The sequence below is a fragment of the Hippopotamus amphibius genome, chromosome X, assembly GCF_030028045.1.
Source record: "Hippopotamus amphibius kiboko isolate mHipAmp2 chromosome X, mHipAmp2.hap2, whole genome shotgun sequence".
NCBI classification, from domain to species: Eukaryota; Metazoa; Chordata; class Mammalia; order Artiodactyla; family Hippopotamidae; genus Hippopotamus; species Hippopotamus amphibius.
The window spans coordinates 2,025,961-2,170,139 of record NC_080203.1 but is presented as its reverse complement, the minus strand read 5'-3'; the positions used below and the strand labels follow the sequence as shown (position 1 = coordinate 2,170,139).

General features: G+C 45.0%; 4 protein-coding genes across 5 annotated transcripts; 2 read left to right on the top strand and 2 right to left on the bottom strand.

The window, feature by feature from the left end:
• Positions 1-9,886: 9,886 nt before the first annotated feature.
• Positions 9,887-11,517, top strand: LOC130842225 (olfactory receptor 10Q1-like). The gene is made up of 3 exons (XM_057718873.1): positions 9,887-10,827; positions 10,981-11,095; positions 11,380-11,517. Exons 1-3 carry the CDS (start codon positions 9,887-9,889, stop codon positions 11,515-11,517), a joined length of 1,194 nt encoding a protein of 397 aa, XP_057574856.1.
• A 17,211-nt stretch (positions 11,518-28,728) lies between these two features.
• Positions 28,729-29,055, top strand: LOC130842224 (histone H2A-Bbd type 2/3-like). Its single transcript, XM_057718872.1, has one exon. The coding sequence runs from the start codon at positions 28,729-28,731 to the stop codon at positions 29,053-29,055; it is 327 nt and encodes a 108-aa protein (XP_057574855.1).
• LOC130842223 (skin secretory protein xP2-like) lies at positions 29,052-30,967 on the bottom strand. The gene is made up of 3 exons (XM_057718871.1): positions 30,893-30,967; positions 29,377-30,151; positions 29,052-29,188 (listed from the first exon to the last, which is right to left on the bottom strand). The coding sequence occupies exons 1-3, from the start codon at positions 30,965-30,967 to the stop codon at positions 29,052-29,054; spliced, it is 987 nt and encodes a 328-aa protein (XP_057574854.1).
• A 31,758-nt stretch (positions 30,968-62,725) lies between these two features.
• GAB3 (GRB2 associated binding protein 3) lies at positions 62,726-143,417 on the bottom strand. 2 transcript variants are annotated; one of them, XM_057718398.1, is made up of 10 exons: positions 143,346-143,417; positions 112,632-112,935; positions 110,574-110,787; positions 109,541-110,013; positions 88,450-88,505; positions 87,753-87,972; positions 85,073-85,154; positions 83,982-84,084; positions 66,546-66,662; positions 62,726-65,245 (listed from the first exon to the last, which is right to left on the bottom strand). In XM_057718398.1, exons 1-10 carry the CDS (start codon positions 143,415-143,417, stop codon positions 65,129-65,131), a joined length of 1,758 nt encoding a protein of 585 aa, XP_057574381.1. In that variant the 3' UTR covers positions 62,726-65,128. The 2 variants fall into 2 exon arrangements, with proteins under 2 accessions (XP_057574381.1, XP_057574382.1); XM_057718399.1 differs by lacking the exon at positions 66,546-66,662.
• Between the last annotated feature and the right edge of the window lie 762 nt (positions 143,418-144,179).

Below are 144,179 nucleotides of genomic sequence, written 5' to 3'. Positions count from 1 at the left end.
AAGGAAACACTCGGTCAGTGCCAAGAAGGCTCGGATGGTAAGCTGGGCAAAGCAGGAGGTGTAGGAGATGGTGGGGAAGTTCTGCAGAGGGTTTGCTGTAACCAGTGGTACAGCACTGGTAGAAAACAGGAGATCCAGGAAACATGGGGTGTGAGGTTTGCTCCACACAAACAAGAGAATGGTCGTGCTATTTCCTGCCAAGGTTGCTATATAGAGAAACATCAGTGCCCAGAAGAGAACAGTCTGGGATGTGCGGTGCTTGGACAGTCCCACGAGAATGAATTCGGTCACTTTGGTGTGGTTACCAATTTCCTGTTAATTCATTTCCTCTATCCTCAGCTACGGGTAGGAGAGAAAGCAGACGAATCAGCTTTTTGTCAAAAAGGAACACATTGGTTATAGCCTCAGGTTGGTTAAAGCACAGCAGCCCTTGGTGCAAGCTCACCTCTGAAGTTTCCAGCCTCTCAGCCACCAGCAGCCACAGGTGCCCACTCCCACCCCTGCATCCTCTAACAAAAAGCATCAGCACCCCTGGACCCACGTGAACACAATATTTCAGGAAGAGTATTCACCACATCTTCTGGCCAAGGAGCCTCGAATGAGCTTCCCCTCCAAGCTCCATGGGGTCTGACCAAAGGCGGACACCAGCTGAATGGTAAGCTTGAGTAAGGAAAACAGAATCGTCCTGAGGGCCTTTTCCTGCTTCAAAGGACAAGACAGTTGGTTTCCACCTGTGCTCAGGTCTCATTTTCCTGGCCGAACTGAGCTCTCTTGGCCTGGAGTGGTGAGACCTGAGGTCTGGGCGGGACCAGCAGCGCGCGTCTGCCCCCTGTGTCTGTGCTCCTAAGGCCGGTGCTGGGATTTACAATCAATAAACCTCCAGATGTGCATCTCCATTTGCACGTTTGCTATCACCTTAAATCCCTCTCGAGCGATGTCAAATTCATTCGTCTCCCCTACTCCCCTCTAAGTCAACGCCGTCGTCCACCGTGCTGTCTCACTCTGTGTCCGGCACATCTTAGGGGCTCAGCAAACATTAGATCCCTTCTCCATGTACCCTCCATATCCTTCCAGCCAATAAGCTCTGTTAACGTGGAGCAGGCACTGGGAAGAACATTCGTTTACAATATTTCTCATATCCATCCCTTCCTCTGTATTTAGATCCAAGAATTCATTACCTCATGCCAACACTCACTCCTAGCAACGTCTGGACACATTACCTGTCCTCAAGGGGTTCACAATCTGACGAGAGGTACAGAAAAGAAAAAAGATAATTAGAATATAATGTGGCATGTAGTACATTGTGGGGAGGTCCAGCAGGTCAGCTCAGGGAAGACGTGCCGTCGCAGCTGAGACATGAAGGATGAGTAGGAAGTAGCCAGTCAGCTCCCCCTACAGCCGGCCAGACAGGAGGAGGGAGAGAGAAGAAGCACAGCTCACCATCCACAGGCAGGAAATCCAACCATCGTCATCTTGAGTGACGAGAGGAAGGCAGAGGGGGGCGCCAAAGTGCAAAGCACTGACTTGATTCGGGTGTGTGTGGGGTTCGTGGACCAGCAGCCTCCAGCACTTGGTAGAGATGCAGATTCTCAGGTCCCACCTGGGCCTATGGCATCAGGAACTCTGCAGCTGGAGCCCAGCAATGATTTAACCAGCCCTACCCCTGCCTTCTGGTGCCTCTAAAGTTTGAGGACCACTGGCTTCAAGTACAACCTATTCATTTCCTAGTGGCTTTCAACTCTTGCCCCAAAGCAGGAATGACAGAAGCAGCAGACACAGACACAGACAGCTTTTCAGCTTTTCAGATGTTTAGTAACTGTAGGGTCCCAAGATGAGAATGAGAGAGAAAGTGATTTACCCCAGTCCCGCCTCTCCCCATCCTTGCTGGTCCCCAAGGCTCTTTAGCCACACCTCTGTTGTGTGAATCTCACTTTCACTTCCCACATGAGGGCTTTCAGGCCTTCACACCGCTGGATTCCAAAAACAGTGCGAGGTCCTGGAAGCAGCGCCCACCTCTGCTCCTGGGACCCCACACGCCGCAGGGACTGACCAGTCGCTCACAGTGGAGGTGGGGAGGGGAGGGAGCTCTCCTGTGAGGACAGATGCTCACAGCTGCTCTCTGTGCTCCGGTCACACAGCGGACACACGAGAGGCCCGAGGCCAGTTCCATTTAGGCCGCACCCAAGGTCCTATCGACTTCAATCATTGGACCACAGACAGTTTTGCTCACTTCCCTCCAAAAGATTTTTGTGAAACTATGACAGAGACACACACACACATTTTTAAACTAGCATTGGAAATTTTTCCGAAGTTTAAATAGTTGCAAAGATATAATTTCTGGCTTACTGTCAATATTCGTAATTTAAAACTACCCCTCCCTGCACATTCCTTGGGAAGCCTTTGTTTACCCCTAGTGGGGTGCATACCTGGGTTCAAAGAGCAGCCATAGCTTTTCAGAAGCCACTAATGGGCCTTGCTCCACTGGAAGCTCCCACCAGGAGGCTGGCACTGTGTCCTGGGGCATGGAACGGGCTAGTCCTTCCGGAAGGTGGTGGCTTCTCCTTGCCACCAGGGCTGGCTGTGGCCTCATGCAGGGGTGCTGTGTGAGCAGACTGAGCCGTCCAGAGGGCTAAGGAGAGCAGCCTCTATGCATGCAAAACTATCCTGCACAATTGAGTCAGCGGCAACATCATCCCCAAGGAAAAGTCCCCGACATGCTCTTCACTGAGAACTCCATAGATGGCATCTATCTCCAAAAATGAGACTCCAGCCTCCCCGCCCCGGGCATGAGATGCAGTTGTCACGGAACTGCATTTGTGCGATGAGCCACACAGCTGGCTCCAATCAGCCAGGCTTCTCCCAGCTCAGTAGCCAGGCCTCCTTCACTGAAGGAGCCCAAATGCTCAGGGATGGGGGGAGAGAACATCAGAAACAGAGCCTCTTCCTGCTCTGCCTTTGAGCCAAACTTTATTTTCCTGAGATAAACCTAGTTTGGGATGAATGCAATGAGAATTTCGTCAGCCCTCTCTTGTCAAATTGTAACTCATTTGCCTGATTTCAACAGTGCTTTGAAGAACCACGGTTTCTTCACTTACCTAAAGTTTTGATTTCTAGCTCACCTGCAAGATGGGAAGAACTATAGTCTCTGCTCAGTGAGAACTTTCCTTTAGACGAAAGCTGGTAGGCTCAATCACCAGCGATCGAGGAGCTTGATAGTAAGGTATTAAAATAGGCTTGAGGATCCAAGAGGTGTATACATCAGAAGTCAACAGTAGGTCTTTCAGGGACGGTAATGCCCTCGTACCTCTGCAAAGCAGGCAATGTAGTGGAGAGTGAACACGTGGGCAGAGGCGAGTCCTTCTCTCCCAGGGGGTGTAGTCTAAATTTTCACTCTTTCCATAGATATCAACATTTCCTGACTAGTTGGTCCCCAGATTCTGAGGTCCACCTGGGACAGGTGCAAAGGACATCTCTCTGGGCACAAGCTTGCCAAGGACTGTGGCAGCCAGTAGGCCCATGGGGCACAGTTCCCCTGAGAAAGCCACTCCATGGCAGTACCCAGCTCTTTCGCTGGCATTACCAGACGTGACCAGTATCGGGTGGCTTTCTCCTCAGAAGGCTGTGGATCCTTCCTGCAGCTGCTGCACCTCCAGCCCCGGCCCATCTCAGTCAGTGGGCACAATTCTCCAAGGAGCTCTGCTTCCCTGTGCAGGGAGCTACAGGCTGCTGCCATTTGCCGGGGAACGTGCCCCCCTCTGCCCTCCACCATTTGTATATCATTTGTCATTTCAGGAGAAATCTGGACAGAGAACTTAGATCCATGTCAAGTCACAATTTGCCCAGAACTTCTAATTTTTCTGTGTTTTGTTGTATCAACGTTACAATATCTTTATCAATTATTCTGACACAGAAGTAATACAGTTTCTAGATTCTGGGAAGGTGGCAGCAGAGGTGGTAACATCATTTTTGAATCTTCACAATCCTCACCCACACGCTCAACCCCGAAAAAAAGAAAGAAAGAGACAGGAAAGGATAGCAAAACCAAAAACCCACAACAAAACTAGGTGACAAGGTACTTATTCCCATAAACTCCAAAATCTGGATTGGCAGACACCAACCCATCCTGGCTCCACGGTCTATGTACTCTTATCATCTGAGGGAAGGAAGCAGATGGAAGGAAACCAGGGCTGTGGGGGCCTCGTGGTCCTAGAGCTCCAATACTTACCTACCTACAGGTAATTTCAACTGTGGAATTCTTTGTGGTTGCCCAAATAAAAGGCAAGAAAATAAAGAGAACCCATCAACCTGTCACTAAGAGGATTAAGCGGTACAAACTTCTATGTACAAAATAAATAAGCTCCAATGCTATATCGCAGCACAGGGAACACAGGCAATATTTCATAATAACTACCACCGTCTAAAGCCCGTGACTCCCCGTGTGGTACCTCAGTAAATACAAACAACCAGGAAGAGACTGGTAAGGGAAAAACAATCAACCAGATTGCTTCCTCACGTCCTAAGCGAATACAAGCACACAGTTCCCTGAGGAGGCCTAGGGTCCTGGCCCAGGGGGTGCGGGGCCTGGCTTCCTCGTGGTTCGCAGGCATCAGTGCCGCACTGATGCCTCATGAGGTGAGAAAGCGGGAACGGAGTCCCCTCCGGGGACCAGAAGTGCCTCCCAATCAGGACTGCTGATACTTGGCAGCACAATTTCTAAGAAATTTAAATGCAAATATCAGCACTTCAGTTGAGAATTTAGAGGAGTGAAGAAGGGCCAGTAAATAGCATACCTCTTCCCTGCCAAAGTTCTGAACCAGCTGAGAAATACTAGAGAAGCTCCAGCAGATGGGGAAGCAAAGCCTCTACACTAGTAAAGGCTGGTTGGTGAATACAGCTTATTCCCTACACCCTGCACAGTTAGACTCGGAACAACCCACGGGAGGAAGATTTGGGGTCTGCATAGCAGGCTCGCAGCTCCAGTACCGCTACCTCCCACCCAGCTGCATGGAAAGGGGAGGGGAAAGAGACTGAATACTCCACACTAAGAACCTCTGACAAACTCCCCCTGGACGAGGAAAGGTGCGCCCCCGGATGCTGGTCCCTTACAGTGTACTTCACTGCATGTCCTTCCTCGCGGACACCAGGGGAGACACACACCCAACATTTCCTAGTTTTTGTACCTCTGAACCCATCAGTGTTACCTGTTAAGTCCATGGTGTACCCACGGGGGAAAGGTTACTCCTTATTCTATTTTCACCTCTATTTTCGCCTATTCTATTTCCAGCCACCAATGCCCAACATCCCTCATCAGAGGTTCTTCCAGAAGATCAAATGACAACCAAGATATCCCAGACACAAACCCATGATGAATTTCCTGCGGAAACAATAAAGTTCAAAGGTCTCCTCACAAGTTGAAATTTAAAGACATTAGAGAAAAGTCTAAAATAAAAATCTTTTGATCTTCAAAGAAACTGAAGTCCAAATCACAGGGTCTGGATGCTTCATTCAAGGCCTCGGAAGTTAGAGTATTTCTGTGCTAACTCACCCATGTACAGAGTCCAAAGAGTTAGTAAGATGCACACAAATATCTACCCCAGGCCCTGCAGCCACCAAATTTAGAAGACAATGCCACGATCAGCCTCAGCAAAATGATGTTCCCAGAACTTGGTGTTGTGCTGGCCAAGATCCGCTCAGAATCTGTGATATCTAACCAGAGAGAGATACAGAAAGTCTGCGTAATTTCGAGGGATGCTGTAGCTGTGCTGATACTGCCTTACAACATCTAGGAGTCTGCAAAGGTGGCAGCCCCGGTTACTTAGAGCCCTTTCCAGGTGCCTTTCTTTCAAAGCGTTGAATTTATGTTTAAAGCCTCTTGCTTGCCTTCCCTCTCCTCGGACCTCACGTCCTCGAATCCTGGCACTAAGGCGTGCGTGCAGGGCAAGGTCACGTCGACGGGGTGTTCCCCAAGCCAGTTCCATGGTGTTTGTCTCCATGAGATGCCAGAAGAGCTTTTGTATTAGAAACTGTGGCCAAGAGGAGAAACAGACCAGGGAGGAGGAAGAGGAAGGTGGAAAAGTGCCCTATGCCTACCTCCGACTGTTGGCAGCCCCTCTGGGGTCAGGATTAGAGGCATACACTACTGGAATGAATCAAGGGGAATTGTGTGTGATTCTAAGCACCCACAGGGCTCTTGGGGGTCCTATTTCTGGTCGCAGGGTGTGGCAAAATGCTGGAGGGTGGGCCTTCTCCTGCTCTTGCAGCCCAGCACTGAGCGAGCCCTCCGAGGCTTTGGCTTGGGCATGGGTATTCCCTAAAGGATGGTGGTGGTAAGGAGGCTTCTCCAAGCAACCTTGTGGGCAGTGGAAGTGAACAAAAGGAAGGGCTGTGCTCAGCGGCCCAGAGTTGCTGCAGAGTAAGGACTGCTTTGTGAGTGTAGGTGAAGCATCGTTGGGGTCCTGCTTTTATGAAGGTGCAGGTTGGACATTGGGCTCCACCTAGACCAGGACCGGGGAGATGAAAGTATTAGACAGAAGCTTGGGTCAACTGAGTAGTCACTTTCTCAAGCTTCCATGTCTTATTCCCCACTTCATTCAATGAAGCTACTTTGATGAGTCAGATTTTGCAGATCGAAAATGGAAGCCCCGAAGGCCCGGGTGAGGCCCGCCTTGTAGAATCTCAGCTCTGGGGGCTGGGGGGCTTAACAGCTCACAATCCCGGCTCCACTGGCCAGCCTGCACGCCTCTGTAGCAAGGCTTGATGGCTTGATTCGAACCCAGGCAAACCTGTACATTTTCTGCCTCTAAAATCAGCCCATTCACATAGTGGTGATGGCACAGGGGGCCCTGCCATTTCAGCAGATCTGAATGAAACAACATTGTCAGGATCTAGAGTGTACTTTTTTGCAAAGAAAACATAAGTAATTGGGTTTGGGCTTGGGTTCAGCTGTGTGACCTAGGGAAGGCCCTCCCCTCGGTGGGGCGGACCACAGGGACGGCCTCCTTCCCCACCTCTCCTCCAGGGCTCCGGAGTCCTGCCTCCACAGCCTTTACTGTAAATGACAGCACGTAGCAGCTCCTCCAAGAACACTCCCTTCCTTCCAGCCATCAGGCGGTGCTTCCGGACAGGCAGGAAAGCCACCTGCCGGGCTGTGGGAAGCTGTGCCACCAGGTCCAGGCCAGTCGGCCCTGTGGCTGCTCCCTTGAAGATGGGCTGTTCCTCCTTCTCGATCTTCTCCCCGGTTTCCTGCTTCACGCGCTGATCTGCGCCTCCCAGGTAACATGAGGTCTCTTCTCCAGGGCTGTTCCAGGGCTGCGAGAAAAGAGCTGGAAAGATGCTGTGCTTTGGATCATGACGTGTGGTACTTCAATGCCAAAGTAATGCAAGACTAAAGTCTCATTTATTTTAATTATGTTTTATTTACTTTTGTTTACAGATTTTCGTTGTTAATGTGTTTGTTATTATTATTTAATTATAATTAGTTACATTATAGTGCATGCACACTGTAGAATGCAGCAGGTAGAAGAATGAAGTAAAGTACTGATTGCAAACTTCTCCCGGACACATTATTAGGTGAAAACACTAAGGGCAGTAAGTTTGTATAATATGATTCCATTTCAGCGTGTGAGTGTGGTGCATGTTTATATATATATACACACACGCATCTGAGTGTGGGATTAGATGTATAAATGTGCGTGTGTGTGAATATCTGCACGCATGTGTGTACTGTGTGTCTATACATGTATATGAGTGTGTCTGTGTACACGTGCTCGTGTGTGTGTGTGTAAGGTGTGTCTATGCTTGTTTCTGTGTACTTGTGTGGGAGTGTGTGTGCATGTGTGTGTGTGTGTTTGCGTGCACAGGACAAAGCAGGGAAGGCACTAAGCTTCATGGGTGAGGCGAGGCTTGAAGGAGCAGAGACTTTCACACTGACTTTCATTTCTCACTTTTTAAGCATTTGGATCATGTGTGACTTTTATTTTCATTTTTGTGTTTTCAAGGTTTAGGGCCCAAATAAAACAAAGCAATCCCCACATGTCTGCAGCCCTGTCATGGGAAAAAAGAGTGGAAGTGATCAGGTGCGGCAAAGCCAGAGCCGAGAGGCCAAGTCCAAGGAAGAGAAACAAGAACCCAGAAAGCACGGCCTCACTCAGACCGCTGGCAGAGCAGGGAAGCAGGGCTGGGCTGTGTGCTCTGCCAGGCAGGGGACTTAGTGTGGTTTCTGGGCAGAGCTGGTGGCGGGGCTGGGAGCAGGGAAGGTGTCATCCAAAGGAGACTTCCTGAGCATCTGCTCTGTGGGAACGAGCAGGCAAACAGCCCTCCAGGGACCTGTGCAGCTCAGAGACTCTAGATGCCCATTAGGTCAATAAAAACACAAAGAAGACTCAGTGTAAGATGCAAGTGGCTGGAAAACTGGAATCACAAACAAACTATCAGCAGAATGGGTTTTCAGGTCTCAGTGAACACACTTTGAGTCTCAGTGGCCCCAGTCGAAATGGTACCCAAGTGAGCTCCTCTCCTTGAGGTGACAACTCCATTTCCATGAGGCCCTTAACTCCTGTTGAATCTTGATGTGTTACATCTCTAAAATCTTTAGCAATCTTCTCCTTTCTTCTGTGAGAAAGAGATGCACAGGAAGAAATCAAAGGCTAAGCACAAGGCTTCCTACTTGTAACTTGGGTCCTACCAGGGGAAGAAAGAAGCAAATGTGACCCCCAAAGTCTGGGAAGGTGCCTGGTCCTATTCCCACACTCAGGACACAGACCAGCTAAAGCCATTGTCCTGCCGGGCACTCAACCCCCCATTGTCCTGAGAGTTCTCATTCCCTCCCCGACCACGTGCTAGTTCTGCCCTGTTTGCTCCCTCCCTGTGACCGGGCCCACCTCTTTGCCTTCGGCTCTTCTCACCCTAAACCCTCCTCACATGATCATGACCTCAGCATCCCCAATACGTCAAAGATTCCCTGCTCGCACCTAACCATTTAGTTAAGCACATATGCTGGGTACATAGTCAATGTCTGCCTCTGTCCTAACTGTAGAGGGTGCAGAAGTGAGCAACAGATTTTAGGCAACAAATCTTTATGAATAATACTAATACCCACCAGCCACTGTTTGAGAGGTTAAATAAGAAGTCATTCTTGCCATCATGGAGCTCACAGGCCATTGGGGCAGCCAGAGAAAGAATCCGAGAATTACAAGACTCAGTGGCAAATAATACAGCTGGGGAAGCCAAGGGAGCAACTAACTCAGCCCAGGGCTCAGAAGAGGTGTCTAGAAGGGGGTGACACGGAAGCCGGGGTCTCCCTGCAACTCAGTAGAGCTGAAACAGGAGAGGCAGAAACTCCTGCTGGTGACGCTGCTTCCTCTCTGGACATCCTGTTGACAGCATTGCGGCTGCAGGAATCCTGGGGGTTTGGGGGGTGGGAAGGGAGGGACAACATAGCCAACGTACAAAGTCAAAGTGTCTTTAAGATCAGCTTGCCGGACCTTACATCCCACAGGAATTCCCTACAGCGTCGGTGACGCTGCTGGCCCAGTCTTTGTGTAAACCTAAGTAACATCAAGCTCAGTCCCCAACCCGTACCCTGAGACAACTCTTCAAAATGTAGACAGAAGGAGGATATTTGTTGGGGGTCTATGAAAAACAACTTCATATGTAGACTTCACTCATCTCGGTTTGTTTCTGTAATAATTCAACAGGTGAACTAAAGGGACGCCGCCATCAGAGCGAGCACTACTTCACTCTCAGTGGACAGAAGGCAGAATTCAAGAAGCTCATAGAATGAGGACAACGGCCATCTGCGGAAAGGGCTCCAGGGTCTCCCACGACTTAGAGAATTACTAGAAAGCTGCCTTTTCCAGCCCAGGAGCTCTATAGAGGAGAACGTAGGATGGCCCCGCTGTGCGAAAACAGCACCTTGAGCTCTGAGTTTATTATATTGGGCTTTGGGGACCTGGCTGAATTACAAATCTGCTTCTTCGGACTCTTTCTAGTCCTGCATCTTGTCACCCTAGCCGGGCACACGGCTACTGTGTTCATCACCCTCTTGGACCCCTGCCTCCAGACCCCTATGTATTTCTTCCTTCGCCATCTGTCTGCCATTGAAATCTGCTATGTACTGGTCATTGTCCCCAACATGCTGGCCAGTTTCCTGTCCGGGAGCCAGCGGATGCCCTTCCTGGGCTGCGCCCTGCAAATGCATCTCTTCATCGCCCTGGGTGGCGCAGAGTGTTTCCTCCTGGCCGTGATGGCCTACGACCGCTTTGTGGCCATCTGCAAGCCCCTGCACTACACAGCCATCATCACGAGGACCCTGTGTCTGCAGATGCTGGCTCTCGTGTGCGTCAGCGGCTTTGCGCTCTCCCTCACCCTCACCACACTGATATTCCTCCTACCCTTTTGCCAGTCACATGAGATCAATCATTTCTTTTGTGACATCCCCGCTGTGCTCTTCCTGGCCTGCTCAGACACGCGGGCCAATGAGATCGCAGTCTTCCTCGTGTGCCTGCTCATCCTGTTGATTCCCTTCCTGCTGATCCTGCTCTCCTACGGGTTCATTATCACTGCTATCCTCAGCATCCACTCAGCTGAGGGCAGGAGCAAAGCCTTCTCCACCTGTGCTGGGCACCTGCTGGTCTCCCTTCTGCACTACGGCTGTGCGATATTCATCTACATTCGCCCCAAGTCATGCTATGCCCCGGAGCAGGACAAAATTGTGTCCTTAATCTACACCAATGTCACTCCCATGCTCTACCCTATGATCTATAGTCTGAGAAACAAGGAAGTCAAGGGTGCCCTCAAGAGACTCCTGGAGAGCCACGACCAGATGAGGTGGCGGTCCGATGCAAGGGGAAGGGGAAGGGGGGGTCCACGTGCAAGAGCCCAGGCAGTCATGTCACTGCAGGCTTCACGGCCCCACGCCTCCTCCTGAGGGCTGCGCCATGGTTCCGAGGGCACCTGCACCTTACCTCCCCCTTTCCCCAGATGGGGCAGCTCTGGGGTGTCAGTGATTGTTTCACCGTCCCTTCACAACGACAACACCCAGCGTGTGCAGCGGACGAGAAGAGATGACCTGCACAAAGCATTAAAGCAGCTGCTTGTCTGGCCAAAGAGCAGCAGGGCTAGAAACACAAGGAGCTCAGGAGTCCAAACGACGTAAAGTCAAGGGTTGAAAGGCAGAGCCAGCTCCGAAACTGTAACCCACTCCACTTTCCTCCGGGCACCCTCCTCACTGAGGCATTTCCCGACCTACCCCGCTTCTGGCCTCTGCGCCAGCTGGCTCCTCCTTATCCTTCCATCAGTTAAAGGGCCACTTGTTTCTGGCGGCCTTGGGGAGGTGCCCTTGAAGGCAAGAACAACTGTGATTACCCTCTGTCACCCCAGCACCGGGCACATAGTAGGTGTTCAGTGAGCACTAACTGGACGCTGATCCGCCACGAGCTCTGGCATAGGAATAGCTTCAACATCCCGCTGAGCGTCTGTGATGCAGGGACTCAGTTCAGGCAAGAAAGTGTTTGCTGACCCCACTTCCAGCCCACAGGCTGGGCAAAGTGCATGGAGCCCTGCATTTCCCTGCATCGTAGCACTCAGCAGCAAATAATTCCTGAGCGAATCAATGAGTGTAAGACACAATTAAGCTAGGGAATTCGGCACCTTATTGAAAAGACCAAAAATAAAGCAAATTATTTTAATACAATGGTTACAAGCTATTCTTTCATATGAAGGAGTGATTCACCCACCACCAAGCCTAGGAACACCCACATGTTGTTAAAAAGGTTGGGAAGGAAAGGGTCTTGGTCCTTGATGGCCCTTCATCGGACAGCTCAACCACCACCATGACCACCTCCCTCTAGCCTTGGTTTCCAGTCAACAATATGCTTCTTTATAGCTGAAACCCCACAGTGTTCCTCACTGAACCCCACAAAACCTCCACGAGCACTGGTGGTCATTGTCAACCTCGCCTGCACTCCTCAGTTCATGGCTCCTACCACCTCCCTCATCATTCCTAGCTGATGACCTCGTCTCCTGCCATGAAAGGGCCCTCAGAGAAGAATCCATTAGAGGCTCTGCCCAGTAGCTGCCAGACCAGCAGATTCCTGGTGACAGTCCAGAGCTATTGATGCTCTGTGGAAAGACAGGCCCACATAGTTATCAAACGGGGTGATGCTATTCCACACCTCCCAGGCCTGTGACGAGTATCGCACTGGACAACACATTGAAAAGGATGCCTGACCTGGCTCCCGGCAAGCAGGGCACCAAATCAGTGGCAGCAAGGACTGGCCACAGCCTGGTTCAGTGCTGGCCCTCTCCCCCTTAGCCTGCGCTTCCTTCTCATATGCCCTCAGACCTAGAAAATGTCAAAGCCTGGAGGGGCAGGAAGGGGTACCATTATGAGGTCCTTGCAGGGAACCCAGATGGCAACTCCAGGTTGATCAACGCAAAGGTGAGGTGATCAGTAACTGCAGTCTATATGGAGAGAGAATTGACGTGAAAGCGAAAGCGACAGTGACCAAAAAAACAGCTGCTTGTTGCCAACCTAGATGACAGCCTGTTGCAGCCCTACGCGGGCCCTGTGCTTCTAGGCCATGTGATGCCCTTATGAAAGGGGTGCACGGGCACTCCTTTATTTGGACAAGCTTAGTGGGGTGCCTCTTCTTTCATCTCTTCAACAAATATTATTTCTTACTCCTCTCACCCCTAAATCCTTCCCTATTTTCAAAATAAACTAGTGAAATGTTGACAAGTCTTGAAGCTGGGTGAAAGGCAGGTGGATTTTTAAAAATACTATCCTCTCCCCTTGTGTGTAGATGTGAAACGGCCATAATAAAGACTTAAGAAAAGTCAAGGTACTGACTGGTCTCCTTGCTGAGAAAGCCCTCTCCCACCTTCATCATTTATCTAAGCTTTCCTTTCCTTTAAGGCACAGCTCAGATGCCTCTTAGTCACCAACCTCTTCTTAATGACCGCCTTGGTCCCTTTGCATTTAAGGCAGGGTAACGTGGCTGACCGGAGTACAGCCTCGGGTTCCCATCCACCACGGCTTTGCTGTGTGTGCGGGGAAGACGTGACAGTACCAACCCAGGTGTTCCTGTGCACGCACGCGTGCACACACACACATGCGTGCACACACACGGCCTTGGGTGGGCAGGAGTGCAAAGACGGGGGTTCCACCACTCTCAGGCAATGGGGTGGGAGTCTGGCCGCACAGGGGGCCCCAGGGAGGAGGGAGACACTCTCCTGGGCAGGGTGGGCCAGGGTGTGGGTCTGAGTGGGGTGGGGGCTGATCCTACGTGACGTGGCGATGACCCGCTGAGCTTCCCAGCAGAGGAGGGGTTCCCAGAGGGCAAGGGCACAGGAATCTGTCAGGTAAGAGGTGATGCCCTCCAGGCCCAAGGAGGCCTACGGAGAGTGGCTCGGGACATTTAGGAGGATTGATCAGACAGAGGGCAGAGGAGAGAGGAGGCAGTGGAACGGCCTGTCATGAGGACGGTAAGGGACGAAGAGGGGGAAACAGAGCGAGGTCAGTGGGGGCTGTACTGACGTGATGCTCAGGAATTCAAGAAAGACGTGAGTATCTGGCAAAGAGATTGTTGTTGATTTAACCATCAACTTCCTTGAATTTATATGCCCAGGCCCTGTCACCTCTTAGCCTTAGTCATTACAGATTATGCCTAATGTGTTTTAAATATATTTACTCCATTCCAAACCAGACTTCTCTGATTCAGAAATGCGTAGGCCTTGAGCGGTACGCAGCCAGAAGCGTCTGGGCCAGGACTGGCGCCCTGTGGCACCTGCCGACTACCGCGCCGTGTGCATGGGTGTGGTTTTTGTGTTTATGTGCACATGTGCATGTACACACACGTACTTGGAAGGGGTAGAAGAGCAAACCATTTCCTCACGTAATACTGCTGAAGCAAACTCTCTGGAGCACTAACTTTCCAGGTAGGGTGAGCATTATGTGTGGAACTTAGAAAGGGCTGGTTTGGGGAAGCAGCTCAAAGTCACAAAGGCAGGCAGGGCTGTGCCGCAGCGGCCCTGCAGGGGTTCGCAGGGGTCCCGAGGCGCAGGGACCTCAGGGGCCTCATCACGCACCTCTGCACCAAGAAAAGGCGCCAATTAACAGCGCTTCCAAAGGAAAGATCGGCCTCCAGTGAATTAAACAGGATAATTAAAACTCTGGCAAAGTAGTTCACTGGGGAACTCATTAAAAGTTTTTCTAAACAATATCTGAATAAGTTTCTTAATTTTTTTTGGCGGGGGGGGGGGGGGGGCGGGGGCTTACGCATGTAGCCCATGCTGTCAAAAATAGAGAAAATACAGGCAAGTTTGGAAAAGAAAAGGAAAATCAATCATCTCCCTACTGAAGATAATCACAATGAAAATGTGGGTATGAGCTCACTTATGTTTATTGTTGAGCACAGTGATGGGAGCGTGGTGATGACCCATGCAAAAATCATTTCCTTCTAGTATTTCCATTTTGATTTTATTGTGTGTATTACACATAAATACCTTCTTGTTTCAAACAATTCATATAATATAGAAATATGTAGCATACATGTGGATGTGTTCCTTCACAAAACCCTCCTCACCCCAATGCTTCACTGAGACGTGTAACAACGGCTTAATACATCTGTGCTCATTTACCTGCTCCTAGCTCATCTCAGTCATTCATCGGTCACTTGCACCCCAGAACCGCCCCTCCAAAGGAGAAGAGACAGGCATTTATCTGGTGACTCTTGGCTGCATCGGCACAGAACCACGTCCAGGGCTGCAACCTCCCCTGCACCTCCAGGCCCACCCTGTGCACAGACTGGGTGGAGAAAGAAAAGGAAGGGGAGCGCTGGCACCGGGTGCAGAGGTGTCTACCCAACAGCATGAAGTCAGAGGCCATGAGGGAGCACAGGAGCTCAGAGGCTCAGCAGGACCTTAGGTGTGAAAAAGTGTCTATGGAAACACAAAGGCGCAGGAAGGAGCTCATTAGCAGGTCAAAGCAGGGGTCTTCATTTGCCACCCTGTCGGCCTGGATTTTCCCTTGATGGCCTCATCTCAGTATGACCCAGTTATGCCCAAGCCTGGAGGTCCTCCTTGACAACACTCTTCACCCTCCACATCCAGTCCTTCCTGAAATCGGTGCCTCTGACCTGCTAACAGCTCTTTCCTGTGTTTTCTCTCGAATCCCTTCACCCACCTTCCCCACTCAGTGTGCTCCTCTTGAGCACACCACACCGTTGTCCTTTCTCCCCAAGTATGTCAGCTCCGTGGGGAAAATGCTTTCTGGAGGCTTCCTTCCCTGCTCCGTTCCAAGTTCCCAGAACAGTGCCGGGTGCAGAGACCCTCAGGAAGAGTACTTGCCCAAGGAAGCCGCTGGAGGTGGGGAGGCCTCCAGCCACCCCTCCCCGGACCTCCAGTCTTGACCCCCGTCCCCCAGCACCGGGAGCCAGCTTTGGAAAAATGACATGTTTTTATTGCTGTTTGCAGTGGCTTTTGAGCACAGTAAGGGTGTCCCCGCTGGACCCCCGCCCTCACCCAGCCCCACCCCTCCAGCCCACGTCAGGGTGTGGGGAAGCCTTTCTAGGGCCCCCTTGGCTGTCTCGGGATTGGACGTGACAGACGTGGGTTAAGTGAAGCTGCTACACAGAGGAAGTGCATCAGCCTTAAGCTTGCAGGTGGGAGCCACGCCCAGGATCGGGGTGGGGTGGGGGGGTGCCCTCTTCAGATCCCTGCAGCAGTGGCACCCAGCAGGGTGTGGACCAGCCTGAGCACGCTGGGTGAGCAGCCCCAGGTCCGACAGAACCCTGCGTCGGCTCACCCTGCTGACTTGTGGGCAAAGGGGGAGTGTGGGGACAGAGATGAACACTTACCCTCCAGCCCTGCCGTCACCCCCGGCTGTACCTTTCCTGTTGACTTGACCCCCTTCCAGACACAGAAGTAGACCAGCACCCAGCAGGCCAGCAGACACAGGGTCACCTCCCAGTTGAGGGCCCCCGGCACCTCCAGTCCCCCGGAGAGCCGCAAGACTTTGTTCCTGGGGGAGGGAGAGCCCATGAGGGCTGTGCCAGCAGAGGGCCAGGAGACTGGGGGTGTCCCAGCTGTGGCTCCCCCCACTCCCACAGCCCTTGAGCCCAGCTGGTCCCCCCCCCACCATGCACCTGGCCAGCCCGGGCCAAGCCCGCAGCCTGGTCACTGCAATCTGTGTCCTAAGAGCCTTGGAACCCCTGGCGGCCTGGCCCCACACTGTCCCCAGTGAGCCCGACAGCCATTCCCCGTTCCCTCCCCAGGCGGGCAGGCACAGCCTCCCTGCATCCCTGGCCTCATCCCCCCTGAGCTACGTGTGGGAGACTAAAGGGCAGGCAGGGCCAGGCCCAGAGACGTCTGACTCCCTTCCAGAAGTCAGTGACAGGGACCTGCGATCAGCAGGCTGGTCACATGTGAGGGTGGCCCAGCCGGAACTGGCACAGACTTTGAGGTACAAGGGGCTCACTTGGGGTTTGCAGATTTGCCGGGAAACTGTCACGTGCCCAGAGGCCTCGCAAGAGCGATATCCGGGGAATGCAGGCAGGCCCTGTTTGCGCAGGCGCTGTGGGAGCCCCAGGGGCGTCACTCGCCGAGGGGCGGAGCTTCCTGAGGGCGCCTCATCTCCTCAGAGGCTCCAGCTGGGCGCGGAGGGCAGGAGCAAAGTCTGAGGGGCCATGGAGGCCCCTGACCCAGGCGCCGGCGGCTTGGCGGGAGGTGCTGAAGGCCAGGGCGGCCCAAATGAACCTGGAGGTCCCGAGGGCCCTGGAGGTGGTGCCGGCGAGGCAGGTGTGGTGGGTGGAGACCCACAGGCCCCACGGGCGCCTCACGCTCCTGGGCCGGGCGGAGATGCGTTGCCTGTGTTGGGCGCACACGGCTTGCCGGGGCCTGGAGGCCACGCCGCGCCTTGGCCGGGTGGACAGGCCTTGCCCGGGCCGGGTGGCCACGCTGTTCCTGGGCCCGGTGGCCACGTCGCCCCGGGACCAGGTGGCCATGCTGCCCCGGGGCCGGGAGGACACGCCGGGCCGTGGCCCGGTGCCCACGAGGCCCCGGGCCTGGGCGGGCATGTCGGGCCCGTGGCCGGAGGACCAGGAAACCAACTGCTCCAGTTGTATCCTATTTGAGGAGAGGCCGGGGGGGACGGGCCAGCGGTGGGGGGAGATGGCCTGAGGGACCAGAAGGGAGGGGAGCAGACCTGGGGGAGGCGTCGAGACAAGTGAGAGCGGCCTGAGGGGAAGCAGGCCTCAGAGTGAGGAGGCCTGAGGCACAGGCAAGGCCGATCTGAGATGGTTCCTTAACCGCGCCTCAGCCAGCTCCCTCACGGTGCCCTTCCCGTCGCCCGTGGAGGCAGAGATGGCCCGCCAGGCCCTGGGTTCCATGTCCAGCCCCACCGAGGGGCAGTGCAGAAGGAGCTCACAGTGTCTGGCAGCGTCCTAGCCATGTTAGTTCTCAGAGGGGCCGAGGTCGGGGCGGTGGCAGGTGGCTGGGGTCATTTGAATACTGAATTGGAGACCCCCAAAGGTGAGGTCTAAGGGGGTAGACATGCATGCTGAGCATGTCACCAGCTGAGGGGGCAGAGAGAATTAGGTGCACAGTTATATTTAACTCGATTTTCTTATTCCCTCCCTTGTAGCCGACTGACTGCTGAAGACCCTGGCCAGCACCGAATTTCCATCACCTCCTGTCTCAACCAGCTTTCCCTGTTGGTTGGGACCATGCAGAACTTTGAGCCCCAGTTTTTCACTAAGCCTAAGCCAGGGAGGGGGGCCTATCACTAACCTAGCGGTCTCTGCCTAGGCGGTGAGAGCATTGATTCCTACACTAGTTGCCACTTTATTATGGGGGCCTAATTGTCTGCTTGTATTGGCCTTTGGCAGTCTTGGCCCTATTGTTTCCCTGTTGCTGCAGGAGGAGGGTGCTTAAACACTTGTTACAGCAGAAAATAAAACTGAACTATTATTCTGTGTCTGAGTATATTTTTAGGTACTGCGCCTCCACAGTTTCTTGCCTTTGTCCTTGGTTTCAAGGGAAGGTTCTGGGCTTCACATATTCTAGTAGTACAAGGTAATTGAAGACAATTTAGGAAATGGAAGAAAATTAAAATGAATTATGTCCTTTCATTCAGCATTAACTACTGTCAGTATTTTGGAATATTTTCTGTTTTTAATTGCATTTTTATATAACAATAATATAATGTAATTTTTGCAAGTTCATGATTTTTTTTCCTGAATTATTTTCATTTAACATATGAGCTTTTTCTAAAATTTCTTCAAAAACATGTACTTGGATGCATAAAAGAAGTACTATGATGTAAGTGTTAAATATTTAATACGTTTCCATTTTTCCCTATTATAAGTAATGATTCAATGGAATTTTTCTGTATAAGTCTTTGCCTGATTGGTTATGTCCTCAAGATAGATTCCGAAGGGTAGAATTACGGAGTTAAAAATTTACTTTTCTATTGATTTTTTTTAAGGCTGTTGGTCTACAGTACATGGTTGCTACTCAGAAAGTGTGCCCTCCCACCAGAATTCTAGTTTGCCCACCACCTTGTACCATTAGGTCTGATTCCTGCCAAAATAAAAAGCTTAGTTTGCAGGAGAAGATCAAACAACCCAGAAACACTAGAACTGAAACTTTGTGGCCTTTTGACCTTGTTTCAGATCAGTGAGGAAAAGTTTTGGAACAATTAGTTAAGTCTTTGGGAGAGGAGTTAGCTCCCTCTAATGTATAGTGTTTCCTGCAACCTGCCCGAATTCGCTTATAATTTTAGTAGCTCTTCTGTGAATTACATCCTATTTTCTACATATATGATCAGGTTGTGTGCAGATAAGGTAGTTTTACTTTTTCCTTTCCAATTGGGAAGCCTATTTGTGATTGATTTCTCTCCTAATGGGTTTGGGTTTTCCTGCTTATTTTCATGCCTGGTAATTTTACACTGGATGCCAGACATTGTGAAATTTTACCTTGGATGCTGGATATTTATGTTCCCAAACATAGTCTTGAGCTTTGTTCTGGGGTTCTGTTAAGTTACTTGGAAACAGTTTGATTCTTTGAAGTCTTGCTTTTAAGATTTGTTCAGTGAGAACAGGGCAGGTTTTAGTGTAAGAATAATTTAATTAACAACCTCTAATATTTGTTAGAAACAAAGACTTTAATAGTTTATCACTTGCAGTGTTAGTAAAAGTTGTGGTCCTAGCGTGGGTTGGAAAAGAATTTCCAGACACAAGGCAGAATGTAAGGAAGATAGAATTTATTAAAGAGAGGGGATGCTGCCAGAGCAATGGGCTGACTTCCTAGTAATCTGGGAGACTTGAGCCAGAACATGTGCTATTGATCAGTTTTTTTAAAAATTTTATTTATTTATTTATTATTTTTTGGGGGGTACACCAAGTTCAATCAACTGTTTTTATACACATATCCCTGTATTCCCTCCCTTCCTTGACTCCCCCCCTCGAGTCCCCCCCACCCTCCCCGCCCCAGTCCTCTAAGGCATCTTCCATCTTCGAGTTGGACTCCATTTGTTATACAACTTCCCACTGACTATCTATTTTACAGTTGGTAGTATATATATGTCTGTGCTACTCTCTCGCTTCGTCTCAGCTTCCCCTTCACCCCCCGCCCCCTCCCAAATCTCGAGTTCTCCAGTCCATTCTCTGTATCTGCTTCCTTGTTCTTGTCACTGAGTTCATCAGTACCATTTTTAGATTCCGTATATGTGAGTTAGCATACAATATTTGTCTTTCTCTTTCTGATTTACTTCACTCTGTATGACAGACTGTAGTTCTATCCACCTCATTACATATAGCTCCATCTCATCCCTTTTTATAGCTGAGTAATAGTCCATTGTATATATATGCCACATCTTCTGTATCCATTCATTTGTTGATGGGCATTTAGGTTCCTTCCATGTCCTGGCTATTGTAAATAGTGCTGCAATAAACATTATGGTACAAGTTTCTTTTGGGATTATGGTTTGCTTTGGGTATATGCCCAGGAGTGGGATTACTGGATCATATGGTAGTTCTATTTGTAGTTTTTTAAGGAACCTCCAAATTGTTTTCCATAGTGGCTGTACCAACTTACATTCCCACCAACAGTGCAAGAGAGTTCCCTTTTCTCCACACCCTCTCCAACATTTGTTGTTTCCAGATTTTGTGATGATGGCCCTTCTGATTGGTGTGAGGGGATACCTCATTGTGGCTTTGACTTGCATTTCTCTGATGATGAGTGATGTTGAGCATCTTTTCATGTGTTTGTTGGCCATCTGTATGTCTTCTTTGGAGAAATGTCTATTTAGGTCTTCTGCCCATTTGTGGATTGGGTTATTTGCTTTTTTGGTATTAAGCTTCATGAGCTGCTTCTATATTTTGGAGATTAAGACTTTGTCCGTTGTTTCATAGGCAATTATTTTTTCCCATTCTGAGGGTTGCCTTTTAGTCTTGTTTATGGTTTCTTTCGCTGTGCAAAAGCTTTTGTTTCATGAGGTCCCATTTGTTTATTCTTGATTTTATCTCCATGATTCTAGGAGGTGGGTCAAAAAGGATCTTGCTTTGATGGATGTCAGACAGTGGTCTGCCTGCCTATGTTTTCCTCTAAGAGTTTTATAGTGTCTGGCCTTACATGTAGGTCTTTAATCCATTTGCAGTTTATTTTTGTGTATGGTGTTAGGAAGTGTTCTAATTTCATTCTTTTGCATGTTGCTGTCCAATTTTCCCAGCACCACTTCTTGAAGAGGCTGTCTTTTCTCCATTGTATATTCGTGCCTCCTTTGTCAAAGATAAGGTGCCCATATGTGTTTGGGTTTACCTCTGAGTTCTCTATCCTGTTCCATTGATCTTCCTTTCTATTTTTGTGCCAGTACCATACTGTCTTGATCACTATGGCCTTGTAGTATAGTTTGAAGTCAGGAAGCCTGATTCCACCAACTCCATTTTTCCTTCTCAAGATTGCTTTGGCTATTCGGGGTCTTTTGCGTTTCCATACAAATCGTAAGATTTCTTGCTCTAGTTCTGTGAAAAATGCCATTAGTAATTTGATCGGGATTGCATTGAATCTGTAAATTGCTTTGGGTAGTACAGTCATTTTCACGATGTTGATTCTTCCAATCCAGGAACATGGTATGTCCCTCCATCTGTTTGTGTCATCTTTGATTTCTTTCATCAATGTCTTAAAGTTTTCTGCATACAGATCTTTTGCCTCCTTAGGCAGGTTTATTCCTAGGTATTTTATTCTTTTTGTTGCAGTGGTGAATGGGAGAGTTTCCTTCATTTCTCTTTCTGCTCTTCTGTTGTTAGTGTATAGGAATGCAAGAGATTTCTGTGCATTAATTTTGTATCCTGCTACTTTACTAAACTCATCAATTAGTGCAAGCAGTTTTCTGGTAGAGTCTTTAGGGTTTCCTATATATAATATCATGTCATCTGCAAAGAGTGACAATTTTCCTTCTTCTTTTCCAATTTGTATCCCTTTTATTTCTTTTTCTTCTCTGATTGCTGTGGCTAAAACTTCCAAAACTATGTTGAATTATAATGGCGAGAGTGGACACCCTTGTCTTGTTCCTGTTCTTAGAGGGAATTCTTCCAGTTTTTCCCCATTGAGAACGATGTTGGCTTTTGGTTTTTCATATATGGCTTTTATTATGTTGAGGTAATTTCCTTCTATGCCCATTTTCTGGAGAGCTTTTATCATAAATGGATGTTGAACTTTGTCAAAAGCTTTTTCTGCATCTATTGAGATGATCATATGGTTTTTATCCTTCAATTTGTTGATATGATGTATCACATTGATTGATTTGCGTATATTGAAGAATCCTTGCATCCCAGGGATAAACCCCGCTTGATCATGGTGTATGATTTTTTTAATGTGCTGTTGGAGTCTTTTAGCTAGTATTTTGTTGAGGATTTTTGCATCTATATTCATCAGTGATATTGGTCTGTAGTTTTCTTTTTTTGTGATATCTTTGCCTGGTTTTGGTATCAGGGTGATGGTGGCCTCGTAGAATGAGTTTGGGAGTGTTCCACCTTCTGCAATATTTTGGACGAGTTTGAGAAGGATAGGTGTTAGCTCTTCTCGAAATGTTTGATAGAATTCGACCGTGAATCCATCTGGTCCTGGGCTTTTGTGTGTTGGGAGATTTTTAATCACTGCCTCAATTTCCGTACTTGTGATTGGTCTGTTCATGGTTTCTATTTCTTCCAGGTTCAGTCTTGGAAGATTGTATTTTTCTAAGAATGTATCCATTTCTTTCAGGTTATCCAATTTATTGGCATATAGTTGCTTGTAGTAGTCTCTCATGATCTTTTGTATTTCTGTAGTGTCCATTGTTACTTCTCCTTTTTCATTTCTAATTCTGTTGATTTGCATCTTCTCCCTTTTTTTTCTTGATGAGTCTGGCTAATGGTTTATCAATTTTGTTAATCTTCTCAAAGAACCAGCTTTTAGTTTTATTAATTTTTGCTATGGTTTCCTTCCTTTTTTTTCATTTATTTCTGCCCTGATCTTTATGATTTCTTTCCTTCTGCTCCCTTTGGGGTTTCTTTGTTCTTCTTTCTCTAGTTGTTTTAGGTGTAAGGTTAGGTTGTTTATTCAATCATTTTCTTGTTTCTTAAGGTAGGACTGTATTGCTGTAAACTTCCCTCTTAGAACTGCTTTTGCTGCGTCCCATAGGTTTTGGGTTGTGTTTTCGTTGTCATTTGTTTCTAGATATTTTTTGATTTCCTCTTTGATTTCTTTAGTGATTTCTTGGTTGTTTAAGAGTGAATTGTTTAGCCTCCATGTGTTTGTATTTTTTGCAGTTTTTTTCCTGTAATTGATATCTAGTCTCATGGCGTTGTGGTCTGAGAAGATGCTTGATATGATTTCAATTTTCTTGAATTTGCTGAGGTTTGATTTGTGACCCAAGATGTGATCTATCCTGGAAAATGTTCCGTGTGCACTTGAGAAGAAAGTGTAGTCTCGTTTTTGGATGGAATGTCCTATAAATATCAATTAAGTCGAGACGGTCTAATGTGTCATTTAAAGCTTGTGTGTCTTTATTTATTTTCTGTTTAGATGATCTGTCCATTGATGTAAGTGGGGTGTTCAAGTCTCCCACTCTTATTGTGTTACTGTTGATGTCCCCTTTTATAGCTGTTAGCATTTGCTTTATGTATTGAGGTGCTCCTATATTGGGGGCATAGATATTTACCATTGTGATGTGTTCTTCTTGGATGGATCCCTTGATCATTATGTAGTGTCCTTCCTTGTCTCTTTTAATAGTCTTTACTTTCAAGTCTAATTTGTCTGATATGAGTATTGCTACTCCAGCTTTCTTTTGACTTCCATTTGCATGGAATATCTTTTTCCATCCCTTGACTTTCAGTCTATATGTATCCCTTGGTCTGAAGTGGGTTTCTTGTAGGCAGCATATAGAAGGGTCTTGTTTTTGTATCCATTCAGCCAGTCTGTGTCTTTTGGTTGGAGCATTTAATCCATTTACATTTAAAGTGATTATTGACATGTGTGTTCCAATTACCATTTTCTTAATTGTTTTGGGTTTGTATTTGTAGGTGTTTTCCTTTTCTTGTGTTTCCTACTTAGAGAAGTTCCTTTAGCACTTGTTGTAAGGCTGGTTTGGTGGTGCTGAATTCTCTTAACTTTTGCTTGTCTGGAAAGCTTTTGATTTCTCCCTCAAATCTGAATGAGATTCTTGCTGGGTGGAGTATTCTTGGCTGTAGTTTTCTCTCTTTCAGGACTTTCAGTATATCCTGCCATTCCCTTCTGGCCTGCAGAGTTTCTGTAGAAAGGTCAGCTGTTATCCTTATGGGTTTTCCCTTATATGTTGTTTGTTGCTTTTCTCTTGCTGCTTTTAATATTTTTTCTTTATGTTTAATTGTCGTTAGTTTGATTAATATGTGTCTTGGTGTATTTCTCCTTGGGTTTATTCTGTATGGGACTCTCTGTGCTTCTTGGACTTGGTGAATTATTTCCTTTCCCATGTTGGGGAAGTTTTCCACTAGAACCTCTTCAAATATTTTCTCAGACCCTTTCTTGTTTTCTTCTTCTTCTGGGATGCCTATAATTCGAATGTTGGTACGCTTAATGTTATCACTGAGGTCTCTGAGACTGTCTTCTATTCTTTTTATTCTTTTTTCTTTTTCCTGCTCTGTGGCGTTTATTTCCCCCATTCTATCTTCCAACTCACTTATTTGTTCTTCTGCCTCAGTCATTCTGCTGGTTATAGCATCTAGAGTATTTTAAATTTCAGTTATTTTGTTATCCATTGCTGTTTGTTTTTCTGAGTTCTTAGGAACTGTTTCTTGTACTTTATTTTGGTATTGAGATTTTGTATCATTTTTACTATCATTACTCTACATTCTTTTTCAGGCATTTTTCCTATTTCCTCCTCATTTATTTGGTCTTGTGGGGTTTTTTCCTGCTCCTTTGCCTGCATGGTGTTTCTTTGTTTCCTCATGGTTGTCCAGCCTTTTGGGGTTGCTTGTCCTGGCGATAGAGGTGTTTATAGAAGACTGTCCAAGCCTCAGACTAATGTCCAAGTATTGGATTAAACAAATATTAAGTCTAGGAATCACATACATGTATAAGACACACCATTACTGAATCCATTAGGACATAAGGCTCTAGAAAGACCTGACAGAACCCCAGTGTGCTACCAGATATTCAAAGAGAAACCCAACCGAAACTGACAACTGAAACAGAACAAATCAGAGACAACAGCAAAAGCAAACAAACAAACAAATAACACCTTACACATACAAACATTAATCCAGGGAGATTTTGTAAGCTAGGATCAAATATAGAAAAGAGCCAGAGTACCACCAGAGAGAATGGAGATTCTCAGAATGTAATTAGACAACTGTACTAAGAACTAAGATAAAGACAAAAACCTAATATTAAATACCAAGTCGGTGCGTCATCTGGAGAATAGAGCAAGGAGTCTGAGCAGATCAATAGTGTTGCTTATAAGTAGGTTAAGATAAAATAAACTTAAAATGACTGGAAGAAAGGGGAACAGAAGAGCGTAGTGTGGTTGGAAATATGCAAATAAAAAGAAAGAAATAGAAATGTATAAAAGATAGGGATGAAAGGAAAGTATGAGAGATATATTGTCCATACTACCAAAAACTTAGCTAGATATAGAAGTATATAAAAAGGCAAAAAAAAAAGAATAAAAAAATCATTAAAAAATTATGTTATAAAACTTGTAGATCCCTTAGGGCTAAGATCGTATTTAATAAAGAAAAAAAAAAGAGAGTGAGAGAGAAAGAAAAAAAAAAGGAAAAAGAAAAAAAAATCCAGAACTGATCCCAGAATGGACCAGTTCAATAGGAATTGATACTACTATTTCTGTTTCCTTGGAGTCTCAGCTGTAAGTGTCCTTCTCCTCGCCTTGGGTTTTTTTGCATTATTCTGTGACCAGCAGAGGTTCCTTTATTGTTCATCTGTAAGTGTAGGTGTGTGGGGAGGGAGAGGGTACAATAGTGGCTCCTTCTCCTGGGAGTGAGTGAGCAGTGGCGCACTGTTGTTTCAGTCGGGCTTGGAGGTGCCTGTTGCAGAGGGACGCTGGTGGCTCAGGCATAAACAGAAAGTCTTAGAGTTGGGCCTCTCTCGGGTTTTTTTTGTTTGTTTGTTTATTTGTTTCTCGGCAGCCTCCCTGCTGCCGGCGTTCCAAGGGGTTTTAATCCAGCCCCGCCCGAGTGCCTGAGGGTGCTTGTTATCCCTGAGCGCCTTAGGTGGCCCACGGGCATCTCTCCACTGCCTGTTGCAGAGCCCCGGAAAGAGAGGGAGAGGCTGTGCCCGCGGCTCCTCCCCCCCACCCGTGAGCCTGCAGCCTCCAGCCGCCATCATGGCCGGGCAGCTCTCAGGGACGGGCACTCCTCGCCGCGGACCTCCTCCCTCCTGTCCTCTCGGTCCGTCACCTTACTGGCAACAATGTTTCTCACCCTGAACCGGCTCTCCGGTTCCCACACTCCTGCTCCTGGACCCTCTGTTCAGCTGTGGATCGACGTCCCGGTCCGGGAACGCTGAGCTGCGCTGCGGACCCTCCGTATGTTTCTCACTCCCTCCCGTCTGCCACAGCTCCGCCGCTTCACCCTCTTTGAGCCCTCATAGATGCCTCCCTACCGGTTATGTCGGGCTCCTTGCGGTCCTTTCTGGTGTCCGAGGCCGTCTGCTGGTGTTCAGCTGGTTCTGTGTGGGAATTATTGCGTCCTTCGGTGCATTCCCAATGCATCTGTGGAGAGGGATGCATTCCACGTCCCTCTACTTCGCCGCCATCTTTTTCCTCTATTGATCAGTTTTTATAGCCAGAAAACAAAGGAATGGTCCGAGGTGAAAATTTCGTTTACTGATTGTTTGAGGCACATATACCTTCCTTCTATAGGGTGGGAGTGGGACAGGACAGTTGCCTTTCCTTATTTGGGACAGGAACAGGTCCTGTCGCCCAGGTGGGCTCAGGAATTTCACACCCATGGAAACATGGTGGGGAGGGCAATTAAGAGTCTGGTAGGATGTGTAACACTGAAACTTTTTCTGGCATGGTTGTCCTTTGTCCTTGGAGCACCACAGTAAAGCTATCTGGACATTTATTTGGCATTTTATATTGAAGTTTAAGCTAGTTTTACTGTTTGCCCCATCTTTGGGAATCTATCATAGAGAAACTTGCATATGCAAACAAGGCAGAATTAACCAGAATGTTAATTATAGCATTGGGTAAAAAAAGTTGGAAGTACATCACCTGAGTTAAGATTCAGTAAATTTGGGCTTCCCTGGTGGTGCAATGGTTAAGAATCTGCCTACCAATGCAGGGGACGTGGGTTCGAGCCCTGGTCCGGGAAGATCCCACATGTCGCAGAGCAGCTAAGCCCATGTGTCACAACTACTGAGCCGGCGCTCTAGAGCCTGTGAGCCACAACTATTGAGCCCATGTGCCACAACTACTGAACCCTACATGCCTAGAGCCTGTGCTCCACAATAAGAGAAGCCACTGCAACTAGAGAAAGCCCGCAGGTGAGAAGCCTGCGCTCACCACAACTAGAGAAAGCCTGTGCAGAGCAATGAAGACACAACAGAGCCAATAAATAAATAAATAAGATTCAATAAATCACACTAAGCCCATCCTAGTGGAAAACCATGTGGTGGCAGTTAGAGAAAGAGTAAGGTAGATAGCTGGGTACTAAGAAAGAGATTTAAACAAGTTGAGAATCTCTGCATGGAGGCTATGGTATGTTCTATTCTTCCAGTATGCTCCCACCATGTGAATGTGTGGGGTATGCATAGTAACTACCTAGAGTGAGCCACTTCCACTGTCAAGAATGCTCATCTCTAGACTAGCATTAGGGAAAGAAACTTCCACATTGTAAATTTCACACTTATGTGTTGTTTAAATATTTTAATCATGTATGTATTACTTTTTACATAAACATTTTTATTTTGGGAAAATAATAGTCTGCTCTATTAGTTTAAGGAATAAGCTTTCCTAGTCTTGTTCCTTTAAAACATTGGAAATTATTTTGAATTTGATGAAATGTCTGCACCACTGCAGAGGTCATCTACAGATTTCGTCACCCAGCATCCGTTTCCCTTCTCTTGGTACTGGTGTCCTCATGTCACCCTAGAAAATCTTGTCTTTCCTTTTCTCTCCGCCATTATGGTTCTGATGGAGCTGACTTCACCTCTGATGCCAGGGGTGGGCACATGGCTCAGGCCTGGCCAATCGGAGCACTGCTTTCCTCCGGCTGCAGTGATCCCACCCAACCAGTGACACTTTGGGGGCTGCAGGGGAGGCAGGCTGGCAATGGACAGAGGGGAAGCCGGAGCAAGAAGAAGCCAAATCTCAGAGAACCAAATCCTGGATCCAGCCAGGAACTACCTCTGTACCTTTCAGTTACACAGACCCAGAAATTCTCCCTTTGGCTTAAGCCAATGTGGATATTTTTGATTGTTTTTGTTCCATTTTTTTTCACTTGCAATAGCAAAGTCTTGACTATTAATAAACCCTAATACAAACTTTATGCTAAGTGAAAGTAGCCAGACACAAAAGGCCACGTATTTTTTTGTATGCTTGCATCTGCAGGAAGTCTCCAGAGGAGGCAGACGTCTGTGGACAGGAAGCAGATGAGTGGCTGCCTGGGGGCTGCGTGGGGTGGGGGTGGGGGACCTGCAGGAGGGGGCGGTGGGGAGGGACTGCCTGGTGGGGATGAGGGTTTCTCTTTGGGGTGGTGCCAACGTTGGGGACCTCGATATAATCGTGATGGTGGCCCAGCTCCGCCCGTGTACACTTGGTGCCACTGGATGGTCTGCCAGCTGCTGCCTTCCCTGTACAAAGCTCCCGTCTGGTGGCGAGCAAGAGCTGCATAGAAGAGACGGTCCAGGGAGCAGGGTGAGCAGGGTCCCGCCAGCGCCGTTTCTTGGCGGGCCCAGGCCCGCGGGGGCGGGGGCAGGGGTGGGCGTGGGGGGGCACGAGAACGCAGTGACCTCACGGAGTCTGCGTGTCGCGGAGCGTGCGCCCCGACCAATGAGGGGCCGGCCGGTGGTCGCTAGGATACAGAGTAGGGGCCTGAGCGCACCTGCTGCTTCGAGACGTTGGGAACGGCTGGCACATCCCACCGCACCTCCTGGCAGCAAAGCTCCTGGCAGCGCACCTCCTCGCCGTGTCCCTGCCCGCAGCGCACCGCAGAGCCAGGCCGTCAGAGACAGCGCGCCCAACCCGCCGCCCGCATGCCGCGAAGGCGCCGTCGAGGCTCATCCGGCCGCCGCTCCCGCACCGCCCGAGCCGAGCTGTCCTTCTCCGTGAGCCACATGGAGCGCCTCCTGCGGGAGGGCCACTACGCCCGGCGCCTGAGCCCGTCCGCACCCGTCTACCTGGCGGCCATCCTGCAGTACCTGACGGCCAAGGTCCTGGAGCTGGCGGGCGACGAGGCCCGCAACGCTGGCGGCCGGCGTATCACCCCGGAGCTGGTGGACAGGGCGGTGCACAACCACGTGCTGCTGAGCGCCCTGTTCGGGATGGCCACCATCTCCCAAGTGGCCCCGGCCCGGCGCTAGCCGCCCAGCGACACCTGAGGCCCCGTTCCCCAGGGCAGGGGGGCCCCGGCAGCCCCGGCCTGCCCGCCGCCCCGGGCACGGTCACCTTGAGTCAATAAAGTGTTCAAGAAGACCCCTGTGTGTGCCTCGGTCACTGGGTGTGGGGGGCGGTGGCGGGACAGCCCTCGCTGGAGGGATGGGGGTGGGGGGCTCTGGGTCTGGCCCGAGTGGGGTGGGGTGGGGTGTGGGGTCTGGGTCTGGCCCGAGTGGGGGTGGGGCAAGTTGCGGGGTCTGGGTCTGGCCCGAGTGGGGGTGGGGTGGGGTGCGGGGTCTGGGTCTTGCCTGAGTGGAGTGGGGTGGGGTGGGGGTTCTGGGTCTGGCCCGAGTAGGGGGGAGTGGGGGGTCTGGGCCTGGCCCAAGTTGGGGTGGGGTGCGGGGTCTGGGTCTGGCCCGAGTGGGGGTGGGGCGGGGGAGTGGCCAGGGGCGACAGACAGAGAGGCGCTGTCTCTCGCGGTGACGGCGCACGCGGGGGCCCTGGGTGGGAGCGGGTGGCCGCGGCGCGGGTGGGCCCGGCGTGGGGCCTGGCGGGAGGCCGGGCAGCCGAGGGCGCCCCCGTGGGCTCTGAGCAAGCCGGCGCCGGGCCACGGCCCCAGAGGGACGGGTGCCTCGGGGCGGCGCGCTGCCCGGGTGGCGGGGCCGGGGCGGGACGCAGGCGCGGGCGCCCAGAGCGCTCGGCCTGGACGCCCACGGGCCGGGGGCTTCGACGGGAAGGCGGCGGCGTGCCGGGGGCGGGGGCGGGCGGCGCGCAGGACGGCCGCCACGTCGGAGCGGGGGCCACGCGGGGCGCGGCGCTGCGGTTCGGGGCGCCTTCCCCGAGAGGCGCCAGCAGACGCCCCGCTCGGCCGGCCGCGGGGCCAAGCGGTGCGCTGGCACCGGCGGGCGCCCGGCCCGGCCGCGCCCCAGCATCCCTGGCCTGTGCGCGAAGCGTGCCCCAGGCACGGCGCCTCCCCTCCAGATTCCCGCGCACGAATCTCGCCGCCGGAAAGGCTTTTCTCCCAGACCCGCGATGTGCGTGCGTGACTTTCACGGGACCGGGCTCCGCCTCGGATCCCTCGAGCTGCGCGTCACCGTGGAAACGGCGGTTGAGCGTTCACAGCTAGAGCAGTAACCACGTCCGAGACCCTCGTTTGTAAGTTAATTCCACTGCTTTAGGCCTTAAGGAGTTGTGATTAGTAAGAAACTGTATGCCTCCTGCTTCTCTCATAGGGCACTAGCCTTTTAATGAACTTTAATGTCTTCATTTTCAATCATGAGAGCATCATACCTGCCCACCGTTTCGGAATAGTGATTCGAAGAGTTAGAGAGAAGTTGCATACGTATGCAATATCTATATCCATGTATAATGTATGTATGTTGTATGTATAATATATAACAAAATATATCTTGGAAATATATAAAGATACAGTTGTGCTAAAATGAGAGTTTCCTAGGTGGTAGGGATAGTACTGCATGCAGTCCATGGCAGCGCGTTATACCTTTCTTGTGTCTTCTTTTCTTTTCTTTCTTTTCTTGTATTAGGCAATAAAATGAACCTCCTTCGGAGGCCCGTTGTATGAAGGCAGCACACGTATACACGTGCGTATCCACACATTTGGGACGTGGAACAGCGCCACCAACCCAGAACGGTCCCTGCTCTGGTACTGCTGGCCCTGGTAGAGTGCGTGAGTTTTGCTGAGATACCGTTGTGGTAGAGCCCTGGGTGGGGCCTTGGATGGCGAGCCCGGAGTTTCACAAGGGAAAGTGAAGGAGAGAAGTTGATTCCTGTGCGCGCAGGTCCCGGAGGAGGCGCACAGCACACCTGGAGGGCCAGGCGGGAGGTCAAGGCAGGGTGCAGGCAGAGGGCCAGCAGCAAGACCCGGGCCTGTGCCTTCATTAGGGCCCACAGGTGACGTGTCTCTGAGGTTCCCTGCGTGGGGCCGGATGGGCGGATTCAAAGCCCGAAAAGAGCAGGGTTTTGGTGAGCTCTGTGGGCGTGCTCTCTGAGGGACCCACAAGGGGAAGAAGCTGGGAGGCGGAAGAGACTGTTCCATCAGCCGGGGCTTTGGGGAAGTCCTATCAGTGACACTTTCTTGTGACTCTGCTGGCTGCCATCCAGGACATGCCCTTGAGGGTAGGCTTCTGTCCACCCAAAGCCCCCGCAGGCCCCTCAGCCGCACACAAAGAATGCGCAGGTGGCAGTGTCACAGAGCAGCTCACCTCTCAGCAGTTGTCAGACCCTCTTCACACTTCACCCTTGACGGCCACTGCTCCGCTCGCCATCTCTAAAAAACTGCCTTTCCCGTGTGTCTTGTAGGTGGATTCATAGAGGGTGTCAGCTTTTGAGGCTGGCTCCGGGCACGAAACGTACTGCTCCTGAGGTTCAGCTAGACTGCTGTGTGTGTCCGCAGTTATGTTCTACTGTGGAGTAGTATCCCACTGTGTGGATGTACCCCAGTCTGTTTAACCGTTGGCCTATTGCAGGACATTTTGGTTGTTTCCAGGTTTTGGCAGTTTTGAGTAAAACCGATATGAACATTCATGGATAAGTTTTCCTATGAGCATAAGCGTTCACGTCTCTAGGGTAAATACCCGGGAGCCGGAATGCCGGATCATATGAAAAGGCTCCCCGGGTCTCTTCCCAATTAGCCTCATCCTCATCCCCTAGGGGCACCCTCTGTTCTTGTTTTTCTCACCACACATTGCTTTTTTGCCTGTTTTAGAACTTCAAATAATGGAAACATACACGTAGGTACTTTCAGGGAAGCCTCTTTTGAGATCCACTCATGTTGGGCGTGTGTATCAATGATTCATTCCTTTTTATCACCTCGTGTTATTTAGCTATATTGATAAACCACACTTGATTTATATCTGTTAAAGATATCAAATTTTTGTTACAATTTGAAAATACTTTCCTTCCTCATTACTTCTTTTTAAATTTCATCATAGTTCTTTTCTATATAAAAGTTTAAAAAAAATTTTTAAATGTATTTGAGTGATCAATCTTTTCATTATGATTTCTGTAGTTTATGTCCAATAGAAAGCCTTACCCACTGTAAAACTATAAAATTTGTCACTCTTAACATCTTATAGTACTTTAAATTTTAATCCACTAGGAATTTATTTTGGTGCAAAAAATGACATTGATCTAATTTTGTTTTGCCCCCAAAGGTTAGTCACGAGTAGCAATGTTATTTATTGAATAATCCGTGTTTCTCCACTGAGTTGAAGTGTCATCTTCACCAAATTTTAAACCCACATCTTGGTTTATTCTTGCAATTTGTTTTCCAGCTAATTTGGGTTGAGTGATCTGGGATGGCCTCTCTGAAGAAGTGACTTGAAGGATCAGTACAGAAATTTGGGATTGGGAGTGGGAGAAGAGAGAGACAGAGAAAGACAGACAGACATTTGATTGGTCCGTTTAAATTGCCTTCCCAAGAGTGCAGGGAGAAACATGAGAACAAGAAGGGGATGAGGGAGAGGAGATTAGAGCATCAATGCATTAGAGGACTGTCAAGTTGGGGGTACTTGGACATTTGAATTTTTCTACTTTTTACTATTATAAATAATGCTGTTATGAGTATATTGTTTAAAAGGATTGTGTGCACACGTGTAAATATACCCAGTCCTAGTTTTAGTGATGAGAGAGTTTTCAGGTTGAGTTCTTAATTTTGCAGGAACAATGCATTCCCCCATGACATAGGTATCCAGGTCTCTGTAATTACAGCACATTACCTGGTTAGGGAATGAGGGAACATTACTCTACCACGTAGTAGAGTGAAGAATATGTGAAGAGAGGCCAAGATATGTGTCTGCAAAACTGATGTCCAAAATAAAAAACAAATTCCATATTCTCACGGGAAGGTAGGGTTTATCAGCCAGGACACCAACTGGTGTGTCTAAGGGACCAAGCCAGAGATGTGACTGGAGAGAAAAGCTAAAATTAAGAGTCAGAAGTCAAAGTGAAACCGAAACTGAAAGAGTACATAAAGAACAATGGTGAAATTACTTGGATTACATAAGTCAGAAGAAAGCTGGTCTAGATTTTCCTTTTTACAGAAAAATTCATTTAAAAAAGAATTAAGCTTGAAATGGGAAAAAATGAAAGCATACAATTAAATAGAAAATATGAAACCATCAAAATAAAAGGAGAGAACATTGATGAAGACATTTATACATGATACAAAACCCAGAAGCCATGCATGAATAAAAATGAATCAATGTCTGAATACAAAGAAATAGTAAACATACTTATGGCAGAAAACACCATAAAAGCATCAAATTGGGAATCAATTGGGATAATTCTTTATAAATCAGATAGTAAACAAAGCAGGATGCAAAGTGCAGAAGTGAAAAAAATAAAATGAACTCAAGGTCTCATTACACAAAAATGCTAAACTCTGTTATGGAAGAAAACACCATAAATAAGATGGAAAGACAACAAGTTAGGAAAAAATCAGTAACACAAATAGTAAACTAAAGCAAATAGCTTTAAAATGCAAGAAAAAAACCCAAAACTCTTAGAAATCAGTACATAAAGGACAAACAATCCAATAGGGAATTGCACAAATGACAAGAACATGGCATTCATGGAATAAGAATTATAAACAGCCAATTTGGTACTTGATATGATCTTATTTATGTAAAAAAATATTGTAAATGCAGTTGGGTATCCTAGGAAAAAATCTAGAAGAATACACATAAAACTGCTCATAGTGGTTAGCACAGAGACAGATTATGAGAAATTTTAACTTTCTAATAATGCACCTTTGTGTAAAGCATAAATGATTTTATTTTATTTGAAATTTTTTTTATTGGAGCATTATTGCTTTACACTGTTGTGCCAGTTTCTGCTGTGTAGCAAAGTGAATCAGCTGTATTTATACATATGTCCCCATATCCCCTCCCTCTTGAGCCTCCCTCCCACCCTCCCTATCCCACCCCCAGGTCGTCACAAAGCAACAAACACCGAGCTCATCTCCCTGTGCTCTGCAGCAAGCAGCAGCTTCCCACCAGCTCTCTATTTTACATTTGGTAGCGTATATATGTCAATGCTACTCTCTCACCTTGTCCCAGCTCCCCCCCCGCCCCCGCCATGTGCAGCCTCCCCGTAGAGAAGGAGTGTGGCCTTGACTTGATGCAATTAGTGCTTAGGAGGCACTTTCCTTCCCAAGGACCTTGAACAAAGCCCTCTTCACCTCCTTGTTTCACATGCTATAGATGACGGGTTGAGCATGGGAGTAAGGACCACATACAGCACAAAGAGAACCCGGTCTCTCAAGCCAGAGGATGCAGAGCTGGGAAGGATGTAGAAGAGGACCTGAAGTGATGTAGAAAATACAGACCATGGTGATGTGAGCACCACAGGTAGAAAAGGCTTTGTTTCAGCCCTCAGCAGAGTGAATCCTGAAAACCGCAGCCACAACATGCATATAGGAGATCACAACCAGGGCACAGGGTGCAAGAGCCACCAGAAAACTGAAGAATAAGGCAAGTTCATTGGCCTGCATACTGGATCAAGAGAGTTTGAGCAGTGGAGGTAGGTCACAAAGGAAGTGGGTGATAAGGTGGGGTCTACAGAACTTGAGTAGAGCTGCAAGGATGGTGTGGGTGAGTGGATTGGTCAAAGCAAGCAGGCAGGAGATTGAAGCCAGTCCTGCCTGGGTCCTGTGGCCCATGAGGACTAGGTAGTGCAGTGGTTGGCAGATGGCTGCATAGAGGTCATAGGCCATGGCTGTGAGCGGGAAGCACTCCCAGGGTGCCGGGAAGTGGAGAAAGAACATCTGGGTAAGACAAGCTCGATAGGGCATGACCAGCACTGGTGCCAGCAGATGCACTAGAATCTGAGGCACAGCGTTGGAGATATAAGCAGTATCCAGCAGCAAGAGTTTGGCCAAGAAGAAATACATGGAAGTGTGGAGTCGGAAGTCCATTACACTTAGGCTGACGATGCCCGGGTTCCCAGCAGCAGCCACTATGTAGACCAGCAGAAAGATGGCGAAGAGCAAATGCCTCAACTCCTCAGTGTCCGTTAGGACTTCCAGAGGAAATTGGGACATGAAGGCCCCATTCCCCGGCTGCATGAAACCACGCACAGAAACTTGCACCTGTAGAGTCCAACTCAGAGTCAGAGTCAGTTTAAGTTTGGAGTTTCAAGTTATGAAAGGGAGTGGTGGTGAGGGAAAGGGACAAAGAAGACAGGTTTCGGGCTTAAGGGAATAAAACTCAGAATTGGAAGAATGAAATTAGGCTCAGGAGGCCAGTGGTAAGGTAGAGGCCAGGAGAATGGAAATGGTAACCCCATCAGCCACCTCCTGCCCACACCAACAGGAGGTGCACAGACCTTGAAGTCACAGTGTGTTTACTTCCTATAAGAATATCAAAGACAAGTCCTCAGAAACTTCTACCTAAATAAGTGGCCCTGTGCCGAGACCAGCTCGGCGACTCGAGGTGAGTGACGGGTGCCGCAAGCTTGAAGAAGACACAGACACAGACTGAAGAGAAAGATGGGACCGGGGGACTCAAGACCTCTAGGATCAAGAGCCCTGCTGACTCATCCCAGGTTGCTTTTATTGAGTTCGTGGGCTAACATTCTCAGGTTACACTCCTAAACAATCAAAGGCCTCACATGACTGGGGCAATGATCCTTGTTTGCCTCCTGGGTCCGAGCTGAGCAGGTGTGGATTTGAGCTGGGCCTGGAGAGCAAAACAGCCCTGGGGGCAGGAGACCTCTCTCAGATATTGGGGGTCTGTGCCCCACCCGTGTTGGCCCCTCTGCGACTGTGCCTGTCTTAGGTCGTTCCTCCCTTGAGGAATCTTACCCGTCTCTGGCTAACCAGTCATCCTCCAGGGCCAAACACGGTGATATAAGGAAGGCTCTATGCACCACCCCTGTTGGCCCCTCGGCGGCTGTGCCTGTCTTAGGTTGTTCCTCCTCTGAGGAATCTTACCTGTCTTTGGCTATCCAGCCATCCTTCAGGACCAAACAGGGTGATATTAGTCTCCACGCCCCGCACCCTCAGCTCCTCCAAAGCTCAAGCAGGACATTCTGAATCCCATCGCTCGGCCCACATACTTCAACATTTTCAAGGTTACAAAAAGGTTCCCGAATGTCTTCCCACATCTCCCCCTTTTTGTTTTCGTAGGAGAAGATAAGCCTGTAGGAGAAGATAAGCCTATTCGAGTTATTTCTTTTTCAGTCAATCCTTGGAGCGTTCCTCCTGTGCACCTGAGAACTTAAACATAGGATAATTAAAAGACAACAAAAAGTATCAAAATGCTTAGGAGACTGCTATTCATGCCTTTTATCCAATCCAATGGATGCAATGCTTTTAATCCATCAGCTATACTTTGTAAAGTAGCACTTTGGTGTAGAGACTGCAAAAATCATATTGCATGCCAGTTATTTTAGTTTGTAATTGTTGTATGTCCAGTGTGAGACCATCCACTCCATATCCCAGCAGATGTGTCACTGGCATCATGGCCATTCCAGAGTTGTAATGTTCTTAAGGGAAGTTTCCATGTTTCTGTTTGAGCTCTGCCATTCTCTAATTGAGGCCAAGGAAGTATTAATCCAATCCTAAGCCATAAGATGGGATAGGGCGAGTGCATGGCAATATTGGTATATGCCATCACAACCTTTTATAGGGATTGCAGGAGGAGTTTTTTTGGTGTAAACCATCAGAGACTGCATACCCCTTAGGGGACCAGTTTCATACTGTTCCATAGGAACCATTAAGTAGTATCACACCCTCCGCCCCACGGCAAACATCCCAAAGAATCTGATCTTGTCTGTCAGCCCATATCCGTTTTATTTTACACAAAGGTCTATCAGGGATGGCATAATTAGTAAACTTAGTCTCCAAAGCTCAAACCTGAAAACAAATGTAAATAAGGCTTTATTTAAAATTGTTTGTTGCCCTTGGGTGATTCCCCCTTTTTGTTTTTGGAGCATGTTTTTAAGTCTTGAACCACATAGGCAGAATCAGATAAAATATTAACGGCCTGAGGTATGTCTTGCAAAGCACAGATAACTGCATATAATTCTGCTTGCTGAGCTGAAAAGTGAGGGACAGGGATTTGTCGTGTTTTAAATCCCGTATATCCCGCTTGGCCCTTACTAGAGCCATCAGTAAAAATTATAGAAGCATCTGGTATAGGATCAGATTTTGTTATTCGAGGTAGAATCCATTGAGTTCTCTTAAGAAACTGCAAAATGGGATTTTTCGGATAGTGATTATCAATTTTCCCAATATAATCAGCAAAGGCAATTTGCCAACTTACACAATTTTGGAAACAAGCCTGAATTTCTTTAGTAGTTAAATTAATAATTATATGCGAAGGGTCAGTTCCAATTAAATGCTTACTTCGAGTTCTTCCCTTCAGAACCGAGTTAATAATTCTAAATATGGTGACAAGGATTTTACCATAGTATTTGCTAAAAACAACCATTCCACAATTCCTTCATTTTGCATTAATATCCCTGTAGGTGAATGAGGAGAAGGTAATATAATTAATTGCAATGGCTGATTAACAGTTACTCTCTGTAATTGAGAAGAATGAATTTTATTTTCTACAAGTTTTAGTTCCTCTAAAGCAGCTGATGTTAAAGTTCTTGGACTATTTAATTTTGAATCCCCTTTTAACAAAGCAAATAGGTTAGACAATGCATAGGTGGGGATCCCTATGCATGGACGAAGCCAATTAATATCTCCTAGGAGTTTTTGCAAATCATTAAGAGTTTGGATTTGATCTGTCCTCAGTTCCACCTTTTGTGGTCTAATAGTTGTTCTAGCAACTATTGTGCCCAAATATTGATACGGGCTATGCATCTGTACCTTTTCTGGAGCTATTTTAAGTCCTGCTCTATCAAGGCAAAGCTGCATGCTAATATACGCAGAAGTAACTAAATCTTGATTACGAGCAGCACATAAGATATCATCCATGTAATGGATAAGATAACAATTAGGAAATTCTAGTCGCACTGGTTCAAGGGCTTTAGCAACAAAATTCTGGCAAATAGTAGGGCTATTCAACATGCCTTGAGGTAACACCTTCCACTGAAACCTTTTTCGAGATTCTTTATTATTTAGTGCAGGCACAGAAAAAGCAAATTTTTCTTTATCTTTGGGATGTAATGGAATGGTGAAAAAGCAGTCTTTCAGATCAATAACTATTAAAGGCCAATTAGCAGGGATCATATTAGGTGATGGGAGGCCTGGTTGTAAGGCCCCCATTGGTTGTATAACTGCATTGACTGCTCTGAGATCTGTTAATAAACACCATTTACCAGTTTTTTTCTTTATTGGAAATACTGGAGAGTTCCATGGGCTAAAAGATTCTTCAATATGCCCTTTTTCTAACTGTTCAGTCACTAATTCTGTTAGAGCTTCTAACTTTTCTATGGTTAAAGGCCACTGCTCAACTCATACAGGTGTATCAGTTTTCCAGGTCAATGGGATTGGTGCTGGGGGAAGCAGTAAGCTTTTACGAACAGTGGCCACTAGTGAAAAGCTTGATATCCAAGACCTTCTCTATTTGCATTACCTTCAGCTGGAATGGGAAATAGTTTCCCTTGATGATATTTACCAAAACCTAACCCTGGCTGATATCCTTGATTTACTAGCATTTCTTGACTTTGCATACTATAAGTATCTAACGTTGGGATGTGGATTTCAGCCTTCCATTGTTGCAATAAATCCCTTCCCCATAAATTAATGGGAAGGTCTGCTATATAGGGTTGTAAGTGGGCTGGCTGCCCATCTGGGCCAATACAAGGCAATATTTTAGCACTTTGCTGCAAGCCATGAGCTCTACCTAAACCTACCACTGTAATGTCTGCAGGACAAGTAGGCCAGCGAGAAGGCCAATGATTATTGCTTATAATTGAAACATCAGCACCTGTGTCTATTAATCCTCTAAAAGCTTTTCCATTTATAGTTACTGAGCACGTCGGGCGTGTTTCTAAAATTTTTTCAGAGAGGAAAACTCCGGCCTCTCCTGTGCTTCCAAAGCCTTTCGTTCTCCTTACTTTTGTACTATTGCCAATCTTATAATATGGCAGAATAAGCAACTGTGCTATTCTATCACCTGGATGGGCTTTCCATGGAACCGAAGTTGATATCATCACTTTAATTTCTCCAGTATAATCATTATCAATCACTTCAGTATGAATTCTAATTCCTTTTTGTTTTTCAGTTTCGTTTGGCACCGCACATGCCCATCGGTCCTCTGATGGACCGGCTTCTTCATCAAAGCTATCATTTGAGCCCTCAGGAGCCCATAGAGGCTCTAATAGAGGCTCTAATACTGACTTAATCAGAGACCACATTGACCAAACAGAACCTGATACTGGAGTCCCTTTAGAATGCAATTTTTTAAGTTTGCTCCCAACCTTATCCCTAAGTACATAAACCCAGTGTTAGCCTAAAGAAGGAAACTATATACAATATTCTCAACTATTTACAGAATTTTTAACAATCGACCTTCATTTGCTTTTTACAAGACCTTCACTTGCTTTTTACTCCACCTGCCCTTAGGAGCTGCCGTAACAGGCATACATCTGGTCGATATTAATCTGAACTTTCTTTATTTCCCATATTTTACCCCGAACACAAACTACCCAAGAGATTTACTTACTGGCAGGATTTTTTCAGAGGCCTCTTACTCTCCTCTTGGGGGCTTCACAGCACTTCCCAATTCTTTACTTTCATCAATTTCACTTTCCGTGAGCCTTCGTCACTCAAGCCTTTTGTGCCCCACGTTGGGCACCACTTGCCGAGACCAGCTGGGCGACTCGAGGTGAGTGACGGGTGCCGCAAGCTTGAAGAAGACACAGACACAGACTGAAGAGAAAGATGGGACCGGGGGACTCAAGACCTCTAGGATCAAGAGCCCTGCTGACTCATCCCAGGTTGCTTTTATTGAGTTCATGGGCTAACATTCTCAGGTTACACTCCTAAACAATCAAAGGCCTCACATGACTGGGGCAATGATCCTTGTTTGCCTCCTGGGTCCGAGCTGAGCAGGTGTGGATTTGAGCTGGGTGTGGAGAGCAAAACAGCCCTGGGGGCAGGAGACCTCTCTCAGATATTGGGGGTCTGTGCCCCACCCGTGTTGGCCCCTCTGCGACTGTGCCTGTCTTAGGTCGTTCCTCCCTTGAGGAATCTTACCCGTCTCTGGCTAACCAGTCATCCTCCAGGGCCAAACACGGTGATATAAGGAAGGCTCTATGCACCACCCCTGTTGGCCCCTCGGCGGCTGTGCCTGTCTTAGGTTGTTCCTCCTCTGAGGAATCTTACCCATCTTTGGCTAACCAGCCATCCTTCAGGACCAAACAGGGTGATATTAGTCTCCACGCCCCGCACCCTCAGCTCCTCCAAAGCTCAAGCAGGACATTCTGAATCCCATCGCTCGGCCCACATACTTTAACATTTTCAAGGTTTGAGAAAGGTTCCCGAATGTCTTCCCACAATAATGAACCCCCCCAGCATTCCTCTTAGCTTGGGACAGTTTGCGTGGTCATTGGTCATCTCTGGCTATCCTCACATCAGCTCACATTAATTCTGATCTCTTCCTTCTCACGTGTACCCATGCCACCCCACTTCTTAAATTATTCTATTCCCATGGAATAGGGCCAAAGCTATTTCTTTCAAGTATAAGGAGATATGTTTCAGGACTTCCCTGGTGGCGCAGAGATTACGAATCCATCTGCCAATGCAGGGGACGCAGGTTCAATCCCTGGTCCGTGAAGATCCCACATGCCACAGAGCAACTAAGCCTGTGCACCACAACTACTGAGCCTGCGCTCTAGAGCCCGTGAGCCACAACTACTGAAGCCTGCATGCCTAGAGCCTGTGCTCTGCAACAAGAGAAGCCACCGCACTGAGAAGCCTGCACACCACAAGGAACAGTAGACCCTGCTCTCCACAACTAGAGAAAGCCCACTCACAGCAACAAAGACCCAACTCAGCCAACAAATAAAAATAAATGAATAAACTTTAAAAAGGTGATATGTTTCTTTCTACTTGGTTGTAGTTCACACTGCTTTCTCCATGATCACAGGAACACTATTTGATTCCATCCCAGAAATCTTCCTGGACTCATTTCTTACTTTTCTAGCACTCTACCAAAAAGGAATTGTGTCCAATACAGACCTCTTCACCTGATCTTATTTGTCTTGTCTTCCTCACAGTTTTCAAGCTCCTGAAACCTCTATTATGTCTCAGCTAGCTATGCAAATGTTATAACATGGGTCACAAAGAGTTAATAAATATGAACAAAACAGGAGTAGAAATGGGTAGATTGGATCAGTCTCTGCATAGCTAAATACTAGGGAAGGGAGAAGAGAGATATTGGAATCTAAATCTGTAGGACCCAAATGAGCACCTAAAAAGTATACAGACCATTGGGAATTGGAAGCATTTATCTACCAGCTGAGAGACAAAAGTGTTGTATGAGTTTCATATGAGAAGTTGCTCTGACAGCTGCCCAAGAGGATCTAGTAACTTGGAAACCAGAGGAACTCAAGTCATTCTGATTAGCCTCACCTCTAAATGAAAATAGAAGAGCTTTTGAGTCTTTGTCAATATCATCTGACACACACACACAAAGAAAAGACAGTTCTCCTCATGGAAGGATGATACCAGAAGGAAATTTGGATCTACATGAGGAATGAAGAGTCCCAGAAATGGAAAATATGTAGGTAAATATAATTTTTTCTCTTTTTAATATTTCTTTCAACATAGCAAACTGTTTAAAGCAAAAATATTAAGAACATAGTGTGAGGTTTATAACCAATGTGGAAATAAAATGTATGACAATAGTATAAAGGACAGGGACTTCCTTGGTTGTCCAGTGGTGAAGAATCCACCTTCCAATGCAGGGGATGCGGGTTTGATCCCTGGTCAGGGTACTAAGATGCCACATGCCCTGGTGCAACTAAGTCTGCATGTGCATGTGCGCCACAACTACTGAACTCCTGCACCTCAATGAGAGAGCCTGCGTGCTACAAACTACAGAGCCCACATGATCTGGAGCCCGAGTGCCACAGCTAGAGAGAAGCCCACGTGCAGCAATGAAAGATTCCACGTGCCTCAATGAAGATCCCACATGCCACAACTAAGACCTGACACAGCCTAAATAAATAAATAAATAAAAATTTTTTAAAAAACACAAAGGACATGAGTGGGTAATTGGAAGTATGTTGTTGTAATGTTCTTACATCATATATGGAATGATTTTAAACCATTTGAAGGTAGTTAATAACAAGGTAAAATATATATTAGAAACCCTAGATCTAAAAAACAATATAGTGAGGACAAAACGGAATTCTAAAAATTATTCAGTCTAAAAGAACTCATGAAAAGATGGAAAGAGGAACACAGAACACATGGGACAAATAGAAAATAAAGAGCAGGATGGCAGATTTAAACTCGACCATATCACTAATTACATTAATTGTAAATGGTCTTCAGTTAAAAAATGCTTCAGTTAAAAAAGCAGAGATTGTCAAAGTAGATAAAAAGACAAAACAGGGACTTCCTAGGTGGCGCAGTGGTTAAGAATCTGCCTGCCAATGCAGGGGACAAGGGTTTGATCCCTGCTCCAGGAAGATCCCACATGCCATGGAGCAACTAAGCCCATGTGTCATAACTACTGAGCCTGTGCTCTAGAGCCCAAGAGTCACAACTATTGAGCCCATGTGCCACAACTACTAAAGCCCACTTGCCTAGAGCCCGTGCAATGAGAACAAGAGAAGCCACCGAAACGAGGAGCCCGTGCACCACAATGAAGAGTAGCTCCTGCTCACTACTAGAGAAAGCCTGTGTGCAGCAACGAAGACCCAACACAGCCAATAAATAAATAAACAAATAAATTTATAAAAAAAAAAAAAGACAAAACAAAACATATGCTAAGCATAAGAAATCCACTTTAAATATAAAGATACAGATCTGGTAAAGGTTAAAAGATGGATGAAGATATACTATGCAAACTCGAACAATAAGAAAGTTTGAGTGGCTATATTAATAGCAGGCAGAGTAGACTTTATGACAAGGAATATGATGGAATGGAGGACATTTGCTAATGGTAAAGGGGTCAATGCATGAAGAAGGCATAATAACAAAGCTTCAAAATACATGAAACAAAACTCACAGAAGAGAAAGGAGAAATAGTCACAATCAAGAGGAAAATTATTTTAATTAATAGAACAATATTGCAGAAAATCAGACATAGAAGAGCAAATTTTAATTTTAAATTTAATCTAAATAGGAAAGAAATAATGAAGATAAGAGCTGATATGAATAAAATGTAAAATGAACATAGAGAAAAATCCATATACCTGAAAGCTTTTAAAAATACCAATACTGGAAAGGAACTTTATAAATGACCTCACTTTTCAGAAGGAGAAACTGAGGCACAGGAGGTTTGGGCTCATCTCAGGCCGCATTTCAGCAACGTGGTGGGAAGGGATGGAGTGGAAGCTGGGTCTGTGGCTCCACACACCAGCGACTTGTCCGCTCGCGGCCATCTCATTAGACCCTGTGGGGAGCAGCCTTGTGTTAGGGCACCTCTGTGGGACTCAGGACACCTCCTAGGGGACAGGAGCTCTGACCTCTTCTCACGTAAGTTTGAGTAAGATGAAGGCCAAGTTTCAGCACCAGGGATCTGGTGGGATGACCCTTCAGCCCTAGTTGAAGGAAGATGAACATGGACGCCAGTATTATTCATACATGACCCTCAGACCAGCAGCCTGGACCTCACCTGAGGGCCAGGTAGAAACACAGGATTCAGGGGAACATAGAGAATAGATTGGTGGTTACCAAGGGGGAGGGGTTGGGGGAGGGATGGAGTGGGAGGTTGGGGTTAGCAGGTGTAAGCTTTTATATATAGCATGGATAAACAACAGTGTCCTACTGTATAGCGCAGAGAACTGTATTCAGTATGTTATGATAAACCTTAATGGAAAAGAATATGAAAAAAAAGAATGTACATATATGTGTAACTGAATCACTTTGCTGTACAGCAAAGTAAATTATAAATGAACTATAATTCAATAAAAAAACATTAAAACCGGGGGGAAAAATACCAATAAAACTGATAAAAAGTGTAACTGGGGAATATTAGGAACAATATTTGTGAATAAATTTGCCAATTTAGATGAAATGGACAAATTCCTTGAATGACACAAATTACCAAAACTAACTCAAGAAGAGGTGGAAAACTTGAATATCCCTAAATCTATAGAAGAAATGGAACAGAAAACTCCAGGCCCATATGGCTTTACTAGTGAATACTATAAAATATTTCAAGGAGAAATATTAACAATCCTATACAAATCTTTTCAGAAGGTAGAGGAGAGGAAACACTTCTGAAATCAGTTTATGAGGGCAGCACTACAAAATACTAAAACCAGATGAAGACACTGCAAGAAAAGGAAACCACAGACCAATATTCTTCATTAAGTTACACACAAAGAATTTAATTAAATATTAGCAAATTTAATCCAGCAATATATAAAGAGAATGATACATTATAACCAAGTGAGATTCATCCCAAAAATGAAAGATTGGTTTTGCATTTTAAAAAAGCAGTGTTATTCATCATATTAAGAAAATAAAGGAGAAAATCCATATGATCATTTCGATAGATGCAAAAAAAAGCATTTGACAATATTCAATAACCACTATGATAACAACTCTCAGAAAACTAGGGCTAGAAAGAAACTTTCTTAATTTGATAAAGGTAATCTACAAAAATCCTACAGCTATCATAATAATGGAGGAAAATATAATTCCCCCCCCCCCGAATTTGAGAATAAGGCATGGATGTTCACCACTTTTATTCATTATTGCCCTGGAAATCCTAGGCAGTGCACTAGACAAGAAAGAGAGATAAAAGTTATACAGATTGGAAAAAATAGAATTATCTTTATTCAGATATGACGTTTGCATACATAGAAAATCCTAAGTAATCTACAAAAAAAGAAATGTGCAATTTAAAAATCACTATCATTTATAATAGTATCCTAAAACATGAAATACTTAGTGATGCATTTAATAAAATACGTGCAAAACATTTACAGTGAAAACTAAAACTTATTAATAAGAGAACTTAAAATCTACATTAATGGAGAAATGTATCATGTTCATGGATTGGAAGACCAAGTATTCCTTTTTTTTCTCACAAAAATTTAATGTTTGAGGATTTCCATCAAAAAGCAAGATTATACATAGACAAAAATTAGGAAAGCAAACAAATAGAAAATTTGTTAGCAGAGGAAAGAAAATTAATACACATGGCAAAATATTCAATCCAATAAATTACTTATAAATAAAATAGCAAGTGAATACCATTTTATAACTAGTAAATTAGAAGTATTAAAATTAAAAGCCAGTGCTGACTAGGTTGTAGTCAACAGGTATACTATATTAGTGACTGAATTGATGTAATTCTTTTTGGCAAACAATTTGCAATACATTTGAAAAGAAATATAATTACATCTATTGCATGTGATACTGGACTTCCTGTAACTTAGTATTTACAGGTTTGTCTCCTTCTCCTCCCACAGTGGACAAAAATAATTCCATATTCAATCTTTCCAATGTGCCCCACAGTATCAGTTACCTGGGTGTTATCTGACATCCTCAGATACGTATGAGGATGAAGGATGAGAAATATTAAACCCAGGGCCAGGAAGTGTGACTATATATTTGGAAAAGGATACCACAAAGGAACTAAGACTCGAGTATTAAGAAGAAATGAGGGGGGCTTCCTACGTGGCGCAGTGGTTAAGAATCCACCTGCCAATGCAGGGGACATGGGTTCGAGCCCTGCTCCGGGAAGATCCCACATGCCGTGGAGCAACTAAGCCCATGCACCACAACTATTGAGCCTGTGTTCTGCAACTACTGAAGCCCACACGCCTAGAGCCTGTGCTCTGCAACAAGAGAAGCCACGGCAACGAGGAGCCCGCACACCACAAAAAAGAGTAGTCCCCGCTTGCTGCAACTAGAGAAAGCCCGTGCTTAGAAAGGAAGACCCAACACAGCCAATAAATAAATTTATTAAAAAAAAGAAGAAGAAGAAATGTGGGGCCAAGATAACATACCCAAGGTCAGATTAGATCACGTGGGGAAGACTCAGTATTCTTAAAGTGTACATTCTCAGCACACTATTCCATAAATTCATTGTAAACCCAATAAAAATCCTGATTTTGCAGAAATTGACAAAGATTCCAAATGTATATGGAAATGCAAAGAACCTAGAATAAGCAAATCAAACTTGAGAAAGAAGAGTAAAGTTGAACTATAAGGATGACTAAAAGAGGCTCTAGATAAAAGAAAGCTCATACATTGCTAGTGGGAATGTAAATTGGTACAACCACATTCGAAAATGGTTCTTCAGTTTCTTATAAAGTTAAATGTATACTTACTCTATAACCCAGCAATCTCACTTCTGCTATTTACCCAAGAAAATTAAAATGTATGTCCTCACAAAGACTTGTATATGAGTTTTTATATTAATTTTATTAATAGTAACCCCAATTTGGAAATAACCCAAATATCTATCAACAGTGAATGGTTAAACAAATAATGGGACACAGGATTAAGATGGCAGAGTAGGAGGAGGTGTGCTCACTCCCTCTTGCAAGAGCACCGGAATTACAACTAACTGCTGAACAACCATCAACAGAAAGACACTGCAACTCACCAAAAAAGACACCCCACATCCAGAGACAAAGGAGAAGCTGCAATGAGATGGTAGGAGGGGTGCAATCACGTTAAAATCAAATCCCATAAATGCTGGCTGGGTGACTCACAAACTAGAGAACAGTTATACTGCAGGAGTCCACCACTAAAGTGAGGGTTCTGAGCCCCACGTTAGGCTTCCCAACCTGGGAGTCCACCAACAGGAGGAGGAATCCCCAGAGAATCAGACTTTGAAAGCCAGTGGGATTTGATTGCAGGACCTCCACAGGACTGGGGGAAACAGAGACTCCACTCTTGGAGGGCATGCAAAAAGTGTGCTCACCAGGACCCAGGGGGAAGGAGCAGTGACCCCATAGGAGACTGAACCAGACCTACCTGCTGGTGTTGGAGCGTTGCCTGCAGAGGTGGGGGCAACTGTGGCTCACTGAGGAGACAGGGGCACTGGCAGCAGGGGTTCTGGGAAGTGCTCATTGCTGTGAGCCCTCCCAGAGGCTGCCATTAGCCCCACCAAAGAGCCTGTAAGCTCCAGTGCTAGGTAGCCTCAGGCCAAACAACCAACAAGGTGGGAACACAGCCCCACCCATTGGCAGACAAGCAGATTAAAGTTTTACTGAGCTCTGCCCACCAAATCAGATTAAAGTCTTACTGAGCTCCACCCACCCAGCTCTACCCACCATCAGTCCCTCCCATCTGGAAGCATGCACAAGCCTCCTAGATAGCTTCCTCCACAAGAGGGCAGACAGCAGTATCAACCAGTATCAGCAGTATTTCATCATGTGGAACTGAAAACTACAGCCACAGAAAGATAGAGAAAATGAAAAAGCAGAGGACTTTGTACCAGATGAAGGGACAGGATAAAACCCCAGAAAAACAACTAAATGAAGAGGAGATCAGCACCCTTACAGGAAAAGAATTCAGAATAATGATGGTGAAGATGACCCAGGACTTTACCAAAGACTTGGAAGAATTAAAGAGCAAACAAACAGAGATATGCAACACAATAACTGAAATGAGAAATACACTAGAAGGAACCAATAGCAGATGAACTGAGGCAGAAGGGCGAATAAGTCACCTGGAAGACAGAATGGTGAAAATCACTGATGCAGAAAAGAACAAGGAAAAAAGAATGAAAAGAACTGAAGACAGCCTAAGATACCTCTGGGACAATGTTAAACGCACCAACATTTGCATTATAGGGGTCTCAGAAGGAGAAGAGAGAGAGAAAGGACCTGAGAAAATATTGGAAGAGATTATAGTTGAAAACTTCCCTAACATGGGGAAGGAAATAGCTACCCAAGTCCAGGAAGCGCAGAGAGTCCCAGGCAGGATAAACCCAAGGAGAAATACACCAAGACATATAGTAGTCAAATGGACAAAAATTAAAGACAGAGAAAAGTTATTAAAAGCAACAAGGGAAAAACGACAAATAACGTACAAGGGAACTCCCATGAGGTTAACAGCTGATTTCTCAGCAGAAACTCTGCAAGCCAGAAGGGAGTGGCACGATATATTTCAAGTGATAAAGGGTAGAATCTACAACCATGAATACTCTACCCAGCAAGGATCTCATTCAGATTTGCCAGAGACATCAAAAGCTTTACAGACAAGCAAAAGCTAAGAGAATTCAGCACCACCAAACCAGCCCTACAACAAATGCTAAAGGAACTTCTCTAAGTGAGAAACATAAGAGAAGAAAAGGACCTACAAAAACAAAAAACAAAACAATTAAGAAAGCAGTAATAGGAACATACATATCGATAATTACCTTGAATGTAAATGGACTAAATGCACCAACTGAAAGACACAGACTGGCTGAATGGATCCAAAAACAAGACCCATATATATGCTGTCTACAAGAGACCCACTTCAGATCTAGGGACACATGCAGACGGAAAGTGAGGGGATGGAAAAAGATATTCCATGCAAATGAAAATCAGAAGAAAGCTGGAGTAGCAATAGTCATATCAGATAAAAGATACTTTAAAATAAAAAATGTTACAAGAGACAAGAAAGGACATTACATAAAGATCAAGGGATCCATCCAAGAAGAGGAGATAACAATTATAAATATATATACACCCAATATAGGAGCACCTCAATACATAAGGCAAATGCTAACAACTATGAAAGAGGAAATGCAAGGCAGAAATAGAGACACAGGTGTAGAGAACAAACACATGGACACCAAGTGGGGAAAGCGGGGAGGGTTGGGGGGGGATGAACTGGGAGATCGGGATACCAAATTGTACACTCTAAATATATGCTGTTTATTATATGCTAACTGTATCTCAATAAAAGTTCTAAAAAAAAAAAAAAACCCCAAAACCCAAATAATGGTACATCCATGCAATGGAATACAACTCAGGAATAAAGGGGAGCAAACTACTGATACGTCCACCAGCTTGAATGACTCTCCAGATCATCATGTTAAATAAAAAATGGTGGACTCAAAAGAGTACATCCTGTGTGGTTTCACTCAAATGAACTTCTAGAAAAGTAAATCTAATCTATATTTGTTCTCTGGGACAGAATGTAGAGACGATTGACTGTGAAGAGGCACAATGGGAATTGTGAGAATGATGGAAATGTTCTGTATTTCGACTTTTGTTGTGTATACTTTTATCATAATTCATAAAACTGTATACTTAACATGTGTGCAATTTTCTATATGTATATTTCACCTCAACTAGGTTGAGCAAAAACAAAAAACAGAAGGGACAAACAAAAAATGAATAGCAAATGGTAGACTTAAATCCAACCACATTATTAATTATATTAAATGTGACTTTGCCAAATCATTCAACTTAAAAGCAGATATTGTTAGAAGGATTTTTTTAAAAACACCAAGTTACATACTCAACCATAAAAAAGAATGAAATAATGTCATTTGCAGCAACATGGATGGACCTAGAGATTGTCATACAAAGTGAAGTAAGTCAAATAGAGAAAGACAAATATCAAATGATATCACTTATATGTGGAATCTAAAAATTGGTGCAAATGAACTTATTTGCAAAACAGAAATAGAGTCACAGATGTAGAAAAGAAACTTACGGTTATTAGGGGTGAAGGGGGGAGGGATAAATGGGGAGACTGGGATTGACATATACACACTACCATATATAAAATAGATAACTAATAAGGACCTACTATATAGCACAGGGAACTCTACTCAATACTCTGTAATGGCCTATATGGGAAAAGAATCTTTGCTGTACAGCAGAAACTAACACAACACTGTAAATCAACTATACTCCTTTAAAAAAAAAAAAAACAAGCTAGGGACTTTCTTGGTGGTGCAGTGGTTAAGAATCCGCCCGCCAGTGCAGGGGACACGGGTTCGATCCCTGGTCTGGGAAGATCCCACATGCCTCAGAGCAATTAAGCCTGTGCGCCACAACTACTGAGCCTGCGCTCTAGAGCCCTCAAGCCACAACTACTGAGCCCATGTGCCACAACTACTGAAGCCCGTGCACCTAGAACCTGTGCTGTGCAACAAGAGAAGCCACTGCAATGAGAAGTCCGAGCACGTCAACGAAGAGAAGCCCCTGCTAGTGGCAACTAGAGAAAGCCCGTGTGCAGCAACAAAGACCCGACACACCCAAAAATAAATCAATCGATAAATAAATAGAATAAATTAAAAAAATCAAGCTATATACTGTCCACATGAGCTACATTTAAAATATAAAGACACCAATAGGTTGGAAGAGATTGGAAAAAGACATGCAAGGAAATAGTAAGCCATGAAGGCTGATGCAGTTACACCAATATTAGATAAATCAGACTTCCAGGAAAACTGAATTTCCTCAGATAAAGGGATACATTTAATAGTAAAAGTAGCAATTAATCCATCTGGAAGATAAAACAATCATAAATATGTCTGTGCCTAATAACATGCCTTCAAAATGCATGAAGCAAGAATTGATAGGATTGGCAACCTCCAGCCTCCTGGCCAAATCCAGCCCAGGGCCTTCTTTTTTAATAGCCCATGAGCTAAGCATGCTGTTTTCACTTTTAATGGGTTGCGAGGAAGGAGACGGACGAAGGAGAAGAAAGAGAGGCGGCAGCAGCAGCCACAGTGACCCTGTGTGGCTTAAAAACCTAAAAATTTTAGTATCTGGTCTTTTACATTAAGAGTTTGTTAACGTAAAACCAAATGCCTCTGACTTAGAAGATCTGAACAATCTGTCATTGCTATTTTTAGAACACTAAATCAGAAATTTAAATTTTTGATGTGTATAGTCTACATGTTCTCTTCAAGTACAAATGCTATGTTCACCAAGATAAGGCATTTTATGGGCCTAAACCAATTCCCAGTAAATTTAAAGTTTTAGAGATTGAAAACTTACAGAGTCTGCATTCTGACCACCCCTGTCTTGTTCCTGATCTTAGAGGCAAAGCTTTCAAGCTTTCACTGTCGGGTATGATATTAGCTTCCAGGTTTGCCCTATATAACCTTTATTATATTCAGGTATATTACTCCTATACCAATTTGTTGAGGGTTTTTATCATGAAAGGATGTTGTATTTTGTCAAATGTTTTATCTGCGTCTATTGAGATGATCATATGATTTTTTATCTGTCATTCTATGAATGTGGTGTATCACACTTAGAGATCTGTGCATGTTGGAATATCCTTGCTCTCTGGCTGCAGGTCGCTCCTGCACATGCCTAAGAGATTAAAGCTATCTGCCCAGTAGAAAGTGACAACAGGACTGGCAGAGAGAGACTGAGCCCAGGGTCTCTTTGGTGACTTTGCTCAGCGAGACAGTGAGATTCTTTGTCAAGCCACAAGCCATTCTAGACACTGGTCACCCCCTTGCTTTGACACCTTCCTCACAGACAAGAGAGCTCTGCCTATCACTCCCTGATTTCTCCAGGCAGAGCTCTGTGTAGACACACAGCCAGGGACCAACTCAGAATTGTACAGTCACAGACTTCTACACAGCTCAGTCTCTCTCGCAAACAGTGCTGACTGCCCTCAGGCAATGCTGTGTTCTCCCTCTCTCGCCACCTCAGGGACTCAGCTCTCTAGGGGTCTGCATTGGCGCCTGTCCTCGCCACTCTGGTGACCTGTAAGCAGCCCACCCCCACCCCGTGTTGGTAAATAGGGGCAGCTTCCACAGGAAGGCAAAGAAGGAGAATCTACTTCATCTCTCCCACCACCTCGGGGAAACAATCTCCTTCCTTCTTTTCCTCAAGTACCCTTGTGAATTTAGGAAAGAAAGCGGCAGCATAGTAATTTGGAGAAACACTTTGGGGACGGATGACACAAGAGAGTCAAACAAAGGAGGAAGCTCTGGGACCCTCAGGGAATGAGGTCTCAGATGACAGGTAAGTACCATGGGCAGGGTGGGGCCCACGTCCCAGCTGAACTCAGCATTTCAGACAAGTGGTGATTTAGGTTCCGGGTTAGGAGGTGAACAGGCAGCTCAAGTGAAGGAAGGGTGATGGCATTCTCACCTTCTTCTGGTGTGGGGATAATCTGTTGGATGGACTCTAAGGCAGGAAGCGGCAGCGTGATGATTTTGGAGAAACACCTTTGGGTAGGACGATGCAACATGGACTCCAACTCCACAAGGCTGACGTGGGCACTTCTACTGCTCTGTGCCTGACTTCAAAACAGCAAGTGTTTCTCTGTGGAATAGACACTTTTTCTGTGTATGTGCCTGCCCTCTCTCCCACCATGGTTTGGCCAGCATGCCAGGCTACCACCCACAGACCTACTAAAGACTTCTTCACCACCACGGTCTCCACACAAAGGGTCCACTGAACTGGACATGAGGCTTTCCCCTGGCCATTTGGGGCTCCTCCCGCTACTGGACCAACAAGCTAGAGGGCGTACTGTGCTGGCTGGGGTGACAGATCACATGACCAAGAGGAGAGAGCACTGCTGCTACAGAGTGGGGCTGGGAAAAGTATGTCTGGGACCCACGGAATAGGGAGGAGCACCTCCTAGCGCCACTGTGGAGGAAGGTAGAATTGAGTGGAAGATGGCAGCAAGTCCTTACGGACAGGAACAGCAAGACCTCAGGCCCCCACCCCTGCAAGAATGTAGGCTTGGGTCACCCCAGGCTCATCAGCTGGGATGTTGGCTGAGGGCAAAGGGAACAAAGGAATGGACAGTAGATGAAAGAAATGGAAAATACCAACTCTCACCTTATGTCTAATAGCAGAAATGAGGACTGTAATACCTATGCCTATTTTATTTTTATTTTGTGCATTTTAAAAATGTGCATTAGCTAATTTCCTCCTCTCCCCAGCTTCCCTCTGCTGTCTTATACCAGATAAGGTGATGGAAGTTAACTTTATAATTCGATGCATAGGGCTTCCCTGATGGCTCAGTGGTTAAGAATCCGCCGGCCAATGCAGGGGACGTGGGTTCAAGCCCTGGTCCGGGAAGATCCCACATGCCCGTGTGCCACAACTACTGAGCCTGCGCTCTAGAGCCTGTGAGCTGCAACTACTGAAGCCTGAGTCCCTAGAGCCCGTGCACTGCAACGAAGAGTAGCCCCTGCTTGCTACAACTACAGAAAGCCCACACACAGCAATGAAGATCCGATGCAGCCAATAAACTAAAAAAAAGTAATTCAATCCATAGATTATAGGTCATCCACATGATGTGATGAATGAAGTAGAGATGGAAGGAACGCCCCTAGAGAAGGATAAGACTTTGAGTCCCTGGTGCTGGGGAGCGAGTGGGTGTGTTTCACTTGTGTGGAAGAGAGCTACATCATGGGCTACAGGAGACCGACGTTGGCAGTAATGTCTGAAAACTTACATGATGGAGTAATACACGGAGAGCACTTGAAACAGTGTATGGAGCGTAGGCTGTGCTAGCTATTACTATGGATTAAAAGCATAGGCATAGGGACTTCCCTAGTGGTGCAGTGGTTAAGATTCTGCCTGCGAATGCAGGGGACTCGAGTTCAAGCCCTGGTCTGGGAAGATCCCACATGCCCCAGAGCAACTAAGCCCGTGCGCCACAACTACTGAGCCTGCGCTCTAAAGCTCAAGAGCCACAACTAGTGAGCCCATGTGCCACAACTACTGGAGCCCGTGCTCCACAACAAGAGAAGGCATCTCAATGAGAAGCCCGCCACCATGACCAAGAGTAGTCCCCGCTCACCGCAACTAGAGAAAGCCCTCACACAGCAACGGAGACCCAACACAGCCAATAAATACATAATAAATACATAAATTTATTAAAAAAAATAAAACTAGGCATAGACGTGGAGTAGCCAGAGGGAGAACTCTGCGACTTGGCCCCTAGCCATCTCCTCCGGCCTTTGTCTGGTGAGCCCTCTTCTACCGCACACTCTTTGTGCGTGAGAAATCAAAGCTGCATTTCCCTGGGCCCTTTGGGAACTAGCGATCCAGGTGTGGTCCAGGTGTGGGCAGCTTGCTGCCCTCCAGTGTGATGTGGGGGGCACAGTGAGACGGAAGTCCGCTTCTGGGTGCCCTTCCTGTGAGTCCCAGAGCTGCGGTTTCCGTGGGAGTCCTAGCAGAGTGTGTGTGTGTGCGGGGGGGAGGCAGGGTGCCCTGGGGGTAGCCTGGGCCACCTTGGACCTGCTGGCCACAACCGACCACCCGGGAGCATCTCCCTGCAGCCGAGCGACAGCCGACCGCACGGGAGCATCTCTTTGTGCGACAGCCGACTGCCCAGGAGCATCTCTTTGGGAGACAGCCGATCACCCAGGAGCATCTCCCTGCAGCCGGGCAACAGCCAACCGCCCGAAAGCATCTCTATGCAGTCGGGTGACAGCCGACCACCTGGGAGCATCACTTTCGGCGACAGCCTACCGCCGGGAGTTTCTCTTTGCGTGATAGCCGACGTCTGGGAGTTCTTCCCCGTGGCTGGGCGACAACTGACCTCCTGGGAGAATCTCTTTGGGTGACAACGGACCATGCAGGAGCTTCTCTGTGCAGCTGGATGACAGCTGACGGCCCGGGAGCATCTCTCTGCATCCAGACGACAACCAACCGCCTGGGAGCATCTCTTTGGGTGACAATCGACCATGCGGGAGCATCCCTGTGCTTCTGGCTGACAGCCAACCACCCAGGAGCATCTCTTCGGGGGACAGCTGACCGCCCAGGAGCATCTCTTTGGCTGGCAGCCAACCACCTGGGAGCAGCTCCCTGCAGCCAGGCGGCAGCTGACCACCTTCGAGCATCTCTTTGGGCGACAACCGACTGCCCAGGAGCTTCTCTATGCACCTGGGCGACAGCCCACCGCCGGGGAGCATCTCTTTGGGTGACAGCCAACCACCCAGGAGCAACTCTTTGGGCAACAGCCATCCACCCGGGAGCATCTCTGTGCAGCTGGGGGACAGCAGACCGCCCAGGAGCATCTCTGTGCAGCTGAGAGACAGCTGACCACCTGGGAGCATCTCTTTGGGAGACAGCCAATTGCCCAGGAGCATCTCTCTGCAGCTGGGTGACAGCTGACTGCCCGGAAGCATCTCTTTGGGCATCAGCCCACCACCCAGGTGCACCTCTTTGGGCGACAGCCGACCGCCCGCGAGCATGTCTCTGCAGCCGGGCGCGCGGTGACATGGTGGTGGCGGCCTGCAGGCGGCTGTGGCGGGAGTGGGTACAGCCTGCAGATCCGCAGGCGCAGGGCCCCTGCTGCGTGCGGAGAGCCCCCCGGTCCGAGGGACGCTCCTGAGGGACGCCTCCACCTCGGGGCCGCCTCTGGGGCCGGGGCAGGGCTGGGGAAGGACGGTAGCCAGCCCAGCACGGGGCGCAGCGGCCTGCAGGCAGCCGAGAGGAGCGCGGAGCCCAGGCCTGCCCGGGGCCCCTCCCGGCCCGCAGGTGTGAGGGGCGGGGCGGGGCCGCCCGGGAGCGGGAGCGGGAGCGGGAGGGCCCACACCCCCGGCAAGGGCCGCAGGCGAAGCCTGTGGCCCGGAGGGAGCCCGAGGAGGGGAGGGGACGGCCGGGAGCAGGGGAGAGGGTGGAATCAGCGTCCGTGACCGCAGCTGCTGTCCCCCCCCAGCTCCGTGGATTCCCGGAGCTTCCTTAGGGCGCCGGGCTGTGACCTGCTTTCGCACTGCCGTGTCTCAGCATCGTGGACTCCTGTCTCCATGCCGCCCCTCAGCTGGGGGAGTGGGAGGCCTCGGCCGTCGGATCTCTCGGGACGGCTAAGGTGGCTTCTCGGTGCCCGGGAAAGATGCTGGTGTTCCGTCTGCCCAGGTCGGTCGCTGGCCACCCCCCCACCCCACCCCCCCGCCGCTGAGAATGCTCACGTGACCACGGATGGGGCGAGCTGAGCAGCGCTCGCCTCTGGACGGAGCTTCTGAGTCCCTCCCCCCCCCAGCTCACCCGTGGAAGCGCCCGCCCCCGCGGGATGCAGTGTGGAGACGGCCCTTGGGAGGCCATAGGGTCTGGACGGGGTCCTGAGGGTGGGGGCGGGGCCTCAGGGAAGACCCCAGCAGTCCCCACCGCCCCCCTTGCGGGAGACCCCTCTTCTCGGAGGTCCCGCGCGTCCCCTGCTGCTTGTGTTTTACCTGGGGTTTTACCCGGGGGAGGGTTGCAGGGGCGTGGGGCGGGCGCCTCACTGCCTGGAGCACATGGTTTGGGAGACGCCGTCAAGGCCTTGCGAGTGGGACGCTGTCGTGCCCGTCTCGGCGGTGGCTCTGTCTGGGCCAGGACGGGAGGGGCCCATCTGCGCAGGCGCACGGGGGGCGCCTGAGAGGAGCTGGGCTTCGCGCGGGAGGCGCGGCTGTCCCGCCCTACGGGGTCTCCGGGGGCAGCCCGTGGGTGGCAGGGCGGGCTGGCGGCAGCCAATCGGGTGCCGGGAGGGGCCCTGAAGGGTGTCTGCGCAGGCGCGGTGGGCCTCCCTGGGCAGAAGGGGCGGGGCTTCGTGAGGGGCTCGGCCTCTCCTGAGTTGTCGTTGGCCTCGGAGCTAGATGCGCAGTGGCCATGCAGGCCCCAGAGGATGGCGCGGGTGGTGCAAGCTGCGGAGTTGGCCAGCATCGCTCCGGAACTCCTGATTCCCAGAGCAGTTCAGGCAGCCCTGAAGGTGAGAGTCGTCAGCGGGGCCCGGAACGCCGGGGTGGGCCTGGCTGAGGAGAAGTGACGGAAGCCGCATCTGCCGGTCCCCAGGGTGCGCGGGCACCTCGTGCCCTAGGACCTGGTGGAGATGCAGCACGCAGGGCTGTAGGGCCTATAAGTGGACTGCTCGTGTTGTATCCTTTCCATGGAGCCTCCCTGGGCAGTGGCAGTGGTGCGGTGGCGGGGGTCCTGGCAGCAGCCTGGGGAGGGGACAGAGGCAAGTGCGAGGGGCAGTCGGGGCAGCGGAGTGGGCCGCCTGGGGGGAAAGGGGAGTGTCAGTGTCTGAAGAGCCTGGAGGATGGGGAAGGACTGAAAGGATAGGGAGGCAGCTCAGGGCTGAGAGGGAGGGAGCAATGGGCATCCTGGGGTAAAAACGGGCTTCTGAGGTGTGGGGAAGCCCAAGATATCAGCAAATTCAGTAGCGGATGGTGCCTTAACCATGTCTTCCCCTGCACACTCACAGTGCCATTCCGATCCCCTCTGGAGGCAGAAATGGCCCGCAGATCTCTGGTCCCAGATGCCCAACGCCACCAAGGCATGATTCAGAAGGAATTTACAGTGCATGGCAGTACCCTGGCTGTGTCAGTTGTAGAAGAGTCTGCTGTGGGGGGTGGGGTTGGGGGGGTGGGGCGATGGCGGCAGGTGCTGGGGTCTGATCTCGGTCTTAAGGAGGCACTGACGCGCTTGGGGCAAGGAGGGGGCTGGTGCCCTGGACCTACACAAGTGATCTCCCCTTTAACCTGGTTTTCCTTTTTCCTCACTTTTAGTAGATGGACTGCTGAAGACTTCGCTCTCTTGCAAGTTTCCATCAACGCCTTCCTCGATCGTCTTTCCCTGGTGATTTGGAATATTGGGCACTTTGCGCCGCCGCCTCACCATAGCCTAGGCTGAGGAAAAGGTGCTTAGGCCTAACCTTGTGTCCCGTAGGAGACAAGGCATAGGGAATTCAAACTTAGAGTAATGGCTGCCTTGTTATTTGGATCTGATTTTTTGCCTGTACTGGCCCTTGTTATCTCTTGGTTCACTTGTTTTGTTTCCCTGAAGCTTGAGGAGTGGGCTGGTTCAGTGTTTGTTACTGCAGAAAATAAAGCTGAGCTACTATTTTGTGTCACACATTCTTTTCAGCTAATGCATTTATGGATTTTTTTATCTTTGTCCTTGCATTGGAGGGAAGGTTCTGGAATTCAGATATTCCATTAGTACAAGGTAATTGAAGACAATTTAGGAAAATGAAAATCAAGCTCTATGTTCAGCACTAAATACTGTCAACATTTTAGAATATTTTTTAGTTGTACTTGCACATTAAATGTATAACTGTATGTAATTAGAAGTTATCAAGTTTAGCATTAAATTTTTTCCTGAACTTTTTTCCATTTAACATACTAGCTTTTCCACTTTCTAAAAACTTTCAAAAATGTGTTATTAAATGGGTGTATTTAAAATGCATCATAATGTAATTATTGAACATTTAAGTTGTTTTCAATTTTTTATGATTTCATTTTTTCTTCATTCAGTGGAATTCATGTATATAATTCTTTCCATGAATGCTTATTTCTAAAGTATGTTCCAAAAGTTAGAAATATTGACCTAAATGTTTACTTTTCCATTTCTTGTTAAGACTCTTGATCATAGGAATTCCCTGGTGGTCCAGTGGTTAGGCCTCCACACTTCCACTGCAGGGGGCACGGGTTTGATCCCTGGTTGGGGGAACTAAGATGCTGCAAGCCATGCAGCACGGGGTGGGGGCGGGGTGGGGGGGAGAGAGAGAGAGAGAGAGGAAAGACTGTCAAAAAAAAAGTCTTGATCACAATTTCTCTTCAGAAAATACACGTACTACCAGATTTCTGGTTTCCCAACATCCTTGTCACAATTGGCTTGGTTTCCTACTAAAATAAAAAACTTAGTTTGCACGAAGAGAAAACACCTAGGCACACTGAAATAAGAATTTTGTGGCTGACTGGAATTGTTTCAGATCAGTGCAGAAAAGTGCTACGGGACAGTCAGGTGAGTGGGCACAGGGAGTTAGCTCCCTCTAATGTACCTTTTTCTTACAATCTTGCTAAACTCACTGATTACTTCTAGTCACACTTTTGTAGATCAGATTTTCTACATAGACAATCATGCTGTCTGCAGATAGTTTTACTTCTTCCTTTCCAATTAGGATGCCTTTTATTGATTGATCTATCTCCTCATAATGGGTTGGATTTTTTTGATTCTTGGCATACCCTTTTCCTTGGGCGCTGGGTTTTTTTTTTTTCCCTAAGTATATTCCAGAACTTTCAAAAATATAATGTTGTTAACTTACTTAGAAACAGCTGATCCTTTTGAGTCTTGCCTGAAGATTTGATTGGTGGGAGCAGAGCAGCTTTTAGTATAGGAGTAAGTATTTTCCACACTATTGAGATGAGATCCCTCTGAGTGCTGTATACGATGTCACCTGAATTAGGAGTTTCCACTAATGGACCCTCTGCCCGTGTGCAGGGTTCTCTCCCTCTGCCACTCTCTCCTCTCCAGTCCTCTGCCTGCCAACTCCAGCTGCCTCCACTCTGCAATCCAGCCCCAAGCCCCAGGGAGCCGGCTGGACCCGGTCTGGACAGTCTGTGTAGACAGCAAGCTGGGGCAGCTGCACGGCTCACCTCTTCCGGGTCTCAGCTCCCAGGGATCACTCACGGGCCTCCCTCGTCTGAGGCCCAGTTTCTTCACAGCCAGTGTTTCATATATTTCGGCTAGATTTTGGGGGTTCTTTCAAACCAGTGGCAGGGCAGATCTGGTCCCTGTTCTTCCATATGTGTGAACAGAGTCTGCCGGGACAGAACCCGGAGAGCTCCGTGGGTGTGGGCTGGCGGGAGGGAGATGCCAGCGCTGGGGATGGTGGTGGTGGGCGTGGTGGTGAGGGTAATGTTGGAGCACCTCACCTGCCAGCACACACCAGCTCTAGTGGCTACAGTGATCCTTCCTTTCACAATATGTCAGATCACGTCTCCCTGCTCACTTCCCTTCACTGGCTCCATTCTCACTCAGAATATATGCCAGAGGTCCTTTTAATGGCCAGCGAGGCCCCACATTCTAATCTGTGAATCCCCTGTCACCTCTCACTCCATGCCAGCCACACTGGCCTCTTGGCTGTGCCCTCAACATTCCAGGTTTTCTGCTGAATTAGGGCTTTTGCAGTCTGTTCTCCCTGCCTTGAATGTGCTCTCAAATATAGCTCCTGGCTGACTCCCTCATCAAGTCTGCGCAGATCTCATCTTTTTACCCTAGTTCCTCCTGCCCCCCCACCCCCCTAGCCCAGTGCGCAGCCAATCATCTTCACACTCTTTTCCACACCACTCATCACCTTCTATAATAAAGTATAATTTACAAATTTATTTTTTATTTCCTGCCTCTTACCATTAGAGATAACCACTATTTTGACTTCTATTACCATAGAGTATGAAAATGAATTAAAAGTCTCATATTGAAGAACAAAATAATGGAAATGATTTAAAATTTCAAGACATATAAAACAATCAGGTTGTATTCCTTTATGCAAAGGTAAACAAAGGCTAAAACTCATTGAAAGAGAGGTTTGGACCATGAAACAAAGACCAAAACGCCAGTGCTGGATAGAAGCCAAGTGGCTCTGTTAAGGCAGAGGGCACGTGGCCCGGGGATTGTCCTGCTTCCCCGTGGAGCTCCCCCAGGAGCTGACGCCTGTGCGCAGCGGCGGAGTGGGGTCCGGTTCATTAGCATCCTTGTGGAGCTGCAGGGACCCGGCAGCCTTGATCGGAAAGGCTGTCCTACCCCCGAGGCCCTCCAGCCCCCCTCTGCCCTCAGGGAAGTCCCGTGTGGGCGGAGTCTGCGTCTCAGCTCTGCTCGCTCCCATCGGGCCCCCCGCTCCAGCCCGCACCAATGCCGCTGTCTCTTACTTGCAGAAAATAAAAAACTAAATGTATAAAAACAAATGACACAAAATAAGGAAATGATAACAATAAAGGCAATTTAAGATCAAGTAAAATAAAGAAGTAGAAAGCTGGAAACTTAGGGAGGTCTCTGGTGGAGTCAAGCGGCCAGAGCACGTAGGGCCGGGGGTTCAGAGACCTTTAGGCTGGGTTTCCCGGCCCTTGCTTGTCGGGTTCGCCTAGTGGGCCAGCCTCTTCTTCTTTAGGTCAGGGACTTGGTCTGGAGTGTGTGTCAGGAAAAGTTGTTCATGGTAATCAGCCCTGTACTTGACCAGGGTGAAGAATTTCACATGGCTTCTCCTCCTTTCTCTCAGCATCAAGATTGCCATTGGCTGTAGAGTCTCTGCCTTTGGCCTGTATTCCCCAAATCCGAGCCCCTGCTGCTCTGGTTGCCTTGGCTTTGCATTGTGGCCTCAGCGGGGAGCCTCAGCCATGGGGAAAGGGAAGGTGGTGGCATAAGAGACCCCTGCTGGGGAGAGGCAGGCTGGGCGCTGTTGCTTTTATTCTTCTTTTTTTGTTCTTAGTGAAACTTTTTAATCAGTTTGGGGAAACAGGACCCATATGTGCAAGTATGAAGTGTAGGGAAAGGCTGCGCGTGACTATACGACAGGTGTCCAGAGAGAGGCAGTACCTGTGCGCGAGGGTGCTAGGAGTTTGGCTAGGACTTGGCCAGGGATGTGAACCCAGGATGACATTTCAGGTTGAGGGGTGGTTCGTTAGAGAGGGCACGGGATGTCGAGTTCGCTGCAGGGCAGGGCCAGGTGGTAGAGGTTTGATATTCTGTTGTAAAGAATTTGGACTTTGCTGGGGAGCCAGTGATATCAACTAGATAGTGTGTGGTTTGGCTGGGGAACCAGAGATGCACTGTAAGCCTGTGGTCCAGGCCCGTGAGGAGAGTCCAGCCCAGTGACTGGGGAATGGGAACAGAGGGAATGAAGCTAAGTGCAAGTAAAAGAGTTGGGTCAGGAAACAGAGCCTTTTGGGGCATCCCAGGTGGAGAGGCATCACTGTTGCTTTTTAATGTCAGTAACAATGAAGGTCGTGTTATACGTGGTATCTGGCAGGGCCGTTAATTTTACTACCAATAACTGAAGTTAGTTTCTGACCCAGAAAACAGATGTCAAGATGTGGTTTGGCTGAGCAGAAGCCGTACTCATTACAGCTACCCGCTCAACTGTTTGCAGCAAAGTAACATGGATGTAGGTCATTCCATGTGAGTCAGGTTAAGTCTGTTGTATTTGAAAATGGCAATGAAGTCTGTTTTCACAAACTCAGCTTTCAAAACGTGTTCCGTATTTTTATCAGGTGCCATCACTTAAAACAAATAAGAGGGCGCTTAGGTCGCAATTCCTCCTTATAAGACTTTTATTAATGCCAGAAATGAAAAAGTAAAAACATAGTGAATTTTAAAAAATCAGCGTGATTGTAAATACAAAGCTGGTTTGAATGGGGACCGAGGAGGAGGCCTTGAGAGGAGAAAGCCAGGCCTGAGAGGAGCCGTCAGTCTTGACCCGGACCTGGTGGCTACCATTCACCTGCTGCTTGCTGCATGGTGAAGTGGCCTGGACACTGAGCCCCCGGGGGCATGCCATGCCCTTGCAGCCAGCCTGTGTGCTGGGCCTCAGGGCTCCTCCACCCCCAAGGAAAGCTTAACCCCCCACATTCCTGGGCCTGTGGACTTAGGGACTTGCAGGGTTGAGACCCTTTGGTCCCCCTTTCTGCATGACACAACACCTGATATGGAGGTATTTCCTAACAAACGAGATGGAAGGAAATGAAGCAAAAAGGAACTACAGAAAACCACGTGAGATTAATTGCTGCGCTGTTCTGTTACATTGATTCCCAAATTTTCTAGAAAGGTGTACTCTGCACAGTGTACAGACATGCCATGTGCACTTGACTTGGAGTGGTATCTGGGATCATTTCTGTGAAAAGATAAAAACCCCTCAGACCCCGTCAGGATCAAAGACTTCTATCACACACGGATCCTCTCTGCCGGAAAACAAGATTTGGTCGGCATCGTTGTGATCTACGGTGCCTTTCTCAGGAGCTCCTGTATTTTGTGTCCCTCAATTGTTATGCTTATGTGTAGCCAACCATTAGCAGTTTTATCAAAGGAAGACATAATCCCATACACCCTGGAAATGAGGGTGAAGTCATATTTTTTACATCTGTAATTGCTTCCAAACAAGGCACACCCCTCAAGTGTCTATTGCTTCGTGCAGTAAATATGTCCCTGGAAATGTTTTGTAGATACAGATTTTCTTTTGGTCAATTGGATGACATTTCACTGCTCACATAATTTCAGCTGCATTTACTTTTCCAGTCTATCTTCAATCTGGTGAGGTTCTTGACACTTGGACTTACAATTTTTCTGCACTGGCCTTTGTCGGGCAATCAATGATCTAAACACAGGTGGCCCACGCATGAGGAAGCCACTGTCCATGGGAACTGGCAGTCTGTAGCCCTGGATTCTTGCCTGAGGCTCTGTGACTGTTTGCAAGTCACATAAGGAAGAAGGCAGCTCCTTCCAGGCTCTGGCCGTGGAGTAGGCTTAGGGGTGCAGGGAGCCCCCTGGTGGCTTCATCCACACTCACTAAGGACTCAACTTAGTTAAAGCACTTGGCAATCTTCCCCCATCTTGATGTGGGAAGAAAATGACGTCACCAGATTCTGCTGCTTTGAACATCAAAATTACTTCTTTTATGGTCTGAAAAGCCAAGATTTTGGCACTTACCTTTGGAGCAGTTCGAAACCCTGCAACCCTGCAGCACAGCCTACAGTTGCCCTGACTGACCCCGCTGTCAGAGACCTGCCTGCGTATTTGATCTACCCTCGTATATAAGACACAGTGGCAGAACAGCAGGCCAGGATCTGCTCACTACCCAGTTGTTCAGATTTGTCTTCCTGATGCAGATGCTTGGAAGGATCAGGAAGGGGCACTAAATAAAACTCCATGCCTAATTGAGCCTTTTGTCTGGGTTCCCTGAACCCCAGGGCCCCATAAAGGAAGGGGTGACAAGATGCCTTCATTGCACGGTGGGAATGTTTGCACTCTCAGGACCTCGTCACCACTAAAGCAGAAGGGAAAAGTTAGCCAGGAAACCTGAGGCTGGAACTCACTGTTTTTTTTTTTTTTTTTTTTCTGGATGATAACTACCGTTCACAAGCTTGGATCCAGCACAGGACCGCCAGCATTAGCCAGCTCACGGGACACAGATTGCAAGGGGCCCACACGAACCAAGGATGGATTTCACACTGATTGTCGGTAGTTATCTCTAATGATAACTGCTGATTATGTTACAGTGCCCTGTTTGGACACCACACAAAGAAACCCTGGCTTGACAGGCATACCTTTCAAGTATAAAAGCACCTGTTCAAAATCCTATGAAATGGAGAGGAGATGATGACTCATCTCGTGTCTGCACGTGTTTCCCACCCATCCCCGAAGTTACCCTAACTGATGGAGGCAGTGTGAGACCGCGGAAGGAGCCTGACTCGCTGGCTCGCTCCATGAGTCGTCTTGGGCCAAGGGAACACTCTGAACCTCCCCTGGTTCTTAGTATTGTTTTCCTCAAAGTGGGAGCAACGATCTCTGCCCAGCGTAGCTTCCGAGGTCTTTCAGGGGAAGAGATGGGATGGCATACGTGAAAGCTGGGAAGAGGCTGCCAGCAGTGGGCCAGCGGCCAGCCGTGGCTGCTTGGCACGATGTCCTTGGAGCCACCAGTGTCATGTGATAGGCTCATCACGGAGCCGGGGACTCAACGCCCTGTCACTTGCGTTGTCTTTCTTTGGGGGATAGAAATATTTGTCTGCTGGACTGTCTGCAGTAAGGAGTGCAGATTCTGCCACCATCACTAGGCTTGGTGTCTCACACTGTGTCTTCAGGGGTGGGGACAAGATGGTGTCCAGGTGCGTCTCTCCCAGGGTAATGGAAGCACAGGAAAGAGATGGGAACTTCAGGTGCTGGGGTCAAACAATGTCATCAGCAAGACTCGCAGCAACACTGGCTCCAATCTGGACTTCAAGTGCTCCACTGGAGAAGATGTTTAACCCCACTTCTGTCTGGACTGTTCCTACGCTGCCCGAGCGGAGTTTTCTCCGTCCCAGCCCGTGGCCGTGGACCCCTGCGTCTCTGCCGCTCGCCACGGTGCAGCCTGCTGCACACCGGCGCCGGGCTCGGCAGGGGCACCCGGGCCAGAGAAGGCGACTCTGGGCCGGGTGGGGCTGGGGACCGGGGCCGGCCTCCCTCACAGCCCCCTCCGGGAGGGGACCGCATCCTTCTCCTCCCCGGTCAGCGTGTACAAATGGGTCCTCTCTCCCAGAGCGTCTGGCCAGGCGCGCAGCCCGGCCCTCACACTTTGGATTGCCTCTCGTCCGTCCACTCCTGCCTCGTGCTCTGCAGAGCTTGCGTCTTCTGCTCATCCACCTGGACATAGTCTACTCTTTGCTCCTCTGAAAAGAGAAGTTTCTGAAGGGGGAGAACAAAAAGGTGTTCATTACACCCAATTTAAAAACTCCGCACAATGTCCGTCGGTATCTGCTGCCCCTTCCCTGTGCGTGGTCGCTTGCAGAAGCGTCACGCTGCGTGCGTGCGTGCGTGCGCGTGTGTGTGTAAACCTCTCATCACCTCTGCTCCCTTCAACTTGGCTCGAGCCATCTGACTCGCCTTGACCAACATAGTGTGAGTGGAGGTGACACGTGCCCATCCTAAAGAGAAGAGAGGCGCCCCGCAATCCTGCACTCAGCACACACGGCGGCCACTCCTCCAGCGCGGGCCCTGGGCTGACAGTGACCCGACACCAAGGCCCTGGCCTGTGATGGGCTGTCCCACAGGCAACGCATGAGAAGCCTTTGTGGTCGAAAGCTGCGGAGATTCGGGGCTTGTCTTCCCCGCAGAGCCGGCCAGAACTAATACACCGTTTGTACTTATCTGTCTATCCTGATGACAGCTTTTCTGGAGTATCATTTTAGGTTTTTGGAATGAAATTAAAGCTAAAGGAGAAGTGGGAGTTCATGGCAAAAGGGAAGGAAAGTCTCTCCCACACTTTTTCTACACACACAAAATGAAATCACACTGTCAGCAAGTTGTTTTTCCCATCAAACAATGCACTGTTAGTGCAGTTTCGAGTACGACCATCCCTTGCTCAAAAATATTCAGCTGTTGTCCACTGCTTCCCAGTCACCCACTGCAGGGCTTTCTCTGTGCTCTGAGTGACAACAGTCAATGGCCAGGGTCCCTTACATGCATTAACTCATTTAATCCTCACAGGCTTCGACACAGGTGTTATTTCTGATGCCCACTTTACACACAAGACTACTACTCAAACGAGTCAAAACTGCCCAGCCTGGCACTTGAGGCCCTTTACAGAGGGTTTCAATTCTAAGTTACAGCTCCCATCACCACCTTCCCAGAGTCTAGCCAAAGGAGCCTCTTACTTCTTCCCTCAGCTGGCTCTTCCGACACCTAGACTACTCGTTTCACAACCCTCATCTCTGCCAGAGAAATTTCTCAACAAACTTAACGGTCCAAGTTTTGAAGTGCATGAATACTACACACATGTACACACAGACCTGCAAAGAGCATGCCCCGGAGGGAAATACACCAGGATTTCTGGGAGGCAGAATTAGAGCTGATTTTAAGATTCTTCACTGTGCATGTCTGTATCCTTAAGACTTTGCAAAGAGCACACACGTGGTGGAATCATCCACACAAAACCCAAACAGACATGCAACCTCCTGGGAATTCTCAAACACAGAGTCCTTCCTACCTGCTGTACAGGCGCTGGTGACGCTGAGTTGAAGTCCAGGGCTAGATAATCCAGGCTGAATTTCCTCCTCCATGTCAGAGCCCCACTGCTCAGCGAGGGGGCTGCTCTGTGCTCCTCCTAGAAACCAACGTCACAGGATGCAGGTTACCAATTTCCCGCTGGGCGGCCCAAGGGAAGGAGCAGCTGCCATTGGATGACAGCAGAGCAGCCCGATGAGCTCCGTGCAGCTCAGCCTGCACGGCAGAACGAGGGCTGGCTTCCAAACACAATACAGTCGATTTGGCCTTCACGTGAAGCTGTGCCTCTATTCACCATGGAGACAGTTGGCCAAAACCTCCCCCAAGAGAAATCATATTATGGATCCGACAGGCCCATGACAGCTTAGAGACTAAATCCTGACAGGATCAATCACACTTACGAAAGCTCTAGTAAAGGCATCCCAAATGCACGTAAAGAAACTTTACACAATACAAACAGTGACAATATGTGCGCACCACACACCCACGGCATCACCATCCAGCTTCCGGCCCTCCACTGCCACATGCTATGTGACACGTAGAGGGCCTGCCCCCTTCTTGCCCCCCCAGGGGCTGGGTGCTATCTTGAGCTAGGTGTTTATCTCTTCTTTTCTTTTTAAATATGGTTTTATGAGTGTGTGAGTGTCCTTAAGTGACATGCTGTTTTGTTTTGCCTGTTTTGAACTTTTATCAATAGAACCATATTGTATGCATTTTTGGTGACTTCAGTTTTCACTCCATTTACATACTTCACATTCGCCCATGTCAATGCCCGAGCCCTATTTCATTCATTTCCATTAGAATACATGATTCCATTGCATAATTTATTGAACTGTTCCACCAACAATGACATTCGAGTTGCTTCCAGTTTGGAGGCTCTTACAAGCAATGCTGCTGTGAGCATTCATGCACCTGTGGAAGAATTTCTAGGGCGTGTCCCTGGGATGTAGGCATCTTCAACGTGACTATCACTGGCCTGATACAGGAAAAATGCTATCTACTGCGGTTTGATTTTCCATGCCCTTCATAACTTAATTGGCCATCCTTTCATGTAGTTAAGGGTCATTTATTTTTTCTCTTCCGTGAATTATCTGTTTGGGTTTGGTTTGGTTTTGCTAACTTTTATACTGAAGTGCTTGTATTTTTCTGATTTTTCTCAGTACTTCCTCACATACCCAAGAGAGTAATAATTTATTGGTTACGTGTGTTGCTAATAGCCCATTACAGCTTATAGTTGGTTTTTCTTGGTATTTTTGAAATGAAGAATTGTTCTCACTTTTAATGCAATATATTGATATTTTCCTGGGGAATCTTGCTTTTGCATTTTGTTTAAAGAATTCTTCCTATGCTGAGGTAATTTGTTTTTCCATATTTTCTCCTAAGTTATAAAGCTTTGTCCTTTACATTTAAGTAATAATCTAGCCTCAACTGATTTTAACATACAGTGGTGACATAGGGATATAATTAATTACTCTTTCTTCTGTTTGTACACCACGTGGGTAACGATTCTTTTGCCAGTAATGCAACCTCTATTCATGTATCACGTTCCCATAGGTGAGTAGCTGGTGAGTTCTATCGAATATTTTTGCTGCATCTGAGACAATCACATCATTTTTCTCCTTTAACATGGTAATGTGCTTAATTGACTTAATAGATTCCTTTAATTTATGGTTGTAAGAGCTCATCTCTCAGGGAATATTTGTAATAATAGATTAAAAAAAATGTTTCTCCTTTTGGCATAGTTTCTGTTTCCTCCAATCTGTGTGTTTGGTTTCTATCTCTATGCTAGAGCTTCCCTGAGAAGTCTGATAAAATCATCGGCTCATATTTAACAGTGAAAGACCAAAGCACGGATCCAAAGCTGAGTACACGAGCGGTGCTCGTCAGCTGTGGGGTTCACTGTAAGGTGATCTTGCTGGACCATTTCGTGGGGAATCCCCCATATTATGACCCATGTCTTGCCTCTTAGGCTGCTCAAATAGGTCAGAGAACTGTCTTCCAATCTCCAGACTCAATCATAAAGGTCTGGTTGTCAACATTCTAGACAAGAGCCGCTGGGAAAGGGTTCGGGAATGGCTCTCGTATCCATTGTGCGTATTTACTCATGTTGTTTTTAGTGTAATATTTTCAGTGAGATGTGTCTAACATCCCCCAGTGCAGACACCCCTTGTTTTACTCTCTCCAGAGACTACACTTCATCTTTTGTGTGGAGTAGGAGAGGGGAGGTCACAGTGGTCCGCCTTTGTGGAGTGGGGGCGGGGAATCCTGCAGACGTCTGACCACCACCCCTGGTTTCCCTTGCCTTGCAGCCTTACTTCCAGAACCAGGTGCCTCGGGCAATTCCCAAGCCCTCCGGGTATCCTGCAGCAGGAGTCAAGTTGCTTCTTGCCTTTCCACCCAGTGTATTTAGGATTTAGCTGTCTTGGGTCTGACAAATCATTTACTACAAAACCATTTGCTTTCCAGTTTCCAACACGCTACTGTATTGTCTTCTTCAGTTCTTCACACCTTTGTGGGTTTATGCCTCTAACAAATCCTTTACTGTGATTTTAGAGGATGGTTTGGGATGGCGGGAAAACAGAAGCCTGTGGTCAATCTGCCATCTTTACAGAGATGTCCATGACCAGATTCTCTCATGTTAAACCCACTCTGCATACCTGGAATAATTCCAACTCATTCATGCATATTTTAAACTTTACAAAGTGCTGAACGTATTTTACTAAAATCTTCAGGATTTCTTTTGTAAATAGATTTACTGAGATATAATCCATACCATACAATTCTCTCATTTAAAGTGCACAATTTGGTGGTTCTTAGGATCTTCATATCTTTGTGCAATCATCACCTGAACCAATTTTAGAACACTTTCATCACCCCCAGACGAAATCCTGCACCCCTTAGCCAGCATCCCCGAGTCCCACTACTCCCCAGGCTCTAGGCAACCACCACTAATCTAATTTGTCTCTATAGATTTGCTATTCTAGACATTTCACAAAAATGGAATCACATGATATGTGGTTGTGATATTGTGATTTATAAGAAATATATATTTAGTCACTCAGATGACCAAATATATATTTCTCATATATAGTTGGTCTTCAAGCCACAATTGCTGGCTTACAGCTTCCAAAACCCTTCGAATTGCCTAAGTGTTGAGAGTGACAGAGGTGTCTCATTATGGGAACGAGGTGACTTTGAGGTGGCACCTAACAATGTGCCTCTTACTTGTCAGGAGAACCAACCATGTGATCAGAAGGTTGGAACTTTCAGTCCCACTCCTGAACCCCCACCTGATCTCTGGGGAGAGGGGAGGGCCTGGAGGTTGAATCAACGGCCAGTGATTTCATCCCTCGTGCCTGTGGGACGAAGCGTCCATGCAAACCCACCGGGACCGGGTTCAGGGAGCTTCTGGGTTGGTGAACACGTGGAGGTGCTGGGAGAGGGTGCCTGCCAAGGGTGTGGAAGCTCCGGGCCCTTTCCCCACGCCCTGCCCCGTGCGTCTCTTCCATCCGGCTGTTTCTCAGTTACATCCTTTTATAATAAGCCAGTGACCTAGCAAGTAAAGGGTTTCGCGGAGTCCTGTGAGCCAGACCCAAGGAAGGGGACGTGGGAACCTCCAATCTGTAGCCAGTCCGTCAGGGGCACAGATAACAACCTGGCATTGTGACTAGCAGCTGAAGTCGCAGGCGGTGGGCAGTCTTGTAGGACTGAACCCTTCAGCTGTGGAATCTGATGCTATCTCTGGGTAGAAAGGGTCGGAATTGAGTTGAATTATAGGACACCAGCTTCTGTGTGAGAATTGCTTGGTGTTATGTGGGAACCCACCCCAACCAACACAAACACGTCTTGGAATTGAGTCCAGAAATCCAAAAGAGTTGTCTTTTGTGACTGGCTCCTTTCACTCAGCATATTGTTTTCAAGGTTCATCCTTGTTGTCTCATGGACCTGATTTCATTGCATGGCTGCAGAACACGCCATTGTGCAGCCATATTCTTAGTATTGTTTATTTGCACTCACTGCTTTTCCTTGATTGGTTACGTTCAACTCTAATCTCTTAAAAGAGCAAATTAGGCAGGTGTTGATTCTCTCTAATTTTGTTGTTTCCTTTGTTAATTTCTGTTCTCACCTTTATTCATTTCCCTTTTGTGAGGTTTATTTCTTCAATTTATTACTTTTTCCCTATTATCTCCTTCTGCAACCCTGACTAGACAAATGTTTGACCTTCTCATACTATCCTCCATGTCTCAACTTTCTTTCTTCATCTCCTTGTCCTGACTTATTAGTAACTTCACAACTATATTCCAGTTTACTAAATTACTCTTTGAGTTTAGTCTGTTTAACTCACCCATTAAGTTTCTAATTTCAATCCAATTTTTTATCTCTCAAGTTCTAAAAGGCCTTTTTTAATCCACCTGGTCGTTTTTAAAGTGTCTTATTACTCAGTCCAACTTTCAACTCATCTTATTTTTTAAATATATAAAACAATTATTTTATATTTGAAATCTAATATTTCCAATAATGACTTACTTCTATATTTGATTTTATTTTTCATAATTCCTATTGATTCTCAGGATTTGCAATTTCTCAGTATTTTTGGTCTGAGAGCTCCCCTTTCCTTTCTTGGCAGTTCAGTTTTGGATTTTAAAAATACATTTAAAAATATATTCTCTACCATGTTAAGATGATTTTATATGGTGGTCATGTGGTTTTCATGGTACTTTGACTACTGAAGTGCTTCATGAAATTTTAAAAAATAGAACAAATGTAGTTCCACTTCTAGTAATGTTGGATTAAGTAATTTTGACCACTGTTCCTAGAAAACCATATTTTTTTTCTTTTCTGGTAGACTGTTTCTTCAATTTGTATGGCAACACATGAAAAAATGCTCAGCATCACTAATTATTAGAGAAATGCAAATCAAAACTGCAATAAGGTATCACCTCACACCAGTCAGAACAGCCATCATCAAAAAATCTACAAACAATAAATGCTGGAAAGAAGATGTGGTACATATATACAATGGAATATTACTCAGCCATAAAAAGGAACAAAACTGAGTTTTTTGTAGTGAGGTGGATGGACCTAGAATCTGTCATACAGGGTGAAGTAAGTCAGAAAGAGAAAAACAAATACCATATGCTAACACATATATATGGAATCTGAAAAAATTGGTATAGATGATCTTATTTACAAAGCACAAATAGAGACACAGGCATAGAGAACAAACATATGGATACCAAGGGGGAAAAGCGGGGGTGGGATGAATTGGGAGATTGGGATTGCCATATATACACTATTATGTATAAAATAGATAACTAATGAGAACCTGCTGTATAGCACAGGGAACTCTACTCAATGCTCTGTGGTGACCTAAATGGGAAGGAAATCCCCCAAATAGGTGATATATATATATATACATATATATAGCTACTGCACTTTGCTGGACAGCAGAAACTAATGCAACATTGTAAAGCGACTATACTCCAATAAAAATTTTTTTTAAAAAAACACAAAAAGAAAAAAAAATTGTATGGGAATAGAAAGAACCAAAAATAGTCAAGGAAACCTTGAGGAAGATTAAAAAAAAAAGCAGGGGGTGGACTTCCCTGGTGGCACAGTGGTTAAGAATCTGCCTGCCAATGCAAGGGACATGGGTTTGCGCCCTGCTCGGGAAAGATCCCACATGCCGCGGAGCAACTAAGTCCATGTGCCACAACTACAGAGCCTGTGCTCTAGGGCCCATGAGCCACAACTACTGAAGCCTGCACGCCTAGAGCCTGTGCTCCGTAACGAAAGAAGCCACCACACTGAGAAGCCCAAGCACTGCAACGAAGAGTAGCCCCGCTCACCACAACTAGAGGAAGTCTGTGTGCAGCAATGAAGACCCAATACAGCCAAAAATAAAAATAAAAAATAAATAATAAAAAATAAATTTCTAAAAAAAAAAGCAGGAGGACTTACTTTCCTAGATATTGAGACTTGTCAAGCTACAGTAACTAGCATAGTGTGGTATTGTCCAAATATAGACACATAGAAGCGGCAGTCCATAAAAAGCTCCACACACGTACGGATAACTGATTTATGGCAAAGGTGCAGAATGGTGGTAAATGAGAGTAATTTTAAAAAATAAAAATTATTAGGTTAGAGAAACATATGGGGGAGAGATGAAACTTGACTTTTAACTCGAATCATACACAAAAGTTAATTCCAAGTAAATGTGACCTAAACGTAAAAGGTAAAACTATAAAGCTTCTGGCAAATAACCAAATTTCACCCAAGATTACATAAATAATGTTAATGGTCCTCCAAGTATTAAAGAAATTGAATTCACTCAGATGGTTTCACTGGTGTATTATACCCCAAAATTTAAAGAATAAATAACACTCATTCTACACAATCTGTTCCAGAAAATAGAGAACTTCCTGAGGAGACCAGCATTACCTTGATAAGAAAACCAGACTAAGATGTTACAAAAAACTCACAGATCAACATGCATCATGAACATAGACACAAAATCCTCAATAAAATGTTAGTGAATCAAATCCAGCAATACATAAAAATAATAATATACCATGACCAAATTGGGTTTTATTCAGTGAATACAAGACTGGTTCAATATTCAAAAATAAATCAGTGTAGTACACAATATCAACAGTCTAAAGAAGAAAACTAAATGTTCAGATCAATGAATGCAGAAAAGCATTTGATAAAATTCAACATCCATTTATGGTTAAAAAAAACAACTATAGTTTAGGAATAGAAGGGAGCTTTCTTAACATGGATAAAGAACATCTATAAAACACCTTCAGCCGGGACTTCCCTGACAGTCCAGTGGTTAAGACTCTGCACTCCCAATGTAGGGTGCATGGGTTTGATCCCTGGTGGGGGAACTAAGATCCCATATGCCGCATGGCAAGGCCAAAAAGAAAAAACAAACCTTTCAGCTAGCAGCATATTTAACAGTGAAAGACTGGAAAGACTGAATGAATGCTTTCCCCCTAAGATGGAGGCAAAGAGATTCATCTCACCACATCCATTCAACATGGTACTGGAAGTATTAGCCTGGTGATAAGGTAAGCCAAAGAATGTAAGAGCATACAGACTGAAAAGGAAGAAATATTCACAGATGAGATGATCATGTACACTGAAAACACCAAGGAATCTAAAGAAAATTTAAAACTCCCATAATTAATAAGCAATTTGAGCAAGGTTGCAAGACACAAGGCCAACACACAAAAATCAGTCGTATTACCAACGGAAGCTGAAATTATAAAAGTCACTTATAATAGCTCCAAAAAAATAAAACACTTAGGTAGAGGTCTAATAAAATACACATAAGATCTATATGTTAGGGACTTCCCTCGTGGCACAGTGGTTAAGAATTCACCTCCCAGTGCAGGGAACACAGGTTCGATCCCTGGTCTGGGAAGATCCCACATGCCGCGGAGCATAAGCCCGTGCGCTAATACTACTGAAGCTGGTGTGCCCTAGAGCCTGCATGCTGCAACTACTGAGCCCTCAAGCCTAGAGCCCATGCTCCACAACAATAGAAGCCACCACAATAAGCCCAAGCACTGCAGCAGAGGAGCCCCCGCTTGCCGCAACTAGAGAAAGCCCGCGCACAGCAATGAAGATCCAATGCAGCCACAAAAAAAAAATTTAAAAAAGGATCTCTATGTTAAAAAATCACAAATTCTGAGGAAAGAAATAAAGAAATCTGAATAAATGGAGAGATGTACTATATTCACGAACTGAAAGATTCAGCATAGTAAAGATGTTGATTCTCCTCAAATTTATTCATAGATTTAACACAATTTCAATCAAAATCTCATCAGGATATTTTTGTAGATAAAGAAAATATTATTGAAAAATTTACATATGGAAAGGCAAAAGAAGTAGAATAGGAAAATTAAAAAAAAAAACAAGAATAAGGTTGGAGAAAATATACTTCCCATTTTGAGATCTACTATAATGCTTAGTAATCATGACTGTGTTGTATGGACAAAATGGTAGGCACATAAATCAACGGAACAAAATAGACTACAAAGGGACTTCCCTGGTGGTCCAGTGGTTAAGACTCCATGGTCCCAATGCAGGGGGCAAGGCCCGATTCCTGGCCAGGGATCTAGATCCTGCATGCTATGTGGCTCAGCCTTCAAAAAAAAAAAAAACTACAAAAATATGCCCAGCTGATTTTTTACAAAGGTGCAAAGGCAATTCAATGAAGAAAGCATTGCCTTTTCAACAAATGATATTGGAACTTTTAGCTATCCACATGCAAAAATCATCAACACCATCACAAGCCTTATATGAAAATTAACTCAAAACGGATCATAGGCCTTAATGTAAAACCTAAAACCATAATACTTTTAGAAGAAGACACAGGAGAAAAACCTAATGACCTAGGTTTAGGCAACAAGTTCTTAGATATAACAATCCATGAATGAAAAGTCAATAAATTGAGATTAATCACATTTAAAATCTTTGTTCTGCAAAGAACAGAAGAGAATGAAAAGGCAAGTTCCAGACTCAAAGAAAATATTTCCAAGTCACAAATCCATTGAATGACTTGTACACATAATAAAGAGCTCTCAAAACTCTGTATAAGAAAACAAAAAACCCAATTAAAACTTGGGCAAAAGGATTCAACAGATCCTCCCCTAAAGAGGACATATGGATGCCAAGTAAGCACAGAAAAATCTGTTCAATATCACTTGCCATTATGGAAACACGTGTTAAAACCACAATGATATACCACTGCACACCTATCAGAATGTCTAATTTTTAAACAAAAAACCCAAAACCTACAATATCAAGTATTGTAGTCCAGTTGGGGAGTTCCCTGGTTGCCTAGTAGTTAGGATTCCAAGCTTTCACTGCCACGGCCCGGGTTCAATCCCTGGTCAGGGAACTGAGTTCCTGCAAGCTGTGTGGTGCAGCCAAAAACAAACAAACAAAAAACACAAGTATGGTCCAATGGAGCAACTGGAACTCTCATAAATTGTTGATGAGAGTGCAAAATGGTATGGCCAATTTGGACAAGGTTTTGGCAGTATCTTGTAAGTTAAACATACAACTGATGACCCACTTTAACATAGGCGATAACCCAGCAATCTCACTTTTGGGTGTTTACCCCAGAGCAGGGTTTTTCAACAGTGGCAATATTGATTTTGGGGGCCAGATAATTCTTTGTTGTGGGGGTTTGTCCTATGCATTGTAGAATGTGTAGCAACATCCCTGAACTCTTACTAAATGCCAGTAATACCATTCCCTCTGCCTCAGGTTGTGGCAACCAAATATGTCTCTAGATGTTGCCAAATGTCCCTTGGGGGGCTAAATTACCCCTGGTTGAGAACTGCTGTGCTAGAGAAATGAAAACGTATAGCCACACAAAATCTATAAAAGATGCTCAGGATCAAATACAGGACAAAGATACCCACTTTTGCTACTTCTATTCAACAAAATATTAGAAGTTCTAGCCAAAGGAATTAGGTAAGAAAAAAGAAATAAAAGTCATCCAAATTGGAAAAGAGGCAAAATAATCTGTCTGCTGATAACATGGACTTGTATGTAGAAAATTGTAAAGATTCCACACACCCCCAAAATTTTAAACAAACAAAAAATAAATCCAGCAAGATTGTAGCACACAAAATCAACACCCAAAATTCAGTTGCATTTCTATACTCTAACAGTGAGCAATCTGAAAAGGAAATTTTAAAGATTCATTTACAATAGCATCAAAAAGAATAAAATATTTAGAAATAAATTTAACCAAGGAGACAAAGACTTGTACACTGAAAATGATGAAACATTGCTGAAAGAAAGTACATGATATTTGTTTTTCTCTTTCTGACTCACTTCACTCTGTAGGACAGTCTCTAGGTCCATCCATGTCTCTACAAATGTCCCAATTTTGTTCTTTTTTATGGCTGAGTAATATTCCATAGTATGTATGTATCGCATCTTATTTATCCATTCATCTGTCGATGGACATTTAGGTTGCTTCCATGACCTGGCTATTGTAAATAGTGCTGCAATGAACATTGGAGTGCATGTGTCTTTTTGAATTATGCTTTTCTCTGGGTATATGCCCAGCAGTGGGATTGCTGGGTCATATGGTAGTTCTATTTTTAGTTTTGCAAGGAACCTCCATACTGTTCTCCATAGTGACTGTATCACTTTACACTCCCACCAACAGTGCAGGAGGGTTCCCTTTCCTCCACACCCTCCCCAGCATTTATTTATAGATTTTCTGATGATGCCCATTCTAATGCTGAAAGAAAGTAAAGCAGACGCAAATAAACGGAAAGACATCCTATGTTCATGGATTAGAAGATTTAATATTGTTAAGATTAAATTACCCAAAGCAACCTGAAGATTCAAAGCATTCTCTATCAAAACCCCAATGGTATTTTTTGCAGAAACAGAAAAACCCATCCTAGAATTCACATGGAATCTCAAGAACCTTGAGTAGTCCAATCAATCTTGAAAAAGAACAGAGGAGGTGGGATCCAGATGGAAGAGTAGGAGGACACTGGGCCTACCTCCCCTCATGAACACATCAAAACTACAACTACATACAGAATGACTCACTGAAATCCACCTGGAGACTAGCAGGATGGCTCTTCTACAGCCAAGGATATAAAGAAAGATCCACACAGAGTCTGACAGGAAGAGAAGAGAAATGATCTGGTTGGAACCTTCACCCCTAGGTGAGGGACACAGGAGAGGAGGGGGGATATCACAGGTTCAGGGACCCTCCCTGGGGATCGAGTGGTTCAAGCCACACATTAGGCACCCCAGCATGGGATCTGACACTGAGAAGACAAGCCCCCTTAGCTTGTTTGAAAACTAGTGGGGCTTACCAGAGGGCTGAAAGAAATTGAGACTCTGATCTTGAAAAGCTCACACAGTACGGAGACAGCAGGTTGAAAACTTCCTGGAGCTCTGGCTGACTTGCCACAATCAGCCCACACGGGGCTCCTGCTCCAGTCCCAGTGTGGAAGCAGCAGACTGAAAGCTTCCCGGTGCTCTGGCTGGCTTGATAGGACCATCCCAGCATGCCCCCCAGCCCACACAGGGCTCCTGCTCCAGTCCTTCTTACTCCAGTGCTGCTCCTCACTAAGCTGCAGGTTCTATTGCCAACAAGAGGGCACACACTTGGAGGGAACGGAGGTGGCTCAGACCCGAGTCCTGACCCTGAGCAGGCAGAGTAAAGGCAGCCAGCGACAGCGTGCAAATGTTGGTGCACACACTCAGGAGGGAGCAAGACTAGCTCCAGGGTGGAAACCACCACCAGAGCACAAGTGATCTAGAAGATAGAATAATGGAAATCACCCAATTAGGACAGCAAAAAGAAAAACAAATTTTAAAAAATGAGACTAGCTTAAGGGACCTCTGGGACCACATCAAGAGTAATAACGTTCACATCATGAGGATCCCAGGAGAAGAGAGACAGAAAAGGGTTGAAAACATATTTGATGAAGTTATGACTGAAAACTTCCCAAACCTGAAGAAGGAAACAGATATCCAGGTACAGGAACCACAGTGAGTCCCAAACAAGAGGAACCCAAGCAAACTTACACCAAAACATACCATAATTAAAATAGTAAAAGCTAAATTTAAAGAGAGAATTCTAAAGGCAGCAAGAGAAAAACAGAGTCACATATACAAGGAACCCCCATACCCCCATAATGCTATCAGCTGATTTTTCAGTAGAAGCCTTGAAGGCCAGAAGGGCATGGCAAGATATATTTAAAGTGCTGAAAGGAAAAACCCTACAACCTAGGATACTCTCCCCACCAAGGTTATCATTCAGAATTGAAGGAGAGACAAAGAGCTTCTCAGACAAGCGAAAGCTAAGAGTTCATTAATACTAAACCTTACAAAAAATGTTCAAGTCTCTTCTTTAAGTGAAAAAGAAAAGGTTACAATAAGAAATTATAGGAAGGGGAAAATCCAATGTAAAGGCAAATATATAGTAAAGGCTGTGGATCAATCACTTAAATAAGCTAGTAAAAAGGTTAAAAGACAAAAATTGTAAAATCAACTGTAACTATAATAAACTGTTAAGGGATAGATAAAAAGATGGGAGATATGACATCCAAAACACAAAATGTGGTGGAGGAGGAGTAAAATATATAGAGCTTTTAGATGTGTTGGAACTTAAGTGACTATCAGTTGAAAACAAGTAGATACAGTTTATCTCAAATAAACAACCTAACCTACCACCTAAAGGAGTTAGAAAAAGGACAAACAAAGCCACAAATTAGTAGAAGGAAGAAAATAATAAAGATCAGAGTGGAAAGAAAATACAGACCACAAAAAAGAAAAAGAAAAAAAAAGAAGAATAAGAATAAGATCAGTGAAAGCAAGACCTCTTTTTTTTTTTTTGTCATTTATTCAATGCAGACAGATTAAGTATGCGCTAAAAACCCAGCACAGTTTTAGGTACAGGTAAATAGCAGCGAAAAGAGACCCCATTTTTCTCCTCATGGGATTTAGATTATACTCTCTGTGCTAGTTAAACCCAGGAGGAGACGGCTCCTTCCCTCACTCATCTGCTGGAGGCAGGAACAAAGGGGAATATTGATAGACCTGGAAATAGGGCTGGAGAGTGTCAGAGAAGGAGGCCTTCGGGAAGGTGAAGATGTGGGAGCCAGTGGTCACGTTGTAAAAGCACACAAGTCCAGCCTCGAAGTCCAGAAACATCCCCACAACCAGGGGCTGCTCCCTCAGTTGAAGGGAAGGTAGTGGAGAGTGAGCACTACATAGTCCAGAGTCCAGACTGAGGGACACCTGGTGTTTGGAAAAGATAAACAAGATTGAGAAATCTTTAGCCAGACTCATGAAGAAAAAGAGAGAGAGGACTCAAATCAATAAAATTAGAAATGAAACAGGAGAAGTTACAACTGACACCAGAGCAATAAAAAGCACCATAAGAGACTACTCCAAGCAACTATATGCCAATAAAATGGACAACCTGGCAAAAATGGACAGATTCTTAGAAAAGTACAATCTTCCAAGACTGAACCAGAAAGAAATAGAAAATATGAACAGACCAATCACAAGCACTGAAATTGAAACTGTGATTAAAAATCTTCCAACACACAAAAGCCCAGGACCAGATGGCTTCACGGGCGAATTCTATCAAACATTTAGAGAAGAGCTAACACCTATCCTTCTCAAACTCTTCCAAAATATAGCAGAAGGAGGAACACTCCCAAACTCATTCTACAAGGCTACCATCACCTTGATGCTAAAACCAGACAAAGATGCCACAAAAAAGAAAACTATAGACCAATATCACTGATGAACAGAGACGCAAAAATGCTCAACAAAATATTAGCAAACTGAATTCAACAATGCATTAAAAAGATCATACATCGTGATCAAGTGGGATTTATCCCAGGAACACAACGATGGTTCGATATCTGAGAAACCACATTAACTAATTGAGGAATAAAAACTCTATGGTCATCTCAACAGATAGAAAAAGAATTTGACAAAATTCAACACGTGTTTATGATAAAAACTCTTAACAAAGTGAGTATCGAGTGAACATATCTCAACATCATGCAGGCCATGTATAACAAGCCCACAGCTAACATCATACTCAATAGTGAAAAGCTCAAACCTTTTTGCCTAAGATCAGGAACAAGACAAGGATGAGCACTATTGCCACTTTTATTCAACACAGTATTAGAGGTCTTAGCCACAGCAATCAGACAAGAACAAATAAACAAAAGCAATTGGAAAGGAAGGAGTAAAACTGTCACTCTTTGCAGATGACATTATACTATAAGTAGAAAGTCCTAAGGACACCACCAAAAAACCTTTGGAAGTCATCAATGAATTCAGTTAAGTTGCAAGATACAAAATGAATATACACACCTGGGACCTCCCTGGTGATGCAGTGGTTAAGAATCCGCCTGCCAATGCAGGGGACATGGGTTCGAGCCCTGTTCCGGGAAGATCCCACATGTCGTGGAGCAACTAAGCCCGTGCACCACAACTACTGAGCCTGTGCTCTAGAGCCCATGAGCCACAACTACTGAGCCTGCGTGCCACAACTATTGAAGTCCACGCACCTAGAGCCTGTGATCTGCAACAAGAGAAGCCACGGCACTGAGAAGCCTGCGCACCACAGCAAAGAGTAGCCCCCGCTCTCTGCAACTAGAGGAAGCCTGAGTGCAGCAACGAAGACCCAACACGACCAAAAACAAACAAACAAACAAACAAACCTGTTGCATTCCTATACACTAACAAGAAACTATCTTAAGAGAAATTAAGAAAACAATCCCATTTACAATTTCATCAAAAAGAATACCATACCTGGGAATAAATCTAACCAAGGAGGTAAAAGACCTGTACTTAGAAAACTATAACACGCTGATGAAAGAAATTGAAGATGACACAGACAGGTGGAGAGATATACTGTGCTCATGGATTGGAAGAATTAATGTTGTAAAAGTGTCCATAGTGCTCAAGACATTCTACATATTCAATGCAATCCCTATCAAAATACCAATGGCATTTTTCACAGAACTAGAACAAAAATACTAAAACTTGTATGGAACCATGAAAGACCCAGAATACCCAAAAAAAATCTTGAGTAAGAAAAAGAAGAACAAAGCTGGAGGAATCGCATCCCCTGATTCCAAACTATACAATAATCCAAGTAGTATGGTACTGGCACAAAAACAGACACATAGATCAATGGAACAGGATAGAGAGCCCAGAAATAAACCCACACTTATATGATTGATGAATCTACGACAAAGGAGGCAAGAATATACAACAGGGAAAAGACAGCTTTTTCAGTAAATGGTGTTGGGAAAACTGGACAGCTACATGCAAAAGAATCAAACTGGACTACTCTCTCACACCATATACAAACACAAATTCAAGACAAATAAAAGACCTGAAACCATAAAACTCCCAGAAGAAAACATACACAGTATACTCTTTGACATTGGTCTCAACAATATTTTTTGGTTATGTCTCCTCAGGCAAGGGAAACAACAACAAAAAATAAACAAAAGGGAGCACATCCAACTAAAAAGCTTTTGCACAGCAAAGGAAACTATCGATGAAATGAAAGGGCAGCCTCCTCCAATGTTGGTGAGAATGTAAACTGGTGCAGCCACTGTGGAAAACAGGATGGAGCTTCCTCAAAAATTAAAAATATGATTGAGCAATTTCACTTCTGGGTATTTGCTCCCCAAATATAAAAATACTAATTTGAAAAGATATATTCACTCCTATATTCACTGTGGCACTATTTTCAATAGCCAATATATGGAAGCAACCTCAGTGTCCATCAACAGATAAATGGATAGAGATGTGGTATATGTATTGTGTGTATATGTTTACACACACACACTAGAATGCTACCCCCCCAAAAAAAGATATCTTGCCATTATGACGACATGGACAGATCTAGAGGATGTTTTGCTAAGTGAAAATGTCAGACAGAAAAAGACAAATACTACATGATCTTATATGTGAAATCCAAACAAACAAACAAACAAACAGAACAAACAAAAAATGAAAACAGACTCATAGACACAGAGAACAAGTGGGTGGTTGCCATAAGGGAGGGGGTAAGGGGTGAGTGGAATAAGTGAACGGAATGTAAAGGTGCACACTCCATTATATCAGAAGTAGGCCACGGGATCAATAATACTGTAGTAACTTGTAGAGGGACAGATGGTCACTAGACTTCCCGTGCTGATCATTTCACTCATTATGCAAATGTCAATCATTATGTAGGACACTTGAGACGGACATAATGTTGAACATCAAGCGTGTTTCATAAAAAAAATAAAGTAACTAAAGAAGGATACGTGACTTCAATAAAACAAAATTTGTATTTCAGCCCCTACCCGAAATTTTTACCTTCAGATAAGAACGTGTCCTCAAAGAGAAAAAAATTACGCATATGATTATGTGCAAAATCAAAACTGAATCATATTAGTTCTACCAAATGGGTTGTTTTGTGGAACAAGTGAAATAATGTAAATCAAAGTCATCTGAAAACATCATAGGACCGAAGCTGAAACACACAATTGAATGAGACTGTGTGTCAAAGCCCATCCCAGGCCTTTACATTCATTTGTGTGGTGGTTCCCTCAGAGCTACCTTCCTTCAGCCAAAACTTTGAGCTCTTAATGTACTGTGTCATATTGCCTAGTAATATACAGAGACAATCATTAACCAGTGATTATAAACGGGCATGAAACCAGTCCCGAAGTATGTTGTTAATGAAACACTGGTCTTTCTCCCAACCTCAAAGATCACAAATAACTGCTAGTGTCTGGCACGCCTCTGAACTTGTTTTTATGAGGTTATAGATTCACTTCCCTTTTCTGTTCTCTGGAGACGAAGCACAGCTGGTCAGTATCTTTTATAAGTGTTTTCTTCTAGAAGTTTCCCAAGGGCCATTACTAAGTGTGAAAAATATTGGGAATACCACAGCAGACTGGATATGAATCACTTTCCACCTGCTTATAGTTAAGGGTACTCACAGCATAATCTGTTAAATAGAAAGGCAAAATGAAGCATTTAATTGTTTTGAGAATTTTAAATGCCTGTTATCATCCTGTGCAGGAAGGCAGAGCTGTTTTCTCAAAAGTATATAGTCTCAGTGCCTTGAACACTGTCCGTCTAAGATCTCTTTTCAAAATTTCGTAGTTCAAACAGAGATTCTCTAGAGTTCCCTACATTGTAAAGTTCTGGCTAAAGGCCCTCTTTCTCTTCAGTAACCCCTTCTCAACAGAAGCCAAAGTAGAGAGAATGGAAGGGACAACAGAGGGCAAGAGGGAGAGACTGAACCATAAATGGTTAATCAAAGGATGGAGAGGTCGGGTCTCTGCACTCAGGTGCACCGAAAGACTCTACCAAGAGTTTCCAGAGACTAAGACCCACCCATGGCCCTGGGCCACCTTCCCAATGGGACCCTAAGCGATTCATCTTTTGTAAAGGTTCAGAGGCAGTCAGGGCAGGGTTACCCGGTGGTCTGGTAGAAGGGAACATCCAGCGTGTGAGTTTTCACAGCTTAGAATCCGGACATCCAGGGAGCTACTAACCTACTGGGGTCAAGCACAATTCCCCAGGCGTGGTGAAAAGAATGGCTAGCATTTCCATTCTCCCATCACACGCCTCAGCCTCTCAGCCCTGCATTCGCCTGAAAGACTGTGGCCTCAAGATGGTAGGAGGAGCTGAATACCGCAGGAAAGAAAACCGACTTTGTATCAATTTGTCCCCAGTCTGGAAAACACTGTAACCTGGTATTACAATCACGTAATTGTTTTAACACTGCACCGGACTTTCTGAATGATATGTTTCCTTTACAGTGAACTCATAAGAATATAGATTGGGGTGAAGAATAAGAAGAGTGTGAAAAATATAGGATTACCATTTGGATGTAGCTTTCTTCCTCTTCTCTGGAAACAGAATTGCCAAAAAATCTTGCAGAATTAATACCATTTCTTTCTGGAGACAGAAAGCTGGTTCGATTGCTAAGAACAAAAATATAGATGAGGTCAAAGCAATGTCTTACAGCTGCTCTGAAAGCCGGCCAAGAACTGACATGAGCCCTCTGGGGTTTCAGCGCCTCCCCCTTCCACATGCAACTTCCTTCCGGCCAAAGCAATTCCTGAAGCAGCAGAGAGACTACCCCGCAGCTCCTGTCCTGCTATGGGGCAAATGGCTCCCAATTCTCATGAGCTTTCTAGAAAGAGAGCAAGGCATTGTATCACTTATAGAAAAACAAAACAAAACAAAACAAAAACACCCCTTTGAGGCTCTCCTGTTTCCATTCAAAGTAGTCAAGAAAAGTAAGGAAGTGCGGTCATTCCTCTGCTAGGATGAGACCAAGACTACAGGCTCAGGACTCTGAAACTCCAGCTTCTACAAGGTGAGATGAGAGAATGCAGATACATTTTGGGGTTTGTCTCCAGAGCCCATGGGCATCCCTCTTTCTCTGAGAACTCCTTCTCCTACTCCCTTCACAAAGTCGGGCTTCTGGGGGCCACGTTGGCTCTACCGGCCCTGCTCAGCAGGCCAGAGCTGCCTCCACCCTGGCTGGGGCAAAAGAATTCCCTCTCCCAAGAAATGTGAATTGGGATTGAAAAAGAACCTCTCTCTCGGTACTAGAATTGTAGCATGTAAATAAGGATCTACAGGACAGCTATCTCAGGTCGTGAGGATTGTGCAACAGAGAAAAGAGGTCCCGAAAGAAAGAGGAATGAGCCAATGTGAAGAGAGAAGCAGACGTGAGAGGCGGGTTCCCAGCAGCACTCTTGTTCCTGATTCCATTGTCCTGAGAGATCCACTTATGGTCCTTCCTTTGTGACCTACAAAACCCTCCTGGCTCAGGATAATAACTCCCATCCCTCATTCGGCTTAAGCCAGACTGAGTGGGCTTCGACTGCCTTTAACCCCCAAGGTCTTGAGTCAGGCTGGGAGTGTGCTGGGTGAGGCCCCTGTAAGCAATCAAAGACTCACCAAGGCACAGTGCGGGTCCTGGTCAGAGACGTGTGCTCCCGGATGGTGCAGAGGCTTTGCAGGTCCAGGGGAGGTGACCACGCTGCAAGGTAACACATGACACCGACGTGGTAAGTTCTCAGGGGTTCAAGGCCAGAATCTAAAAACTGTAAAACTATGAAAATCCATCAAGTCCACATTTACTCCTGAGCAGCACTGATGATGAGCGTGCTTTTCACTTTCCTGCCTCTCTGGGAGTCGGGGGGCAAGTACTGAGCCAGTGGTCACGTGAGCAGCAGCGCTCACATCCAGTCACTATGCATTTCTCGGGCACTCACTGTCTGTCACGCGTGGCTCTAGGTGTGGGAGGCACACGATGAACAAAACAGATGAGAGTCTCAGATCTCTTGGCATCCTGAAGCCTGTCTCATCCTTGACAAAGTCCAAAACTGAAACTGTACCCCTTCCTCATTACAGGCAGAGGAACCACCCAAGTTCTCATCTTCCCCACCTCCAGTCCACTGTCCCCCTGATGGTCCTTCTGCCCAGAACATTCTTCCCCAGCTCTCGGCCTAGTTATAGTTGTTTTTGGATCTCAGCTCCACGTCCCCTGCTTAGGAAGGCCTTCTTTGATTTCCAGACAAGATAAGTCCCCAGCTCATGGCTGTCATGAGTTCCTGTGCTTACCCTTCACAGGACTTGCCCACTTCATGATGACACACTCATCTGATTTGGGTCTAGACTAACCGCACTCCGCGTTGGTCATGTCATCACGAAGTGGGTGACTGCTGTCAAGGGTAAGCTTGCATTTCCAGCTCTTTCCTCCACTAGACCACACGGGTAGAGACCGTTTAACTCTGCTCCATAGTACCGGTGACTTTCCTGCTGCTCGATCAGTTTCCTAGGAGCCTCAGACCTGCCAGGTGTTGAGCTAGAAAGGATATATGAGTTGTGTAGTCCCTGGGGAGAAGGCCTCTCCTGGCCGTGATATACCCTGGTGTCAGCTCCACCGATCAGCTGCCTCCTGGCTTCACCACCTGTCTGTCCTGGTTGGGCCCCAGGGTCCATCCCTGAAGCCACATGTGTCAGAACCAGCCCCTCCCAGCGCAGGTGTCCACCTTCACACCCACCCAGTAAACCCCCATTCAAAATCTCTGTGCCTCCATCAGCAAGTCTTATAGAGCTTCAATGTCCAATATGGTAGCCACTAGCCACATGTGGCTATTGAAATTTCAATGCATTAAAATTAAATAAAATTTAAAAATTCAGGGACTTCCGTGGTGGCACAGTGGTTGCTAATCCGCCTGCCAATGCAGGGGACACGGGTCTGCGAAGATTCCACATGCCTCGGAGCAACTAAGCCCATGTGCCACAACTACTGAGAAGCCACCACAATGAGAAGCCCGTGCACCGCAACGAAGAGTAGCCCCCACTCGCCACAACTAGAGAAAGCCCTTGCGCAGCAAGAAAGACTCAATGCAGCCAAAAATAAATATTAAAAAAAATTCAGGTCATCCGTTGCACTAGCCACACTTCACGTGTTCAATAGCCACATTTTCTTCTTTACAGAAAGTTCTGTTGTACAGCGTTGCTATAGAAAAGTCACTGAGCAAAGCAACAGTATCTACCTTAAAGTTACAGGTCCCTGTGAAATGGTTTCTGACCAGAATGAATGTTTATTTCCTCTAAAGCTCACCAGACAGGGTCTGTTCTCCAATTGAGTACCTATTGCATAATTCTTCTTCTTCCAGGTGGTTCTGACATATCTTTCTTCCCCTCAAGCTGAGCAACCCTGCTTGTTTCCTCATCTCTGCTCCCCCAGTGCTAGGCAAACACACTGGAGATGTGATTTGACTTGAATTGAAGAGGGCGAGGCTGGAGTGGACCAGGCACAAGCAGACGACTTAGTTACAGCTCTGGGCGTGGCCACCTGAAGCAGTAGTTTTTCCAAAGAGCAGATAGAGGTGTCGGTGGAGCTGAAGGAATGTCAAGGGTCACGGTCACGGTACCAAGTATGTCCTTGGAACCACCCAGGCCTACCGGGCAGGCGACGACGAGCGAGAATGAAGTCAGCTTTTGCTCGTCCCCTCTTCGCCTTCCTCCCTGCCTGTTGCTGCTGCTCAGCAGGCGGGAGGAGCTGCCTGGAGCTCTGTGCGTGCAGTAGCCACACTGCTCACCTCCACATCCCCCCCGCCCCGCCCCCACACACCTCTGCTGCTGCATGCGCGGGGCGCTGAGCGACGTGGTGGATGACCAGGTCTACATTCAGGAATCAGTGTCAAAGGCCACCCTTGGCCACCTTACACACTGTGGACACTGTGATTGCATTTAAGTGCTCTTTAAACAGAGAGAGGCCAGGTGGGTTCCATTCCCACCCATCCTCACTTATTTCTGGAACTTTGTTAGGGAAGCAGGCAGAGATGAGTACTCTGGAATGAACTTGGCTTTGGAGGCTGCATTTGCCGGGCCACAGTGATTGCAAGTCCCCTGGTTCCTTTTATCCTGATGATCTGGGGCAGCAGGGCTCCGCAGCCCTCCCCACTCAATCCCAGCCGTTTCTCCCGACCCTTGTGCTTCCCAGGCCTCTGCGGTGGTTTCTCTAGGGCCTCCTTGGCAGAGAGGGTCAGGAGGGAAGCTTTTCCACACGGCCACCATACCTTGCTTCCCAACCCCGCACGGCAGGCCTGGGGAAGTGGCTTACGTTTCCTCTGAGGCTTGAGATCTCTGTTCACAGGGGGAGGCTCCAGGTCTGCGGGCAGCTCGGGCAATGGGCTGGAGATGCTTCCTGAGCTCATTGGGATGTAGTCATCCATGCTGCAGTGGGGTCCAAGAGCAGAGGCAGCAGCCTGGGGGCTCATGGGCACGTAGCTGTCTTCAGCACTGGTGGAACCCGGTGGGGACATCGGGAAGAACCTGCAGGGCTGCAAGGGAATGGGTGCCGGTTGCCATGGCAACTGCTTCCACTGGGCAGCCTCAGCTGCACGCGGGATTTCAGTTGCAAATTATCCAAGAATAACTCTGAACCTCCTCAGGAAAGTCAGACAAGCCTCTAACTCAAGCTCTGCCTCTGGACTTATCGTGTGAGGTAGGTGATGAGTCACTGAGATCTCATGCTGGACGACAGAGGTTAATGCATTTATGCAAATGACTTAAGTATCACGTGATGACTTCAGTAAGTACCCCATGTCGGGGAAGTGTCCGGACCATTAGAACTGGCAGGGTCCTTATAGGACATGAAGTCCAGTAGTTCCCAGACAAGTTCAAGCCTTAATGGGAGACTGGAAAGGTCCTCAGAGGTTCAGAGTGCTGAATCTCAAAAGACATCAAGGGAACACAAATAGGTCAGGCTATTTTTTGGTGAAAACTGAGGCTTACAGAAACTCAAGTACCAAACTTACCAGATTTAAACTTAGCCGTTTATCTCGGTGTCTTAAAGATTGGCCTTCTACATCACCTGCAAGAAACAAGCCAGGGTGGTGAAATATGTAGGACAACATCAGTTGAAACTAGGCTCCAAGTCCCTATGCACCTCAGGGCCCTGTGCTCAACTCCAGAGAGAAAGGCTTGCTATTGAGTCTAGCTGGGCACTCGAGCACATTCCCTCGCAGCCCAGATTTTGAAGAGGTTTCTGTATGATGGCTTCAGCTCTCTCTGTGAATTGCCTGGAGTCAGAGCAAGAAATTAACAAATGCTTGTTGCATTTGTTACATGAATCCTCTGCACTTAGAGATGGTAGAGACAGAGCTGGAAGTTTGAGGAGAGCAGGCATGAAACAGCCCTTGCGATGAACAGGAGAACAGGGTGAACAAAAGAGTGAGACCCTTGTAGAGCGGCAGCATGAATCGGTGACCACGAATTTCTGCAGCAAGAGTCAGCTCCTCAGGTACGGATCCGGAGAGAGAGGAGAGATGGATGAATCCAGGACCAGACATTTGTGAGATGAACGTGACACATAAAGTGTGACATAAAAAAATTATAATAATCGTTGAATTGAACCAGGAGATGTCCAGAAGGGGGCAAGATATATGGGCCTAGATTCAAACGAGACCTGCTTAGAGATGGCAGTCAAACCCTAAGAGTGGAGGAGCTGATCTAGGTTGTAAATGTTGAGAAAAGTTTAAGTGTAAAATCCTAGAGACTCTCAACATTCAAAGAGCAGCAAGACGAGCACTGGCTCATGATGAGAGAGAACAAGGGAGAGGAAGGCAGAAAGTCAGGGGCCTGGGGCCACCAGAGGCAGGGAGCGCTGCTGAGAAAGGCCCTCAGCATGTGGGGACCGGAGTAAAGTGTCTCCCTAGGTTGCCTCTGAGAAAAAAACCGAGGCGTCAACATCATCTTAAAGCGAGAGAACAACTCCCAGCTCAGAAAGATGCGACGGAGATTGATGGAATTAAGAATATGTATATATCTATGCTTATATTTCTTGAAGGCTGAAGAAGTACTGGTTCAAGGCTGCTCTGGAGTCCCACTGTCTAGTTTGAAATCCCTACTCTACCACTTATCAGCTCTGTGACACTGGACAAGTTACTTATTCTCTCTGTGTCTCAGTTTCCTAACCTGCAAAATAAGACCAATAACAGAACCTATTTCATAGGACTGTTGGAAAGGTTAGATGTGTTAGTGCATCCAAACGACTTACAACAATGACTGGAACATGAAGCACTTAATAAATCCTAGAAGGTATTATGGGTGTTGTTAATAAAGAATGTGGAACTTGAATATGTTTACACAGGCCCCTAACTCCCTCTCCAAATAACACAAATGCAGAGAAAATTCTGCATCAACAGCAGTGAGTTAAAGGAATTTACGATCGTGGGAAGACAGAATCTCAGAATGGACGCACGTCCACACTCCTATGATACAGACCCCTGGAACGTGACCAGCTCTCCCAGAACTTGACTCTGCTGAATTTCCTCCTACTTCACTGGTCACTTGTTTAGGTTTTCTTTTGCTGGTTCCTCCTCTTGTCCTCAATCTCTAAACGTTGTAGGGCTCTAGGCTCAGCCATTGGTGCTGTTCTCTTCTCTATATTCGCTCTCTTGGTGATGTCATCTAGTCACTTAGGTCTACCAACTCTATGCTGACAACTCCCCAATTCATGGCTCCAGCCCCAGCCTCTCACTGATCTTCAGACTCATATTTCTAACAACTTACTGGACATTTCCACTACTATATCTAGCAGGCATCTCAAATTCAACATATCCCAAAACAACCTCCTGACCTCCTCCCCCTCTTCCAACTTGTTCCTCTTTCCCCATCTCAGTTTCTCAGGCCAAAAATCATGATGTCATCATTGACTCCATTCTTTCTCTACTGTCCATCCAATGAGTAAGGTTCTATCTTCAAGATATAGCAAGCATCCAACCATCTCTAACAAATTCGAAAGACTATCTTAGTCTCAGTTACCATTCCTTCTAACTGGTTTTCCTGTTCTACACGTGGTTCCCTTCAGTCTATTCTCAACACAGCAGTGATCCTGTTAAAATGTAAGTCATAGCACGTCCCTCTCCTGCTCAATATTCTGCAACAGCCCCGTCTCACTCAGGGTCAGAGCCCAAGTCCTTAGAATGGTCTATGAGGACCCACGTGATCCGGCACTCTCAGCCTATTCCCCACTCAGGAACCAGAGTGGCAGTGACATCTCGCCCTACTCAGTATCCAGCAATGACCCCATCTCACTCGGAGTCAGAGCTCAATTCCTCAGACTGCTCTACAAAGACCAACATGATCCTCCCCTGCCTTATCTCCCCACCTTCACCTCCTACAACTCTTCTTACTCTCCCCACTACAATCATATTGGCCTCACTTATCTCTTGTCCAATGATACCAAGCTTTTCCCACATGAGTGCTTTTGCTCTAGTTTTCTCCTCTACCAATCAGCGTGCCTTGCTCCCACCCTTCCTTCAAGTGTTTCTTCAAATCTTTCCTCTCAACTAAAACTACCCTAATCACCCTTTTTAATATCATAACTTTGCCCCCACATGCTCCACTGATCTCCTTGACCCTGCTCTACTTTTTCTCTTTCCAAAGCACTATCACCTTCTAACATACCAGATACTTCTATTTTACTTCAGCTTTATTGATATATAATTGACGTATAACACTGTGTAAATTTAAGGTGTACAATGTGTTGATTTGTTACACATATATTGCAAAATGACTATCACCATAGCGTTACCTAACAGCTCCATACCATCACATAATTACCATTTCTTTTTTCCTTCCAGTTTCATCGAGATGTAATTGACATGCAGCACTGTGTAAGTGTAAGGCATATAGCACAATGATGTGACTTACATACAGCATGAAACGGTTATTACAATAAGCTTAGTGAGCATCCATCATCTCATACAGATACAACACTAAAGAAACAGAAAAAAAATATTTTTCCTTGTGATGAGAGCTCAGGATTTACTCTCTTAACAATCTTAATGTACAACATACAATGGTGTCAATTATATTTGTCATGTTGTACATTACATCCCTAGTACTTATTTATCTTCTAACTGGAAGTTTCTACCTTTTCACTGCCTTCATCCAATTCTCCCTCCCCCAGTCCTCAGCCTCTGGTAACCACAAATCTGATCTCTTTTTCTATGAATGTTTGTTTTTGAAGTATAATTGATGAACTCACATAGTGATATAGGTCAATTATACTTCAAAAACAAAGTCAAAGAAAAAGAAATCAGATTTGTGGTTACCATTTCTTTTTTGTGGTGAGAATATGTAATATCTACTCTCTTAAAAAGTTTCAAGTATATAATATATTTGCTAACTATACTCACAATGCTGTGCAGTAGATCCCCACGACTTATTCATCTTCTAACTGGAAGTCTGTACCCTTTGACCAATATCTCCCATTTCCCCTGCCCCACCAGCCCATGGTAACCACCATTCTACTCTCTGTTTATGAATTTGGTTTTTTAAGATTCTACATATAAATGATTTCACACATTATCTATCATTCTGTCTGACTTATTTCACTTAGCATAATGCCAAGATCCATCCATGTTGTCACAAATGGTAGAATTTCCTTCTTCCTCATGGATCGATAATATCCCATTCCATCCTCTTTATCCATTCATGTGTTGATGGACATTTAGGTTGTTTTGATATCTTGGCTATTGTGACTAATGCTGCAATAAACATGGGAGTGCATATATCTCTTTAAGATCCTGTTTTTATTTCCTTTGGCTCTATACCCAGAAGTGAGATTACTGGATTATATGGTAACTCTATTTTTAATTTTTTGAGGAACATCCATACTGTTTTCCATAGCAACTGAATCAATCTGTATTCCCACCAACAGTGCACAAGGGTTCCCTTTTCTCCATATCCTTGCCAACACCTCTTGCCTCTTGTCTTCTTGATGATAGCCATTCTAACTATCTCATTGTGGTTTTGATGTGCATTTCCCTGATGATCAGTGATGTTGGGCATCATTTCATGTACCTGTTGACCATCTGTATGTGTTCTTTGGGAAAATGTCTATTCAGTTCCTCTGCCCATTTTTATCAGTTTATGTTTTAGTTGTTCCTGCTGTTGTTACTGAGTTGTATGAGTTCTTTATAGATTTTGGATTTTAATCCCTTATCAGATATATGGTTTTCAAATATTTTATCCCATTTCATAGGTAGCCTTTTCATTTTGTTGATTGTTTCTTTTGCTCTACAGAAGGTTTTTAGCTTGATGTAGTCCCACTTTTTGCCTTTTCTGCTTGTGCTTTTGGTGTCCAAAAAATCATTGCCAAGACCAACGTCAAAGAGCTTTTCTCCTGTGTTTTCTTCCAGGAGTTTTACAGATTTAGGATTTATGTTTAAGTCGTAAATCCATTTCAAGCTAATTTTTGTGAGTGGTCTAAGATAGGGGTCCAAATTTTTATGCATGTAGCTATCCAGCTTTCCCAACACCATTTACTGACGAGACTATGCTTTCCCCACTGAGTATTCTTGGCTCCCTTGTCAAATATCAGTTAACTGTGGGGCTTTATTCCTGGGCTCTTTATTTTCATTACTATAGCTTTGTAGTATAGTCTGATATCAGGAAGTGTAATGCCTTTGGCTTGGTTCTTTCTCAGGATTGCTTTGGCTATTCAAGGTCTTTTGTGCTTCCATACAAATTTTAGGATTTTTTTTTCTATTTCTGTAAAAAATGCCATTGCAATTTTGATAGGGATTTCATTAACTCTATAGATGTTTTGGGGTAGTATGAACATTTCAACATCATTAATTCTTCTGATCCATGAGTACAGGGTATCTTTCCATTTATTTGTGTCTTCAATTTCTTTCGTCAAAGTCTTGTAGTGTTTAGTGTACAGGTATTTCACCTCCTTCATTAAATTTATTCCTGAGTGGGACTTTCCTGGTGGTGCAGTGGTTAAGAATCTGCCTGCCAATGCAGGGGACATGGGTTCGAGCCCTGGTCGGGGAAGATTCCACATGCCACGGAGCAACTAAGCCTGTGAGCCACAACTATTGACCTCATGTGCCACAACTACTGAAGCCCATGTGCCTAGAGCCTGTACTCTGCAACAAGAGAAGCCACCGCAATGAGAAGCCTGTGCACTGCAACAAAGAGTAGCCCCCCACTCGCCGCAACTAGAGGAAGCCCCCATGCAGCAACAAAGACCCAACACAGACAATAAATAAATGAATTAATTTTTAAGATAAAAATTAAAAAAAAAATCTTCCTGAGTATTTTATTATTTTTGATGCTATTTTGAATGGAATTATTTTATTCTTTTTTCAGTTACTTAGTTGTCAGTGTATAGAAATGCAACTTATTTCTGTATGTTGACTAAGAGTGTTGAAAGTGGGAGCCCTTGTCTGGTTCCTGATTTTAGAGGGAAAACTTTTGACCTTTTACCATTGAGTATGTCAGCTGTCACTCACTTTGTCATATATAGCCTTTACTATGTTGATGTCTGTTCCTTCAATACCCAATTTGTTGAAGGTTTTTATCACAAGAAGATGAAATACATTTGTTTATTGTCAAATGACTTTTCTGAATCTGCTGACATTATATGATTTTTGTCTTTTATTCTATTAATGCAGTGTATCACATTTATTGATTTGTGTATGTTGAACCATCCTTGCATCTCAGGGGCAAATACCAATTAATCATGGCATGTGGTCTTAATGTGCAGGTGAATTCAGTTTGCTAACATTTTGTTGAGCATTTTTGCATTTTTATTCATCAGGGATATTGGTCTACAGCTTGCTTTTTTTGCAGTGTCCTCATCAGGCTTTGATATAAAGGGTAATGCTTTCCTTATAAAATGAGTTTTGAGACTGTTCCCTCCTCTTCAATTTTCTGGAAGAATTTCAGAAGGATAGGCACTAATTCTTCTTTAAATGCTTGGTAGAAGTCACCAGTGAAACCATCTGGTCCTGGGCTTTGCTTTGTTGGGAGGTTTTTGATTACTGATTCAATTTCCTTTCTCATTAATGGTCTGCTCAGATTTTACTTCTTCATGATTCAGTTTTAGTAGATTGCATGTTTCTAGGAATTCATCAGTTTCATCTAGGTTATCCAATTTGTTGACATATAATTATTCATAGTAGTCTCTTATGCTCCTTTGTATTTCTGAGTATCAGTTGTAATGTCTCCTCATTCAGTTCTGAATGTATTTATTTGAGTCTTCTCTCTTTTTTTCTAAGTTGGTGTAGCTAAAGTTTTGTTTTGTTTATCTTTTCAAAAAAAAACAACTCAGGTTTGTTGATCTTTTCTATTGTTATTCTGGTTTCTATTTCATTTATTTCTGCTCTGATCTCTGTTATTTCCTTTTGAATGCCACCTCTGGGCTTAGTTTGTGCACTGAGATGTAAGGGTAGGTTGCTGGAGATCTTTCTGTTTTCTTAATATCGGTGTTTATCACTATAAACTTCCCTCTTAGGACTGCTTTTGCAGCATCCCATAGGTTTTGGCATTTTGTGTTTCCATTTTCATTTGTTTCAAGATATTTTTTGATTTCTCTTTTGATTTCTTCTTTGACCCATTGATTGTTGAGGACTGTGTTGTTAAATTTCCACATATTTGTGAGTTTTCCAAATTTCCTCCTGTTACTGGTTTCTAGTTTCATACTATTAGGGATCAAAATAAGATACTTGGTATGATTTCAGTCTTCTTAAGTTTTCTAAGACTTGTTTTGTGGCCTGCCATGTGATTTATCCTGGAAAATGTTCTATCTGTGCTTGAGAGGAAGACTGTCTATTCTACTGTTATTAAATGGAATGTTTTATATGAGGGTGAGTCAAAAATTATCTGCACTCTGGCTGTAGAGTTTATTTTAATTAACTTTTAGAAAAGACAAATACATCATTTTTTGACATAATCTCCTTGCTTTTCAACACACTTTGTCCATCTGTCCATAAGCTTTCGTATTCCCTCACTAAAAAATGTTTTCGGATGAGCTGTGAGCCACGAATGCACCACTGTCTTCACTTCTTCACCAGAAGTGAATTTCCGTCTGCATAGGTCTGCTTTCAGAGGACCAAACAGGTGAAAGTCCAATGGAGCAAGATCAGGACTATAGGGAGGATGCTTTAACACCTCAAAATGAAGTTTTTGTAGAGTGTCGACAGTGTGGGCAGAAGTGTGTGGACGTGCATTGTCATGCAAGATCACAACACCCTTGGAGAGCAGTCCTCTGCTTTTAATCTGAAGTTTAGGCTTCAGCTCTTCAATAAGCATCTCACTGTAAAGAGCACTGCTGATTGCTGGACCTTTTTCCTGATAATTCTCCAATACTGGCCCTTCAGAATCCCAGAAAACTGTAAACATCAATTTTCCAGCTGAGGGTTGACTTTTGAACTTCTTCTTGGCTGGCGATTGAGATGTTTCCATTTCATACTCTGCCGTTTACTCTCAGGCTCATAGTGATGAATCCATGTCTCACCACCAGTAATGATTCTCTTTAAGAAACTTTCACCTTCCTTAGAATATCAGTCCAAATTTTGTTTGTAGATATCCAAACACTTCTGTTTATGCTTTTCTGTGATTTGTTTCGTTACCTATCTCACATAAACTTTTTGAAACCTAAGTCTGTCGTGGATTACTTTGTTTTGAAGTGTTAAAGCATCCTCCCTATACTCCTGATCTTGCTACATCAGACTTTCACCTGTTTGGTCCCCTCAAAGCAGCCCTACGAGGACAGAAATTCATTTCTGATGAAGAAGTGTAGACATGGCTCGCAGCTCAGCCTAAAACATTTTTTAATGAGGGAATACAAAAGCTCGTTGACAGATGGACAAAGTGTATTGAAAAGCAAGGAGATTATGTCAAAAATGATGTATTTGATTTTTCTAAAAGTTAATTAAAATAAATTCTACAGCCAGAGTGCGGATAATTTTTGACTCACCCTTGTATATGCCTCTTAGATACATTTGGTGTAAACTATGGTTGAGGTCCAGCATTTCCTTGTTGATTTTCTGTCTGGATGATCTATCTAGTTTTGAAAGTGGGGTTCTGAAGTCCCCTCCTCTTGTATTGTTGTCTATTTCTGTCTTTAGATCTGTTAGTATTTGCTTAATATATTTAGGTGCTCTGATGTTGGGTGCATATATATTTACAACTGTCATATCTTCCTGATGAATTTACACCTTTATTATTGTATAATGACCTTGTCTCTTGTTATAATTTTTGGCTTAAAATGTATTTTGTCTGATATAAGTATAGCTGCCCTTGTTCACTTTTGGTTTCTACTTGCATGGGGTATCTTTGTCATTCCTTCAATTTGAGGATATGTGTGTCCTTAAAGGTGAAGCGAGTCTCTTGTAGATAGCATATACTTGGGTCTTTTAAAAAATTCATCCAGCCACTCTATGCCCTTTGACTGGAGAATTCAACCCATTTACATTTACAGTAATTACTGATAGGTAAGGACTTACTAACGCCATCTTCTTTTTTAGCTGTGATAAGTTCTCTTGTTTCTAAATTCTGCTTATTGTCTACTCCCATCATTATAATGTAAAGTCTAGGAAGAAATGGATTACATTCTGATTTTTATTTATTTATTTGGAATAGGTTAATACACTCTTAATTTTAAAACTTCAATACAAAAAGAAAAGGGAGTATACAGTGAAAAGTCTTTCTCTCCCCTCATTCCGAACAGCCATCCAGTCATCTCTGGAGGCAAAAAAATGTCACCAGTTTCTTGTGTGTCTTCAAAAAGTTAATCATACACATCATAGATGGAAGCATATTATAGTCATTGTTCTGCAACCTGATTTTTTTTCACTTAATATCTTAGAGATCAGTGCAGAAAAACTCAGTAAAGAGTTTCTTCATTCTTTTATTCAATGATACTATATTTCATTCCACAGATGTACCATAATTTCATTATTCCTTTAATATTAGATATCAAGTTTATTTCCAACATTTTGCTTCAAACTAAAGGACAGAAATGGATGGAAAATAGGAAAAAATGAAATAAGAATTGATTAACTATACTCAGGAAAGAAATTAAAGGAAAAGAGAAAATCATCTCAGAAATGAAGCCTAAGTTACAAAATTTCAAGGGAAGAAGATATTCAACTGAAAATGTAATAACTAGCATTGAAGAAAGGCCAGACAACAACTAAGAGAATAAAAATTAAAGGAAAAAGAATCACAGAAAAAAGTGGTTGAAATAGAAGCTAGTCAAAGAAGATGCAATATACATATTATTAGATTCCCCCCTCAAAGGAAAACAAAACAATGTTACATTACTAACATTGAAATCATAATCCAAGAAAAGGTCCACAAATAAAGTAACACTTGAATCTACATATTGAAAGGGCCTACCAAGTACCTGGAATAAATAAATGGTCAATTCTACCCAGAAGGTAAAAACTATTAAAACATCTATATTGATAAAAATAACAGAATGAAACAAACAAATAACCAGGTCAAAGCTAGAAAAAGAACAAGAGAGAAAACCAAAAGAAATTATAAAATAAAGACAAAAGCAGAAAATAATAGAGTACAGAGAAACAGTGAACTTAATTTTTAAAAATCAAAATCTTGGTATCCTGGAAAAAAAATTTAACCTAAAGCCAACCCACTAACCAATATGATCAATAAAAGAGGGGGGCACAAATACACAAAATAAGAACTGACAAGGAGAAAATTATTATTGAAACAGAGGAATTTTTTTAAAGACACAATTCTGCACACCTTTACACAAATAAACTTTAAAATCTAGATGAAGTGGATAATTTCCTAGAAAAATACACTATACCAAAATGGACACAAATAGGGATAGAAATATGACACATATAAATTTCCATAGAATAGGGCTTCCTAGGTGGCGTCGTGGTTGAGAATCTGCCTGCCAATGCAGGGGACACGGGTTCGATTCCTGCTCCAGGAAGATCCCACATGCCACGAAGCAACTAAGCCCATGTGCCACAGCTATTGAGCCTGTGCTTTAGAGCCTGTGAGCCACAACTATTGAGCCCCTGTGCCGCAACTACTGAAGCCCATGAGCCTAGAGCCTGTGCTCCGCAACAAGAGAAGCCACCGCAACAAGGAGCCCACACACCACAACAAAGAGTAGCCCTTGCTCTCTGCAACTAGAGAAAGCCCGCGTGCAGCAATGAAGACCCAACACAGCCAATAAATAAATAAATAAATAAATAAATATACATTTATTAAAATAAAAAATGAAAAAAAAATAAATTTCCATAGAATAAAATAGAAAAAGTTACCATGGAGCTACATCCCCAAACCACCAAGATCAGATGGTTTCAACAGACAATTTTGCCAAACCTTCAAAGACCAGACAGTCCCAATGCTTCATAAATTTGTTCAAGTTTAGAAAAATCAAGGAATATTTATAATTCTTTTTATGAACCAAGTATAACTTTGGTAGCTAAACCTGATAAAGATAAAATATACCAGAAAAGTACAGACTAATATCACTTATGATTATCAATGCAAAAATCCTAAATAAAATGTTAGCAAACATCATGCCCTCTTTGAACAATTACTATAAGACTTCTCACTACCCTCTCCAAGTTGGGATACACAGTTTTAAGGGCATTAGCCTGCTGTGGCCCCCTTTGCCTGGCAAAACAATAAAGTTATTCTTTTCTACTTCACCCTCCAAAAAATATTAGTAAACAGGGGAAGGTGGTATTACTAGAATGGCTGAATGAGGAGCTCAGAAAAGCCATTCTCCAAAAAGCAATGATAAAACGGTACAAAATTATTCTTAAAAAACACAATTATTTGGGGACTCTGAAAATTTACCAAAAGCATACAACAAAATTGTTGTATATTGTATTGGGAAGGATTTATTGGAAAAAAAAAACTACTGGACATCAGATAACAACAGTGAGAATCTGTGGCATTTTAGCTTGGAGTGCTCCCATACCCCTCACTGGCTCACTCAGCAGTAGTTCTACCAGGGCAAGGCAAGTCATGAAAACCAGCTGCTTTTTTGCCAAATGGGTCTAATGTGATTTGGATCAAAGTATATAAAAAACTCCATTCCTCTAGGTACTATCAAAAGCATACCAACATCCACTTTATAAGGGTTCCAGAAGGAGAAAGGAGAAAGAAAAGGATGAAAAATGTATTTGCAGAACTAACGGCTGAAAATTTCCCAAACCTAAAGAAGGAAACAGATGTCCAGCTACAGGAAGCACATAGGGTCCCAAACAAGATGAACCCAAACAGACTCACACCAAAACATATCATAATTAAAATGGCAAAAGTTAAAGATAAAGAGAGAATTCTTAAAACAGCAAGAGAAAAATAGAGTCATTTGCAAGGAAATCCCCACAAGGCTATCAGCTGATTTCTCTGCAGAAAATTCGCAGGCCAGAAGACAGTGGCATGATAGATTCAAAGCACTAAAAAGGAAAAATCTGTAACCTAGGATAATCTACCCAGCAAGATTATCATTTAGAATCAAAGGAGAGATAAAGTGCTTCTCAGATAAGCAAAAGCTAAAAGAGGTCATCAATACTAAACACAGCCTAAAAGAAATGTTAAAAGGTCTTCTCTAAGCAGAAAAGGAGGAAAAATCTATAGAAAAGGAAAATCCCACTAGGAAAGACAAATATATAGTAATGACTGAGAATCAACCACTTAAATAAGCCAGTACAAAGATTAAGGGATAGACATGAAGATGTAAAATATGACACCAAAAACACAAAATGTGGGGGATAAAATGTAGATCTTTTAGAATGTGTGTGAACTTAAATGACTATCAGTTTAAAACAAGTAGATATAGTTATAGGTCAACATATATGAACCCAACGGTAACCACAAACCAAAAACCTACAAAAGATACACAAAGGCTAAACAGAAAGGAACACAAACATAACACTAAAGAAAATCATCAAACCACAAGGGAAGACACAACAAGAAGAAGAAATGAACAGAGAAGAACTACAAAAACAACCAGAAAACAATAAAATGGAAATAAATACATATCTATCAATAATTACTTTAAATGTCACTGGGTTAAATGCTCCAATCAAAAGACATAGGCTTGGGACTTCCTAGGTGGCACAGCAGTTAAGAATCCACCTGCCAATGCAGGGGACATGGGTTCAATCCCTGCTCCAGGAAGATCCCACATGCCGTGGAGCAACAAAGCCCGTGTGCCACAACTGTTGAGCCTGTTTGCCACAACTACTGAAGCCCGTGCACCCAGAGCCTGTGCTCTGCAAACAAGAGAAGCCACAGCAATGAGGAGCCTGCACACCACAATGAAGAGTAGCCCCCACTCGCCGGAATGAGAGAAAGCCCATGTGCAGCAATGAAGACCCAACACAGCCAATAAATAAATAAATAAATAAGACATAAGCTGGCTGATCAGATTAAAAACAAGATTATTTAATATGCTGCCTACAAGGGTCTCACTTCAGGGTTAAAGACACAGAGACTGAATGTGAAGGGATGAAAAAAATATTTCATGCAAAACAGAAATGACAAAAAAGTGGGAGTAGCAATACTTATATGAGACAAAACGACTTTAAAACAAAAGCTATAACAAAAGACAAGGAAACTATACAATGATAAAGGGATCAATACAAGAAGAGGCCATTACACTCATTAGCAAATATGCACCCAATACAGGAGCACCTAAATATATAAAGCAAATACTAACAGACACAAAGGAAGAAATTGACAATAACACAATTATAGCAGGGGACTTTTACACTCTGCTGACATCAAAGGACAGATCATCCAGAAAGAAAATCAATAAGGCAACAGTGGTATTAAATGACACAATGGACTGGTTGGACTTAATAGATATTTACAGGACCTTCAATCCCAAAACAGCAGAATACACATTCTTTTCAAGTGCACATGGAACATTCTCCAGGATAAATCACATGCTGAGCCACAGAACAAGTCTCAACAAATTTAAGAGGATAGAAATCATACTGAGTATTTTTTTCAACCACAAGAGTATGAAACTAGATATCAATTATAGAAAGAAAAATAGGAAAAGCACAAATGTGTGGAGACTAACCAATATGCTAATTAAAAGCAATGGGTCAATGAAGAAGTCAAAGAGGAAATCGGAAAATAACTTGAGACAAGTTAAAATGGAAACACTACATTCCAAATCTATGTAATGCAGCAAAAGCAGTTCTAAGAGGGAAGTTTACAGTGATGCAGGCCTTCCTCAAGAAACAAGAAAAACTTCAAATAAACAACCTAACCTACTGCCTAAAAGAATGAGAAAAAGAACAAAGACCAAAGTCAGCAGAAGGAAGGAAATAATAAAGATCAGAGGGGAAATAAATAAAATAGAGATTAAAAAACAATAGAAAAGATCAATGAAACCAAGAGCTACTCTTTTGAAAAGATAAATAAAATTCACAAACCTTTAGCCAGGCTCACCAAGAGGTAAAGAGAGAGGACCCAAATTAACAAAATAAATGAAACAAGACAAATAACAACTGATACCACAGAGATTAAAAAAATCATAAAAGAATAGTACAAATAGTTACATGCCAACAAATTGGAAAACCTGGAAGAAATGGCCAAATTTCTAGATATATTTAACCTGCCAAGGCTGAAACAAGAAGAAACATACAATTTGAACAGACCCATCACTAGTAGTGAAATTGAATTTGTATTTAAAAAAAAAAAACTCCCAGAAAATAAAACTCCAGGACCAAATGGCTTCACAGGGGAATTCTAACAAACATATAAAGAAGAACTAATACCTATCCTTCTCAAACTATTCCAAATAATTGAAGAGGATAGAATACTCCCCAATTCATTCTATGAGGCTACTATTACCTTGATACCAAAACCAGACAAAGATACTACAAAAAAAAGAATATTACAGGCCAATATCTTTGATGAATACAGATGCAAAAATCCTTAATAAAATATTAGCAAACCAAATCCAACAATATATAAAAAGGATCATATACTATGATCAAGTTGCATTTATTCCAGAAACACAAGGATGGTTCAACATTCACAAATCAATCAGTGTGATACACTACCTGAACAAAAGGAAGGATAAAAATCACATGATCATCTCAATAGACACAGAAAAATCATTTGACAAAATTCAACATCCATTCATGATAAAAAAAAAAAAACTCTCTTCAAGGTGGGTATAGAGGGAACATATCTCAACACAATAAAGGGAATTTATGACAAACCCACAGCTAACATTATACTCAACAGTGAAAAGCTGAAAACCTTTCCTCTAAATTCAGGAACAAGACAGGGATGCCCACTCTCACCACTTCTATTTAACGTAGTTTTGGAATTCCTAGCCATAGCAATCAGACAAGAAAAAGAAATAAAAAGCAACCAAATTGGAAAGGAAGGAGTAAAATTGTCAGTATTTGCTGATGACATGATACTTGATATAGAAAACTCTAAAGTCTCCACAAAAAACTATTACAACTAACAAATCAATTCAACAAAGTTGCAGGATACAAGAGTAATATACAGAAGTCTGTCATATTTCTATACACTAATAATGAACTATCAGAAAGAGAAAGCAAGAAAATGATCCCATTTAACATTGCATCAAAAAAAATACCCAAGAATAAAATTAATCAAGGAGGTGAAAGACCTATACTCTGAAAATTATACAAGAGTGAAGAGGGAAACTGAAGATTATACAAACTAATGAAAATATATCTTGTGCTCTTAGATTGGAAAAATTAATATTGTTAAAGTGTCCATACGACCCAAAGCAGTCTACAGATTTAACACAATCCCTATCAAAATACCCATGATACTTTTCACAGAACTAGAACAAATAATCCTAAAATTCATTTGGATTTTGATGCTGAATGAAAATATGAAAGACCCTGAATTGCCAAAGCAATCTTGAGAAAAAAGAGCAAAGCTGGAGGTAAAACCCTCCCAGACTTCAGGCTATGCTACAAAGCTACAGTAATCAAAACATCATGTACTGGCACTAAAACAGACACATAGATCAATGGAACAGAATAGGGAGCCCAGAAATAAACCCACACACCTATGGTCGATTAATCTATGACAAAGGAGTCAAGAATATACAATGGAGAAAAGACAGTCTCTTCAGTAAGTGGTGCTGGGAAAGCTGGATAGCTACATGTAAAACAATTAGATTAGAATATTTCCTCACACCATATACAAAAATAAACTCAAAATGGATTAAAGATCTAACTGCGAGACATGAAACCATAAAACTCCTAGAAGAAAACGTAGGCATAACACTCTTTGACACAAATCATAGAAATATTTTTTTGGATCTATCTCCTAAGGAAAAGAAATAAAAGCAAAATAAACAAATGGGACCTAATTAAACTTAAAAGCTTTTGTACAGCAAAAGAAACCACCAACGAAACAAAAAAACAACCTACGGAATGAGAGAAAATGATATGACCAACAAGGGTTTAACAGTCAAAATATATAAACAGCTCACATAACTCAATATCAAAAAAACAAACAACCTGATTTTAAAATGGGCAGAAGAATTGAATAGACATTTTTCCAAAGAAAAGATAGATAGCCAACAGGCACATGAAAAGATGCTCCACATTTCTAATTATTAGAGAAATGTAAATCAAAACCACAATGAGCTATCACCTCATACCTGTCAGAATGGCTGTCATCAAAAAGACAACAAATAACAGGCCCTGGGCTGGGAAGATCCCACATGCTGTGGAGCAACTAAGCCCATGCATCACAACTACTGAGCCTGCCCTCTAGAGCCTGCAAGCCACAACTACTGAGCCCACATGCCACAACTGCTGAAGGCCACATGCCTAGAGCCCATGCTCCCCAACAAGAGAAGCCACCGCAATGAGAAGCCCTCACAATGCAATCAAGAGTAGCCCCCACTCTTCATAACTAGAGAAAGCCCATGTGCAGCAATGAAGACCCAACACAGCCAGAAATAAATGAATAAATAATAAATAAATCTTAAAAAAATAGACAACAAATAACAAAGGTTGGTGAGGATGTGGATAAAAGGGAACCCTTGTACACTGTTGGTGGGAACGTAAGTTGGTGTAGTCACTATGGAAAATAGTACGAAGGTTCCTCAAAAACCAAAAATAGAGCTACCATATGATCTAGCAATCCCATTCCTGGGCATATATCAGGAAAAAATGAAAACTCTAATTCGAAAAGCCACATGCACCCCAATGTTCATAGTAGCAGTATTTAAAATAGCCAAGACATGGAAGCAACCTAACTGTCCATCAACACAGGAATGGATAAAGAGGATGTCATACATACACACAATGGAATACTACTCAGCCATAACAATGAATGAAATTCTATCATTTGCAGCAATGTGGATGGACCTTATGCTTAGTGAAATACGTCAGACAGAGAAAAACAAATACTATATGATACCATTTGTACGTGGAATCTAAAACATAAAACAAAATGAATGTATTATAGCAAAACAGAAGCAGACTCACAGATATAGAGAACAAACTAGTGTTTACCAGTCGGGGGAGGGAAAGGAGGAGGGGTAAGATAAGGTAGGGGATTAAGAGGTACAAACTACTGTGTATTAAATAGATACGCAACAAGGATATATTGTATAGCACAGGGAATTATAGCCATTACTTTGTAATAACTTTTGTTTTTGGCCGAGCTGCACAGCTTGCAGGATCTCAGTTCCCCTACCACGGATTGAACGTGGGCCCCAGCAGTGACAGTGCTGAGTCCTAACCACTGGACTGCCAGGGAATTCCCTGTAATAACTTTTAACAGAGTATAATCTGTAAAAATACTGAATCACTATGCCATACACCTGAAACTAGTATAATATTGTAAATCAACTAAACTTCAAAAAAGGTCAGCCAGTGAAGTTCTTCACAATAGCAGGATACATGTGAAGGATAAAATGCTTCAATAAATTCAATACCCCTTTATGATTTTAAAAAATAACCCTTAGCAAAGTAGGAATATCAGAGAATGTCCTTAATCTAATGAATGGTGTCTACAAAAGTCTGCTGCAGGACTTCCCTGGTGGTGCAGTGGTTCAGAATCCGCCTGCCAATGCAGGGGACACGGGTTCTATCCGGGAAGATCCCACATGCCACAGAGCAACTAAGCCTGTGCACCACGACTACTGAGCCTGCGCTCTAGAGCCCGTGAGCCACAACTACTGAGCCCACGTGCTGCAACTACTGAAGCCCAAGCACCTAGAGCCCATGCTTTGCAACAAGAGAAGCCACCGCAATGAGAAGCCCACACATCACAACAAAGAGTAACCCCCACTTTCCACAACCAGAGAAAGCCACGAGCAGCAACGAAGACCCAACACAGCCAAAAATAAAATTAAAAAATAAATATTTTTTTTAAAAACTAGTCTGCTGCAAATCACATTACAATGGTGAAACCCTGGAAGCTTTCCATGTGAGATCAGGAATAAGACAAGGATTCCTGTTATTAATACTATTATTCAAAGATACCATGGCTTTCCTAGCCCAAGCAGTGACATAAGAAAAAGAAAATGAGAGATGTAAGTGTTATTAAAAAAAACCCACAGTTATTAGTATTTCCATGTAATATGATTGTATACAAAGAAAATGCAAATAAATGTATAGTTTAGAAAAGGTATATACAAAATCAAAATAGAAAGCTAATCTACTTTTATGCAAAACCAAAGAAATTTAAGTAAAATACCACTGACAATAACATAAAAAAATAAAAAATACATGGGAATACATTAATGAGACATGAAAGACTTCACTAAAAAAACATAAAAATTATAGACAGAAATAAAGTAAAGGGAATTCCCTGGTGGTTCAGTGGTTAGGACTCCACGCTTTCATTGCTGAGGAAGGGGGGTGGGTTTCAGTCCCTGGTCGGGGAACTAAGATCCCGCAAGCCTGCAAGGTGCAGCCAAAAAAAACAAAAAAACAAAAGGGTAGTTGACAGTGTGGCACTGGGGGAGAGGGAATTGGATGAAGGCATGAAGGTGGTCAAAAAGTACAAACTTCCGGTTCTAAGATAAATGAGTGCTAGGGATGTAATGTACAAGATAAATATAAATAACAGTGTGCGTATTATATATGAAAGTTGTCACGAGAGTAAATCCTAAGAGTTATCATCAGAAGGAAAATGTTTTCTATTTGCTTCATGTTGTGTCTGTATGAGGTGATAGATGCTCACAAAAATTACTATGGTCATTATTTCTTAATGTATGTAAGTCAAATCATGCTGTATTCCTTAAACTTATACAGTGCTGTATGTCAATTACTTTTCAATAAAACCAGAAGAAAAATAAAAGAAGGATAAAGGATGTAGGCAAGGTAGAGCCCAGTGGGCTTTGCACACTATCCTAAGAAATTTAGATTTTATTCCAAGTGCAAAGAGAAGTTGTTAGATTGGTTTTTAGCAAGGAACTGACTATCTGATTTACATTTTTTAAGAGATCACTTGACTGTGGTGTGGAAGACAGATTAGAGGCAGGCAAGAATGGTGGTGGTGTGATCTCAGGATAGCGAGTTGCATTACAGTAAATACATTCAGATTTCATTTATGCTTTAAAAAGAAGATGTAAGTTGTTGTATAACAAAGGGAGTCCAACTCGAGGATGGAAGATGCCTTAGAGGACTGGGACAGGGAGGGTGGCGGGGACTCGAGGGAGGGTGGGGGGGGAGTTGAGGGAGGGAATATGGGGATATGTGTATAAAAACAGATGACTGAACTTGGTGTACCCCCCAAAAAATAATAAATAAATTAAAAAATAAAAATAAAAAAAATAAAAAATAAAAAGAAGATGTAGTATGTATTTCTGTACTGTTTGTTTCCAGTAAGAATGTATTCGTGCACTCCTTATACAACAAAAATTTAACACAGTAAACTGAGGAGTGTGTTTTGTTAAAAATGTTGCTGATTAATCACTTGCAATTGAAAACCTTAAGGAATAGAGACACTATAGACATGTCATATTTTATAATTAAGCAGCCAATTGTCAGGAAAGAAAAGTTAGTCATTGTTAAGCCTGGGAGATGGGTACATGGCAGTTCATCACACCATCCCCCACTTCCGTAACGTGTGAAATTTCCTATAATAAAGTTATACTTTAAATCTCTTTAAGGGACTAGGGCTGGGGAAATTAAAACACTTAAAGATAGTTCATTTCGATTTCTTAAAGATAATTTCTAACATAAACTCTACAGCTATAAACATTTGCTGTTCCTAGTGGAAAATGTAAAAGATAGTGCATCACTCGAGTAGAGAGAAATGCATACAAAAACTATGGTAGAATACTAGAGAATGAACAAGGGATGGAATCAGCAAGGTGATAAAGTGCTGTGTGCAGGCTATGGGAGTGCGCCAGCCTATTACAGGGTAGGGGAGTAGTCTTCAAAACCACACTTTCTCAAAGGAGAGATCAGATCAACGTACTGAATACCGGGTTCCACGCTACTCGAGGAAGAAATTTGGGTTGAGATAAACCATCAGTCATCATGCTTTCCTTATCTAGTCATGAAAATATCTAACAGGAAAGATGCAACACAGAAGGATATTAAGAACCTACTCCATGCCGGAACCAACTATATGCTGGATATTTATTTCAACTGATTTTCTGAACAAACTTCACAGCTGGGCCAGACGCTCTTCACCGAGAGCTGTGGCGGCTTCCTGTTCGACACTGTTTGGGCAGAGCCAACAAGGTGGCTGAATCCCTAAATCCTCATGAAATCAAGAAATTAAACCATGATGACTCAGAGAGCAAGTAGCTGAATGGAACAGAACGTGTGTTGCACTTGGACAAAAGGGTGTGTCAGTCCCTACTGGAACTGCGCCAACTGACCACCGACAACACGACTCCCGCTGGTGTCATTTCACTGAGACTCATCACGTGAATAAGAGGCGAGACCCACCAATCTGTGTCTCTGACAAGCACACCTTGCAACACCGAGACAATGAGAGCCAGCCTCCGGGGTGACTTCCCTGGTTACCAAGGTGGGGCATGGATATCGTAGTTACCTTAATGTTTTCTATAAACTGTATGAGAACATCCACTTAAGTTCTTTCATTTCTACTATTCCTTCCAATAAAATAATCTGGTAGCCCCTCCCCACCAAAAAAGAGAGTGGCATTGGAGGGCCTCGGGGGTAGGACAGCCTTTCCGATCAAGGCTGCCGGGTCCCTGCAGCTCCACAAGGATGCTAATGAACCGGACCCCACTCCGCCGCTGCGCACAGGCGTCAGCTCCTGGGGGAGCTCCACGGGGAAGCGGGACAATCCCCGGGCCACGTGCCCACTGCCTTAACAGAGCCACTTGGCTTCTATCCAGCACTGGCGTTTTGGTCTTTGTTTCATGGTCAAAACCTCTCTTTCAATGAGTTTTAGCCCTTGTTTACCTTCATGAAAATGAATACAACATTTGGATGGCTGTAGAGGAGAGGGGGCGGGGACAGAGTGCATGCAAGGCAACCCTGTGAGAATCCACAGATTTCCAGAAAAAAGCCAAAAAGGGCTTCAGGGGGCACGCCAATGGACCAAGCTGATGGGTTAGCATCACCTTGATGGCAACAGCTCGGCAAAAAGCCACCTCAGTGAAGCCACGTAGAATTTGGAAAGAACATGTCAGGTGGGATGATGGATGAGGCCGATGGGATTGTTGAAAAATAAGAGACCAGCTACAGTCTCCCATCTCAGCACTCAGTCTGCATGTGAGAGGGAAAGGATGGAACTGGGCCCAGCTGAGGCAAAAGACATCGCCTTCTGTACCAAGTGGGTCCCTGAGTGGCTCTAAGAGCCTGGTCTCATCTGGGGAGTCCATCATGTGGGCAAAGACATGACTAGGGGACAAGGGATCTGACTTCTTTTACCATCTACAGGGACCCAAGTGTATCTCTCCTGGTGGCCAGACTCAGAGCGGGGGGTGGGGGGTGGCGTTCGGGGTGTGCCCTTCCACCCAGAGCCTGGCCCACCAGGACACTGGACTGGCCTGAGCAAAGGACACTGGACAATGTCGTCACATGGACATAAGGAGGAAAGAGAAGCCAGGCTTCTCTCGGTACCTGAAGTTTAACATCCAACACTTACCTTTCCAGGTTCTCATGTTATCTAAACCAGAGAGAGAGATTCTTCTTGGTACCACAGTGCCTTCTGGCTTCTTGATGCTGCTGGACCCACCACACAGGAGCTGCTCGTCGAGGCGCCGTTCAGAGAGATGGCTCGGCTTAGGGGGGCGGGGAGGTGGTATGCTGGACATAATGTCTAGTTCTTTTACTCCATAGGGCAAGGAAGCTTGATTTTGATCTACTTGGATGGTGGAATTTAAGGAAGTTTCCAGCAAAGAAAAGTGGTCCCTGGACGGGCCATTGACATCTCTGGTCCAGATCACGGCAGCCTGGGGCCTCACGGAAGGGGCCTCTTGAGGACCGTTCCCAGGGCGTGAGGCACAGGCCAGGTTCCCAGAGGGCGGTGGCTGCGGGCAGTCCAGAAAAACGTCATCGAAGGAAGCCTGTTCCAATGAGCGCTCTGAGTTTGACCAGCTATCACATCTGGTGGGGAGACTGAAGGAAGAAAAGCACATACATTTGACTGAAAGGTAGCAAGTCCCCAGCTGTGGTAGTTGGTACTGCTCCACCCTTGACAGAAGTCTGAAGGAGAAAGCCATCCACCCACTGCAAAGCCCATGCTGTCATCACGCCCCTTCCTCTAATGTCGCCCTTTTTTTTTTAACTTGTATAGTGACATTCCCTCTACAACCCTAGGTGACACGAAGCCCTTGATGCAGGGGAAAAAATGGTTTGTTGATTTTTTTTCAACCTCTAAGTGTAAGATACATATGAAAATGCAAGGTTAGAAATGAAAGCCACAACGCTGAAATGCATGAGTCATTCGGCTTGGTGTACCACACGCTTTGGCCTTGATAGTGATTGATAGGGATCTGTCCCTGCCCTGGTGGCAGCAGGAAGAGAGGGAGGTGCAGATACACCCACTAGAAGATGCTACAGCTAAATGGCCTGATTCACAGCGACAGCATGTCAGCCACAGAGGCTGCAGGAGGAAGCAGTGTGGGTTCTGCCAACACAGGAGTGCGCGCAAGGGGAGGCTGGGTGCAGAGGCATACCTGGCATGGTGCAGTCTTCCCGTCTCGCAGTTGGATAGAATCAGATAATCAGGAAGGAAGAGAAACTCTGACTCACTTCCGGTTTCCTCAGTGGCTACAGTACTAGAGCTCGGGTCATCTCTTGGCAGGGAGCTGACAGCAGGGACTATGTGAAGGGAGCTGGCGGAGGAGGGCTGCACGGAGGAGGGGGCGTGAGAGCTGCTCTCCACGTAATCTGCGGAACAAATCATTTCCCAGCTGAACGTTTAAGAATGGCTAGAACACAGTTTCTCAAATGGCATCTAAGAGGCCAAAGAGAAGATGCAAATCACAGCTGGTGTTTATACTGATGGAGGAGACCGTTTCCCCAAGCTATAAACAATGTCTGGGGAAGACAGCCAATGTTCCAAGACTGAAGTGTTGAATCAATTAAGAGCAAAAAAACCAAGCATTCTCGGCCTAAAAGTCTGCAGTTAAATAGTCTCCATACCGGTTCTTCATGGCCCTCAGCTGCAGCTCTGCATCACTGTTTATTCACTCAACAAAGACACATGCATTTTATATATATATACACACACGTTTATGCATCTGTGCACGGGCAGGCATGCATGTGTAGATATATATGTGTATTTATGTCTATATAGATGCCTACTCTTGTACCTAGTTTGTACCCAAAACTGTCCTAACTCTGCCCTCACTGGCGTTTACAGCCCACTGGAGGAGACAGACAAGCAACACAGAAAGAGCAGTGTTAATGACTGACTGTTGGTGATGTCTAAGGGAAAGGAATGAAAGAAATAAAGTGTTGTGATGGCTGGTAAAGCACACATTCAGAAACTACCCACGAAAAGTCTGCTTTTATTTCCCTTTTGAACCCAGTTGGCAGGAATTCAGGATGCCTGAGTCAGAGTGGCCCAGAACTGCCTGGGTTCAAGTCCAGAGTCTAGTATCTAGCTTTCATGACCTTGGGCAAGTTACTGGCTTGCTTCAAGCTTCCTTATCTGTAAAGCGGCTATGCCCGCACCGCACTGGTCTGGCTGTGATGCGCACGATCTGTTGTCTGTCTATGGTTGCTGGAGACAGAACCAAATACTCTATGTGAGAAGCCACAGAAAAGCACTGCAGGCTTGGTTCTCAGATGAAGAGGGGGCTGCAGGGAACAAAAGAGATCATGGGGAGTTCTGGTTTCCTCCAGCTTCAGGCCAGAGCTTTCTGTTTTAAGCCTGGTGCCTTACTCGTTTCTGTTAACCTTAGGATATTGGGAAACATGTTATGTATCTATATGTTAGCATAACTCCCAGATGAGGAAAGAAACAGAAGAGACACATAACATGACACAAAAACATGTATCTAGTGTGGGCTGAAGGTAGGGACCAGGGGTGAAGAGTGAGCAGCAAGGCTGCGCCCACTTTCACCCTCTCTGACAAATTCACTGCAACTTTGCAAGGAAAATATCTGTAGTATCTTCACTTACTAGGCTTCCCTGGGTCATGAAAAGAAAAGGAGTTTGTTGGCAGGAAGCACACACACGCACCCCTGTCTAGAGAGAGATGCAACGCTGACTCTTCGGCGCCACCTAGCCCCTTACCCCCAAATCCACTGAAATACCCACATCCTCCTGCTGTGTGTGTCTGTGTGTGTGCGCGTGCACGCGCTTGTGAGTGTAAAAGAGACAGAGCAAGAATGCGAGAAAAAGAGCCTCATGGGTTATTTGCTTCCACTGCCCACAAATGGTTCAGAGCAAACTTAGAGCTCATTTCTGCTGCAGAAAGCTTGAGCCACTTGGAGATAAGAGGAAACCTTACCTGCCTATCACAAGTACCTAGCTCTGTCTTTCTACCACCTAGTACTGGACAAACCAAAAGGCAACAGAAAAGCTGGAGGTACTAGAATTTTTTAAAGACAGCAATAGTTGATATTTCTAGAAAAACCCTCAGCAGCAGCACGCGGGAGGTCAGAGCTGTACAGGACGTCCCCACCCACGTTTCGCTTTCGCTGCATGCGTTCCCTGTGGCTGAGAAGAGCAAAGCCACGCAGCAGCTGTGAAGCCACCGAAGTGGCCGGGCAGGCGGCTCTCACCCGCGCTGTCGTCCAGGCGGCCGAGGTTGCACACCTGACTGATGCTGTGCACCCACACCTGCATTTCTTCCTCGGTCTTGGCCACCAGATAGAACGTGCGAGAAGCCGTCTTGACAATGAACACGAAGTGGTTCTGGAACTCCTTGCGAACGAAGCCCGGGCCCGCGTGCTTCCACACGGCGCACTCGCTGAGGTCGATGGCGCGGATGGGCTTGCGGGCGCGCTGGCTGCGGTAATACTCCAGGACGTCGCGGTCGCCGCTCAGGCGGCCCCGCCGCAGCACGAACCAGCGCCGGCGCCAGGCCTGCGGAGAGGCAAGCGGACACGGCTTCTCAGACTCGGCCGGACCAGCAGAGCGGAAGGCGAGGACGTAGGCCACCGTAACAGGCAGCCGCGAGGCCCACCCGGCGTTGGATGAAGGGCCCCGGGAAGCCTCTTCAGTGATTGGACCGATCCGGCATTGCCGGGAGTGTGGTTGTGAGACTACGAGTCCGTGAGAACTGTGCAGTCATCGCAAGCAATGCACCAAAGGCATGCAATACAAATTGATGCCTGCCTAGGCTTTAAAAAATAATTAATGATGGGGCTTCCTAGCTTGCACAGTGGCTAAGAATCCGCCTGCCAATGCAGGGGTCACAGGTTCGATCCCTGGGCCGGGAAGATCCCACATGCCGCGGAACAACTAAGCCCGTGCGCCACAACTACGGAGCCTGCGCTCTAGAGCCCGTGAGCCACGACTACCGAAGCCCGTGCCTAGAGCCCGAGCTCGCAGCAAGAGAAGCCGCGGCAATGAGAAGGCCACACACCACAACAAAGAGTAGCCCCCGCTCGTCGCAACTACAGAAAGCCCTGTGCAGTCTCGAAGACCCACACAGCCAATAAATAAATAAGTAAATTTATTTTAAAAATTAATAATGAAGAACAAGAAAGAAGCTTTCTTACCACTATCTCCCTCAATCCAAAAGCCAGTATCATACACTCAAATCAGTGCCATCTAACATGGCCACTTAACTTGCAGACAATTGCTAAACAAGAAAAGAAAAATCATATACATTGGACAGGAAAGAGGATTATCATTATGTGAAGTTGATGTGATTGTCTTTCTATAAAATCCCCTATGAAGATTAAAATATAAGTGCAATTCTCAGAGAATTAAGTAACATGCCGGTTTTATTTCCTATGTGAGACACCACTTTCTAAGTGCTTTACCATAACCTATTTCATCTCCACAACTATCCTATGGGACAGGTAAGTATTTTGATCTCCATTTTATCCATGAAAACATTGAGGCTTGGAGAAATTCATCAGCCCAAGATCACACAGCTAAGAAGCTGTACGAATAGATTTGAACTTGACTGAGGGTGGAAGGATCACTAAATATGATGTCTGATTGTAAACTGGGAGAGCTCTGGGGCACAGGGATTTTTTTTAAAGATGGAAGACCAAATCCACTCCCTAGGTCAGCATTTCTCAGCCAAGGAACTGATCCGAAGATAGCTGTGTGCTGCTAGTCACAAAGGCTGCGGGCATTGTCTGCCCTAAGGCGATCCTCTATTCCCTGCTGAGAAACGCCAGAACAATGGAAAGGAACTTCCTTTAGTGCTCTATGAATCTGGGAAAGAGCCAAGCCTTGAGGTCAGATGATCAGGCAAAGCTTAGTCCCCGCTCACAAAAGGAAAGAGAATGCTGCTCTGTGTACCACTGCAGCTCCCCGTGTGCCTGACCCAGAGGCTGGGGAAAAGGGAGAGGGCACCGTGTGGAGTGTTCTCAGCTCCCTCCCTGCCCAGGGACTGGCAGACCTGAGGCGGCAAAGAATCTGATGAGGCGCTGAAGAGGGGGAGGCCGCTCGCACACGCAGGACCTGCAAGCATGGCTCAGAATTGAAAGCCGCTATTGTACAGGGAGGAGCCAGATCTGACTCCATGTTGGATCTGTTTCTTTTACTCTAACCTTTGCTTCCTCTTGCTTTTGTTCACTAAAAGGATACTGTCTATACATAATGGCTGCCTCGGAGAACCCTGCCCCTCTGCTTGAATGTGAAACCAAAGTGCCTTTGTTCAGGGCAGCGTCCTGACCCTGTGCACCTGTGGATGCTGCAGATAAGGAGAAAAAAAAAAAAGAAAGAAGAAATTAACACATCCCTTCCCCGAGGCTGCCTATCCCAGGGGACATTTGCAAAACTGATGGCCTTTTTACTTTACTTCCTCATCTCCTTGCCCTCTCTGTGCTATAAAAGAAACTGGCACCAGACGGCGATAAGATGGTGTTGCGGAGACACTAGTCTGCCATCTTCTTGGTCTGCCAGCTTTCTGAATAAAGTTGTATTCCTTGTCTCAACACCTCAGCTCTGATATGTTGGCCTGTTGTGGGGGCAAGCAGAGTGAGCTTGGACTCAGTAACACTTTGAGGCCAGGGCAAGAGGCAGCCTCAGAAGGGGGGTGGTCGCCCCATGTGGGGTTGGGAGAGGGAGGAGGAAACGGTGCCTTCAGTGACGGTGTAAAGCTCTGAGGAGAGATCTGGCCACTTGGAAGAAGGACAAAGCAGTGTAATTAAGTCCTTGTTTTTAAGACAAGAGAAATAACAGCATGTTTGTAGGCTCCAGGGAGTGACCGAGGAGGGAGAGAAACATTAATCATTTGATAAATTCCTGTCACAGGAACATGGGGTGGAGCCACTGAACATGAGAGGGAGCTCGAGCATCACTGTCAGGATGAGAGAACGCCCTGGGGCGCCCGGGGTACCCCAAACTTTCCAAAGGCCACAGTGGTAGGGAAATGTGAAGAGGAACTTTTTTGTACTTCCCAAAAATGATTCTAAAAGAGGAAGTCAAATTGGATGCTGAAACAAGTTTCAAGTTAACTGCTCTTAGTTTTATAGAAACACATTTCTTATCCTTTAATAACAGTGTTGGTGGGTGGGGGCGGGGGGGTTCCACCACATGCATCCTGCCAGATGGTGGAGATGGAGAAGGGGGTTAGAGTTGGTCCCTGAAAGAGCTCACCATGTAGCTGGGATACCAACAGGGGTGGAAATATGAAATGGGTAGATTTCAACCGTGGGTAACAAGCGCTCTGGTGGAAGGAGAATGACACAGACATTCATTCAGCAATTATCTGTTGACATCCTAATATGCTGGCTACCAGGCAGACACAGGCGAAACGGAGGTGAACAAGCCATGGGCCCTGCCACTCAGTCTCGTGGGCAGCGGGGGAAGTGGGCACGTGGATAAACAGACAATTGCAGTCAGCGAGATCAGTGCTAGGATAAGGGAGAGCCAAAATGCTATGGGCAACAAGGACATCCTCCAGGAGGATGTGGTGGCCAAACTGAGACGGAAGAAGGGCCAAGGAAGCATCAGCATCTAGCACAGTCTGCATGCGAAACTCACCAGCATGCCCTCCCTCAGATTTTTAAATCTCTGCCTAAGAGTTGTGATTATACAAAAGCAGAAATGATGTGTTCTTGGAGCTCTTTGCTCAGTAGGTGGAACCAGGCTTCTGAGCTTCTCTAAGAGAGAAACATGACAAAGACCCTTGAAAGCAATCATCCAGCACTGAACTGAAGCCCTTCACAGTGACACCATTCCACAATGAGTTTAACAACCTGTTGTATCATTTGTTTAGATTCCACATATAAGTGATATCATATGAGATTTGTGTTTCTTTTTCTGACTTACTTCACTTAGTATGATCATCTCTAGGTCCACCCATGTTGCAGCAAATGGCATTGTTGCACTCTTTTTTATAGCTGAGTGATATTCCATTGTATTATAGTGTCTAGGGGATGCTCTTTTGAGTGATAAAGACATTTTAAAGTGCAAAGAAGGGATTTCGATACATGTCAGGATAGTAGTCATTCATGGGGGGAAGGAGGAGGTTGTGATCCAGATGGGGCATGTGTGTTTTCTTTTACAATAAAAAGGATTTTAAAACAATTCCTCTTGGGACTTTCCTGGTGGCACAGTGGTTAAGAATCCGCCTGCCAATGCAGGGGATACAGGTTCGAGTCCTGGTCCAGGAAGATCCCACATGCCGTGCGCGCAGAGCAACTAAGCCCATGTGCCACAACTACTGAGCCCATGTGCTGCAACTGCTGAAGCCCGCATGCCTAGAGCCCGTGGTGCGCAACAAGAGAAGCCACCGCAATGAGGGGCCTGCACACCACAATGAAGAGTAGCCCCTGCTCACCACAACTAGAGAAAGCCGGCACACAGCAACAAAGACCCAATGCAGCCAAAAATAAATAAATAAGTAAATAACAAAAAAAACAAAACCATTCCTCTTGACAGGGCATGTTCACGGATGCAGTCACTATGTGCTGCTGGCTCTTCCAACTGGGGACATGTTCACATTTCACAAGGGCAGGATTGCAGAATTCCACAGCAAAATGCTGTCAGTTTAAAAGTAACTTGCAAAATGACATGAGACTGTTGGCCCCCCAGGTACCAGGCATCCCCCCACTGTACACCGATGGGCCCTGAGGGCTGTTCTAGCTCTGCCCATAGAAAGATCTGTTTCCCATCAGCCTTTCCTGCCACAGCCACTAAGGTGACTCATTACCACCCCACCCGTATCATCTCCAGCAACAAAACCTGCAACAACCTGTAACCTGTGGAAAGTGTTTGTGCTCATTTCTCGAATATGAAGGAGGTAAAACTGAACTCCTCTAGGAAGGTGTGTCAAGATTACAAGCCTGCTGCTTTGTATGGAATTGTTCGAGGAATAAGAGTGAAAGCTACATGTTGTTCCCATCCGAAACCAATCCCACTAGCCGATTCTATGTTTACAAACACCTCCTGGTTGGTTTTTTGATAAAGAGGGACCCTCCCACCCCAGGTTAAACAAAGGTACAAGCGCTTGTGAGGCTGTGCAATGGCAGGCTTGGCATCCAGGGAAGAGGGACTGAGACTTGAACCCGAATTGCTCTGTTATGGATTGAACTGTCCCCCCCACCAATTCCTATGTTGAAGTCCTAACCGTCAATATCTCAGAACGTAACCTTATTTGGACACAGGGTCTTTACACAGGTAATCAAGTTAAAATAAGGTCATTAGGGTGGGCCCTAATGTAATGACTTGCGGACTTGAGAAGACAGATCAGCATTCCGGATGGTTGAGGTAGCTGAAATTTGTAGGGAAAGGTGCCAAAGAGGAGGGTGCTGGGTAAAGAAACAGCTCTAGAAATCTACATGGGAATTCCCTCACGGCACTTTGGCTGAATACTAACACCCACATGTGTTGGGTGAAACCCTATGAGGTGAATCCAAAAACAACTACTGGACATCCACAAACTGAATGACTACCAGAGCTCACACAGGTACAAATACAATACCTGAAATGAAAAATTCACTGGATGTGCAGAACGACATCTTAGGCATCAAAGAAGTGCTCAGTGAACCGGAAGTGCATTTTTAGCAGCTCTCTGGGGAAGAATGAACAGGCTCACCAGGCCTGGCTCGAGGCCCTGGAATGTGCATTTTTAATAAGCATCTCTACAGATTGCGATGCCTAAAGGCAGCTCCTTTTCTAAACGAAACTAACTGGCCAAGGATGAGAAGGAAGAGGTGAAAAGGGAGGTCAACACGGAATGCCTGTGCTTTTATGGGTTGTGAACCCCTTAGAGAACATGATGAAATTCATGGATCTTCTCTCATCAGAAATGTGCATGCATGTGAACTCATGCGCACAGACACACGCACACACACGCACACGCGCACACACACACGCACACGCGCAAACACACACGCACACACACTGTTCTGGCCGGCCTTACCTTATTGAACTACACACACTCTCCCTCAGTGGCCTCACCCAGTACCACTTCTCTTAACAACCACTTATTTGCTGATGATTTACAAAATTATGTTTCCAATCTAGATCTTTCCTGGAAACTTCAGAACCATATAAATGCCACCATGTGACATTTCTGCTTTTATATATCGAAGAGCTCTCTCAAGCTCAGCACACCTGAAACTAAGCTCTTAATTTCATGTGCCTCAAACCTGCTCCTCTTCCAGCCTTCCAGCATCTCAGTAAATAGTACCGCCATTCACCCATGTTCTCAATCCAAGCCTTAGAGGCATCCTTGCTTCACTCCCCACATGCAAACCATCCGCAGTTCTGGGGGCTATACTTTCCCTTCTCTCCACACTGCCCCGCTCCAGCCACCCTAGTCCCGGTCCTCAACAGAGAACTCAATGGCCCTTTAAAACCATCCATCAGGTCGTGTTGCTCCCTGAATTAGCCCCTTCCAAAGGCTCCCTTATAATAAAATCCCAACTCCCGATCCTGGCCACTCTCTCGTGCTTTCACACTATTCCTGAACATGTAAAATCTCATTTCCATCTTGGCGACTTTGCCCTAGTTGTTGCTTTTTCTTTCACCAAATACCTGCTGCCCTAGTTGTTGCTTTTTCTTTCACCAAATACCTGCATGCCTCTCATTCAGATCTCAGCTTCATGTTGCTGACACCGTAACTTAACTGCACCTTCTCAGAGCGACCTCGTCTGATCCTCCAAGTCATAGTGGCTGCACAGTGACTCCCTACCTTAGTTCCCTATGTACTACTTTAAATAACTAGTATTCCCCTTTCTTGTCTGTTTGAGGACTAGCGTCTGTGCCCCACGACGACCCCCGATCCCCTACACATAATTTCACGGTGCCCTAGACCTGGGTTTAAAACATGACTACCTTTGTGGGTTCATCACAAACCTCATCACCAGGATATCCTCACCACATATTTACGTGCCAGCGACTGGGGATGTGAAGGGGAACCAGACAGACAAGGTCTCGAAGCTGGACCTTAGGCAGTCAGGCCCGGCTTGGTCCGAGCCTTTTAACTCAAACACAGCAAATGCTCCATCCAGACACGGCAGCGCATGTCTAAGACGAGCTTTTCTCAGTTAAGAAGACAGGTTATCAAGGCTAAAGATCAACAGGGACAAAAGTTCGAAGTCTGAGCACTTTATGCCTGGCTGGGCCTGACTGGGTTGTATCTATCATGGAAACACACTGAAGTGCACTGAGAAACATCCTGCAAGTCTCTGAGGCTGTAAAGAGACACCTCTGATTTAAACCGCTTTTCTGGCCAGAGTGATTACTGTCCCTTTGTTTCAGCGGAATTGGCCCCCTGCCCCCTCTGCAGTGGTGAAATCCCAAAGCTATGAAATCATTTCCTCCGCATCGCCTGGCTTTCCAACTCGGGCCGAGGGAACGAAACCTCCATTGAACTGCCCTTGGAGCTGTGGGTTTTGATCCTTCAACATGACTGTCGTCTGAGCCAGGGCACTTTTCCACTCAAGCTGCCCAAGGAACTGTGCAGGTCTCTTCCCCTTCGGACCCGTGGATGTGCTCCGGGCAGGCTGCAGGAGGCGCCTCAATTAGAGAACAACAGGGAGAAAAGATGTTGCCAAGGACCTATCTCTAGTGTGACTAGCATTCGAGTTATGTGCAATTTCTCACGATTACACTGAAGAGAGGTACAAAGTGGGAAGTGGAACTTGTTTGAGGAGCATGAGACATTACATGCAGGTGAAAGGAACTTTAGAAACCAAGACAGGGCCAATGACCATCAGCTGGACTCCAGCTCGCCCTGGGACTCTAGCCTGTGCCCATCTAGCTCGTGTGCCCTGCGCAGGCAGGACTGCTGGAAAAGCTTAACAGGACGAATCCTCGTGCTGGAACATATCTGTCTATTGATTGCAGTGGTGTTCACAGGAATCTACACGTGCAATGAAACTGCACAGAGACACATACACACAGTCACACCCACACACAGTCACACACACACAGAGTCACACAGACATGCACATACAACAGCAGCTCCTGTTTCTTTACAGCCTCTTGGGGAATCTAGTAAAGTTTCTAAATAAGTCTACAAAAAGGTGCTCAGTCCAAAAGAAGTCAAGAAAGTACAGAAAGGGAAACCTACAAGAAGTAGATTCCCCAGGAGGCTCAATTTCAATCTAAATGCATCAATCATTACATCCAGTGGAAACATACTCAATGCTCTGATATCCAGGACCACACGCTGTGAGAGAATGTACCACATGGATGGATGAGCTCACACGTGCCAGGGAGGCTGCAGTGACAGAGGATGACACTAAAGAGGAGGCGGTGGCCAAATGGTGGAAGACACGATGGGCCCTGAGGGAGGAGAGGGGCTGAAGCTGAATCAGAGACTCTGCTTTGCGACCAGGCAGGTATTATTACTGTGTCATGTGTTTCCAAGTGCTTAGAGTGCCCCGAATGGAACAAGGGCAAATGAGCATTCGGTGATGACATTTCTTTCTCTTACAAGTTTATCAACTTGTATTTATAATCTTGTGAAATGGTCAAGGCAGATAATTTTCCAGAAAAAGAAGATGGTCCTCAGAGAGATGGAGTGTCTTGTTCACAGCTCCCCTTTCAGTGTTCAAGGACAGTGCTCTATTTAATTTAAGAAAATGAATAAAAATTAGGTGAATTAAAGAAAAGCGAAAACAAAGCCACAACTGGAGGAAGGTATACGCCTACTTGCCTTGGTTGGGGACCCAGTGAGGTCTGTTCAGCAGGCAGCTTTTCAGGCCGGCCGCTCCTACTGCTCCTGAGGTTCCCCGGGAGGTATTTAGATGGAACCCAGGTGACAGAGCATATTACCCTCAAAGTCACGTGTTAGAGAGCTTTCCGCAGACTGTCCTGTCACACGGAACTCTCAGAGCTGTTTCCCCTGATCTAACTCTGAAGTGGAATATTTCTGTCACTTCACACACAAAGAGGACTAAGACTGGCCGTTGTCTGACTGACGGACTTTTCATTTCCTTTTACATCTTTCTTCAGCCCCATTCCTCAGACTGGAACACGTTTCCCCTGCTGTGTTTTTCTTGCCGTTGGCTTGCCATCCACGGATACTTACTTAGTAAACGTGAGTGGGTGTTTAGAAGACGTAACAACTCCATCACCCACCGCCATTGGTGAGGCCCCTGGGAATCTTGGATGTGGTCCCAGAACATGAGATGAAAGAAAGCGTTTGGTAACAGCTTGTAGGTTTTCAGTAACTTCCCAAGAGCTGCTCCTTTAAGCCCAGCTCCCAATTTCTTCCCAGCGGTCTCACCTTGAAAACACTCAGGAAGTTTGGGGTGCGGTTATGTGTTGCAAAAGATGTACATGATTGAAGAAACAAAGTCCTGGTTCACGTTCTATTTTCTGCTGTGCTTTACTCAAGGGGGCCCCTTCTCTCCGCCTGCTACTTCCTCGCCAAGGGGGACCACAAAAGCCAGGGGACCTGAGGGCGGTGGGTCGGGAATTTCCAGGAGCAGGTTACATGTTCCTCTCGTTCCTGGTGACCCTTCAGCCTGATGGCCTGTAACCTTCACACAGGCGTGGAATAACTTCCTGTGATTGTCCTGGAGACGGCCTGGCCCACAGGTTCCGCTTCCAGGCCTTGTCAACAGAGGCAGAGAAGTCCTGGATCTGTGCGATGGGGAAGGAGGAGCCCCGAGGAGGACTGTTCAGCACAGATAAGTGTGCCACTCTACGTGACAGGGACTTGACCTTCCCAGTGTACTGAGACCTAAGTGCCACTCCATGTCCTGGGTGGTTTCTCATTATTTCTGAACTGGAAACAACATGACCGTCACACCCAAGGGTGTCCCCTAGGGACATTCCTTCTCCACCTCTCAAGCTGAGCACAGGAGCGGTGAGGGCTCCTGGGACCGTCTCCAGAGGAGTCCATGAATGATGAGAAGAGTGACAGAGTGACCTGAGGTGACACCGATCCCTCGGAACATACGATACTCACAATAATAGGTATATTCCGAGGGATGGGTTACAAAGTCGAGGACAAAAGGTCTTGGAAAGGAGAAAATCTGGCCCCATTTTATGCAAATGAGCTCACAGTCTAGCAAGAGGCTTCCCCTTCTTTCTCCTGAGATACACGAATTGGGAAGGCATTCGGAAAACCCGGTCTCTCGTGTTATCAGATGTAAGGGAGCTGAGGTAAATGTCCCCCTGGTGCCTGGTGCCGAGAGAGAGCTCAGTCAATCTTGTTCAATCAAAATAAGTTCTGCCTGAATTGAAGATTCACATTTAAATCAGGAAATGATGACAGGACTGAAAAAACAGAGGTGGATGCTGACCTAACACTGGCCTCTGGGAAGGCTTTCTAAAAACCTGACACGACAGCCTGAAGCTGTGAAGAAAAACCACGCCACAGTCATTCCTCAAAAGTCAAGCTGCCGGTGCTGTTAACACGCGTGCTACCCGTGACTCAGCTGCCAGAGGGCGGGAGGGACGGAAAGAGGGGACAGCGGGCAGCAGCCGGGTCCCAGCTGGCAGGCAGCTAACGGCCCAGAGTGATGGTTACGGGGCGGCTCATCAGCTCGAAACACTGTTTTGGCTGCAGGAAGTTGCCAAAACCACCTCCCAGCCTCTGGCCAGCACAAAACTGTGACTCAAGAGAAGCTGCTCCGCCCGGAAGCCCACAGGATGCCAGCACTGACTTAAGCTCCTGTGTCGGCCTGGGAGAAGCTGAGCTCCCAGAGGGCACCGGCCGGCAGCAGGCTTGGCCTCAGGTACCTAGAGAGGAAAAGAACGGCCTGGCTTTCAACTTGGTTTCATGACTTACTGGGCTCAAAGCACATACATCTGTTAGAAGGAAGAACCCTTTATCGTTTACAGTTCAAGGCCAATTCCCTGGGCCTCCTCCCTGCTAACCCCAGTGCGTTTCTGCATCCCCGGAATGCACGTGCCAATCACGATGCAGGAATGTCCGCTGTGCCTGCTGCCTTTAGTCCTGTGCCTGTCGCGGTCCCTTTCTGCTCCTGCCATCTGAGAGTCTCAGTTAAGGAATTTTCACTGGCACCCGTCAAAAATCTTTCTTCTATTTTCTCAAAATTGTACCCTTCCGGGGCAGATGAGATGTCTAACTGATCTAAGGTCTTTCTGTGACTTGCTTAGATTTTCCTGCTCTATTTTAGACTCTTTTCATTCTTTTCAACGAGTTTCACAGAGGGGAATGATATAAACATGTATTCAGAAATATGTTTCTTTCTCAGAAACCTCTTTGAAAGCTCCGGCAGTCACAAAGGCGAAAGCAAAAAGAGCACTTGTTGTTTAACTGTGTATTTGTCTGGTGTCTCATGAGGTTGTATATTATTTCTTATGGGTCACGACCCTTTGTACACCTTTTCCTTTACCCATTTTTCCATTGTGATACCGATCTTTTCCTAATGATTGACAAGGATTACTCATAGGAGTTAAGGATATAAACTTATTTGCCTTATAAGTTTATATATTTTTTTAAAGTTTATATTGTTTTTGAAGTCCTTGGCATACAGGAGCTGCTCGGGGAATGTTTGTTGAAGGAATGAGTACATGAATGGACTGTTTATCCTCATAGAGCAAAAACCTGTCTTTTCCTTTACGGTTTTTCTATCATGTTTAGAAAGGTCTTCCCCACCCCAAGATCAGATTGAGATCCTACAACATTCTCTTGTAGAAATTATATTTTATTGTCTTCCATTTAAATTCAACACATCTGGAATTCATTTGTCATGAGACTGACCTACAGTTTTATGAATTTGGTATCGGGGTTCCTGAAGAAGCTTGCATCTTTTTCTGTGCCTAGATAGTTTAAAGACTATGACAGTGATCTGTTCTTTAAAGTTGAAAAGATCTCAAATAGAAAAACATTTTGAGGGAAGGATCTGTCTCAGAAGTAATTAACTGATGATACATTTTATCTCTTTCATATTTACTTGATGATATTGGCCAGAATCACATTTTAGGATGTAAGCTGTGAAAAGTGTACTTCTTTCCGGCAAGGCCATGTGAGACTTCTCTTTTGGTGTGAAAATTTGGGTGGAGTTAAATTACAGTTTAGACTTCAGTTTAATTTGTAGTTACACCATGCTCAGGGCCCAAGACCCCAAACCACGGATTTCTTGTCAGCACTGAAAGCCACAATGTAACAGACTCGCTCTTGTGAAATAGGAACTGGTGGTGATGAACCGAAACAACCACCAAAAAGGAGGCCTTGGGAGGGGACCTAGCTGGCGTGTCAACATAAACCAGGCACAATTCTGATATGTAAAGAAGGCAAGCTAAGTGGAGTTACCCAGTGCAGCCGGATGCATTGTGAGGCTCTGCGTGGAAGGAGCCAGACAAGAAAACCGCGTGCTCCGGGGCAGAAGGGACCTGGCTTTGATCCTGATGGGAGACAGCAGTTGTGGAGGCACCTCCCCCCGCCACCAACCCCGCACGGCTGCCCAGCACGCCTTGAGGCTCAGCTACACAGGGCCTCTGCGCTCATGCAGCCTGACACAAAACTATCAAAAATACTTTCCTACGTTTTCTCTTGATCTTTTATGTTGAATTATTACATGAATATAATTGCGAGATGCCAAACAAGTCACAGAAAGTATAAAGAAAAAAATGTACAGATTTGCTTACAAAAGAGAAAAAATATCTGCAAGGCGAGAGAGCCCCTGAACAAAGTTGAGGTGATGAATTTGCACGGAGCTACAAGTGAATAAGCAAAATACACAAAGAGCTTCTATGAAAACACTTTGGTAAATGTAAATGACCTAATAGGGAAAATGGGCCAAAGATATAAATAAGCCCCAAATCACATAACCAGACACTGCTATTTAAACATGTGATACCTCTGCCCGTCAGATCGGCACAAAATTTTGACACCTGTGCACAACAACGTACATTCATGGATATTAACGTCATTACAACAGCAAAACAGCAGAAAGCAAGTAACTCTCTGGCCACAGGCCTTCTGTTGTGGTTCTTTGAGGTCCACTGCCCTCATCTCATTTACAAGTCTGAGTGAAGTGAAGCGTAAAATGTATCATTCTCCAACACGAAACACACTTGCAGCGACAAAATGAAGCAGAGGCTGTTCACAAGGCCTTGGTCTATAATGTAGTTCAATTCTATTTATTTTATTTTTTCATCTTTATTGAAGTATAATTGCTTTACACTGTTGTGCCAGTTTGTGCTGTACAACAAAGTGAGTCAGCTGTATTTATACACATATCCCCATATCCCCTCCCTCCCGCGACTCCCTCCCACCCTCCCTATCCCAGCCCTCTAAGGCATCACCCATCATCGAGTTGATCTCCCTGTGTTATGCAGCAGCTTCCCACTAGCTTTCTATTTTACGCTTGGTAGTGTATATACGTCAATGCTACTCTCTCACTTCGTCCCAGCTTCCCCTTCACCCCCAACCCCGTGTCCTCAAGTCCGTTCTCTACATCTGCAACTTTATTCCTGCCCTGTCGCTAGGTTCATCAGTACCATTTTTCTAGATTCCATATATATGCATTAGCATAAGTTCACGTTCTTTCTATGCTCAGAACCCTCTGATGTCTTCCTTCTTCACTCAGATGAAAAGCCCAAGGTCTTCTTAGAGGCTCCAAGACCGTACACGAGCCCCCTACTCTCTCCCATCACGTCTCTGACCCCAAGTGCTCTAGCCAAGCTCCTCCCTCTCCTGCCTAAGTGGTGGGGCATGTGAATTCGCAGGTACTCGTAGATGCCTAAACTCCAAGCCAAAAGCTCTCTAGTAGCCAAGAACAATCCCTCAAACAGGACTTGCAGGCATTAAGTCACAGAAAGACAAGCAGGTATGGTTTTCTTCCATATGGAAACAGATGAATACCGCCTCTGAAGGCCAGGAGCTCTACTGAGACTGGCGAGAGAGTCCTTATACGAGTCTCTCAGAAAAGAAAAACATATGTGAGCGCTGACTGTTAGGTCCACAGAGGGGGGTGGGGGTGGGGGGTGGAGGTGGGAGCAGCTGCCCGCCTCCAATGAAAAAAGAACAAGATGTGACAATGGCCTTGTTTCTCCACTCGCTCCAGGTTCTGAACAGGTGGGAACTTATATCCTGAGAAGGACCTGAGGAGAGGGTGTTAGGCGGGCTTTTCCTTTGAAGACATCCAACCAGCTCATGAACAGCAATAAGCCAAACTCCTTGAAAGCCACACTCTGGGTCCCCTGGGAAACGTGCTGACTCTGAGACCCTCTCATCACTTGGTGGTACTTCCTTCTGTGTCGGCGCGGGTCTGGAGGTGGGTGTCACTTGATTCCTGGTGACGTTACAGCGCAAAGCAATAAAATGCTTTCATCCCCTTTGCTTTCGGCTACCATGGCACCTCTCTTCTTTCTACCATCCCCCTGTCCATTTCTTCCTAAACCACTGATGGGAGTCAGCTTCACCAGCAAGAGCAGGAAGCCTGCTCTGGCCTCAGGCCACTGACACCTTTCCTATGACTCTGTGACTGGGGTGTCTCCTCAAGCTCTGTCTTAGGTCCTTTTCCTTCTTTGTCATCACGCTCTCTTTGAATAACCTTCCCCACCCCCACTCCACCCCCACGATTTCTACCACCTGTACTCCAGCGACCACCAAACGCCATCCCAGGCCCAGGCCCCACCCCTGAGCTCTGGACATACCCAAGTGATTGTAGCACATGCCACAGGCACTTCAAACTCAAGGACCTGCCCTCGGACTAAGGTCTCTGGTCCCACGCTCCCTCCCTCAGGCCCTCTGTGACATAATCAGATCGGCCCAAAGGACAAATTGCAAACGAAAAGGTGAAATTTACCAGTAAGAAATACAAGGTCCAGTCCCCAGGCCTCGACAAAGCAAAACATCGACAGCACAACCAGAGACTAGAGGAAAGACAGGAAGCTGGGCGGGCGTGAGTCAGCCGTGGGGTGGCCGCCAGCCCTGAGCCAAGGGGACCTCCAGCCTCCAGCCGGGGAGGGGGCGGCTGGCTCGGCTCGGCTAGGCCTCGCTCTCTGACCCCAGGAGCACACTCAGTCTGGCAGCGGCTCGGAGGAGGTGGATGGATGGCCCGAGAACACGGGAGGAATGGTGGCATCGACCAGCCACCCTCACACCAGGTGCCTGCAGGGCTTGCGGGTGAACAGAGTGAGATGCATTCCATGTAATTTCAAGAGGTAACAACACCGGGCCGGATTCTCCCAGTCGGAGCTGTCACATGATTCTCTGAGAAGAATGTTATGTAACCAGTTTCCCATCGCTGGAAGTGTCCAGATAACAAGTGATTGCTCAAAAATGTGGCCAGTGTGTACTGAGATTACCAGTGACACCCTTTGCAATCACTGAAGTTGACAAACCTGCAGTGCGATCGGGCTTACCGACCACCCTGCTCAGTGGCCCCTGTCTCTCTCAGATGTTTTAATTAAGCAATCAACAAGCCCCATCGGTTATTTCTCTAAAATCATTCTCATATTCTTCTTTTTTGCTGCACTCCCATTAACACTCTCTCTTTTCCAGGCTCCCTTACAGCTGGAATACAGACTCTGATGGTCTCTCCTGCCAGTTCGGCCTCAAGATTGCTTCTGCAGACCCCACAACAGTCTGCTAGCCACCTAATTAAATAATCATCTAGTTCCCGGAACTGATATGCCCAGTACGCCAAGGTAGGCGTTTGCTTCTCAATGTGCTGGAGATCATAAAGCAAAAGGATGACAAGCTCCAAGCCTTAAATTCTTGGCTCAAGGCATGGCTGGAAAACTAGACTTTCTATAATAGTGCTAAAAGACTCTCTTCTAGCTTACATGCGCAAGCTGAGATCACCCAGAACGCACCTGAGTTTAACACTGCACGTTGCCGAATTATTCCACCAGGTCTTGTATGTGAAACCAAGAGCACGCTTAGAAAACACTGGACCTGGAGAGTTGAAATGGGGACATTTGACAGCATTGGGCGGAATCTGAGTCCCACCGGGAAAACCACCAAGGAGTCAGACTGCGCAGCAAGGAAGGTTTCAGTCACCTCACTAGGCAAAGAAACCTGATCGGCTAAGGCACTGTCTTTCCGCCTTTCTTTTCCCTACTGTTTTCTGTAGGATATGCTGGTGGCAGTGAACTCGAGCTAAGTGGCATCGCTCAGGCTGTCAGGCACCCGCTCTCTTTGACACGAGAGGGAAGGAGCAGGTAGGCAGTAGCAACAGCGGGTTTCTCACCAGAACTAGTTCTGAGCTGTGGTTTGGGGTGTTTCTTCCTGGCTGTTTAACCTCAAAGCTGGTTATCCAGCCCTCTCACCATGTCTGTCAGAGACCCAATATCATTCTGTTCAGCTCTTTTTCTGCTTAAATCAGTCAGGATCAGCTTCTGTTACTTGCAAGTTAAAATCCTGACCAGTATAACATCTACAAGGAGTGTGTGGTCAGTCCAAGTTTCCTCATCTCTAAGATACACTGAAATTGAATGAAAGAATAATAAATAGATAAGGAGAAATTAAACATTTAGAAAAATTAAAAAGTAGAACTTAATAATCAAAAACCTGGTTCACTGCCAAAACAGAAATCAATAAAATAGAAAACACCAAGTAACTTAACCAACAAGGGAAAAAGGAACAGGGCACAAATTCACAATGACAGGGAAGCAATACCTCTGGGAAGAGAAAAAACAAATTTTAAAAAATCATAAGAACATTTCATAAAATGATATGTGATGAATTTGATAGCCAGGATGAAACACATACTTTTCCAGGACGGGTATAATTTATAAAACTGACTCAGGGAGAGATAGACTAAACAGATTAATTTCCATAAAAGAAATAGAGTTGACAAAGATCTAAACACACACAAAAAGCACCAGATATAGTTTAGAGGGGAATTCTGCCAAAATTTTAAAGGGCTGTTAATTCCAACTCTACTTAAAATATTCTAGAATATGGCAAACTTCCAAATTTTTATGAGCCAAGTATAACATTTATGCCAAAATCTGCTAAAGATTGTATAGAAATAAAGCCAAATTTAAAGGTAAGACCAATCTCACTTATGAATATTGATGCAAATATCTAATATAAAATATTAGTATGAATAATCCAACAACACAATAAAAAATATACCTTGTTCAGCTGGGGCTTATTCCAGAAATGTAAAGGTGGCTTAATATTAGATAATCTATTAATAGAATTCATTGCTTTGCTGGATTTAATGAAAAAGTCATATGACCAGCACTAGAAATGCCGAAAAACTTAATAAAATTCAGCAATGACTTTTGATTTAAAAAAACTTGGTGATAAAGGAATTGTGGAATATTTCACTAACATGAAGAAAATATATTCTCCTAGCCCAAAAGTGAACATTTTTCTTTCTTTTTTTAAAAAACAGCTTTATTTAAGTATAATTGGCACACAAAGAACCGTACCTAACTAATGTGTACAATGTGATGAGTTAGAAATATGTAGACACCTGTGAAACCATCACCACAGTCAAGGTAACAGACATATCCATCACCTCCCAAAGTTTCCCTATGTTCCTTTGCGTGTGTGTCAATGTGTGTGCAGTAGGAACACATACATGAGATCTAACCTTCTAACAAATTTTAAGTGCATAGTTCAGTATTGTTGGCTATAGGCATTATGCTGTACAGCAGATCTCTAGAAATAATTTATCTTGTATAACTGAAACTTTATACCAATATGGGCCAGCAATCCCACTTCTGGGTATATGCTCAAAAGAATTGAAATCAGGATCTCAAAGAGATACCTGTCCTCCTATGTTCATTACAGCATTGTTTACAATAGCCAAGACATGGAAACAATCTAAGTGTTGGATGATGGATGAATGGATAAAGAAAATGTGGTATGTTCATACAGTGCAATATTATTCAGCCTTAAAAAAAGGAAATCCTGCCATTTGTGACACGTGGATAAACCTGGAGGATGTTATGCTAAGTGAGATACGCCAGGCACAAAAGGACAAATACTGCATGATTACACTCACATGAGGTCTCTAAAGTAGCCAAACTCACAGAAGCAGAGGCTAAGATGGTGGTCTCTGGGGGACAGGGAGAGACGGAAATGAGGATTTGTTGTTCAATTGCTATAAAGTTCTAATATTTTCCTTAATAGGAAAAGACTGAAGGCATGCCTATAAAAGTCAAGATCAACATAAGCTTGACGATTATCAATACTACTATTTCACATTGGGGTGTTAATCAACACACTTGGACAAGGGGGAAAAAATGATACACATAAGAATTGAAAAAAGAAGTGGTGCAGAAAACTTTAAGACATTGATGAAAGAAATCAAAGATGACACAAACAGATGGAGGGACATACCATGTTCCTGGATTGGAAGAATCAACATCGTGAAAATGACTGTACTACCCAAAGCAATTTACAGATTCAATGCAATCCCGATCAAATTACCAACAACATTTTTCACAGAACTAGAGCAAGAAATCTTACAATTTGTATGGAAACGCAAAAGACCCCGAATAGCCAAAGCAATCTTGAGAAGGAAAAATGGAGTTGGTGGAATCAGGCTTCCTGACTTCAAACTATACTACAAGGCCATAGTGATCAAGACAGTATGGTACTGGCACAAAAATAGAAAGGAAGATCAATGGAATAGAATAGAGAACTCAGGAGTAAGCCCAAACACATATGGGCACCTTATCTTTGACAAAGGAGGCACGAATATACAATGGAAAAAAGACAGCCTCTTCAATAAGTGGTGCTGGGAAAATTGGACAGCAACATGCAAAAGAATGAAATTAGAACACTTCCTAACACCATACACAAAAATAAACTGCAAATGGATTAAAGACCTACATGTAAGGCCAGACACTATAAAACTCTTAGAGGAAAACATAGGCAGGCAGACCACTGTCTGACATACATCAAAGCAAGATCCTTTTTGACCCACCTCCTAGAATCATGGAGATAAAATCAAGAATAAACAAATGGGACCTCATGAAACAAAAGCTTTTGCACAGCGAAAGAAACCATAAACAAGACTAAAAGGCAACCCTCAGAATGGGAAAAAATAATTGTCTATGAAACAACGGACAAAGTCTTAATCTCCAAAATATAGAAGCAGCTCATGAAGCTTAATACCAAAAAAGCAAATAACCCAATCCACAAATGGGCAGAAGACCTAAATAGACATTTCTCCAAAGAAGACATACAGATGGCCAACAAACACATGAAAAGATGCTCAACATCACTCATCATCAGAGAAATGCAAGTCAAAGCCACAATGAGGTATCCCCTCACACCAATCAGAATGGCCATCATCACAAAATCTGGAAACAACAAATGTTGGAGAGGGTGTGGAGAAAAGGGAACTCTCTTGCACTGTTGGTGGGAATGTAAGTTGGTACAGCCACTGTGGAAAACAACTTGGAGTTTCCTTAAAAAACTACAAATAGAACTACCATATGATCCAGTAATCCCACTCCTGGGCATATACCCAAAGAAAACCACAATCCCAAAAGAAACTTGTACCATAATGTTTATTGCAGCACTATTTACAATAGCCAGGACATGGAAGCAACCTAAATGCCCATCAACAAATGAATGGATAGAGAAGATGTGGCATATATACAATGGAATATTCCTCAGCTATAAAAAGGGATGAGATGGAGCTATATGTAATGAGGTGGATAGAACTACAGTCTGTCATACAGAGTGAAGTAAGTCAGAAAGAGAAGGACAAATATTGTATGCTAACTCACATATACAGAATCTAAAAATGGTACTGATGAACTCAGTGACAAGAGCAAGGACGCAGATACAGAGAATGGACTGGAGAACTCGAGGTTTGGGGGGGGCGGGTGGTGAAGGGGAAGCTGAGACGAAGCGAGGGAGTAGCACAGACATATATATACACTACCAACTGTAAAACAGATAGTCAGTGGGAAGTTGTTGTATAACAAAGGGAGTCCAACTCAAGGATGGATGATGCCTTAGAGGACTGGGGCGGGGAGGGTGGGGGGGACTCGAGGTGGGGGGGGGAGTCAAGGAAGGGGGGGGAGTCAAGGAAGGGAGGGAATACGGGGATATGTGTATAAAAACAGATGATTGAACTTGGTGTACCCCCCCCAAAAAATAATAAATAAATAAATAAAATTTTAAAAAAAAAAGAAAGAAAAAAGAAGTGGTAAAACTTTCTATTTGGGGGACTTCCCTGGTGGTCCAATGGCTAAGGCTCCATGCTCCCAGTGCAGGGGGCCGGGGTTCGATCCCTGGTCAGGGAACTAGATCCCACATGCCGCAACTAAGAGTCCACATGCCACAACTAAGACCCAGCACAGCCAAATAAATAAATATTTTAAAAAGCCTCTTTCTCTTTTGGATGACATGACTGTATACACAGGAAATCCCCAAAGAAGAATCAACTGAAAAACTACTACAAAAAGTAAGAGAATTCAAAGGTAAGAGGATAGAATATCAATATGTTGAAATTATTTTGGACCCAATTTTGCGCATCTCCAAATGCACTTGGCCCCACCTAACCTTCCAGGCCTGGGTGCTCGCTCAGTGGGGAGCTGTGGCCTCTGCTGAGAGACCCTCCCACCCTGCCCAGGCCTGAGTCTATGAACCCTCAAATACTCCAGTTCCTTCCACCACTTCTGGATTCAGATGAGACCCAGTGGCTACCCAGAAAGACACTGAGAGACAGGAGCCATAAGGGAACTGGCAGATACATTTATCTCCCTTCTTTGTTGCAAAAGACCGTTTCAAGGTGAGCTGGTTCTATACAGCCTGCCCACATCTAGCCAAATGACCCAGCCAGTGGCTGTGTTTTCTCATGAAACCATGGCCAACTCAGCAAACACACCAATTGGTGTTTTCTTTCCTTCCTTCCCTTTTTTGCATCACTCTCACTGCATGGAGATTACAGCCCCAACAAAGCCTTGGCAAATAAGCTTTGGCTCAAGTTCTGTTTTCTAAGGAATTCAGGTGAAGACAGAAACCAAGAGCCCTATGGATATAAACAACAACAGTTAGCAGATACAATGGAGAGAAAGCCCCATTTACAATAACAACAAAAGTAAAAAAACAAAGAAACAAAGAAACCCCAAGCAGGTATAACCTAATAAGAATTGTGTAAAGACCAATGTGAAGAAAAAACTTGGAAATACTTGTGTAAGACGTAAAAGCTGCCTTGAACAACTGGAAAGGCTGTACACCATGTCAGTTCTCTCTAAGTTAAAAATCTAACATAATCCTCCTCCCAAAGAACAGGTTTTCTTTTGAAATTAAGCAAGCCGATTCTCAAGTTCATGTGGGAAAATAAAATCAAAACTAGCCAAACTAAACTCTTAAAACTCTATAACTCTAAAAAACTCCAAAAAAAAAAAAAAAGAGAGAATAAAGGGGGACTAGCCACATTGCTATTCAAGTCAAGTGTAAAACCTCTATTATGAAAACAGCGTAATAATGGCACGTGAATGGACAGAGGGACCAATGGAAGATAACAGAACATCCAGAAATTGAACCAGAAATAAATATGGGGAATTTCATATATGATAAGGAAGGGCACTATCAGATGAGCTTTTTAATATGCAGTGTTGACAGCCATTTGGAAAAAAATAAAATCGGATCCATCCCTTACATCTGCACCAGGATCAACTCCAAATGGATCCCTAATCGAAATGTAAAAAATAAAACACACTGTCCCGGGCTCCTGTCTGCTCCTGCCCAGATGCCTGCGCCAGAAACAGACTCTGCACCCGAGTGCTCTAAGCGCTGAGCAGGTGACCTCCCTGGGGAAGAATGGCCCTGGACCTTGCCTGAAGGGGGAGAAATGTGCAAAGTCACTGCCCGCACGGGGCCACGCCCGCCCAGGCCATGCCCAAAGGCAGCCACCCCTGCTGTGCAGGAATGTTGGAGTCCCAAGGTTTTGGTGGGATGGAGCTGAAGGTCACACTTTCAAGTCAACCCAGGTTTTGGAGACCCCGTCCCCGGCCACCTGCCAGGATCACCATGCCCCCCAGGCTCATGTCTGGCCTGGCCCGCAGGCACTTGAGTCTCCCCTGTAGACTCCCCCATGCCCTCAATAAACCCAAACACTCAGGGGAAAAATAAATGATAAAATAAAACAAAACCAAACCATATAAGCACCAGAAGAAAGCACAGGTGAATTCCTTTAAAACCAGGGAGTGGAAAATGCCTTCCTAAACCTGACTGAGAATACAGAAGCTGTAAAAGAAAATATTGACACATTCTACTAGATACACTTTTTTTTTGCACATATACACAAATAACGTAAGCATAATCAAAATACGAGTAACAAATGGGGGAAATTATACATATCTCTTCTCACAAAGGACTAATCACCTCCCAGAAATTGCCACTAAAAAGACCAACAATGGAGAAAGAGCACACAGGGCACAGGAAAATAAATAAACATATCAAGAAATGTTCAACCTCTCTCTGAATAAAAGAACTGCAAATCAAGATGACACAGAAATACCATTTCTCACCTATCAGATGGCAAAAATACCAAAGTGTAACAACACATGCTGTTGGCAAGGCTAAATCAAACATTTGTTAATATCTACTAAATGTATAGATTCACAGCCTCAGCAATCCCAGCTCTGGGACTCATACACATATACCTGCACAAATACAAAATGTCACATATACAATGTTACTCATCGTGGCAATGGTTGTAAAATCAAGAGTGGAAACAACTCAGGTGTCCAAAATAGGGACATCATACAGCTCTCAAAAATAATGATGATCTCTGGTCACGGACATCGACAGAATTCTAGAATAAAATTTTTCTAGAATTTTCAAGATGTACCTTCTTAACAACTTTCAAATATACAATTCAGTATTACTAGCTATAGTCAAGATGCTGTATATTATATTCTCGGGACTTATTTATTTCATAACTGCAAGTCTATACCTTTGGACCACCTTCACCCATTTCACCCACACATCTACATCCCCTGCCTCTGGTAACCACCAATCTGTTCTCTGTATCTTTGAGTTCAGTGTTCAACTTTTCTTTTGTTTTTTTTTTTCACATAAAAGTGAGATCACATGGCATTTGTCTTTCTCTGTCTGACTTACTTCACTTAGCATAATGCCCTCAAATTCCATCCATGTTGTTGTAAATGGCAAGAAGTCATTCTTTTCTTTTCTTCTTCTTTTTTTGGTGTTGAGTTTTATTCTTTTTTTTTAAGCTCTTTATTGGAATATAATTGCTTTACACTGTTGTGCCAGTTTTTGCTGTACAACAAAGTGAATCAGCTGTATTTATACATATAACCCCATATCCCCTCCCTCCCGCGACTCCCTCCCATCCCCCCCATCCCAGCCCTCTAAGGCATCACCCATCCTCAGTTGATCTCCCTGTGTCATGCAGCAGCTTCCCACTAGCCATCTATTTCACATTTGGTAGTGTGTATATGTCAATGCTACTCTCTCACTTCGTCCCAGCTTCCCCTTCGCCCCCCACTCCGTGTCCTCAAGTCCATTCTCTACATCTGCATCTTTATTCTTGCCCTGTTCATCAGTACCATTTTTTTTTAGATTCCATATATATGAGTTAGCATACAGTATTTGCTTTTCTCTTTCTGGCTTACTTCGCTCTGTATGACAGACTCTAGGTCTATCCACCTCACTACAAATAACTCAATTTCATTCCTTTTTATGGCTGAGTAATATTGCATTGTATATATGTGCCACATCTTCTTTATCCATTCATCTGTTCGTGGGCATTTAGGTTGCTTCCATGTCCTGGCTATTGTAAACAGTGCTGCAATGGACATTGTGGTACATGGTTTTTTTGGGATTATGGTTTTCTCTGGGTATATGCACAGTAGTGAGATTGCTGGCTCATGTGGTAGTTCCATTTTTAGTTTTTTGAGGAACCTCCATACTGTTCTCCATAGTGGCTCTACCAACTTACATTCCCACCAACAGTGCAGGAGGGCTCCCTTTTCTCCGCACCCTCTCCAGCATTTATGGCTGGAGAATATCCCATTGTATGCATACGTATATACCATATCTTTATCCATTCACCCATTGATAGGCACTTAGGTGGTTTCTATACCTTGACTGTTGTAAATAATGCTGCAATGAACATGGGGGTGTAGATATCTTTTCAAGTTAGTGCTTTCGTTTCCTTTGGATAAATATCCAGAAGTGGAATTGGTTGATCATACAGTGTTCTATTTTTAATTTGGGGAGGAATCTCTATACTGTTTTCCATAGTGCCTGTGCCAACTTACATTCTCACCAACGGTGCACAAGGGTTCCCTTTTCTCCATATCCTCACCAACACTTATCTCTTGTCTTTTTGATGATGGCCATTCTGACAGGTGTGAGGTGATATCTCATTGTGGTTTTGACTTGCTTTTCCCTGATGATGAGTGATGTTGAGCATCTTTTCATGTGCCTGTTGGCCATCTGTATGTCTTCTTCTTCTTTTAATTGGAATATAGTTGCTTTACAATTTTGTGTTATTTTCTGCTGTACAGCAAAGTGAATCAGTTATATGTATACATATATTCACTCTTTTTTAGATTTACTTCCCATTTAGGTCACCACAGAGCACTGATTAGAGTTCCCTGTGCTCGTCTGTATGTCTTCTTAAATGAACAGACTAAGATATAGAACGGGATATAGAATAAGCTACCTTTTGTACAAGAAAGGGGGGAATAAGAAGCTATATACATATGTCCTTGTATTTATAGAAAGAAATACTGGAGCGAGAGGGATATATGTATAAATACAGCTGATTCACTTTGGTGTACCTCAAAAGCTGGTACAAGAGTGTAAAGCAATTATATTCCAATAAAGAGCTTAAAAAATCAATATTGTGATTTTAGAAAAAGAAATACTGGAAGTGTGAAAGAAAAAACTATGAAATATGATTACTTGAGGGCTAAGGGCAATTAAGATGGATGAAGACTGATGTGAGGGTGAGATGTCTTAATGTATGTTTTAAATATATTTTTTTTATTTTTGAAACTCGTAAATGTAATGCCTATTCAATAACAATTTAAGAGCTGAGATAAAAGCAGAAAGAGCAACTGAACAAAACTGCCCCAAAATAGACCCATGAAACAATTTAAGACTTAGGTTGCAATGAAAATCATGCGGTAGAAACATAAATACAAATGTCTTTTATATATGAAAAGATGCTCAACCTCACTCATAAAGAAATTCAAAACGTTTGATAATATACTATATGTGGGGGGTTGCAAAGAGACAAGCACTGTGATATCTAATGGCATTTTACATTCACATACACGTTGACTCAGAAATTCTACTTCTAAGCACTTTTACAAGCAGAATTAATTGTAGCTGACTACACAGACCAACGTACAAAGACATTCACGGCAGGATTGTTTATAGTAGCATGGGACTGGAAACAAGAAAAGGTCTATCATAGTATCTCCATACAGTGAAATATTATGAAGATAATGAGAAAGATTTATATGTGCTGATATGAAACAATCCCCAAAGTGAATTGTTAAGAAAGGGGGTTATAAAATAGTGAATATAGTATACTACCATTTGTTCAAAAAAAATACGCTTGTATGTGCATGCAATATATCCGGAAGGAAAATCCGCAATGCTTGCAGCTGGAGGGAGAGACTGAGTAGCTGGAAGAAAGCGGGAAAAGGGGAACTTACTTTTCACTGTATATACTTTAATATGCTTTGATTTTGAATCATATGCATATATTCCTTAAAAATACATGCTCTGTGATATCTAATGGCATTTTACATTCACATACACTTTGACTCAGAAATTCTACTTCTAAGCACTTTTATAAGCAGAATTAATTGTACCTGACTACACAGACCAACGTCTGGATGGAAGGATGGAAGACGCCTTAGAGGACTGGGACGGGGGGTGGGGTGGGGGGGGAGACTCGAGGGAGGGTGGGGGGGGAGACGAGGGAGGGAGGGAATACGGGGATACGTGTGTAAAAACGGATGATTGAACTTGGTGTACCCCCCCAAAAAATAATAAATTAAAAGAAAACAAAATACATGCTCTCTAGCAACATATGAAAATATGTGTAGAGGAAGGACTCTTCAACAAATGGTGTTGAATCAGTTGATTAACTATTTGTAAAATACAGTTAGTATAAGTACTAACTGAAGAACATGAAAACACTGGTTAGAAAAGGTATCTGCACCCCTATTTTCATTGCAGTATTCTTTACAACAGGCAAGATTTGGAAACAACCTAAGTGCCCAATGATGAACGAATGGATACAGATGTGTATACATACACAATGGAATATTGCTCAGCCATTAAGAAGATGGAAATCTTGCCATTTGCAACAACACAGATGGACCTAGAGGGCATTATGCTATGCAAAATAAGTGAAAGACGAACACCAAATACCATATGATTTCACTCATATGTGGAATACAATAAACAAACAAATCAAACAGACACACAAAAACAAACACATAGATACAGAGAAGAGAGTAGTGGTTACCAGCATTATGCTAATATCAAAACCAGAGAAAGGTATTACGAAAAGAAAAACTACAGACCAACATCCCTCGTGAACAAAGACACAAATATCCTCAGCAAAATATTATCAAATTAACCCTGGTCACCCCATCTGGCTGTGAGAGCTCTCTATAGTCTGGGCTGGCAGTGGGCTGATCTTTTAAAGTTTCTTTCCCTATGCAATCCCTCCTTTTTGGTGAGGTTTCAGTGAGGTCTGTTAGGTGTGCATCCTGCAGCTTAATTGGCTTAAAGTGTACTCTCCTTTGGTGTGGTCTCTTTGAGGGCCGATTGGGAGAAAGAGAAACCAATAGTGTAACTGTTTTGATACTGAAAATTGATAAATATCTTTTTGAAAGAACCAGTCCCTCCCAAAACAACAAAACAAGAATATATTAGCAAATTAAATCCAGCAAAACATGAAAAGGATAATATATCACAACCAAGTGAAGTTTATCCCAGGAGCTCAAAGTTGGCTTCAAATACAAAAATCAATCACAATAATTCACCATAGTAACAGACACAAAAAGGAAAAAGCATATTATTATTTTTACAGACACAAGGAAGGCATTTAACAAAATCCAATTCATGATAAAAAGTCTCAGCAAACTAGCAATACAAGGGAACATTGGCTTGAGCTAATGTACTTAAAAGGTGAAAGACTAAATGCTTTCCCCCTTAGATCAAGAAAAATCAAGGATGTCTGCTCTCATCATTTTTATACAATATTGATAGTACCTGAAAGTTCAAACTATAAATAAGTGAGTTTAGCAAGGTTGCAGGATACAAGGTTAATATACAAAAATAAATTGACAAACGAATTCTGAAACTGGTAGGGAAAGGCAAAGGACCAACAATAGCCAAAACTCTGAAAAGAAAAACAAACTTGGCGGGCTAAAACTGCCTGATTTCAAGAATTATTATAAAGTTCTTGTCATCGAAACAGCATGGTGTTAGCATAAAGATGAGCAAGGAGAAAAAAGGAACAGACTAGAGAACACAGAAACAGACTAACATAAATGTGACCAATGGGTTTTTAACAAAGTTGCAAAAGTAATTCAATGGAATAAAGACAGTCTATTGAATAAATGAAATTGGTTTGCAAGAAAATGAATCACAACAGGAACGTCACACCTTTTACAAAATTTAACTCAAATGTATCACTGATCTAAAGTGTAAAAGTATAAAATTTTTAGGAAAAAAAACAGGAGATAATCTTCAGGATCTAGGGCTAGGCCAGAGTTCTTAGATTTGACAGTAAAACCATGATCCATAAAAGAAAAATTGAGAAATTGGACTTAAAACTTTAAAATCTTTTTCCATAAAAGATACTGTAAAGAGAAAGAAAAGACACACTATAGACTGGTAGAAAATATTTGCAAATTATATATCCAACAAAGAACTTGTATGCAGAGATAAAATAATAATTATAATAATTCCTAGTAGTGCCTGGCAGATACAACCAGTCAATAAATGTGAATTATTATAATTTTATCATTGTTGTTATAGCATTGTTTAAAATTGAGAAAATAAAAGCAAGATAAATGTTCATCAACAGAGAAACTGTTAAAATATGTTACATCCATGACAAGGAATGTTAGGCAATGGTTTAAAAGAATTAAGCAAATCTATATGTACCAACTCAGAAAGATGTCCAGCATTGTTGTGAAAAAAGAAAATCACAGGACAATTTGTATAAATTTGTGCAAAAAGAAAACTGTATCTTTGAAATTTTTCAGAATAATACTAACCAAACTTCTAACAGTTGTCATCCCTAGGGAGAGGCATGGAAGGGCATGAGGAGGGGTACACAGGATGGGTAGGAAGTGGGGGAAAATTAAAGAGGGTCTTTCACTTTTTACTGTATTTATTTCTAGATCATTTGACTGTTTATAAGAATAAGTTCGTATATTTGTGAAACAAACAGCAGAAAAGAAAAGAATCAACTATCTTTTTAAAGACCAGTAATTCACAAGTCAGAATGGCAAAAGGTGTACAAATAATAAATGCTGGAGAGGGTGCCGAGAAAAAGGAACCCTCCTCCACTGTTGGTGGGAATGTAAACTGGTGCAGCCACCATAGAAAACAGTATGGAGGTTCCTTCAAAAACTAGAAATAGAGCTACCATATAATCGATCCTGCAATCACATTCCTTGGCATGTACCCAGAAAAGGTGAAAACTCTAATTTGAAAAGATACATGCACCCCAATGTCCAGCACTATTTGCAATAGCCAAGACATGGAAACAACCTAAATGTCCATTGACAGAAGAATGGATAAAGAAGATGTGGTACATATATCTACAATAGAATATTACCCAGGCATAAAAAAGAATTAAATATTTGCAGCAACATGGATGGGCCTAGATATTATCACACTAAGTGAAGTCAGTCAGAGAAGGACAAATATTATATGATTTCACTTACATGTGGAATCTAAAAAAAAATACAAGTGAACTTACAAAACAGAAATAGACTCACAGACATAGAAAACAAACTTATGATTACCAGAGGGGAAGGGGTGGGGATAAGTTAGGAGTTTGGGATTAGTAAACACACAGCAGTATATATAAAATAGTAATCAACAAGGACCTACTGGATAGCACAGGGAACTATATTCAATATCTTGTAATAACCTATAATGGAAAAAATCTGAAGCTGTACACCTGAAAGTAACACGATATTGTAAATTAACTGTAGTTAAATTTAAAAATTTAAAGAGCAGCGAGAAAACTAACCTTTCTTTCATAGATTCGAGGATGAAACACAAGTTTACCTTGGACTGAAAGACTTCCCTAAATACAGACTCAGCTTCCATTTGTAATTTTACAAACATTAACAGAGTGCTACTTGGCCTGGCAGCACAAACAGCTGAGTTATTGCCCTAGTTGTGTCAGGGATCAAGTCTGTTTTTCTCTCTCTAGCCAATGGCACAGGGCCTGGTTCAGAGTTGGTGCTCAAATAAAAGGAAGACGGAATAAGTACTCCCGATAGGATCTGAGTGAAAAGCAGTTCGTGAGCACTGACAAATGATCGCCATCTAGTGGCAACATGGGATTCCTGCAGAACTTAGAGACCAGCAGAAACTGACTTCATGGTGTGTTCTCCAGACGGCTTTCAACCGAACAGCATCGACTGTCTAAACGACTGTGTCCCTCAGAAAGAGTTCCCAACCATGTTCTAAGAGTCAAGGTTTAAAACTCGGAGTGTTGGTAAGATGACTTCTAGGTAGTCTTGTGTCCTAAGTCTCCTCCGTCGCCACCCCATCACACACCCCACGTGTCTTATAAGCCGTGCAAAGTCCACACCTGCCACACCTCCACTGCACCTCAAGAGAAGGAAGCACGTGTGATAACAGTTATAGACACCCATGCCTTCCCAAAGTGGATGAAATACTAATATAGTTTCCTAAACCGGTCTGGTCAGGACAAGACAGAAAACACGACAGGAAAAAAAATCTGTCACGAACTTTGCACTGCAGGTTCAGCACCTTCCTGCATCATCTGGCGATATGCAGTAAACCTTTAAAAAGTCTCCCATTCCAAAGGGCAACAAGGAAACTTACCTCGAGCTGGGTTTGCAAGTACGGGTCTGTGACAGACCCTCACCCGCCCCTTTTGAGTATCAGTGAGTCTTGAAAGCAGCTGCATCGTTAGCGAAGCAGCTGGGTGATTCACAGGCTGAGAAATATTGGACCTCGTGTTTATAGACTCGGGGACTAAAAGAGAATGATGAAGGTAAACGGTGGTAGTTAATCAGAAGAATCTAGGTGTGTCTAGATCTATGACACCTACATGCCAAGGGGAACAGGGCTCTAAAATGCCGCTCAGCGGAACAAGCGGCAAAAAACCTTCCCAGAGCTTCCTAAGAGAAGGACACAAGTCTGGCCCCGGGTCGATGGAGAAAGGGGTCTGAGCAAGTGTACGCTGTAAAGACCTTGGCCTGAGGACGCGGGTGGGTGGTGCATTTAAGATGGTGATGGGATGTGTAGGAAGAGGTGCCCTCCCGAGTGCACCTGGTCTCATCCTAGCCAAAGCCCGTGGTTCCCGGAGGTTCTCGAAAAGAGCGGCGTCCGCGGAAAGGAGAAGCTGAGAAGCGACACCCTGAGGAAGGCTGTGGACGGCCGTGTCTGATGACAGCTCCGCGGGAGGACAGTGCCCGCGGCCCCGGGGCAGAGCGGAGCCTCCCCGCCCCGCCGGCGCAGGCGGCGCGTCGCGGGCCCCGTCCCTCTCCCCCGCCGCCGCCGCCCGGGGCCGGGGCCGCTCTCCCGCGAGGTCCCCCGGCCGCTCCCGCAGCGAGACGGCGCCGGGGCTCGCCCCAGCCGCCCGCCCCGCGCTCCGGCTCGACGTGCGGTCGCGCTCCGCGTCCGCCGGCCGCGCCCGCAGCCCGAGCGCGGGGCCCCGGGCCACCCCGCGGCCACCCGGCGGCCACCCGCGGCCCCGCGGGCGCGCGGCGACGCCCCTACTCACGTAGCGCTGCAGCTTCCTCTCGGGGGGCGACTTGACGAGCCAGCCCGTGCACACGGCGTCGCCCGCGCTCATCGTGCCGCGCTTCCTCCGGCCGGGCCGGCGCCCGCGGCGGGAGGAAGTCGGCGGGGATGCCGGCGGGGCGGGCCCAGCGCCTCTCGCCCGCCCGCCCGCCCGCCCGCCCGGCGCCGCCCCCGCGGCCCCGCGACCCCCGCCCGGAGGGGACGGGCGCCACCCCCGGCCTCGGGCCGCCGAGCCCTGCGCAGGGCCGGAGCCGGTCCCCCGCCGCCCTCGCCCCCGGGGCCAGTCGGCGGGGCGTCCGAAGGGCTGCTCCGCGTGCCTCGGGGTCAGGCGAGCGAAGTCTAGACCCCGCATCTGCGGTGTCGCGGCTGAGGGACAAAGAACAGCCGAATTGCCCCTGGACTTCCGGGCTCCACGCGATGGTGTGCAAATGACTGCTTCTTCTGCGCCCCTCCCCCGAAGACCTCTGTATCCAGCGATGAGCTCTGCTGCAAAACTGAACCCCAATCATCCAGAATCCGAAGGTTCAAAGATGGAAGTGCTGTTTACAGTCTCTTTGAAGCGAAGGCTTTAAAAGATGGATCCAAGAAGCATGGTGCACGCGGGGTGCTGAGCCCGGTAAATAACAGCCATGCACACGACACTTACCGAGACCGGCGGCGGCAGGGCCGGTGACTGTGCTCAACGCTAGCAAAGTGGGCTTGAGCAGGCTCTCAGCTGTGCGAGTGAGGACAGTGAGAAACAGGCTCCCATCATCCCCCAAAGTCACACAAGCAGGAACTCAGCTGAGAGGCGGCCAGGCCTGTCTGTGCCGCT

What these genes read in the sequence shown, in the direction of transcription:
- LOC130842225 (XM_057718873.1), top strand. Translation starts at nt 9,887, where the DNA reads ATGGCCCCGCTGTGCGAAAACAGCACCTTGAGCTCTGAGTTTATTATA. An exon ending in GAGAGCCACGACCAGATGAG is followed by an intron (nt 10,828 to 10,980) that starts GTGGCGGTCCGA and finishes CCCTTTCCCCAG; the next exon opens with ATGGGGCAGCTCTGGGGTGT. An exon ending in AAGCATTAAAGCAGCTGCTT is followed by an intron (nt 11,096 to 11,379) that starts GTCTGGCCAAAG and finishes CTGTCACCCCAG; the next exon opens with CACCGGGCACATAGTAGGTG.
- LOC130842224 (XM_057718872.1), top strand. Translation starts at nt 28,729, where the DNA reads ATGCCGCGAAGGCGCCGTCGAGGCTCATCCGGCCGCCGCTCCCGCACC.
- LOC130842223 (XM_057718871.1), bottom strand. Translation starts at nt 30,967, where the DNA reads ATGAAGGCACAGGCCCGGGTCTTGCTGCTGGCCCTCTGCCTGCACCCT. An exon ending in CCTCCCGCCTGGCCCTCCAG is followed by an intron (nt 30,152 to 30,892) that starts GTGTGCTGTGCG and finishes GGTGACGCGCAG; the next exon opens with CTCGAGGGATCCGAGGCGGA. An exon ending in CCCCACCCCACTCCACTCAG is followed by an intron (nt 29,189 to 29,376) that starts GCAAGACCCAGA and finishes CCCCACACCCAG; the next exon opens with TGACCGAGGCACACACAGGG.
- GAB3 (XM_057718398.1), bottom strand. Translation starts at nt 143,417, where the DNA reads ATGAGCGCGGGCGACGCCGTGTGCACGGGCTGGCTCGTCAAGTCGCCC. An exon ending in AACGGCTAAGTTTAAATCTG is followed by an intron (nt 87,973 to 88,449) that starts GTAAGTTTGGTA and finishes ATTCCCTTGCAG; the next exon opens with CCCTGCAGGTTCTTCCCGAT. An exon ending in CACCAGCGCCTGTACAGCAG is followed by an intron (nt 65,246 to 66,545) that starts GTAGGAAGGACT and finishes CTCCCCCTTCAG; the next exon opens with AAACTTCTCTTTTCAGAGGA.